The sequence below is a fragment of the Giraffa tippelskirchi genome, chromosome 11 (genome assembly GCF_054371585.1).
Source record: "Giraffa tippelskirchi isolate mGirTip1 chromosome 11, T2T-mGirTip1v1.2.pri, whole genome shotgun sequence".
In the NCBI taxonomy this organism is placed as follows: domain Eukaryota; kingdom Metazoa; phylum Chordata; class Mammalia; order Artiodactyla; family Giraffidae; genus Giraffa; species Giraffa tippelskirchi.
Window position 1 is genome coordinate 23,789,260 of NC_137285.1, and position 115,023 is coordinate 23,904,282.

Consider the following 115,023-nt stretch of genomic DNA (forward strand, 5'->3'; position numbering starts at 1 on the left):
TGCTGATTTCTAAAATGTCGATGTTCACTCCAGAAGGCATTGATTAAATGAATTACAGTGCGTACATACTCTGCAATATTATGTAGTTATTCACATGATACTATAGAAGTTGGTTCTAAGTATTGCTGATATGTTTTTGTATTACTTTCCTGTGACTGAAAGTCGCTCAGTCGTGTCCGAATTCTCCAGGGCAGAATATTGGAGTGGGTAGCCTTTCCCTTCTCCAGGGGATCTTCACAACCCAGGGATCAAACTCAGGTCTTCAGCATTGCAGGTGGCTTCTTTACCAGCTGAACCACAAAGGAAGCTGCATAACAAATGACCACAACCTTAGCTGCTCAAACAACACTGACCTATTATCTGGAGGCTTTGTAATTCAAGAGACTGGGTGGGGCTGACTGGGTTCTCAGCCCAAGGTCTCACACAGCTGACATTAAGGTGTGGGACAGGGCTGAGCAGTCGCCTAGAGCTCCTGTACTAGTGGTTGATTCTAGTTGTTTGAGGTGGTGGTGGGAGGCGGGGAGTAGGGGTATCCATTTCCTGCTGACTGGCATCGGGGGGTTGCTCTCAGCCTCTACTACCTTCTGGTACTCCTTGTCACGGGACTTCGTTTATTCCCAAAGCCATCATTAAAGAATCTCCCTGACATCAAATCCTCTCTCCTACTTTGCATCTTTCCAACATCAGGAAATGCCCAGTCTCTTTAAAGAGACAGTTACTGGGTTTGACTTAGCTTGCATAATCTCCCTATGGAGGGCAACTGATTTTTTTGTTTGTTTGTTTTGTGGACCGTAAGTCTTTATTAAATTTGTTACAATATTGCTTCTGTTTTGTGTTTTGGTTTTTTGGTTGCAAGGCAAATGGGATAGCTCCCCGACCATAGGTCAAACCCACACCCCCTGCATCGGAAGGCGAAGTTTTAACCACTGGACCGCCAGGGAAGTCCTATGGGCGACTGCTTTGGGGATTTAATCACTTTTGCAAATTCTCTTCATAGCATCACCTAGATAAATGTTTAAATTGGGAGAATGTAAAACAGGAGGTGGGAAATCTTGGGGGCTGAGGTAGAATGTTGCCTATCATAATTGTCAAAAGAGAAGTTACCCACCCCCCCAAAAATGTGTACTACATTTTGTAACAGTCACAAACACAAAACAATAAAAATCAGCCACAATAGAATAGTGAGTCCAAAGCAGAGCTAAAAAAAATCACAGTAAAAAATCCACACTCCCTGTGTTACTTTGGGAAGTTTCTATGCCTATTTCCTCATCTGGAAAGTGGTGAGAACCATAGTACCTACCATCTAGGACTGGGGGAAGGTCCTGGAGTATGCTGAGTGCATAGAATGTTGCCAAGTTCAGGGTCCACAACCACAGCTAGGATGATTATATTTACCTGTTAAGTCTGGAAAAATCTGAAAAAGTATTAATAGCGCGGCTCTCAGATAGTGGGATGCTTGAAAGAATAACTATGGGCCTCTGCAAGCTACAGGCTGTTACTGGAAGCAGTTGGAATATCTTCCCTTTAGTAAAGCTCCAGTGTGCCCAGAATTGGACCTGTGTCTCTTGCATAATTAGAAATAGGAAGCCGTATAGCTGTCAGACTCACTGTCACCTTCAGCACTGATGAGGATCTTTATTAGGGTGAGCATCCTCCTGCTGAAAAGTTATGAAAAGAGTCTGCTCAGCCATCAGAACAGAGTGGGAATCAAAGGCCTGCTTTCTTGCCCAAAGCCAAAAGGGAAAAGCGCTTAGTCCTGGTTGACTTCCTTCTGTTCATTAAATAACACTAGAAGGAACTGGTTACTTTCAGACTAACAGCTTTTTTTTTTTTTTTTTGGTCACTTTCAAGTGCTGTCAGTGAAAGCCAGGAAAAGGAAACATAATCAACACACTTAAACCACAGTTCTACATGTATCCTTTTTTTTTTTTAATGAGGATTTCTCACTTTCCTTCCCTCTCCATCTCTCTCTCTCTCTCTCTCTCTCTCTCTCTCTCTCTCTCTCACACACACACACACACACACACACCCACACACCCACACACACACACCCCCATTTGTAGTTCTCAGTACTAAGGAGAGGAATGAAGATACAAAGATGGAAAACTCTGGGGACTTCCCTGGCCATCCAGTGGTTAAGACTCCACTCCTCCACTGCAGGGGGTGTGGGTTTGATTCCTGGCTGGGGAACTAAGATCCCACATGTCAGAGTGCAGCCAAGGGAGGGGGAAAAAAGAAAATAAAAAAAGATGGAAAACTGATGGAAACAAAGAAGCAGAATACCCCATTTATTAATTTCAAGAAGGGCGGGGTGAGGGAGGGTGGGGGGGACAGGGGCAATGTAAACATTGCCTTCTTTTCTTTTTTTAAGTCACAGAGCCATTTTTAAAGCCAGTATGCCCACAGTGCCCTCAGTTGAAAATGCTATCACTTTTATGCAGGGTAGATAATAAAGTTGTATTTTCCCCCGCCCAGAGCTAGGAACTAGAGAAATAGTCTGAACAAACACTATGATCAAAAAAAAAACAACAACAACACACACACATATTTTTCATTATGTATATTTTAAGACCCTTATGTTAGAAGCATCTGGAGAAAACTCCTACGAGACGCCAAGTTCTACCTCCTCTCCCCCTCATAATTATTTCTACATTATTCAATAATAACACAGTGGTCTTCGTACCCTTTTATATTACCTACCTGGGAAAATCATAAAAGACTTCATCAAAATGCACTAATTAGCTATGATACTGTTTATAGCTTTTCTCATTTTACAAATGGGTAAACGGAAGCCGTGAAAGGATAAAGTAATGGTCCCCCAAAGATATGTCAGAATATCTTACTTCATGGAACAGGTGTATTCCAAGAAAACTGAATAAAAGTGAGTTTCAGCCTAGCAAAGCCTACCATGGCAGCACTGACTTTCACTAAAAAAATCAGAAATGCATTCTCAAGGGAATAAAATCTCACAACAGAGCAAATTCAGTGATTTTATTTAGTTCAACAAACATCTATTGATATCTATTGTCTGGTGCCAGACAACGGAAGGTGAGAGCATTGAATGAGCTCGGGACCCAGGTGATGGGTGGGGCTGACCACTCCCTGATCACAAAACATAATGAGGTCAGTAGAGAAGAGACAGAGAGCGTTAGGGGTGGGGAGGTAGAGAACAATCCCAGATGAGTCACTGGGGACCTTCATACATGCAGCCGTCTGCGAAAAGGAGCCTGTGAGATGGATAAGTGGTGGCCCTGAGAAAGAATATCCACACCCGAGGTCACCATTTTATTGAGTGTGGCAATATACTCAGCTAACAAACTGCATTTCCTAGCTGTCTGGGATGGACAATGTGGTCATGCACACAGTAAGATAAAGTCATAAAGGCTGTATGAACTTCCAGGAGGAGCCCTTAAAATGAAATGCAGCATTATATCCTTCCTTTCTGCTGACCTGGAATGTGAATGTGATGGCTGGAGCTCCAGCAATTATATTACACCTAGAGACTATCTTAAGAATAAAGGCCAAACACTATGATGCTGGAGTAGAAAGATAGAAGTCTATGTCCTTGGTGACTATGGAGCCAAGATATAAACTTCAACTTCTTCTAACAACAGGAATACAGATTGAGCTCACAAAGAAATTGAAATGCACCTACAACCACTGTGGTAAACTGGGGAGCTCAGGTCCCATGTATTAAACAAGGAGGCCACTTGACTGAGGGCTTAAATGCCCTGGTGCTTCCTTAATCACACCAAAAGAGAAAAAGTGAAAGTGTTAGTGGCTTAGTTGTGCCCCATTCTTTGCAACTCCATGCCTGTAGCCCACCAGGTTCTTCTGTCCATGGAATTCTCCAGGTAAGAATACTGGAGTGGGTAGCCAGCCATTCCCTTCTCCAGGAGATCTTCCTCACCCAGGGATGGAAGCTGGGTATCCTGCACTGCAGGCAGATTCTTTCCATCTGAGCCAATCAAACCAAAACCTAAGCTGTAAATGCCTCAAGGTTACAGAACTGAAACCTAAGGATAATCAATCACAGAGAGCCAACTAAGCTTTCAGCAACAAAAAAAGACTCTACACAAGGACATCACCAGATGGTCAATACCAAAATCAGATTGATTATATTCTTTGCAGCCAAAGATGGAGAGGCTCTATACAGTCAGCAAAAACAAGACTGGGAGACTTAAATTGAAGAAAGTAGGGAAAACAACTAGACCATTCAGGTATGACCTAAATCAAATCCCTTACGATTATACAGTGGAAGTGGCAAATAGACTCAAGGGATTAGATCTGATAGAAGAACTACGGACAGAGGTTTGTGACATTGTACAGGAGGCAATGATCAAGACCATCTCCAAGAAAAAGAAATGCAAATAGGCAAAATGGTTGTCTGAGGAGCTCTTACAAATAGCTGAGAAAAGAAAAGACACAAAAGGCAAAGAGGAAAAGGAAAGATATACCCATTTGATTGCAGAGTTCCAAAGAACAACAAAGGGAGATAAGAAAGGCTACTTCAGTGATCAATGCAAATAGAGGAAAACAATAGAATGGGAAAGACTAGAGATCTCTTCAAGAAAATTAGAGATAGCAAGGGCACTTTTCATGCAAAGATGGGCACAATAAAGGGCAGAAATGGTATGGACCTAACAGAAGCAGCTGTATTAAGAAGAGGTGACAAGAATACACAGAACTATACTAAAAAGATCTTCATGACTCAGATAACCACGATGGTGTGATCACCCATCTAGAGCCAGACATCTGGGAATGTAAAGTCAACTGGGCCTTAGGAAGCATCACCATGAACAAAGCTAGGGGAGGTGATGGAAATCCAGTTGAGTTATTTCAAATCCTAATAGATGATGCTGTGAAAGTGCTGTACTCAATATGCCAGCAAATTTGGAAAAGTCAGCAGTGGCCACAGGACTGGAAAAGCTCAGTTTTCATTCCAATCAGAAAAAAAGGCAATGCCAAAGAATGCTCAAACTACCGCACAGTTGCACTCATCTCACATGCTAGCAAAGTGATGCTCAAAATTCTCCAAGCCAGGCTTCAACAGTATGTGAACCGTGAACTTCTAGATTTTTCAAGCTGGTTTTAGAAAAGGCAGAGGAATCAGAGATCAAATTGCCAACATCTGCTGGATCATCCAAAAAAGCAAGAGAGTTCCAGAAAAACATCTACTTCTGCTTTATTGACTATGCCAAAGTTTTTACTGTGTGGATCACAACAAACTGTGGAAAATTCTTTAAGAGATGGGAATACCAGACCACCCAACCTGCCTCCTGAGAAATCTGTATGCAGGTCAAGAAGCAACAGTCAGAACTGGACATAGAACAACAGACTGGTTCCAAATTGGGAAAGGAGTATGTCAAGGCTGTATACCGTCACCCTGCTTATTTAACTTATATGCAGAGTACATCATGAGAAACACTGGGCAGGATGAAGCACAAGCTGGAATCAAGATTGCCAGGAGAAATATCAATAACCTCGGATATGCAGATGACACCACCCTTATGGCAGAAAGCAAAGAAGAACTAAAGAGTTTCTTGATGAAAGTGAAAGAGGAGAGTGAAAAAGTTGACTTAAAACTCAACATTCAGAAAACTAAGGTCATGGCATCTGGTCCTATCACTTCATAGCAAATAGATGGGGAAACAGTGGAAACAGTGAGAGACTTTATTGTGGGGGCTCCAAAATCACTGCAGTTGGTGACTGCAGCCATGAAATTAAAAGACACTTGCTCCTTGGGAAAAAAGTTATGACCAACCTAGACAGCAGAGACATTACTTTGCCAACAAAGGTCCATCTAGTCAAAGCTGTGGTTTTTCCAGTAGTCATGTATGGATGTGAGAGCTGGACTATAAAGAAAGCTGAGCACCAAAGAATTGATGCTTTTGAACTGTGGTGTTGGAGAAGACTCTAGCGAATCCCTTGGACTGCAAGGAGATCCAACCAATCCATCCTAAAGGAAATCAGTCCTAAATATTCATTGGAAGGACTGATGTTGAAGCTGAAACTCCAGTACTTTGGTCACCTGATGTGAAGAACTGACTCATTGGAAAAGACCCTGCTGCTGGGAAAGATTGAAGGCAAGAGGAGAAGGGGATGACAGAGGATGAGATGATTGGATGGCATTACTGACTTAATGGACATGAGTTTGAGTAAACTCCAGGAGTTGGTGATGGACAGGGAGGCCTGGCGTCCTGCAGTCTGTGGGGTCGCAAAGAGCTGGACATGACTGAGCGACTGAACTGAACTGAATTTCCTTACTTTGCTTCTTCCTTTTATGTGTAATAGCCTCTCCCCTGCTCCTGTCTGTGGAGTGCTCCTGACCACTTCTGGTTCAGTACTGCCCACTTGGAATAAATTTTTGCTTAAACTTAAAATTATGTCTCAGTTTATCTCAACACCTCCAAAGAGGGCAATGGCTTCTTACCTGAGGCAACTGCGGGAATGATGGCTTAATATTGCAAGATCTCTCATTTTCAAAAGATGTCAGAAATCCCTGGTGGTGGTACCCATGGGCGTGGACATCAGGTCAACCTGATACCCTTGGGAGTCCACTTATGGCCTCCTCTGGTTCCTGTGGGAGGGACTTGGTCATCATCCCTTGTGCCAGCCGCCATGGAAAGGGACTCGCCACCCTTGGTCCCCAGGGGAGCAATGGGCAGCCACCCTGGTTGAGAGAGAGAGAGAGAGAGTATGTGTGTGTGTGTGTGTGTGTGTGTGGTGGGGAACCTGTGGCTAACCCTGGTCCCTGTGGGAGGGGATTGTGGCCACCCACCCCTCCTCGGCTCGGTGGGAAGGGACCTGTTATCATCTCAGGTTACAGTCCACAGGGAAGCAGACCTATGGTCATTCTGGGACCGCCAGAGTAGCCTCTTTTGGTTCCCATGGAGGGCACCCGCGGGTGCCCCGGTGCTGGTCCCATGGGAGGGACCTCACGGACCCCCTACCCCCACCTTCCGGGGCACGCGCCCCGCTCACCGCCCCGCGCGCCCCAGAACCCCGGCGGCGGAACCGGCGAGCGCGGGCACTGCCTGGGGAGCGGCGGGCGGACTGACAGAGCCCGGCCGCCCGCCGCCACGGTCCGCGTCCCCGCCCCCGCCCCGGGCCGGGCCTCGGCGGGCGGTGGATGGCCGGGCGGCGGCGGCGGCGGCGGCGGCGGCATGCGGATCCTATTCCTGGCGGTGCTCCGGCGGCACACGGGCAACGCAGTCACGGCCCAGCGCGTCCGGTAGGTGCGGCGGTGCCCGGGACCTCGGCGATGGCACCGGGAGGGGACGCGGAGAGGATCGGCCTGGCTTCCCCGAACCGCGCGCCCAAACGGACCCGCCGCCGAGCGCGGGGCCCGGGGAGCGCGGGGCTGCGAGGGGCGCGCGGGCCCGTCTCCGGCGCGGGGGCCCAGGCCGCCGCCTGGGGCTCCGATTCTAATGCGCCCCCCGGGGCAGCTCGGCGGGTGATCCCAGTGATGCCCCGCGCCGGGGCGACCCCGCGAGGCAGCGCGGCAGAGGCTGCTCAGCGCTTCCGCGGTCATCTTGGCAGGGGCCGCCTTCAGGGATGCCCCCTATTGATTTTGAGTGCCTTAGGGTTGGGGAGACAGCAACGAAATCCCAAGTCGGGGCTTCCGTACGCCACATTTTAGTGGGGAAGCTAGAGAAAGAATAAAAGCGCTAGAGAAAGAATAAAAGAATAAAATTCCCCATGTATACAATGATACCCGTAGACCCGTATAGACACACAGGCCAGGGGCCGCGTGTGCGCGTGTGCTGTTTCAGTCAGGATGCTCAGGGAGGCCTCCCTGTTAGAGTGACATCTGCGCAGAATCCTGGGTGCCAGGAGCGTCCCCTGAAGCTGGGGCAGCCTGGCGGAGTGAGGGGGTGGGGGAGCGGAGGGCAGACCAGGATTTCCATGCAGAAGGCGCAGCAAAATTACAAACCAGTATTCCTGCATCCTGCCATCCTAAGTACCTTCCCTTGGACGTCCCTGGTGGTCCAGTGGTTAAGAATCCACCCTGCAGTGATGAGGATGGAGGTTCGATCCCTGGCGGGGGAACTAAGAGCCCAGAAGCGTTGTCACGTGGCCAACATACCCGCCTCAGCCACCCACACACTAAGAAATGAACTAGCCTTCTCTCTTCCTTACCTACCCCTCTCCCTGCCTGGTTATCTTCTTAACATTTATCTTTTAATGCAGTTGCAGTTATCTTGTTTTCTTTTTTTTTTTTTTTTGTTCATAAATAAGAGAAATTTATTTCCTACAGTGGTGGGGGCAGGAAGTTCAAAATCAAAGTACCAGCAGATTTGGTGTCTGATGAGAGCCTGCTTCCTGGAGTTATCTTGTTTTCTAGATTTACCCCTCTACTTTTCTCTTCTCCCCACTGAAAGGTAGAAGTCCTCAGGGCAAGGAGGGAACTGATTAGTGCTTGAAGTTTAGTTTAGTTCAGTTCAGTTGCTCAGTCATGTCTGACTCTTCGTCACCTAATGGACTGCAGCATGCCAGGCCTCCCTGTCCATCACCAACTCCCAGAGCTTGCTCAGACTCATGTCCATTGAGTCCGTGATGCCATCCAACCGTCTCATCCTCTGTCGTCCCCTTCTCCACCCTCCTTCAGTCTTTCCCAGCATCAGGGTCTTTTCCAACAAGTCAGCTCTTCACATCAGGTGGCCAAAGTACTGGAGTTTCAGCTTCATCATCAGTCCCTCCAATGAATATTCAGGACTGATTTCCTTTAGAATTAACTGGTTTGATCCCCTTGCTGAAGTTTCATATCACCCACCCCCCCTTTTTTTTAAGCAGAATGACTTGCTTCATGAAATTTCTCTATTGACTCCCCTCTGTGAACCTGCTTCCTCATCATGGGAATGAGTGATGGGGCCACGCCTATCCCTTCCTGTCCCCCCTTTCTCCTTCGAATATGTTAGTTCTCCTGAAGTGCATCAGTGAGAATGGCCCACCCGATACATCAGTGTTCTGAAGTTTATGGTTTTTCCTATGAGAATTTTCACTGTACAGGTTTAAGATAGTGATACTGCCATCACTCATTTGGAAGGCAGCTAGGCTCACCACTATTTTTTTTTTCCCCATGCTGTGCCACTTGTGGGATCTTACTTCCCAGACTAAGGATCGAACCTGTGCCCCCTGCAGTGGGAGTGTGGAGTCTTAACCCCTGGACCACCGCGGAAATCCCAGCCATCACTCATTTGGACACAAGTAGTCAGGGGGCACACAGTGGTCTTCACCCTCATGGAGCACGTTTCATGAGGGAAAGTGAGATTTGGGAATGTTAAGCAGAAATAAAGGAGGTGATTGAGGCTGTGGGTTCAGAGGAGGGCTCTCTCAGGAGGTACATTCAAGCAAAGACCTCAGTGACACAAGGGGGCAGTCACTCGGGTATCTGGAAGGGTGGATGGTCCCACGATGAGGTAATAGCTCAACACAGGTCCTGGGACCAGAACAAGCTCTTGAGAAACAGAAAGAAAGCTGTGCTCCCTGTACTGTGGTGAGGAAAGGAGGTCAGAGAGAGTGGCCAGCCCAGCAGAGCCTGCACCCATAGTTTATGCTTTGGAAACTAGAGAGAGCTTCCATTATTTAACATTCTACTCCTTAACACTAGCCGCACGTGTGTGCAGGCTAAGTCGCTTCAGTTATGACCAACTCTTTGCAGCCCCATGGACTGTAGCCCGCCAGGCTCCTCTGTCCATGGGATTCTCCAGGCAAGCATACTGAAATGGATAGCCATGCCCTCCTCCAGGGGATCTTCCCGACCCAGGGATCAACCCATGTCTCTTATGTATCCTGCATTGGCAGGAGGATTCTTTACCACTAGCAGCACCTGGGAAGCCCCTCAAGCTGCACGCATCAAGCCAAATCTCCCAAAGGCCCTCACCCACCAAAGGACTTCCAGGGGCACCAGACAGGCACTGCCATAGACATTTAGCAAGGGCGCAGGGCCTTTTAGTTACTGTGTTCTTTTTTTTCCTGGTTGTACTACACAAAATTTTGTTCTCTGCTTTTGTCTCTCTCATCAGAGCCAGGCTTTGGTCTCCCCTTCACTCACTCAGGAAGATTGCTGGGGATGGGAGTATAAAAAGGGAAAAGCAGATGTTGCTGGAAGATATTTTTTGTCTTGTGAAAGCCTGGGTTCCTTGAGGAATTGGTGCTGGGTGTCCTGAAGGGGAGGGGAAGGAGGTCTTCATGGCGACAGACTTCCCTGAGAGCCAATTACCAGAAAGCAGTGAGAGCCAGAGGTTCAGACTTTCTCTGAGGGAGACTCCTGTGATCCTTCAGTGACCCTGGGCTATGGGGGAGGGAACCCCCCCCAAATGAATAAGATTGACGTTCTGAACCATCAGTCTACCTGGGCAGGCCAAGCTAGATAAGACTGGGCTTACAAAAAGGAGAAATGGGTCCATTCTTGCACAATCAAGCTTGTAGTTGTGAATGAACACCCGATATATAAATAGCGATGCTGACTTGTGATGGGCATATCCACACGGGACAGGACAACATATAGGGCGCTCTGGAAAACTATCCTGGGCTAGACTTAGGCTGGTTCAGGTCTCCTGCCTTCACTTGCCAGCTTCCCTGCTTAAGATCTGTAAGATCTAGGCCAGGTTACATAATCACAGCTCAAACCTGCCGCATAGCCTTGTTATTGGGATCAAAGGTAAGTTAATACATTTTCAGTGTTTTGAAACAGGGCTTGGCACTTAGTACACACTCAGTAAACATGGGCTAGTCATGAGAATATGTATCTTAGTTGGAAAAACAGGGAAGGGTCAGTGTGAAGGGGGTGGTGTCTTGGGTTGAGGGGCAAGCAGGTGGGATGTTGGTAAAAGTGAATGAATCCCTTCTGAACCAAATTGTGCAAACAAAGCAGTATAGACTATTCTAGGTCAGTGATTTTTTTTTTTTTTTTTTTTTTTGGCTGCATCTGGAATGTTGCAGGATCTTAGTTCCCGGACCAGGGATTGAACTGGTGACCCCTGTAGTGGTTAAGCTCCGAGTCTTAACCACTGGACTGCCAGGGAAGTCCCATAGGTCAGTGCTTCTTGATGGGAGCAGAGGCCAAGAAAATGTGTGAAGGAGGAGGGAGTGATCTTGCCCCCAGGGAACACGGAGCAATACCTAGAGGCATCTTTGGTTGTCAGAGCTCCTGGCATCCTGTGGGTAGAGGCCAGGGATGCAGCTAAACACCCTCCTATGTACAGGACAGCCTGTGACAAAGACTGAATGAGCTCAAAATGTCAGTGGTGCTGAGGCTGACAAACCCTGCTCTCGGTTGAGTCAGCAGATGTGGCTGGAGGGGTAGACCCAAGTCATGAAAGACCTTCAGTTATTCAGTTATTTTTGGCTGTGCTGGGTCTTCATTCCTTCGAGGGCTTCTATTCTTTGGTTACAGTGTACCGGCTTCTCGTTACCGAGTTTTCTGATGTTGTGGAGCAGGGGCTCTAGGGCATGTCGGCTTCAGTAGTTGCAGCTCACGGGCTCTAGAGCATAGGCTAGTAGTTGTTCAAGGGTTAGTTACCCCACGGCATGTGGAATCTTCCCAGACCGGGGATCTAACCGTGTTCCCTGCATTGGCAGGCGGATTCTTATATACTGGACCACCAGGGAAGTCCTGTTTGCAGAATTTTAAATATGCTAATCAAGGCCTACTCTCTGGGATTGTCTCCTAAACCCTATGAATGTTAGAAACCTGCATCAGAGGTTTGCTCACCAGCATGCAGCATGTCATAAAGAAGAAGTGTTTAGGGTATGTGGTTTGCTGCCCGGTTATGGGGGCCTTTGTGTGGAGGAGAATCAGGGAGCCCTGCCCACCCAGCAGCCTTGCTGTCTGCATCTCCCTTTGGTTCGTGTCCCCACTGTGTCACCAGGCTCAGCTAGAAGCCAGGTCCATCGAGGGGATCCATGGTTCCCTCCTCTCACTTCTAATGCCCTGAGGCTCTCAACAATTTCCAGAAGACCCCAGAAATCCTGAGGATCCTCTGAACCAGGCGAATGGGTTCAGGTCAGTTCCTCCCAGTAAAGGTGGAAATTTAAATTGCACAAGTTAAAAAAAAAATCATACCATTCCCTTCATGACAAAGTAAAGTAACAGGAGATCGGAGTTTCAAAGGACACCTCCTGTTAGGCTACAACCAATAGCAAGGCTGAGTAGTAGGTCAGAGATCCTCTGCCTCTAAACCCAAAGGTATTTACTCTCTGGCCATTTCCAGGGAAGGTTTGCTGACCCCTGCTCTAAATCAGACCATCAGAGACTTGATAGATTACTACATCCCATAACTAGAGTTTTATCTGCAGTGTGGCTAAAGGTTTAAGGATGTCAACTACAAATTGGCACTTGCCAAGAGCATTGCCAGCAACTGAACAAGGGCATTTGCCATCTGCCTCTGCGGAGGTTGAACCCTCTGCTGCTGCAGCTGTTGACCTTCAACACCCTCTGAGGGAGTTCAGGGTGGAGTGAGGCACTGTGCTCCAGGGAATCTGATAGGACAGGTCTTTAGATAGTTGAATATTTTCGGGAACAGATTTTATAATCCCAATCCTTTTTGTTTGTTTTTAGTTGCCCAGTCGTGTCCGACTCTTTGCAGCCCCACAGAGTGCAGCACGCCAGGCCTCTCTGTCCCTCACCATCTCCCTAAGTTTGCCCAAGTTCATGTCCACTGCATTGGTAATACCAGCCAGCCATCTCATTCCCTGATGCCCTCTTCTCCTTCTGTCCTCAATCTTTCCCAGCGTCAGGGACTTATAATGAGTCAGCTGTTCCCATCAGATGACCAAAATACTGGAGTTTCAGCTTCAGCATCAGTCCCTCTGATGAGTATTCGGGGTTGATTTCCTTTAGGATTGACTAGTTTGATCTCCTTGCTGTCCCAGGGACTCTCAGGAATCTTCTCTAGCACCACAGTTTGAAGGCATCAGTTCTTCAGCACTCTGCCTTTATTATGGTCCATATCTCACAATTGTAAGTGACCACTGGGAAGAGCATTGCCTTGACTATATGGATGTTTGTCGACAGAGTATTGTCTCTGCTTTTCAACACACTGTCCAGGTTTGTCGTAGCTTTCCTGCCAGGAAGTGAACGTCTTCTGATTTCATGGCTTCCGTCACCATCTGCAGTGATTTTAGAGCCCAGGAAGAGGAAATCTGTCACTACTTCCACCTTTTCCCCTTCTATTTGCCATGAAGTAATGGGGCCAGATGCCATGATCTTAGTTTTTTTAATATTTAGTTTTAAGCTGGCACTTTACTCTCGTCCTTCACCCTCATTAAGAGGCTCTTTAGTTCCTCTTCTCTTTCTGCCGTTAGAGTGGTATCATCTGCATATCTGAGGTTATTGATGTTTCTCCCACTTATCTTGATTTCAGCTTGTAACTCATCCAGCCCGGCATTTCTCATGATGTACTCAACATATAGGTTAAACAAACAGGGTGACAGCAGACAGCCCTATCATACTCCTTTCTCAACCTTGCACCAATCGGTAGTTCCATACTGAGTTCTAACTGTTGCTTCTTGACCTGCATATAGGTTTCTCAGGAGACAGGTAAGATAGTTTGGTATTCCCATCTCTTTAAGGGCTTTCCACAGTTTATTATGATTCACACAGTCAAAGGCTTTGGCGTATTCAATGAAACAGAGGTAGATGTTTTTCTGGAATTCCTTTGCTTTCTCTATGATCCAGCAAATGTTGGCAATTTGATCTCTGGTTCCTTTTCCTTTTCTAAACCCAGCTTGATCCTTGCATCTCCTCATATCTAGAAAAGCACTAAATCCCTTTATGGTGACATCAGAGCCTCACAACTAGCAGAAAATCTTTTGTAAAATAAATGCTTAATGGTATTGAACTCCACCTTCACCAAAACCTTATATATTAATCTTTCCCCACTGCCTCTTTGGAGCAGTCTCTTAGAGCTATCTGAGTTGCTGCCTCCCGGGCTGTAGTCCTCATTTTGCCCCAAATAAAACTTAACTCACAACTCTCAAGCTGTGCATCTTTTTTAGTCAAAAAGAAAACGCAAGAAAAGAGATGGAAAATAAGGAACATCCCTAGTGGTCCAGTGGTCAGGGCTCAGCACTTTCACTGCGAGGGCCCGGGTTCAATTCCTGGTCGGGGAATTAAGATCCCACAAGCTACCTATTTCGGCCAAAAAAAGAAAAGAAGAAGAAGAGATGCAAAACGAGAAAAAGTGGTGAAGGATTGAGGCTTCCTAGGTCCACAGTTCTGGGACTTCCCTGGGGGTTCAGTGGTTTAGACTCTACACTTCTAATGCAGAGGGCATAGGTTCAATTTAATTTTTAATTTTTTGATGGGGCCAAAAAATTAAAAACAAAAAACCAGAATCACACTGCAGACTAGGGAGTTCTACAAGCTAGTGCTTGGACCAGGGCTCTGACACTGGAGTGAATGCAGCGTCCCTTCACTGAGAGAGCCAGACTTTGTACAGGGGGGTGTGGTTGTGTGTTTTCTTTTTCCTCCATGTGAAACACAGGGTGAAGTGATTTTATTTGATAGGAAGTAGTTTAGATAACAGAAGCAAACAGAAGACTTTGTGGAAATGCACTGCAGGGAGAAAAAAAAAAGGAGGAAAGCAAATATCATCACATCTAGTATAGCCCTGACCCTACTGCCCAGGGGACCCTCTGCTGGTACAGGTCTGAATTCTGCTGTAACCACCAAGCATTGGTGGGGGGTTGGCTCTGCAGAAGAGCTCAAAGATACTGTTCTGTGTACCCCTTGACATGGAACCAGGACTGTGCCCCAAGGCTGCAGTATTGTTTCTTGACTGCTCTTCCCTTATCTATGCAACCCCTCCCTTTCCTGATGAGCAACTGTTTGAACTGGCTCTTTGAAACTCAGGGAAGGTCACCGAGGTTGTATGAAGCCTATTTCTTGTAAAGGCTTCCATACCCAGAAGCCCCACAGGGTCCTTCTTAGTTTCAAAAACTGCAGGTGTACATTAAGTCAGTGGGAAGAGGCTCTTTCATCTTTCCCCCGGATAAAACCATTGTTGCTTATTGTTTTCATTCAGCAAAGATTTATTATTGAGCATCTCCAGGGGCACAGTGCTGGGAAGGCTCTGGAACCAGAGGAGGACAGGTGAGCCCTGCAGAAGCCAGCAGCTGCTCAGCCAGGGAATTTTGAGCACGTCAGCTCAGTGCTATGCCCTGGCATTTGAAAGAAGGTTTCAGCATTCTAGCACGAACATACAATCACACAGATTCTTTAATTACAATATGATCAATGCTGGGAAGAAATGCCAGGTAGTAAGAGTGCGTTCCACCTGCCAATGCAGGAGACGCAAGAGACGTGGGTTTGATCCCTGTGTCGGAAAGATCCCCTGGAGTAGGAAATGGCAACCTGCTCCATTATTCTTGTCTGGAAAATTCCAAGGACAGAGGAGCCTGGCAGGCTACAGTCCATGGGGTTACAAAGAGTTGGACGTGATTGAGTGCTTGCACATACACACACAGACACATACACATACACAGACACACAGATACACACTCACACGAGTGTGTTCAAAGGACAGACCTATTTCTAGAGGGTCTGGGAGGGTCCCCAGAGAAATGGCTTTTCCTTTCTCATGCAGTTTTTTTTATTGAGATATAATTCACATACCATAAAATTCACCCTTTTAAACTGTCCAATTCAGTGGTTTTTAGTATATTCGTAAAGTCACACAGCCATCACCACTATCTCATTTCAGAACATTTTTAGCCATCTCAAAAGGCACCCCAGACACATTAGCTGTTATCCTCCCCCCGCCGCCCCGCAGTGCTCCTCCCCAAGCTCCAGGCAGCTGATAGTCTTTCTGTCCCCATGGATTTGCCTATTCTGGACATCTCATATAAATGAAATCATATGATCCTTTCTGAAGACTCTGCAGAATGCATCAGTACTTAATTCTTTTATAGCTGAATAATATATTCCATTTATGCACATAACACATTTTGCTTGTCCATCCATCAGCTGAAGGACATTTGAGTTGTTTGCACTTACTGGCTACTGTGAATAGGGCTGCTGTGAATGTTTGCATATCAGAAATAACTTTTTATTTATTTATTTTTATCATTTATGTACTTTGGCCACACTGCGCAGCACGTGGAATCTTAGTTCCCAAATCAGGGCTGGAACCCACGCCCCATGCATTGGAAGCATGGAACCTTAACCACTGGGTCACCAGAAAAATCCCAAGAGAAATAACTCTTTAAGCTGGAGTTTAAAACCTGTGGGTTAGCTGGGTGAAGAGGGAGAAAGGTGGGGAACAGCATTTCTGGCCAAGAGACCCGCCTGTGGGGATGCCCTGAGACAACAAGCAGCTTGTGGAGTTGAGAAATGGAGGCATCTGATGAGTCAGCAAGGGATAGCGGCTAGCTTAGCAGTCACTGCCGGGCAAAGGTTCTGGACTGAATGCTAGCAGGAGTTCAGAGTGAGGGACTGAGGTAGCTGACATGGGAACAAAGGGAGAGTATAGGCTGGAAAATGATTTGGAAGGACCTGGGATGATGCAGCAGAGAGAGATGATGTAAGAGATGTGAAAAATTGAATATTTCCTGCCATACCAGTAAACAAGGACGTCACAGTCATTGGTCATTGTAGCCACCACTGATGGTGAGCTGGTGAGCCCTGAGGAAACTCGGGAATGAAAGAATACCTGCCATCTATTAATAGCAGACATCAGACTGCAGCCTGAGGAATCTCAGGATGTGAAAACCCAGAATACTGGCCCCAGAGAGCTGAGGTGCATACCAAAGGAATGATTTCAGCAAGCCCAGACTCTTACATCTTCCCAATACATAGAAAAGTCCTCAATTCCTTAACTTGAGATATCTGGTTTTCTTTTTGTTGTTGTTGCTGTAATTCTCCTTTTTTAAAACTTTTTATTTTGTATTGGGGTATAGCTGATTAACAAGCAATGTTGTGATCAATTCAGTTCAGTTCAGTCGCTCAGTGGTGTCTGACTCTTTGTGAGCCTATGGGCTGCAGCATGCCAGGCCTCCCTGTCCATCACCAACTCTCGGAGTTTACCCAAACTTATGTCCATTGAGTCAGTGATGCCATCCAACCATCTCATCCTCTGTCTTCCCCTTCTCCTCCCACCTTCAATCTTTCCCAGCATCAGGGTCTTTTCAAATGAGTCAGTTCTTCGCAACAGGTGGCCAAAGTATTGGAGTTTCAGTTTCAACATCAGTCCTTCCAATGAACACTCAGGACTGATCACCTCTAGGATGGACTGATTGTATCTCATTACATTCCAGGGGACTCTCAAGAGTTTTCTCCAACACCACAGTTCAAAATCATCAATTCTTCGGTGTTCGGCTTTCTTTATAGTCCAACTCTCACATCCATACATGACTACTGGAAAAACCATAGCCTTGACTGGATGGAAGTTTGTTGGCAAAGTAATGTCTCTGCTTTTTAATATGCTGTCTAGGTTGGTCATAACTTTCCTTCCAAGGAGTAAGCGTCTTTTAATTTCATGGCTGCAGTCACCATCTTCAGTGATTTTGGAGCCCAAAAAAATAAAGTCTGACACTGTTTCCACTGTTTCCCCATCTATTTGCCATGAAGTGATGGGACCGGATGCCATGATCTTTGTTTTCTGAATGTTGAGCTTTAAGCCAACTTTTTCACTCTCTTCTTTCACTTTCATCAAGAGGCTCTTTAGTTCTTCTTCACTTTCTGCCATAAGGGTGGTGTCATCTGCATATCTGAGTTTATTGATATTTCTCCTGGCAATGTTGATTCCAGCTTGTGCTTCATCCAGCCCAGTGTTTCTCATGATGTACTCTGCATAGAAGTTAAATAAGTAGGGTGACAATATACAGCCTTGACTACTCTTTTTCCTATTTGGAATGTTGTGATAGTTTCAGGTGAATAGTGAAGGAACTCAGCCATACATATCCATGTATCCATTCTCCCCTAAACTCCCTGCTCATTCAGGCTGCTGTATAACATTGAGCAGGTTCCCTGTGCAATACAATAGGTCCTTATTGACTATTCATTTAAAATATAACAGTGTATATAAGTCAATCTCAAACTTTGGAACTATCCTTTCCCTTCATCCATCCCCTTGTCAACCTATAAGTTTGTTCTCTATGTCTGTGAGCAGGACTCTTGCTTTATCACTAAATTGTTCTTTCTTATTTTATTTTATTTTTCTATTTTGGGGAGTTTATTTTTCTTTTTAAAATTTTTATTTATTACTTTTTTGTTTTATTTTGAGTAATTGATGGTTGCTTCTACTCTGTTTCTATGTTCCCTCCCCTCCCTAATTAGTAACCGCTTGAGTCTGCTCTTTGGAACTCAGGGAGAGCCTAGGAAACTAAAGCCTTTTTCTGCAAACAAGAAATGGGGGACAGGGAGGGGCTTTGTGACCCTCTGAGGTCAGAGTACTGTTGCTGTGGAAGGGATGAAGGGCCTTGGGGAAAGATCACCTCTGTGATTAGAGACCCTGATGGTTTATGAGAAGCTAGACAGGATTTTAGATCAAGAACAAGAAAGGCTCTAATCCGATGGTTTATAATAGTAGCAGAGATTTTCAGCCTCATGTCACTGAACCCTAATCGGCCTGGACAAGGAAGGGGATTTAGCTGCTTATCCTATAAAAAGTCTGGAGGTAGGGCAGGCTTCAGGCATGATATTACTGTTAAGATGGTATGGGTGGGAGTCAGTTGCTCTCTCTGTCTTGGATCCACTTCCCATTCTTGTCAGGTTTTCTTTGCTGGCATCTCCCAACTCTATATATCTATTCAGTTCAAGCCCAGCAAGAAACATAAGTCTGAGTGCCTGAAGGTGCAGTCCCAAGTCCCAAAGTGCCTGCCCCCGGCTGGTTGTATGCATAGGTGGCATGCTCTGATTGGATCCTGGAGTTAAGTGCTTCACACTGAAATGAGTGATGGGGATGTTCAAAGCTGCAGGAAGAGGGGAAGTGGAAATGGACGTTATCGAGGTGTTGACGAAAAAGATGTGCAACGTGAGAGTTGTGAGTTAAGTTTTATTTAGGGTAAAATGAGGGCTGCAGCCTGGGAGACAGCACCTCAGATAGCTCTGAGAGACTGCTGCAAAGAGGCAGTGGGAAGAAGGAAGGTCAATAGGGGAGTTCAGTGCAATTGAGCGCTTACTTTACACAAGGTTTTCTGCTAGTCATGAGGAGCTGATGTCACCATGAAGGTATTTAGTGCTTTCCTAAATATGAAGAGATACAAAGTTTGGGATCATGAAATCAGTTCCTGGAAATATCTAACTATCTAAAGACCTGTCTCACCAGATTCCCTGGAGCACAGAGATCTCAATCCACCCTGGATTCCCTCAGAGGGTATTGAAGATCAACAGCTTCAGCAGCCCAGTGTTCAGTCTCCACAGAAGCAGATGGCAAATGCTCTTGGCAAGTGCCAATTTGTAGTTGACAGAGGTGACACATTTCAGAGTGAAAGCTTTACTCAGTAAAGGAAAGAGGACAAGCAGACCCCTGAACTTTTGAAGTTTTGGTTCAGTTCAGTTGAGTCACTCAGTTGTGTCTGACTCTTTGCATCCCCATGGACTGCAGCAAGCTAGGCTTCTCTGTCCATCACCACCCCCCGGAGCTTTCTCAAACTCATGTCCATCGAGTCAGTGATGCCATCCAACCAGCTCATCCTCTGCCATCCCCTTCTCTTCCTGCCTTCAATATTTCCCAGCATCAGGGTCTTTTCCAATGAGTCAGTTCTTCACATAAGGTAGCCAAAGTATTAGAGCTTCAGCTTCCAATGAATATTCAGGACTGATTCCCTTTAGGATTGACTGGTTTGATCTCCTTGTAGTTCAAGAGACTCTCAAGAGTCTTCTCCAACACCACAGTTCAAAAGCATCAATTTTTGAAGGTTTAAGGGAAAAACAAATATTGTCGGTAATAGAGGAGCAAGAAATAACTTGGAGGGGGTGGTTACAATTGGGCACTTTCCCCAGAGAAATTCAAGTACCTGGCTTCTCTTGGTGAATTTGCAGAACTGACTATCGTGAGAACCATGTCTGCATGCTACCCACTGTCTAGAGCTGTTGTTATTGATTTCAATATTGACCATCTGGTGATGTCCATGTGTAGAGTTGTCTCTTGTGTTATTGGAAAAGGATGTTTGCTATGACCAGTATATTCTCTGGACAAAACCCTTTTTAAAACCAGTATATTCTCTGGACAAAGCCTTTTCCCTGCTTCATTTTGTACTCCAAGGCCAAACTTGCCTGATACTGCAGGTATCTCTTGACTTCCTGCTTTTGCACTCTAATCCCCTATGATGCAAAGGACATCTCTTTTTGGTGTTAGTTCTAGAAGGTCTTATAGGTCTTCATAGAATCAATCAACTTCAGCTTTTTCAGCATTCATGATTGGGGCATTGACTTGGATTACTGTGTTGTTGAATGGTTTGCCTTAGAAATGAACGGAGATCATTCTGTCATTTTTGAGATTGCACCCAAGTCCTGTATTTTGGACTCTTTTGTTGACTGAGGGCTACTCCATTTCTTCTAAGGGATTCTTGCCCACAAGAGCAGATATAATGATCATCTGAATTAAATTTGCCCATTCCCATCCATTTTAGTTCACTGATCCTTAAAATGTCGATGTTCATTCTTGCCATCTCCTGCTTGATCATGTCTAATTTACCTTGATTCATGGACCTAACATTCCGGGTTCCTATGCAGTATTGCTCTTTGTAGCATCAGACTTTACTTTCATCACCAGATGCATCCACAACTGAGTGTTGTTTCCACTTTGGCCCAACCACTTCAATCTTTTTGGAGCTATTCATGACTGCCCTCCGCTCTCCCCTAGTAGCATATTGGACACACTTCCAAACTCATCTTTTGGTGTCATATCTTTTCGCCTTTTCATACTGTCCATGGGGTTTGCTCAGTAAGAATGCTGGAGTGATTTGCCATTCCCTCATCCAGTGGACCACGTTTTGTCAGAACTCTTCACTGTGACCCGTCCACCTTGGGTGGCCCTGCATGGCATGGCTCATAGCTTCATTAAGTTATGCAATCCCCTTCTCCACAACAAGGCAGTGATCCATGAAGGGGTCTAGAGCTGAAGAGTATGTAATCCCATGTGTTTAGACATAAAGGGAGCCATGTGTGTCATTTATAACATTCTAGTAGTCACTTTAAACAAAGCAGAAAGAAACAGATCAAATTAATTTTAATAATATGGTCTTATGAACTCAGTATATCCAAATATCATTTCAATGCAAAAATTGCAATTGAGCTGTATTTATTTATTTGGTTGCACCAGGTCTTAGTTGCGGCATGCAAGATCTTTAGTTGTGGCATGTGAACCCTCAGTTATAGCATGTGGGATCTAGTTCCCTGACCCAGGATTGAACCCAGGCCCCCTGCATTGGGAGTGCAGAGTCTTAGCCACTGGACCACCAGGGAAGTCCCTGTATGTATATTTTACACTCAGCACATCTTTGTTCGACTTGCCACATTTCCAGTGCTCACTTGGCTTTATTATTAGACATTGTACAACTCACCCTGCAGATGGGACCTGTCTCTTCCATTTGGTGTAGGACCCCTCATGTCTTGTCTCCCCTTCCCCGCCAAATTCATTTACTTCATCAGTCTGAGCTCAGCAGTCTCTGGGGTTCAGGAGACCTGATCTAGATGCTTTACCTGTTTTGTGACTGTATGTTTGCATTCTTTTAAAAAGAGTGACTTCCTAACAGTAATCTCTCGAGTACAAGAATCTGCTAGAATCACATTAAAAAGTAGATTCACTTTACAATTTGCAGAACTCACCAAAGGAAATAATATGCAAGGTAACACCATGTCCCGCAAATGTGCTGTTATTATCTCACTGCATTTATGGAGAGGCAAGTGGGGCGGTGTTCTCTCCAGTTTACTTTCCTGAGCTAGGGCTCACGGGTTCATGTGGGCATTGCCTTGACAGGTCTTCATCTTGCTGAGCATCATCATGGTTTCAAGACCAGCACGGTTTCTTTTAACTTATCAGAGCTTCCTTTCTTAAAAAAGTTTTTATTTACTTAATTATTTTTGGCTGCTCTGGGTCTTTGTTGCGGCACATGGGCTTTCTCTAGTTTCAGTGAGCAGGGGCTATTCTTCATGGTGGTGCACGGGCTTCTCCTTGTGGTGGCTTCTCTTGTTGCAGAGCTAGGGGTCTAGAGAGCAGGCTCAGTAGTCATGGTTTGTGGGCTCAGTGGTTGTGGCACACAGGCTTAGTTGCCCCGAGGCATGTAGGATCTTCCCGGACCAGGGATTGAACCCATGTCCCCTGCATTGGCAGGTAGACTGTCAACCACTGGACCACCTGGGAAGTCCCATGTCTCAGAACTTCTTGAAATATTATCAGAGTGTGACATCTTACACTTCAACACAGGTGACTTCACCCCACCAGTGACACTTCACTCTTTCCCCCCAGGTGAGCCATAGTTGAGCCAGGTTGACATCACGGGACATTAATGTCAACACCAGGTTGACATTAGGTGCAATGTCTTATGAGAATCAGTGGGCCCAGCCAGCTGCTCACACTTAGAGGCCCGCAAGGTGAGATGGCCTTAAGGAATATTAGATTCCTGTTTCCTATCTCAGGATCATGCAGGGGCTCATGGCTATGGAATAGAATGCAGTTCGTGTTGCCTGCCCTGTATCAGTTTTTCTTGCTATTTTTTTTAATGGAGGCATTGTAGTTTATCAAAATCCACATAGGTTAAACACACAAATGATTAAGTTCTGTTTGTGCACTCAGTTGAATAGGATGGCTTTCAGCCAGGTGGAAGCAGGTAGAGTCCTACCGAATCTTTGAATCCTGAGTCAGGGATGTGCAAGGAGGTTCAGTCAATTTCTAGAACATGCTCAAAGTCTCTTAATTTATTGGAGATGCTTTTGTTCTCAAAAAAAGCCTTCATTAAGCCAAATAAGCCAGAGTTCCTGAGACATAACAGGTGCTCGGGAATTTATTAGTTGAATCAAGTTATCACTCATGGAAAGTGAAAAGTGAAAGTCGCTCAGTCGTGTCCGACTCTCTGCGACCCCATGGACTATACAGTCCATGGAATTCTCCAGGCCAGAATACTGGAGTGGGTAGCTGTTTCCTTCTCCAGTGGATCTTCCCGATGCAGGAATTGAACCGGGGTCTCCTGCATTGCAGATTCTTTACCTGCTGGGCTACTGGGGAAGCCCAGGGATGCTGAAAGGTCTGCCTCTGTGCACTGGTGCCAAATCTGTTGCAGGAAGGGGGACCCCTTCCAGGGCCTGAGAGTGGGCTCTTGTCTAACACCCGGCAATGGATTGTTGGAGGAGACACACGTGCTGACAAAGCAAGAGCCTTTTTTGGGAAGGGGGCCTGGATGGAGAGCAGCAGGGTAGGAGAACCCAGGAGAACTGCTCGGCCACATGATTCGCAGTCTCAGGTTTTATGGTAATAAGGTTAGTTTCCAGGTTGTCTCTGCCCGATAATTCTGACTCAGAGTCCTACTTGGTGGCAGTTGCATGGCTCAGCCAAGATAGATTCCAGTGAGAAGGATTCTGGGAGGTTGGTAGGACCTATATACTGGTGTCTCCTCTTTCCTTTTGACCTTTCCTGAATTCTTCTGGTTGATGCTAACTTGTTAGTTCTACATTCCTTTCAAGGACCTCCTGTTTAACACAACTCATGCAAGTGGTTACTCTGGTGCCTGGCCAGGGCAGGTGGTTTCAGTCAGTGGTTCCCCTAACAAATCAAATCTCAGAGACAGAGTTTTGGGTGAAGTAGTAAAGAATAGCTTTATTGCTTTCCCAGGCAAAGGAGAGCCCTTGAAACTGTGTGTTCCAGCCCTGAAGAATTTGGTGAGGATTTTTATAGCAATGGTCCAAGGGTAGTGTTGCTGATAGGATTGGTGTGTGTGCATGGCCTGCACTCCGGTGATCTTAAACCAGGACCCTGCCCCAAGGCTGCACTATTGCTTTTTGGCTGTTCCTCTCTTGTCTCTGTATCCCCTTCCTTCTCTGATTAGTAACTGTTTGAACCTGCCTTTTGGAATTCAGTGGAGGTCATGGAGGCTGAACAGAAAGGCTCCTGTGCCCCGGAGCCCCACAGGGTCCTGCTTGGTTTCAGAAAGAACAGGGACAAAGCAATTTAAAGGTGTTATTTCCCTAAGATCTTATGGAAAAACCAGAAAGAACTTTTTGGCCAACCTGATACAAATCAGCAGGAAATAAGGCTCGAGTCTTGGTCCATAGAGAATTAAGATTAAAAAAAAAAAAAAGACTACTTTGAAATATTTATGACATCATAAAGCTAGTGTTGAAATGCCATTTGAAAATATGTTTAATAGACGAAGAACAAGGCATTGTATGTACCCAGTCACCCAATCCAATGTGCCTTGCCCTATAGATTCTGCATCGGCCAGAAATCTCTCAGGTATAAATTTCCTAAGTAGAACTCAAACTGTTTCCTTTCCATTTCCCAGCACCTTTGTTTATGGCTTCTTATTAAAGAATTTTAAAGATGGAATTACAGTCATTTCACAATTATGCTCTGAAGTTCATTGTGTCCTTATTTTTGCATGATGTGTATTTTTAGGCTGAAGTGAGCAGATAACTAGACAGCCTGCAGGCTTCTTTCCTGGTTCTGCTTAACAGTTGCCATCAGCATTTCCAAAGGAGTTGGGGGGAGGGTGGGGTTAGGTGGAAGGGGGGCCAGTGACAGTGGTCAATCAGCATTAACATTGGAAATGATAAGATAAAGATACTCGATATGTTGTAAGAGCAGAACTCAAGTCTCCAGACCTTAGTTTTTCTTTCTTGGCAAGGTGATAGCTGCAGCCTTGTGCATTTAATTTACAGCACAAAAGAGAAAACAAAGAGAGAGAGAAAAAATTTATCATTCATGTAGTAGTGTCAGTGATGATTCTCACCATATTTCCCAGAGTAGAGGTGATGATTCTCACCATATTTCCCAGAGTGGATGCAGGCTTGAAGATTTGAATCTAATGTATCTTCTGAAGACATGAGTTCCCCTGAGGCTCCCACTGTGTAAGGAAGTTGGTCATTTTATGATCATTTGGATTGAATGTTCTAGACCCTTGTTCTTCTATGTTTACTCTTATTATTTGATACAATATTGCCCGTAAGTACCACCCAGCTAACTCCTCTGATGTTCAGCTGAAGAATTACCATCTTTATTATCACTGAAATTAGGGGGGAAATGGCTGTGTTGGGTTTGAACTTTGTACTCCAGTACCTTCTGGATGATTTAAGAATTTTCAAGAGTAATTTTAAGTGTCCTTGATTGCCACCAACGTGCTGATTTTGTGTTTTTCTGTTTGTTGTTTTCCCATTTTGTTTTTGGAGTATAGTTGGTTTACAGTGTTGTGCCCATTTCAGGTGTACAGCAAAGTGATTCAGTCATAGCTGTCTATTCTTTTTTCAGATTCTTTTCCCATATAGATTATTACAAGATATTGAGTATAGAGTCCCCTGTGCTACAGTAGGTCCTTGTTGGTTTTCAGTTCTGCAATAGGAGCTCTAAGTATGATGTGACTGCCTTGCTCATATGACTGCAGCCCAGAGGGATGGTGATAGCCATAGGCTTGGAATACAATGGAAATAGTGAGGGGACTGCTGCATTAGGAGCAGAGGCTGTCAAATTTCACTGAAGGGAGCTGGTGTTGGGGAATGTTGGGGCCATGTCAGGGGCTCAGAAGGCATGATGCATTGGACATCCTCCAGATGGAAGGGCAGGACTGGAGCTAAGGGTGGCAAGAGTGGGATGCACTTGGCTTTGCAGGGGAAGTGGGATATGAAGGGCACTGTGTGGTAGGCTAGGGCGCTTGGACTTGATCCCAGAGACACATCCTGCCATCACTGCTTGCTTTATTCAGTAAGCAAGACAGATCCATGCCCCATTCTCACAGAGTTGACAACTGGGCTGGCTACTTTTAGCCATTTAAGGATTTTAATCAAGGGAGGGGCCAAGTTGGATTGGCTGTACATTCACAGGCTCACACACATACACCTCAAGCAATTACAGTAAGTTCCACTTGTGACTATTGCAGATTTTAAAAAATGCAGAATGTACATTCACATGTCTAACCATATAAGTTAGTCCTGTGTCTGGCATACATTGTCACATGTGTGCGTTGTGTACAAGTTGGTTATGCTTTTGTGAACTTTACTGTGCAGTATAGAGGACAGTGGTGCAGTATCTTTATTTCAAGCCCAGGATGTCAGAATGGAACTCATATGTGTGTTAGGAACTTACTATATTAAAAATAATATATGCACCTGGTCAAAGTATCTAGCCATACAAAAGGGTGTGTGATGAGAAGATCGTCTCTCCCCAGCTCTGGTCCCTGGTTCCCTTTAGACAGAATCATTGTTATCTATTTCTTCTATATCTTTCTACAGATATTTTGTGCACACCTGCTATATATACATAGGATTCTTCACTTTGCTCTCTTTTCATTAACAGTGTGTATTGAGTTCATTCTTAATAACTTCACAGTGATCTGCATTTTTTTCACAGCATCAGGGCTTGATTGCCTCATATGCACTGTAATAGAACTGGTCCCCTCCTGTTGCACACTGAGGACGCCTTTAAGTTTTTTTTGCTACCTCAGTGCTTACTCTTGGGTGCATGTTTTGCACTCATACCCTAGTGTGCTTTTTGAATCAATTCTGAGAAGAGAAGTTATTTGATCACAGAGTTCGTGCATTTTAAATCTGCTAGTGGTTGAGTACTCTTGCCTGGAAAATCCCATGGATGGAGGAGCCTGGTAGGCTGCAGTCCATGGGGTCGCTACGAGTCGGACACGACTGAGCGACTTCACTTTCACTTTTCACTTTCATGCATTGGAGAAGGAAATGGCAACCCACTCCAGATTCTTGCCTGGAGAATCCCAGGGACGGGGGAGCCTGGTGGGCTGCCGTCTCTGGGGTTGCACAGAGTCGGACACGACTGAAGTGACTTAGCAGCAGCAGCAGCAGTGGTTGCTTCTTTGCCAACAGAAGAGCTTGTGCCTGTGGCCCCAGTATAGTAGTGTTTATTTCTTGAAGCCTCTGGCAGACTTTCCAAATAGTCTACATTGAAAAGATGATCACATTAAAAAGTTGATCACCATTTTATGTATTTAAAAGCCCAATTGTATATTCAGGGGTATGGACTGTAATTTTATACTGATCTCTATTTGGGTTGATGGAACTTCCCTGGTGGCGCAGATGATAAAGAATCCATCTGCAATGCAGGAGACCTGGGTTTGATCCCTGGGTCGGGAAGATCCCCTGAAGAATGGAATGGCAACACACTCGAGTATTCTTGCCTGGAGAATCCATAGACAGAGGAGCCTGGTGGGCTACAGTCCATGGGGTCACAAAGAGTCAGACACAACTGAAGCGACTAACATTTACTCTTTCTTTCCTGCTACCCTTGGTCCCAGCCCTGGTCCCAGTCCCAGTTCTGGTATTTGAGGCTGATGGATGAATGTATTTTAGGTGGATTGCTTCTAGAGGACAATTCAGAAGATATGTATTATTAACTTTTGATTTAATGAATCTTTTGATTGATTTAAAGTTTTGACCACAGCAGCAACCTGTTCCATTTTAAGTTTTTGTTTTCCTGTCTTTTTTCTCTTTATTTTTTGATAAAGGGACCATCTAGAAGCTGCAGGTCATGTGTGTATTCTGAAAGATGCCTTTGACTTTGAAAGTCCATCTGAAATCTCAAACTTCATCAAGGCAGAGAACTTGGAGGCAGCTGTGGCTCTGCATCTGTATAGAGGAGGCAGACTTTTGCAAGGTAACCCCCTCTCTTCAGAGGTGAAACGCTAGCAGTCATGAAAACCAGGAGTGCCTATAATTTTAAGTTGAAACATAGATGAAACAGTTTATCCCATTTATCCAGCTCCAAAATGGAAGGAACACAATCATCTTTTCGGGTTGTTCTTAACAGAGTGATTTTCTAAAATGATGTAACTACGCCAGTTGAGATTGGATGTATATCAAAGCTGTTTTTACTACATTAAGAGTCTTATTGTGAATGTTTTTGATGTGTTTTTCTTCACTCAAAATCTAATGTTCAAAAGTTAAAAATGGGACTATTTTACAAAATGTAGAGGTGAGCACATCGGAGAGAGTTTATTCAATTGATTTATTAATGAGGCAACTACTAAGATGCTAAAGCCAGTTTAAAGAGCATTTGGGGAACTGAGACTTGAGTGGGCAATTTAGTAAAGAATATTAGGATGAGGACTTCCCTGGTGGTCCAGTCGTTAAGAATCTGCTTGTCCATGCAGGGGACACAGGTTCAGTCCCTGGTCCAGGAAGATTCCACACGCCTTGGGGCAACTAAGCCTGTGTCCCTCAACTCCTGTGCTCGTGTGCTACAATGACTGAAGCCCTTGCACCCTGGAGCCCATGCCCCACAGCAAGAGAAGCCACTGCTGTGAGAAGCCCGTGCACCCCTACTCTTTGAGTAGGCCCCCGCTCGTGGCAGCTAGAGAAAGCCCGCACTCGGCAACGGAGACGCAGTGCAGCCCAAAATAAATAAATAGTAAAATTAAAAAAAAAGGATATTAGGATGGGGTTGACTATAGAACTGGTTAATGTCTAGCAAGGCAATCAACTGCAAGCTTTGGGGATGAGCTCCCTGTCTATACAGCAGCTTCCCACTAGCTATCTGTTTTACACATGGTAGTGTATGTACGTCATTGCTACTCTCCCCATTAGTCCCACGGCACCCCCCCCCCCCCCGTTACTCCACCCCAGTCCACCTGTCTGTTCTGTATGTCTGCATCTCTATTCCTGCCCTGGAAATAGGTTCATCTGTACCATTTTTCTAGATTCCACATATGTAAATTGATACAGTCACTGTGGAGAATAGTACGAAGGCTCCTAAAAAAACTAAACATAGAGCTATTATATGACCCAGAAATCCCATTATTGGGCATATACTCTGAGAAAACCATAATTCAAAATGCCATGTACCCCAGTGTTCATGGCAGCTCTATTTACAATAGCCACGACAAGGAAACAACCTAATGTCCAACGACAGATGAAGGCTAAAGTTGTGGTACATATATACAACGGAATGTTAGTCATAAAAAGGAATGAAATTGAGTTATTTGTAGTGATGTGGAAGGACCTAGAGTCTGTCATACAAAGTGAAGTAAGTCAGAAAGAGAAAAACAAATATTGCGTATTAACGCATATATGTGGAATCTAGGAAAATAATTCTGATATCTTTCTTGAGTGCTTATTAACTTACAGTGGTCTCCCAAAGTTCCCTAGGTTTCCCTCTCTGTCTGTAATTCCCTACTGGGAACTCTACAACTACCTATGTAACTTTCTTAGTCTATTCCTAAATTACAACTTCACAGAGGAAGAACTTTTAATTAGTAGTAAATACTGAAGTCACACAACAGTCTTAGAAAAATAATCCACAGGGAACCTTTAAACACTGGTTTCTTGGACCTTGAAAGGATGTGCATGCAATCATTCTCTTGGCTTTATCTACAATTTTTGGATATTTCTTCTTTTCCCTTCCAAGGTTGGCTTGACTTCACCGACCAAATCAGTTCTTATGCTGACGACTTGTCACTCCCAATGGTCTGCTGCGAAAAAAAATCTCATGGTTTCCTGAATTTGGCTTCTTAAAGCCACCTGATGTCTGTTCCTTGCTAGATTCAAGCCTAAAGACTATTCTCAACAAGAAACAAAGGGAAAGATTTGTCAAAACCTTGATTTCTCCTTCCTGTGTAACATATTCACAGATTCCAGGAATTATGGATGGACATTTTTCGGGACCATTATTTTAACTGCCACAGACCTTTCTCTGGTCCCCAAAGGTTCATGTCCATCCTATGTGCTAAAATCTGAACTTACCCCGAAGTCGAAGCCCCTGGCAGAAGGTAAATCATCTCTGCATCGTGTGCTTTTCCATGTCTGGCTGTATGTATTTTTGGAAAAGGTCACACCTGTCAATAGTAAGAAAGGCAAGCAATATAAAATGTTATAGAGAGAAAAAGTAAGTTTCTTTACCATCCTAGATCTGTGATCTTCTGGGTTCCTTTTTTTTTCTGCCACACTGAGCAGGTTGTGGGATATTAGTTCCCTGACTAGGGGTCAAACCCCTGCCCCTGGCAGTGAAAGCATGAGTCCTAATCACTGGACCACCAGGGAAGTACCCGGGTTCTTTCCAAAGGGGCAATGGCAGCTAGGTTTTTCTGTTTATCTTTTCATAAATATTCTTTGTACAGAGAAATGTATGTTGATCATTTTACTACACACATTGTGTTCATCAAAATGCGCTTGATTTTTTTTTTTTTACTTAAATTCCTTTTTAAAGTTTTCATTTGATTTTTTTACTTACCACCTTTCTGTACCTCCTGTGTGTTGTCAGAGTGCTTAGTATCTAAAGGCTGTGAAGTGAGAGGCACTTCACCAGAAAGAAAAAAGATAAAATCTGCTCCTTTTTCATGACAAAAGACTTCTAAGGTAAATACAAGGAAAGATCACTACCTTTTCACTGCAGTGTTGAATCTCTGTAGCAATGGTTTGTTTGGGAAACCCCAGTATGAACTCAAATTAGATCTGGTCTGTTTAGTGGTTTGCTTTTGCTCTTTTGAAATTTTTATTGACCTTTGGAAGTCCTTCTGGGAAGCCCTATTTGATGAGCATGTTGTTTAACTTGATCTGTGCATGCTCCATGCTTTTTGAGATTACCAAAGCAGGAAATGTGCCTTCCATCAGCTTAGGGCTCATCATTCAGAATAAATATGCTCCCGGAGGGGAGGCGGGTGGAATCTTTTTGCACTTGACATTCACAGCATCTCAGATATTTTTGGCTCCCATGCATTTGTGCCCTCCGTGATTTATCATACCGCATGTTCCTGGAAGATACAGTCTATGTCTCTTTCCTTTCCCCCCTGGTTCCTCGCCATCATGGTGACTGAAATCATGAACAGCAGGTCTACATTTGAAGCTTTCTTTTTCCGTCATAAACACCAGCAGTTCCAGATTAACCCATTTCCCAGGGACGATACGCTTGGCTTTATTTATTTGTTTATTTTTATTTTAATTTTTAATTGGAGGATAATTAGTTTACAATGTTGTGTTAGTTTCTGCTGTACAACAATGTGAACTCGCTGTGTAATATATATACACATATATCCTCTCCCTGTTGAGCCTCACTCCCACCTCCCCTATCCCACCCCTCTAGGTCATCACAGAGCACCAAGCTGAGCTCCCTATGCTGTACAGCAGCTTCCCACTAGCTCTCTGTTTTACCCCTGGCAGTGTACGTGTACGTCAAAGCTACTCTCTCAATTCCTCCCACCCTCCCCTTCCTGGCTATGTCCACGTGTTCATTCTCTATGCCTGTGTCTCTGTTCTTGCCTTGCAAATAGATTCATCAGTACCATTTTTCTAGCTTCCAAACATTTGAGTTAATATTGCTGTTGATTAGTCACTAAGTCATGTCTGACTCTTTTGTGACCCCATGGATTATAGCCCATCAAACTCCTCTGTCCATGAGATTTCCCAAGCAATAATACTGGAATGGATTTCCATTTCCTTCTCCAGGGGTTCTTCCCAATCCAAGGATCAAACCTGCATCTCCTGCATTAGCAGGCAGATTGTTTACTACTGAGCCACCAGGGAAGCCCCATGCATTAACGGACAATATTTGTTTTTCTTTTTATGACTGACTTCACTCTGTATGACAGACTCGGAGTTCATCCATATCACTACAATTGACTCAATTTCATTACTTTTTGTGGCTGAGTAATATTCCATTATTATATATATATATATACACATATATATATATATATATATATATATATATATATATATATACCTCACAACTTCTTTTTTAAAAAATTAATTTATTTTAATTGGAGGCTAATTACCTTACAATATTGTGGTGGTTTTTGCCATTCACTGACATGAATCAGCCACGGGTATACATGTGTCTCCCCATCCCAAACCCCCCTCCCACCTCCCTCCCCATCCCATCCCTCTGGGTTGTCCCAGTGCACCAGCTTCGAGTGCCCTGTTTCGTACATTGAACTTGGACTGGTCATCTGTTTCACATATGATAATATACATGTTTCAATACTATTCTCTCAAATCATCCCACCCTCACCTTCTCCCACAGAGTCCAAAAGTCTGTTCTTTATATCTGTGTCTCTTTTGTTGTCTTGCACATAGGGTCATCATTACCATCTTTCTAAATTCCACATGTATGTGTTAATATACTGTATTGGTGTTTTTCTTTCTGACTTACTTCACTCTGTATAATAGGCTCCAGTTTCATCCACCTCATTAGAACTGACTCAAATGCGATTCCATTGTGTATATGTACCACAACTTTCTTATCCATTCATCTGCCGATGGACATCTAGGTTGCTTCCATGTCCTAGCTATTGTAAACAATGCTGTGATGAACATTGGGGTACATGTGTCTCTTTCGATTCTGTTTTCCTTGGTGATATCACAACTTCCTTATCAATTCATCTATCAGTGGATATGTAGGTTGCTTTCATGTTCTAAGTATTGTAAATAGTGCCACAATGAACACTGGGGTACACGTGTCTTTTTGAATTATGATTATACTTGTCTTTGATAGATGGAGGCTAACAACATTTTTCATATGTTAAAATTTAAAGCATGTTGATTTAAAATGGCCTTGTCTCACGTGATTAACCCCATGTCCTGTTCACAATGGTGATACCTATTTTATTTAGGAGAGTTTTAGGTGTAATTGAAAAACAACATGACATAGTCCACATGTTTGGGGAACTCTGTTTTTTTATATCAATGCTTGGGGATAATTAGTGAGAGGGTGTTTTAAAGGTAAAACTGTGCTTTGTTAAGTATCCTAATTTTGCAGGTAATGGAATTCCTTTTGGAATCATCTTTGGTGGAACTGATTTAAATGAAGATGTTAACCAGGGAGATAAAAACAAAGTGATGGGAAAAGTCCTTGAAGAAGCCAGGTAATACTTAAGAGAATTTCGCAGGAGTTAAGCATTTAACCCTTTTGGATAAAATTCATTAACACAAAATGATGGAGTAAACCAGTAGTTTTGGAGGTTTATATCTTACCCTAAAAAAACAATTTCTTTCTTTCTTTCGTTTTTTCATTCAGTCAGCACGTTTATTTTACCAGGAATAGTCATTGTAAACAAGTTACTGGTCTTGAACAATTCTTTGACTTCAGTTAATATTGGATGAATGTTCTTAGAATGTTTGTTGCGGTGGAAGAGATAGAATTATTGCTAAGAGTGAATAAGGGTAAACTCAAGCTTTATTAGCACACAATTTAGGGTCAACTTTGCATCAGGTTTGCCCAAGTAGAGTGTTTTCATTTTTCCAGTTTTACTGAGATATAATTGACATGCAGAACTGTATCAGTTTAAAGTGAACAGCTTGGTGGTGGTGGTGGTATCTTGCTAAGTCCTGTCTAACTCTTGCGACCCCATGGACCTTAGCCTGCTAGGCTCTTCTGTCCATGGGATTTCCCAGGCAAGAATACTAGAGTGTGTTGTCATTTTCTTCTCCCAAGGATCTTCCCAACCCAGGGACTGAACTCAGCTTTCCTGCTTTGTAGGCAGCTTCTTTACTGACTGAGCCATCAGGGGTGAATGGCATAATGACTTGATTTGAAATGATTATCACAGCAAATTTAGTGAATATCCATCATCTCATATACCTACAGATTTAAATAAACAGAAAAGAGATTTCTTTTTCCTTGAGTGAGAATGCTTAAGATTTACTTTCTTAGTTCCCCAACCAGGGATAGAACCAGTGCCCCTTGCAGTGGGGAGCTTGGAGTCTTAACCACTGGACCACCAGGGAAATTCCTGAAACTTTGTGCCCTTTGACTAATACCTCCCTGTTCCTCCCTCCCCCACCGTCTTTCATTTTACTCATGCTTCCATGAGTTTGCCTATTTTAGATTCCACATATTGGTGTAATCACCCTGTATTTGTCCTTCAACGTCTGGCTTGTTTCTCTGAGCATAGTGTGCCCCAGGTTCATCCATGTTGCTGCAGACGGCCAGATGTCCTCTTTTTAAGAGGCTGAATAGTATTCTAGTGTATGTGCACGCCACATTTTCTTTTCTTTTTTTAAAAATTTATTTATTTATTTTTGGCTGCTCTGGGTCTTCGTTGCTGCACACAGGCTTTCTCTAGTTGGGGTGAGCGGAAGCTACTTTCCATTGCAGTGTGTGGACTCAGTGGTTGGAGCGCAGGGGCTTCGTTGCTCTGTGGCATGTGGGATCTTGCCCCACCAAGGATCCAATCCCTGTCCGCTGCACTGGCAGGTGGATTCTTAACCACTGGACCACCAGGGAATTCCCATGCCATATTTTATGTATCCATTTGTCTGTTGATGTGTATTTAGGTTGTTTCCATGTCCCCAGTATGTGGCCAGCCTTGGATTTTTTGTGGCTCATCTGTAACCCTTCTGTGGCAGAGGAGCTGTGGTTAGGGAATCCTGGCCCCTTCAAGTCTGTATAACTGTCCCATTTCTGATCCATACCAAGGACAGAACTCCAGGTTCTATTGTATAGCCTAGTTCAGTTCAGTTCAGTTCATTTGCTCAGTCGTTTCCGACTCTTTGCGACCCCGTGGACTGCAGCACACCAGGCTTCCCTGTCCATCACCAACTCCTGCAGTCTACTCAAACTCATGTTCATTGAGTCGGTGATGCCATCCAACCATCTCATCCTCTGTCGTCTCCTTCTCCTCCCACCTTCAATCTTTCCCAGCATCAGTGTCTTTTCCAATGAGTCAGTTCTTCGCATCAGGTGGCCAAAGTATTGGAGTTTCAGCTTTAGCATCAGTCCTTCCAATAAATATTCAGGACTGATTTCCTTTAAGATGGATTGGTTGGATCTCCATGCTGTCCAAGGGACTCTCAAGGGTCTTCTCCAACACCACAGTTCAAAAGCATTAGTACTTCGGCACTCAGCTTTCTTTATAGTCCAACTCTCATATCCATCCATGACTACTGGAAAAACCACAGCTTTGACTAGATGGACCTTTGTTGGCAAAGTAATGTCTCTGCTTTTTAATATACTGTCTAGGTTGGTCATAACTTTTCTTCCAAGGAGTGAGCGTCTTTTAATTTCAGGGCTGCACTCACCATCTGCAGTGATTTTGGAGCTCCCCAAAATAAAGTCTGTCACTGTTTCCATTGTTTCCCCATCTATTTGGCATGAAGTGATAGGACCAGACGCCATGATCTTAGTTTTCTGAATGTTGAGTTTTAAGCCAACTTTTTCACTCTCCTCTTTCACTTTCATCAAGAGGCTCTTTAGTTCTTCTTTGCTTTCTGCCATAAGGGTGGTGTCATCTGCATATCTAAGGTTATTGATATTTCCCTCAGCAATCTTGATTCCAACTTGTGCTTCATTCAGCCCAGCATTTCTCTTGATGTACTTTGCATAGAAGTTAAATAAGCAGGGTGACAATATACAGCCTTGACGTATTTCTTTTCCTATTTAGAACCAGTCTGTTGTTCCATGTCCAGTTCTGACTGTTGCTTCTTGACCTGCATACAGATTTCTCAGGAGGCAGGTCAGGTTGTCTGGTATTCCCATCTCTTTAAGAGTTTTCCACAGTTTGTTGTGATCCACACAGTCAAAGGCTTTGGCTTAGTCAATAAAGCAGAAATAGATGTTTTTTTGGAACTCTCTTGCTTTTTTGATGATCCAACAGGTGTTGGCAATTTGATTTCTGGTTCCTCTGCCTTTTCTAAACTGAGCTTGAACATCTGGAAGTTCATGGTTCATGTACTGTTGAAACCTGGCACCCTCAATGTCTTTTGGTTAAGATAGGTGTCAGTCTTGCTCCTTAAAACTAGGGTCACAGTTGGATGTAGTTGCATTGCAGGACCCTACTTCTTCCTGAAGACTTCCTGGAAACAAATGTGGCAATACAACCTTTTTAACATAAGGAGTACCTTCTGTGTATGTGTGTGTGTTTTACAATAAATAAAGGCATGAAAACAGTGTCAGCTCACCTTGAAAGGTGATGTATCATTGTAGGTTTTCTTCTTCTTGTTCTTACACCCTAAAAATTTAATGTCTTAAGATTCCTTCAGTCTGTGATGCATTGTCTTTTAGAAGGAAAATCATTCTTCTTGGGAGAAACAGTATGGAATGAATCATCTTATGATATTATCGTTAGCATTTTTCATTGTGTTATTATTAAAATGCACATTGATTTTTATTTGGGGGCTATTGATTGAAGTTCGTGGGCAGGGAAGTTGCATGAATCATAGATTTTTTTGTCTGACACGATACAGCACAGTTTTCTATAGAACAAAATATTGAACTTGTCTAGCTTTATGACAAGTGTTTCATTTGAATACTTATATTTTTCCTATAAGGTATACTTTTCAACTTTTAAATTTTATTTATTGATTGGCTTTGCCATGCAACAAGCAAGATCTTAATTGCTAGACCAGGGATCAAACCTGTACCCTCTGCAGTGGAAGCTCGGCATCCTAACCACTGAACCACCAGGAAATTCCCTCAACATTTTTAGTATTTAAAACTTTTTTTCCTGTATGGTATAGTATGCGAACTTATTTTAGCACCCACTTTTTTGGCTTCTGAACACTGTAATAAGTATTTGGTAGTTATTAATACCAAAATTAAATAAGGAGCGTTTGAAATTTGTAAAAATTGCTTAGTGAAGGCTCATCCAGGTGCCTATTAGAAAAACTTAACCTTGCCAAGCAAATGACCAGTAGTTTGTATGGAATGAATTGCCTCATAAATACTTCCACAATTATGAAATCTATAGCATATTAGTAGGTTAAACCACATGAAATTACTGTTTTGTAGGTTAAAAATGGTTGAATGTCAGTAATTTCAAATGGCTTTTGAGCTACTTTGTGTTACTAAGGATGTTTTTGACAAACAGAATTCTTTGTCAATGTAAATATGGTTTGAAATGGCAGTATTCAAGCAAAAGTGCAAAAGTGGTAGTTTTTCTATTTTTCCTAAGATATGTGTTTCTGTTTATGGTTACCTCAAATAGTATTTCTTTTATTTTTTACTCAAGTATAGTTGATTTCCTATATTGTGTTAATTTCTGCTGTAAAGCAAAGTGACTCAGTTATACACATATATATTCTTTTTCAATATTCTTTTCTGTTATAGATTATCACAGGATACTGAAGGTCCCTGTGCCATACACTAGGACCTTGTTGTTTATCCATTTTATATATGATAGTTTGTATCTGCTAACCCCAACCTCCCAATCCATCCCTCCCCCTTGGCAACCACAAGTCTGTTCCCTATGTCCCTGGGTCTGCTTCTGTTTCATAGGTAAGTTCATTTCTGTCAAATTTTAGATTCCATATAAAAGTGATATTACATATTTGTCTTTCTCTGTCTGACTTGCTTCACTTAGTGTGATAATCTCCAGGACTATCCATGTTGTTGTAAATGACATTATTTCATTCTTTTTTATGACCAAGTAATATTCCATTGTATATATATGTACCACATTTTCATTATCCATTCATCTGTTGATGGACATTTAGGTTGTTTCTATGTCTTGGCTATTGTAAATAGTCAAAATGAGGAAATGGCAACCCATTCCAGTATTCTTGCCTGGAGAATTCTATGGCTAGGGGAGCCTCGCAGGCTACAGTCCATAGAGTTGCACAGAATCAAACATGACTGAAGTGACTTAGCACATGTTATTTTAAATGTCTTTATCTTCTGAGGATCTTTGGGCTAGGAACTCTTTTAAAAGGTCATTTGTTAGGTGAGTGTAAAGCCAGGGCTACTGTTTCTATATAAGGGGCCACAATAAAGACTGTGTTATCTGCAGCTCTGAAATAAATGACACGTCTGACAAGTTAATTCCAGTTCACCCTCCTGACTCCTGGAACATTTTCCCATGCACCTTTGATGAAACCCCTCCCAAGAATCTCATCCTTCCCTGTTGTCTTAAATATGCTGTAGCTCCTACTGATGCCTCATCCTGGGTGTTGAATGAGCAGGATGTGATGGTGGGGACCATTACGTAGGTAGGAGCAGTTACCGTCAGCCTCCAGGCTATGAAGCACACACAGTCCGTTCTGCACACCTGGGACATTTTTTCATTTCTTTTCTCCCTCTCTCCATTCTTTCTTCACCCTTACCTGTTTCCTATTGGAATTTAGGGCAAAACTGTTCCTTCTCTTGCTTATTCATTCATTCAGCCGGCAGGTATTCTTGCCTCCTGGGTGCCAGACGCTCCAAGGGGCTGGGGCGGTGGATGTGAGCAGAGCAGTGTTCCAGCACACGTGTAGCTGACATTCTCACAGGAAGGGAGAGCGCCAGGCTTGCCAAATGAGTGGATTTCCCTCTCCACAAAAGCCTGAGGACTGCACTTGTGCATTTATTTATCAACGCTGTTATGGGGTACAACGCACAGTCTTAGTGTCACTGATCTCGTTCTCTGTTCAATGGCTCTTCTTGGTTCTTAGGATCTTTTCTTTTTTGACAGTGTGAGGCTGTCACTGGCCACGTGGGGTGCCCTAATGTCTTGCAGATGTTCTGGTAGTTGTGTGAGTACTAGTGGAAAATAACAATAGCAGAAGTGAAATGAACTAGGGACCCGGAACTGTGGCAGGCAATTTACAGGCAAGATGTTCTTTGTTTGATTCTTAAGTTTCTCATGTTTGCAGTTTTCCACCAACGAAGGTTTCTACACTCCTTGTTACTGCTGTTTGGCTGCTTGTCTCTCCTTTTTATCCTCATCTTTTGGAAAAAAGTTGATGGCCTTAGAATACAGTGATTTTATCTTTTCACCAATGTTTGGGGGGGCACAGAGAGCATCTCACTGGATTCTCCAATCCCTACTGGACTCAGATGCAAGGTTTAGTGTGGTCTGGTCCTTGTTGCTTATGTTTAACATACACAAAGGGAAGGATTCCATATTTCTCCCTTAAGTAAGGGACATACAATTGGTTGTGTCTAGGATTGGTTGCTGGTTATAAAAGTGGGAGGGGAGAAGGGAAGGCTTGGAGAAGACACAGACAAGGGAATACCAGCTCCCCTTTCTGGGAGCTTTTTTTGTTGACTTTTCTGACTTTTTTTGTTGACTATGATGCGTGTGCAGCTTGCAGGACTTTAGTTTTCTAACCAGGGATTGTATCCGGGTCCTGACCACGGAAGCACCAAGTCCTAACCACTCAACTGCCAGGGAATTCCCTATTAATGGTTCCTTGCTGCAACATTTTTTACTGCGCTGTTTGTATAATGATGATTTTCTATTTCTACCACTCCTACATTGGTTAATTGAAATTCTACTACAAGGAAGAGTTGTCTGTTTGACCCTAGTTACTTGTTCAGTTATTTATATAGTTACATCAACATGGACACAGGGCTATCTATTTTATTTTATTGGGTTGGCCAAAAAGATTGTTTGGGTTTTTTCATGCCATCTTACAGAATGAATTTTTGGCCAACTCAATATTTGACTCTGTAGCTCCTATTACTTTTTTTGGTGCCCAGATCACCCCAGCCATGGCCATCGGAAATATTTTGAGTTGAGTTCTGCATCCTTTCAACAAGCCCTTTCTGTATTTTTAACTCTCTTACTTTCTGGCTCCATACCTGATTCATTCCGTGGGTATCCAGTCCTGCTTCTGGAAACACTCAATTCTCAATGAGTGGGGACATTCACATTCTTTGTCCACAAACATTCAATAAATCTTGAGCACTTCAACCTAGTCTTCCTTTAGTGAAGCCAGTGAACCACATATCCTGCCCCTGAATATTAAGAAGTCCCTTGCTTCTCTCATGCATCTTGCTTTCTGTCGTTATCTCTGCTTCTCTCTCCCTCCATAAAGGAACAAGAAAAATAGGAAGCGCTGAGCTTCATTTGTTTATTTCCTGCCTACACAACTTCTTTTTTTGGATGTGAGTGGAGATGAGACTTAATAGCCAACGACCACAACTAATAAAGATTGATCACGCTGTAAATTCCGCTTCTCACCTGTCTCTCACCATTTGTTCCGGAGCGCTGTTTCTCAGTTCTGTTAATTAGATTCTGCCCTAATTGTTATCATTCTTTTTGTTCGCTTTCCTAGATTTGCTGTCGCTTTCACGGAGTCGATGAAGGAAACGGCACAAAGACAGTGGGTAGGTGTTCCTTTCGTGTTTTAATTTGGGCTGTGCTGGCGAAGTTGCAGGATTGGAGAACAGGAAGGCAGTTTTGTTAAAGAGCTGACAAACTTCCTATCGGCGCTGCCCGTGGTGGCCGTCATGGTGTATTATATTTCTCATATATTGACTTTTTGTTTTTAGTTTGTATAAGTACTCTTAAACCTTCACTGATTTTTTTTCTGACATTCTTCTTGAAGAGCAAAAATAGCCCAATACCCAGACCTTTTCATGCTTTGTCAGTTCTCCTTTTGTGTGCTCAGATGGGATGGTCTACAAATCACACTGTAAATGTTGCAGCATCCTCGTACACACTGAGAATATCTGATTGCACAAGCAGTCCCTTAGGTGGCACCTGGAGTGTCCTAGGCTGGACTCTTATTTGAAGAGCATTAACAAGCAGAGGGGTTTGTCACTCTGCCAGTTAATGCCCTTATTGACTTGGAAATGATTATTCTTAGATGGGATTAACTTTTAGATGATGATGAGAAAATGGTGTTAAACGCATAGTTCAATTTCATTTGGGGCCGACTTTGCAGTCCTGGTGATAATAGCTAGCAGTGTCCTAAATGAAGAGTCATCTCTTTTTTTTTTTTTTGGGCTGGGCCGAGGGGCTTGCTGGATCTTAGTTCCCGGACCACCGCAGTGAGCCCTGAGCCACCGCAGTGCAATGAGAGCACAGAGTCCTAACCACTGGACCACCAGGGAATTCCTGGAAGGATCATCTTCCATTTCAAGATTAAGTTGGCCATTTGCCTGTCACCCAGGAGGTCAGTCACACTCTAATCCTGGGTTAGCAGTCTTTGTTTTCAGAGAGATACTTTCCCGAATATAATAACAAGGCATTTGAAGAAAAATGGGAGAAGTCAGCTAAGCTTGTTTGGTTTTGGATGATGATATCAGAGGCAGTATCATAAAAGCTCATAGCAGAAAGGATGAATTTATTTTTATAGTTTAAAGTGGTGGGGTTAGTTATTAAATTAGAATGTGAGCCTGTTTTTTTTTTTAAAATACAGCTTTTTGGAATTTTTTTTTTTGGTGGATGATTTTTCAATAAAGTTCAGCTCAATATCTTTATTTGATTAGTTTTTAAAAATAAAAACTATATAGAGATAATATAAAGGTTCACTGTTCAGCCATATCTTTGGAATTCTTTGAGATGGATTTTTGTGGAAAGACTGTTTATAGTTATATGTTCTGAACAGTGATGCAGTTTTGTAATAATTAAGGTTTGTTCTTCATTATTGAACTGCCAGCTTTTGTTTTTAATTCTTTCTTCTTTATTTTGGTGAGCAGGCTTGGCTCAGGTATAAATATAGTTAATCCTTTCTCATTATTATCAGACCAGAATCAAGTTCCAATAATCCCAGATTAGAAAGATTTACAGCCTTTGCTGCTTACTGCTTTTGTGATTTCATTCGAGTCTGTGTAGATAAATACAGTGTTGAGCATAAAAGCTGGCCTAAAACTTATATTTTCTCAAGCTTCATTTGTATAAAAACACATGCATGCTCTTAAAAAATTTTAATGTTATTACAAAATTATCTAATTTTATTAAAAACATTTTTTTGCCTCTGCCATGTAGCATGTGGGATCTTAGTTCCCAGGAATTGAACTTGTGCCCCCTGCATTGGAAGTGTCCCCACACCACTTAACCACTGCATCACCAGGGAAGTCCCCATAGGCACTCTCTTGATACCAGTACTATACTAGAAGTCCAATGCAACCTACAAAGGTGAGCCATACTATACTAGAAGTCCAATGCAACCTACAAAGGTGAGCCATACTATACTAGAAGTCCAATGCCACCTACAAAGGTGAGCCATACTATGCTAGAAGTCCAATGCAACCTACAAAGGTGAGCCATGGATCTCATTTAAAATTTTCTGGTAGCCACATTTTAAAAAGTAAGTGGAAACATGGAAAATCAGTTTTAATGATCTGTGTTTACTTAATCCACCTCGTGGAGTTAGCCAACCTGTGAAAGATAAGCCAACCTGCAAAGACTGTGCTCACTTTTGACGCCAACTGCAAGTTCAGGGGGTCCCCAGAACCAGCCTCTAGTTTGAGAATTTCCTTGCAAGATTCAGAACACACTGAGTGTTATTATACTCACAGTTATGGTTTATTGCTGGGAAAGGATACAGACTAGAATCAGCCAAAGGTAGAGACACAGGGGCTGATCCTCCATGGCCTTCTCCCTGGTGGAGCCAAGACCCTGTGCCCTCTGGTTACCCACCTGTGGTCATTTTAAAGCAATTTTTATTGGTGTATAGTCGCTTTACGATTTTGTGTCAGTTTCTGCTGTACAGCAAAGTGAGTCAGCTGTATATATACATATATCCTCCTTTTTTTTGGATTTTCTTCCCATTTAGCTCGCCATAGAGGACAGAGTAGAGCTCCCTGAACTATACAGTAGGTTCTCATTAGTTACCTATTTGATACATAGGAGTATATATATACCAGTCCCAATCTTCCAATTCGTCCCACCCTCCTTCCCCCTCTTGGTGTCCATACATTTATTCTCTACTTCTGTGTCTCTATTTTTGCTTTGCAAGTGGGTTCATCTGTACCATCTTTCTAGATTCCACATATATGCATTAACATACAATATTTCTCTTTCTGACTTCACTCTGTATGACAGACTAAAAATAAAACTACCATATGAGCCAGCAATCCCACTTGCGGGCACATACCTGGAGAAAACCGTAATTCCAAAAGATACACGCACCCCAATGCTTATTGCAGCACTATTTGCAATAGCCAAGACATGGAAGCAACCCAAATATCCATAAACAGAGGAATGGGTAAAGAAGGTGTGACACATATATACCATGGAATATTACTCAGCCATGAGATAAAGAAATAGTGCCATTTGCAGAGACATGAATTAACCTCCAGTTATTGATCTGAGACAGTGTACACAGAGTTTTGCCAGCCCAGGAAGCTCACTTGAGTTTGGTGTCCAAAGTTTACACTGGGGCTCATTACAAAGACTTGATTGATTGACTACATGGTTGAATCCAGTATCCCAAGTGGATTGATACCACTCGACCCAAAGTTCCCACCTTCTATCACGTGGTCTTCCTGGCATGCCAGTCCCCACCTAAGACTGATAGCTGTGGCTAGCCCCACCCGAAGCAATACATGCCCCTTAGGAATCACATAGATTATTTCCTAGAAGCCTAGGGCATGAGCAGGACCTGTCTAATTTTTTTTTTAATTTGGTTGCATCAGATCTTAGTTGTGGCACACAGGCTTAGTTGCCCTGTGGCATGTGGGATTTTTAGTTCCCCGACCAGGGATCAACCAGTGTTCCCTGCATTGGGAGGCAGATTCTTTACCACTGGACCACCTGGGAAGTCCCCAAGGCCACTTTCTTAACTGCATGCCTACTATATCCAAAATATTATTTCAACACCTGAGCAATATAAAAATGACCAATGAGACATTTCACATTTTAGGGGGGATACTAAGTATTTGAAATTGAGTGTGCATTTAACACTTGAGGGGCACATTTTCATCCAGACCAGCTCTACTTCAAGGACCCAGTGGACTCATGTGCCCAGAGCTGCAGTTTTGGACAGTGCAACATACCACAGACATGCATGTGCTGAGCATCTTGTTCAAGATTTCTAAAACATATGCTTCTATGGTATTTGGTAGTGGAAGAAATAATAATAGAAATGAGCAAAGAGAGAGTTTATTTTGCAAACCAGCTAATTTCAGCCCTCTGAGAAAGCTAGGATGTTCCTTTGGAAATGTTATTTTGGGATGTACAGTATAACACAGGGAACTATCTCAATATTTTGTAGTAACCTAAAAGGGAAAAGAATCTGAAAAAAAAAAAATATATATGTATGTATAACTGAATCACTTTGCAGTATACTTGAAATGAATACAATGCTGCTAATCAGCTATACTTCAATTAAAAAAAAAAGGCAATGAGAAAAAAAAGAAACATGATTTTGGACGCTGTGTTTATGATCATCTATCCGCCTCTCTCTGACTCTGCACAAATTAGTTGATTGGATTTCGATAAAGAAAGTTTTATCTCTTTTAATTGGAATGCCTTGTTTGGGCTGGTCATTATTTTTTTAACGTTACTTATGTCAGCCTTAATGTGACGTCCCGCCTACTTTGTAAGGGAGCACTGTCCCAGGGGGCTTTTTACTAGGTCTGCCTGCTATGTCATTAGTATTTATCACTCAAGTTCAATATTGGTTATGTTTTGGGATAGTACTACTCTGTTGTTTTGTGATATTTTACCTTTGATTTGGTGTGTTTAAGAATTTGATTCACCATACATGTCTAACTGTGATCTAGGCATTGTACAAATTTAAAACTAGTCTAAAAAGAACTTTGATTTCTTGCCACAGTAACAGACCTTCAGAATGCACATTTGGGCACTTGTAATTCTAGTCCATGTTCAGAATGCTTTCTCTAAACTCACCAAACTTTTACCAGAAATTGTAACTATTTCACCAGAATAATTAAAAACAAATTCGGTATAGATATAATCTTAACTGAAGCCTTTTCTCTCTGCAGAAGCAATGAGTGTGGTTTAATTTGTCTCCATTGGGTTCAAAACCCCACAGGCCTGTGTAAAGTTTAACTGCACTGTTCATCTGCCTTTTTTCTAAGTATTCAGCTAAGAGGACTTTTTCTAAATTCAAATATTTATTTGTTAACTGTTTTTGCAAAATCGTGAGCTTGAGTCAGTATTGCTTGATGCAATTATCAGATTCAAAACAACCAACATGTCACATGGGTACTCTTTGCTGAGTTTAGTGCTGAGCTTCCTGGCATTGTTACTTTTTAGTGGTTTTTTTTTTTTTTAATTTGGAAATTGAGTCATTGTCTCCAGATCCCTCCTGTATCTACCCTGCCTTGGCACTCCTTAAAGAAAAATAACTTGCTGGAAGCAGTTAGGTGATACTTAAAGAGTAATTTTCCTTTCATTGTGTACCTATACTCATCACAGTTCTTTTGGAAGTTGAAATACAGAAAGCCAGACAGATCTCATTGGCTGTCATATGGCCAGTTCATGGCACAGGTGAGCTCAAAAGGCCAATGTCCATGTTAGTTCTGTTCTAATCTGAACAGGCTGCCTCTTGCCTAATGGTTGAAGTTTTTTGTCCTGAGAATTGCTTATTACTTCTTCCTGCATGGCCCACTGCTTTATATCTGATCATCTTTGAAAAATCACATTGACAGAAGCTACACAGACCACATCTTTTATTAGAGCTTCTACTACAGTGGAAACTTAGGAAACATTAGCTTCCTTTGTTTCAACTTTGGAAACCCTAGTTTGTAATGCTGGCCTTCCCTGCAAATAGGCTGCAAAGGAAGCTCCAGGGACTGGTCATATCCTAGGGAGCTAATCATTTCTAATAACTTCTATTAAGATTCGCTTCCCTCAGAGATTTCTTGATAGAACTGCAAGTGTTCTTTGCATCCCCGCACCCCATGTGAGATCCCTGGGAATTGAAAAGTTTTAAAGTTTTTCCAAAGGATGGAAAAACTCATCAATTTCAGAGTATAGATTCTGAGTTATCCTTTCGCATGACCTGGGGCACAAACTTTTGGAATGATCCGAAGCATTGCTTCTAATTCAAAAGATTGCTAAGGCACAGAAGGTAGGGGAAGCTCCTGAATAAAATCATCTATGCATACATGCTAAGTCGCTTCAGTCGTGTCCAACTCTTTGCGACCCGGTGGACTGTAACCCACCAGGCTCCTCTGTCCATGAGATTCTCCAGGCAAGAATACTGGAGTGGGTTGCTATACCCTCCTCCAGGGGATCTTCCCAACGCAGGGATGGAACCCCACGTCTCTACTGTCTCCTGCATTGGCAGGCAGATTCTTTACCACTAGCGCCACATGGGAAGCCCCAGATCACCAATGATTCCACGTTATTTACTCCATAGATTTAACTGTATTTTTTTTTTTTTAATCTTCCTGGGGATTTTCCTGTTGACATTCCTATTTCTTGAGTCGCTAGACTATATTACCTATTACACATTCATGCCTTGATTTTGCCCAGGGTTATTTTAGTTTCATTTTTATTGCCTGTTCCAGATTGGATCCCCTGAAATTGGACCCCAATTTAGTTCTCAGATTTCCACCCCCATCTCATTCGTGGATTTTTTCCCTTTTCTTGAAAAGTCTTGGCTTAGTTCAGTTGTAGGAATTCCATGAAAAGGTTGTGCCCCTTCCTTTTTAACTTTTTTATTTTTTAGCCTTGCTTCTCAGCTTACAGGATCTTAGTTCCACAACCAGGGATTGAACCCAGGGCTCTGTCAGTGAAAGAGCTGAATCCTAACCACTGGACCATCAAGGAATTCCCTGGACATTATTTTCTTTCCTTGCTTAAAAACAATTTCTAGGGGGAAAAAGAAAAAGGAGAAGAGACCTATGTCACCTGAAAAGTGCCCAATTTCTGTGTTTTGTGATATATTTCGAGAGTTTTACACTTATGAGTCATGATTTCTTTGAACTCATTTATAACTACTTTAAGAGGACTTTTAACAAATCCATCATCAGAAGTTGTATTGAAATTAAAAATAAAAAATTAATGTTTTTGCCACCTGTAGATGATGAAACTGTGCACAGATTTTTAAAAATAATATTTATCGTGCTTTCCACTTGGCATAAAGTTTAATTTCAGGTCATATTAATCAAAAAGTGGGAAATCTTTTTGTTGTTACCATCTCTCTGGTATTCCATTATAAAAAGGCATACATGAGTATTTAAGTTTGTTACAAAGTCCCATATACTTATAAGCATTTATCCAAAAGGGCCTTGGCTTTTTATATCTAGTAGTGGGTCATATTAAGTAATGGTTTCTCATAGACATTAAAAATGGAGGAAAAAAATGGAGAATCTTCCTTCTCCACCCTTCCTACACACACACACACAGATACACAGTTTTCTTTTTCATTTTATGCACCAGTGAGCTCATCTTGCAAAGGAAATAATATATATGTAAGGACTTCAACTCATGTTATTTCAAGGCAAATGAAACAACAATAAATATTGAGCAGAGAATGCTGATTTGTATTTAGAACATTTTAGTACAGAGAATGATTTTCAAAATCAATATAAGCCAATTGGCTTTTGCCAGATCGCTTTTTAGTGATTGAAAATAACTCAGATGCAGATTTCTTTTATACTGTGCCTCTATTTTCTTGATTGGCCTGGGTAAAATCTTCAGATATCATTTATGACATGTTTTAAAAGCCTATGTCAGACTTGAGGGGGTTCAGTAGATTCTGGGGAAATAATCCTCATAGACATAGGTAAAGATTAGCAGATAGACCCAGATGTTTCTACATAGAGTCAACTTATTCTATTTATTGAGTTGAAATAGTCATTTAATTAACTAATCTTTGTTTGTGCCCAAAAGAGCTTTCTTGAGAGGAGCATTTGGGGTTTATTTATTTTTAAAAATCCTGCATATCTTTTTAAAAATAAATACTTATTTATTTATTTGGCTGTGTTGGGTCTTACCTGTGGTGTGCAGGCTTAGTTGCCCCGCGGCATGTGGGATCTTAGTTCCCTGATCCCTCAGCAGGAATCGAACCCATGTCCCCTCCATAGGAAGGTGGACTCTAATCACTGGAACATCAAAGAAGTCCCCAAAGGGGTTTTATGTATTTCTAATTGCACTGCTCAGTTCTAACGAAAATCGTAGCAAGGCTATAAACTCCATGTTGCCTGACTTTCATGAATTGAGTTTATATAGAATTATATTGAATCTGTTTTTGTCAAACATATTGTATTACCTTTAAAGTTAAAATGCCATCTGGGTGTATTTTTGACCATGCTTCAATATTCTTCTTATAGACATTTTCTAAGCCAATGTTGTAGCCTTTAGGGCTGGTTAAACAAGAGATGCTCTTAAGCCTGTACTGCATTTCAATACAATTTTCTTCAGTTTTATAATGAAATTATAATTAAGCAAAAAGGAATGTTTTAGGGCTCTGAGCTAAATTCTGACAGCAAATGGTTACTATTATCCTTTTTTTTTTTCCATTTAAGTTAACATCTGTTTTAACCAGTAAAGGTTTTTGAAACTTTTTTTTTTTTTTTTTGGTTTTTTGGAGGCTTGCTATTTTAAGGGTTTTTTTGTTTTAAAGGATGCCTCTCTGCTTTATGGTGAATTGAGGAGGATACGCAAGACTTTTAGAGGTCTCAGATGCCTCTGATGGTTAAATGTAACATGTCATGCTAAGGTGAAAAGCAAAACGAGACTGGTCTCCCTGTACCAACTTCTGATCAGCCGTCATCCTAGGATGGCTGGAAGGTACCTCTCCCAGAAATTTCCCATCTAGCAGGGAGAGGGTAGGGTAACTTCCACTTCTCCTCATCAATTGTCTCTCCCTTCTTGGGACTGCCTCGCCTTGAATTTGTTTCCTAAAACATAAAACTGATTTGAAGATGAAGGTCGAAGTGGACCAGCAGGTCACATGCAGTACACGGGCTCCAGGTTACCTTAGGGACCACTCGGAGCCCCCTTCTCCACCGCCCCCACACATTCAGTTAGAGCTCAGGGTGGGGGACGACTTCTGGGACGGCCACTCTTTACCTAGTTTAGTCATTTCATGCATGCAGCTGATATTTAGGCCTCCTAGCCAAAAAGTACACCTTTTAAGATTTTTTCACCCAGGTGACCATATCTTTGGCCACTTAGGAGAAACAGCCATTTGGAACCTACTTGACCCTGCCACCCTTTACAAGCAGATTTCTCACTCGGCTCCTGCGACTTCCATCTTGGGGGTCTAACCCTGATTTTAAAAATATTTATGTCACTGTTTCAATATGAGCTCAAGAAATGGATTCTTTTTCTCTCTAGCAGTTTTGTGAAGTTCCACCAGAAAACATCACCAGGAGTAGTGAGTTTATCTCTGGGGACCCATATCTAGGTTATCATGCAAGTATCACCTTGTCCCTTGATGTCAAAGAGGCTTTTGGGGAGGTGCTTACAGGGTCTTTGAGACCAGTCCACTCACCTCCTGGAAGAATCTGCCCCCTTTCCTCCTGTTTCTCAACATATTTGGTACCCTTCCTCCATCTCTTCCTCCATCTCCATCTTCTCCTCCATCTTTGTCTTCATCTCCTTCTCACTTCCGCCTCTTCCTTCTCCTCTGCCCCTTCCTCCTTTCTTTTCCAGAGGTGGGGAATGTACTCTCTCTTATTCAAGGACTTGTATCCTCAAACCACATTTCTCAAAACTTTGATCTTCAGCCTCAGCGCCTGATGTGCACTTGATGGGCTTTGTCCCTGGCATGTTTTCTGTCTGAGCTTCATAACTTTTCAACTAACATAGCAATTATATTACAGGATTTGTAATATTGCATAATGCTTGATTTAAGGGACATCTGTGTGCTTCTTATCTTAGAAATGCTGCATTTTTAATGGGCTAACTCCCATTAAAAACAGAGGTAACTCTTTGCTCTTATAAAGTAACTAGTCTATGAGCAGCTGTGTAGTTAACTCTTTTCAATGTTTTCCAAGAGGATATTTTTATGACCTTCATTTTATTTCTAAGAAACAATGGGAATGGATTATCAAATTTACTTTTTTTCCCCCTTCCTCCCCTTTTCAAAAGCCACATGCTAAGGATAAGATCTATGTCCAGAGTCAAGGTAAGAAATTTAAAATATATATATTTGGGTAAAAAAAAGTCTTTTATCTTTTAGAGACATGTACTGAAATGGAATAATATGATGTCTGGGATTTGCTTGAAAATAGTAAAATAGGTACATTTTTATTATTTTTATCATTAAGATAAAAAAAGGAGAACCTTATAAAAGAATAATTTAAAATGCAGATCGCAGATCACTTAACAGAGTACAAATACTCTATCAGTGATATGTTTACAAAAGGAAAAGGATGAGCTTCTCCATTTAACTTGAGTTGAGATGGGGGCCTAAGAACCCTCTGCCTCCACTCCAACTCTTCCTGCCCTCCCCAGGGTCCTGCCCTGGTTGTGATTTCTGACATCCTTTCCTGAGACCCTCAGGATCTCCTAAACACACCTAGTAAAACACTAACCCACACAACAGAAATCAGGGAATCAATAGTTCCAGGAAGAACACAGCTTAGTCCAAGCTGAGATTAGAACCAATGCTGAGCTCAGGGTCACAATTCCACAATATACACATCACATTGTTGTTATTGTTGTTGTCGTTCATTGTTGTTATTGTTGTTGTCGTTCATTCGCTAAGTCTTGGCTGACCTTTTGTGACCCTGTGGACTGCAGCATGCCAGGCTTCCCTGTCCTTCATCATCTTCCAGAGTTACACATCTTATCGTCACGGTATAAATGCAGTAGTGGTGTCAGGGAGAATTTCAGTAGCAGAATCACTCACCAAATACACTTTGTCTTGGAGCCCCCATTTAGAAATGATGCACTGACTCAGTGTGTATAAAAGGAGTGTGTCAATGTCAGGGCAGACCTGGGGTTGAACCTCCTGTTGCTCCTCCATAGCCCCTGGTTTATAGCCACAGAAGACAGTGGTGCAGCAGGAAACACATGGGCTTTGATGTACCATGTGGGTTTGGACACAACCTCTAACACCTACATACTGAGTCATTTTGGATCTGATTAACCTCAGTGAACCTTGGTTTCCAGCCAGATAAACTGGAGGAATCAACCTGCTTAACAGGGCTTAAGGGTTTTCATACTCACCCAGATTCTGTGCCAGGGCCAGCATGGGGTAGGTACCCCTTAACTAGCTACTGTTTGTTTAGTCCGTGTGAATGGCCAACTTAGAGGTGTCTTGGAGAGGTGGTTCAACGATGTAATTTATACTCCATAAATTTTTAAATCTTTTCTACTCTCAAGATAAATTGTTAAATGTTGCCTCTGGATTTTCAAACATTTTAGTGTTCATTTTTTCAGAACATTTTAAACGAAAATCTGTCTGAAGAAGTGATACAGCTAGCAGGCAGTCATGTATGATTTAGAGGGATGAGATGAGGAATTTTAAATACAGATATAATTTCTGTGTAATTTTTTAAAATATAATTTTATTTATTTATTTTTGGCTGTGCTGGGTGTTCTTTGCTGCAAGGTCTTTTCTCTAGTTGTGGCAAGTGGGGGCTACTCTCTAGCTGCATTGCACGGGGTTCCCATTGTGGTGGCTTCTCTTGTTAGGGAGCACAGGCTCTAGGGCGAGAGGGCTTCAGTAGTTGCAGCTCCCGAGCTCTAGAGCACAGGCTCAACAGTTGTGGCACACGGGCTTAGTTGCTCCATGGTGTGTGGGATCTTCCTGGACCAGGGATTGAACCCATGTCTCCTGCATTGGCAGATGGCTTCTTCACCACTGAGCCACCAGGGAAGCCCTGATAATTTCTTTTAGAGTTTAGCTGGTAGTGGTTTGAATACTTGTTACCTAAGTGAATTTTTTTAGGAACTCAAGCTTTCTGTGATCTAGAGACAGTTTGACCCAGGAATGGATAGTGGGGTTGAAAGCGATGTATCTTTTCTCCTTGGGAGCTGTGGGCTCATTTTATTTTATTTTTAATTTAATTTATTTTTTTTTTTTGCCACACTACACGGCATGCAGGATCTTAGTTCCCCTACCAGGGATCAAACCTGTGCCCCCTGCAGTGGAAGCATGGAGTCCTAGCCACTGGAGCACCAGGGAAGTCCCTCATGGGCTCATTTTAAACCTCAGGGGCTTGGAGAGATTAGTGGGAATTCAGTGAAGCCCTAGGAACTTTAATTCTGTATGAGAGCTGAGTGTGACAGTTTTTAAAATGTCAACACAAAATAACCGGCTATGTTTCAACCACGTGAACTTTCTTCTGTCCTCTTTCCTTTGACCCAGGAATTGCAACAGTGCCGAACGCCACTTTTAACTGGGATGCTTTTCTTCAGCGTTCAGGTAAGAGATGAGATCCTCCAGTAGGACTCTGACACGTGCATCTTGTCAATGCGTCAGTTTCTTGCTAGGTTCATGTGGTTTCGAAGAAGGAGCTGTCAGAGTCAAAGAAACTGGGTGAAACAGTGGGAAGGGGCAAGGCACAATTAGAACAAGCTTTGTTTCTCCCCATCAGTGGTCTCATCCGCATGAACTTGGGGATGCAGACGGAATGCGAGAGGAAGAGTAACAGCAGCCTTTCTGATGCTGCTCTTGGGACAACCCCTCAGATGTTTAGTATCATGTGACAGCTGTTCTTATTAAGGATGCTGACCTCCTGTGTTCATTTGATGTATCTTTATTATCTGCACACATAGGAAGTCACCACGATAAAACATTTTTGAAAAGGATAGCAGATTGAGAAACAAAATTTTAAGCCACTTGAAATCTCAGCACCCAAGAGGAACTGCTATTAGTGTTTTGATTTATCTTTTTTAAAAATTTATTTATTTTTCAATTGAAGGATAATTGTTTTACAGAATTTTGTTATTTTCTGCCAAATATTGATATATCTTTCTCAATAGTTTTATATATATACTTTTATATATATAGTTATATATATATAACTATATATATATAAGTATATTAATGCTTTTCATAAATTTATGTACAATACCAATATTGTGCTCTGTGTACTAAGTTGCTTCAGTCATGTCTGTCTCTTTGCAACCCCATGAACTGTAGCCCTCCAGGCTCCTTAATCCATGGAATTCACCAGGCAAGAATACTGGAGTGGGTTGCCATGCCCTCCTCAATATCATCAGTGTTATAACTGTATTCATGTATTGTATATTTTAATACATTAATATATATTAGTGTATTAGTATCATCATATACATTATGATGATATTAATATATATATATATTAAAATTATATTGTCATATATTAAATATATAAATATGTGATATATATTATACATACATAATTATGTGTGATACCTATATTATTTATATTATATCGATAATATGTGAATTATATACAATGTAGATATGGTTTTATATTTTAATGTTTAAATAATACATGTGTACAAATAACCCTATGTATAATGATTTTTAAAGACAAAAGTGCAGTCAAGCTATATTTACTGCTCTAACATGCTGTATTCATTATGTTAATAACAATATGTTCGAACTTACTCTTTTTTTAAATTTCTATACTAAAGTAATATTTACATGGAATGAGATATAGACTTCTCATGTAGAATTAGATGATTTCTGACAAATGTATACATACCCTAATCCAGACAGATCACCATTCCATGACTCAAGAAAGTTTCCTCTTGTGCTTTTCCATATTTAGTTCCTATCCTTCTGTAAGGGACTCTATTCCAGTTTCTATCATTCTCAGTTAGTTTTACCTAGTCTTAAACTTCATCTCAGTGGAATCATACAGTAAATACTGTTCATGTCTGGCATCTTTTTTGCTCAACACAATGTTTTTGAGATTCATCCATCTTGTAGGATGATGTATCTGTAGTTCTTCCTTTTTTATTGTTGCATCGTATTCCACTGTCCATTGTATGGATGTGTCATAATTTGTTTCTCCTTTCTCCTATTGATAGACTTTTGGGCAGTCTTCCCTGATAGCTCAGTTGGTAAAGAATCTACCTGCAATGCAGGGCACCTCAGTTTGATTCCTGGGTCAGGAAGATCCCCTGGAGAAGGGATAGGCTACCCACTCCAGTATTCTTGGGCTTCCCTTGTGGCTCAGCTGGTAAAGGATCCACCTGCAATGCAGGAGACCTGGGTTTGATCCCTGGGTTGGGAAGATCCCTTGGAGAAGGGAAAGTCTACCCACTCCAGTATTCTGGCCTGGAGAATTAAATTAAATTAAATACTAAATTAAATTCTAGTCCATGAGGTCACTAAGAGTCGGACATGACTGAGTGACTTTCACTTTCTTTCACTTTGGGTTGTTTTCCCATTTTTAGCTGTTATAAATAAAAACACTCTCCACATGTTTGTTCAAGAAATCTGGTGACCTTTGTTGGAATTTCTCTTGGATAAAGCCTGTAAGTTCAACAGCTTGAGTTTAGGGTGGATACATGCTTAACTTTATAAAAGAACAGTCAAACACTTTTTGAAAGTGTTTTATACTTTACACTTTCAAAATTATTTTACACTTCCACAGACACTGGTGAGAGATCTAGTTATGGCACATGGCACATCCTTGCCAACGACTGATGTTTTCAGACTATTCAGTTATAGTTATCCTAGGGGATAACGAATTGGTATCTGACTATGGTGTTGGCCATTCATGTGTCTTCTTTGGTGAGATGTCTAGCCAAGACTTTTGCCCAAATTTTTTAGCATGTTGTCTTTTAATTCTCGATCTGCAGAGAGTTTTTTAATTTATTTGTTGTTCTTCTGGGTAAAAGCTCGATCTCCTCTCTTTTTTTTTTAATGTTGACAGATTTGTCTTTCTTTCTTTTTGGTTGTGCTGTGTCTTGGTTGCTGTAAGGGGGCTTTCTCTAGTTGCAGCGAGTGGGGGCCATTCTAGTTGCAGTGAGCAGGCTTCTCATTGTGGTGGCTTCTCTTGTTGTGGAGCCCAGGTTCTAGGTGTGCAGGCTCAGTAGTTGTGGCACACGGGCTTAGTTGCTCTGCAGCTAGTAGAATCTTCCTGGACTAGGGGTTGAACCCACATCCCCTGCACTGATAGGTGATTTCTTAACAACCATTGGACCACAAGGGAAGCACATGGGTACAAGCTTTCTATCAGATACATAGATTGTGAATGTTTTCTTTCATTCTCTGGTTTACCTTTTTGTGTTTTTAACCATGTCTTTCGAAGAGCAGAGGTTTTAAATTCTGTTGAAGTCTAGCTTATCAATTTTTTCTTTAATGGTTAGTCTTTTGGAGTCCTATCTAAGAAATCTGCTTACCCTAAGGTCAAAAAAATATTTTCCTTATTTTCTTCTCCAGAAGTCTTAGCTTTTCCATTAGGATTGTAATCCTTCTGAAATTAATTTTTGTGTTGTGGTAGGAGACAGGGATGGAAATTCATCTTTTTTCTATGAATTCCAATATCACTGAAAATGCTTTTCAACGAATTGCTCTAGTCCCTCTGCTGAGAATCCATTTACTATATGTGCTCCTTTTATGTACCTGTATGTTGTTAGTCGCTCAGTTGTATCTGACTCTTTGCGACCCCATGGACTGTAGCCCACCAGACTCTTCTGTCATTGGAATTCTCCAGGCAAAATACTGGAGTGGGTTGCCATTCTCTTCTCCAGTGTATCTGTATATACCCACTCTTACGTCAGTATCATGCTGTCTTGTTGGTGTAGATTTATGGTACGTCTAGAAATCAGGTAGTGTTAGGCTATGACTTGGTTTCAGAATTGTTTTAGTTCTTCTAGGTTTTTTGCATACCCATATAAAAATTTTAGAATCATCCTGTCAGTTTCTATAAAATCTTGTTGCACTGAATCTATAGATCATTTTAGAGAGATTTGATATCTTAACAATAATTTATCTTAAAATCTCTGAACATGATGTATCTTTCCATTTGCTTGGGTCTTATTTATCTTCATATTGGTTTGTACAGGTCTTTCATGTCTTTTAAAAATGTTTGTAAGGATTTTGTTATTTTTGATGTATTATGAAGATTTTTTTTTGATTTCAGTTTTGAATTTTAGTTGTTGCTAGTATATAGAGGTACATTTGGTTTTTGTACATTGGCATTATATCTTGAAATCTTATTATTTCTTGATTATAATTACATCATGCTCTTAATTCCTTTATTGTATTTAAAATACTATAAATGTATCCAAACAATCCTTTTTGTTGGACATTTAGATTTTTATTATTTATTAAATAATTTTATTTAATATTTTTATTTTTGGTTGCCCTGGGTCTTTGTTGCTGCGCAAGGGCTTTCTCTAGTTGCAATGAACGGGGGCTACTCTTCACTGTGGTGCATTGCGGTGGTTTCTCTTGTTGTGGAGCACAGTCTCTAGGCACACGGGCTTCAGTAGTTTCAGCACTTAGGCTCTAGAGTGTGGGCTCAACAGTTGTGGTGCACGGGCTTTAGCTGTTCCATAGCATGTGGAATCTTCTCAGACCAGAGATAGAACCCATGTCCCCTGCATTGGCAGGCAGATTCTTAACTACTGTACCACCAGGGAAGTCCAGGGCATTCAGATTTTTTAAAACCTTTTTGATATGCAGTGGTGAAAGTGCTAGGATTTTAATCTTCATATGTCTGCCCAAATGTTTTCTTAGGAGCAATTCCTAGAGAAAGAATTGCTGGATTAGATTATGCATTTAACCAGAGCTTTCATACATTTTGTGTGATGGTCCCTTGGAGAATTGACATCAGGGTGTGTGTCCATCAGTGAAGCTCTCAGGGTTCCATCTTCCCTATGTGTGGTGCCATTGTGTTTTCTGTGCATGGTATGATCCAAGCATAATCATGGTGTTTAAGCAAAATTTTATTCTACAGTATCTTTAAGTGTAGAAAGTTGTCCACAGATGAAGCCCAAAGTATAAGCTGCTTGGGATTATAACTGCCTTACAGGCTGATCAGCCCAGTAATTCTGGTGAAGGTGCTAGAATAGCTACAATAATCTCAGCAAGGACTTCCCTGGTGGTCTAATGGTGAAGAATCCACCTTCCAATGCAGGGGACATGGGTTCAATTCCTGGTCAGGGAACTAAGATCCCACATGGCACAGGGCAACTAAGCCCACTAAGCCGTGTGCCACAACTAGAGAAGCTGGTGCGTTGCAACCAAGACCGGAGGCAGCCACAAAATTAAAAAAGACAAAATAGAATTATCTCAGGAAATGCAATTTGAAGCCTAAGGATTCATCTCTTTTAACCTGGAATGCTTCTCCTTAAAGACAACAATGCAAGGGTATCTTTAGAGGGAGCTGAAGTTGCGGGTCCTCCTGTAAATGTCAGAGAAGAGCGTGAAAATGCAAAATCAGTGCCCTACCTGCAGCAAACAGGAAGACACCCCGAGCTTGTTTTTGCTCCAAAAACTTCAAACAGAACCTCCACCACATACTCCATTCCAGTCCCTTGAATTCCATTCCCTTGAAAAGAGGAAATTTTCAAGCATTTGATGAGAAATAATTTTCCAAGTGTTTTACATCAATCTCGGTTACAATGACAGAGCTGTTGTCAGCATTACAAATGAACCCATGTGGTCCGATTGCTTTATCATGTCAGGAAGTGTAAGCCGTTATTCAGAACCTGGGGGCTTGTTTTAAATCGCCTGCTGTAAGGTTATTCCATCATCTGTATATCACAGGTCACCGTTGCGGGGTAACCAAGATTCATACTTTCCAAAAAGAGGGTGATTTGTCATCCAGTTTTGTAGCCTGATGTTTGCTTGTTTCATCAGTCTTACTGTTGAGTGATTAACGAAAGAGCCAGGAGATTTTAAATACTCCTTAGACAACATTCCCTCTGGAGACCTGCTTGGCTGCAGTCCATTCTTAATGTGTGCAATTAGAAGCTGTAAATGTATTCAGAATAGATGGGCTTAGGGGAGCTGCGGCTGTGGCTGCAGGAGCTGACTGCTGGATAATGGCTTAAGGATAAGATGGAGAATTCAGCAGCGACTCTGGGCTTTATGATCAGGTGTCTGTTCTCATTTGTATGGTCATTCATCTTTGTCAGTTCTGGAGTTCAGACTCCAGAGATGGACCGTCTTTCTCACCCATCTGCTGTCTTAACGCTGTCCTCCGGAGAATTCGAAATCTGTGATTGCGTTTTGTCACTTCCATCCTGAGACAGTGAAAACAGAAGTTACAGTGAGGGACTTCTCTGGTGGCCCAATGATTAGGGTGCTACACTTCTACTGCAGGGGGCAGGGATTCCTGGTCGGGGAGCTAAGATCCCATATGGGGTGCAGTGCCGCCATTAAAAAAAGGTTGTAATGCATTTGATGAAGACTGTTGGTGATCAGATACTCGTCTTCTGGATTCCTATGAATTATTAACCTTGAAATCAAGTTGTTTTGTTTTTAACTCTTTATACTATATGGGAATGTAGCCGATTAACAATGTTGTGATAGTTTCAGGTGGACTCAGCTGTACATATACATGTATCCATTCTCCCCCAAACTCCCCTCTCATCCAGGCTGACATATAACATTGAGCAGAGTTTCCTATGCTGTACAGTAGGTCCTTGTTGCTTATCCGTTTTAAATATAGCAGTGTATATACATCCATCCCAAACTCTCGATCTCTTCCTCCCATTCTTCCCTGCTGGCAACCACAAGTTTCTTCAAGAAGTCCGTGAGTCTGTTTCTGTTTTGTAAATGAGTTCATTTGTTCCATTTCTTTTCAGATTCCTCACATACAGGGTATCGTATTTCTCCTTCTCTGACTTACTTCACTCAGTATGGGTGGGTTGGGAAGGGTCTCAATGAATACTTGGTATAAACAGGCAGATAGCTGATTAATCCCCAGGGTTTATAGTCACCTTCTTGAACATCTGATGTCAATTTCAGGATGCATTCTCCTTTAAGGTACACCTTAGGTTTGCTGAGAATATTCAGTTATATTTCTAAATCTCCTTAGTTTAAAACATTAAATCAGTTTTATGCCAACCAGATTCCATGTTCAAACAGGTCAACTAGGAACAAATAGAGAATAAAATAGATTAAAGGCACTGAAGAAAGTGAAATGTTAGTTGCCTAGTTCTGTCCAACTCTGCTACCCCCATGGACTGTAGCCCACCAGGCTCCTCTGTCCATGGGATTCTCCAGGCAAGAATACTGGTGTGGGTTGCCATTCCCTTCTCCAGTGATCTTCCCAACCCAGGGATCGAAACCAGGTCTCCTGAATCACAGTCGGATTCTTTACTGTCTGAGCCACCAGGAAAGCCCCAAAAGGCACTGAGTGGCATTGTTATAATTTTTCACGTGATAGTCACAATAGCACTTCTGATCCAGAGGTATGTGTTTAGACATCAAGTTAGTTACCTGGTCTTTGAGTTTTCCGATACGTCTTAAATGTTGTTATGGTTCCATCATCCATGATTTTTGCTTTTATTTTTATTTGTTTGGCTGCACCGGGTCTTCGATGTGGCATGTGGGATCTTCGATCTAGGTTGCACCAGGCGGCTTAGTTGCAGCATGTGGGATCTAGTTCTTTGACTAAGGATCAAACCCAGGCCCCTCTGCATTGGGTGTGCAGTCTTAACCACTGGACCACCGGGGAAGTTCTAATTTTTGTTTTCAAATACCAGTAACTAATGCATGTAGAGTAATGGTGCCTCGAAGGCCGTCAATCCTGAAACTGTAAAAACTTAAACTTGACCTGGCCACACCTTCTTGGGTTTTAGTCTCACTTTATTTCTATTTTCATTGTTTATTTGATTTTCTCTCTCCTTTAAAACTCAGTATTCCTATATGGATACTCTAATATCCCAGCTCAGATGGTCATATTTTCCTTCCTCAGGCTGTTCTGAGGAAAACTCACATGTTTTTCAGATGGAAAATTCCTGTCATTAGATCTCTTTCTGCATTCACAGCCCCCCAAAACAGATTTTTCAGCTAACATTCACTAAGTCTGATCACTCAGCAGAAGTTCTTAAATTCTTTTCTCCTTATAATAACACATGAAAAAAACAACAAAACAAGAGCTGCTGGAATAGAAAGCAGCAAAGAAAGTGACTTCAGGGAGGACTGGGTTTCTATTCTAGAACAAGCTTAGAGGACTTGGAGTGTGGTGCTTTGTCTGTCGCGACCGATGTGGTGTCAGACCATGAAAATGACACATTTTGTTTAGAAGATAAAAATACCATTCTCCAGGAAATGGTAATATCGGAAAGACACATAAATGGGTGTTTAAAGGATGAGTTCAAACCTTGGTTCATGTGAATCCTGGATCTTAGAGGAAGAGTCAAGAGAAGAAAAATAAATTTCGGGTTAAAATGAGGAGACGAAATCCACTAAAAAAGTTTAGGTGGGTCTGTGCCTGACCTCCAAGCCTCTACAGGCCAGTCTGTTTTGTTCATTTTTAAAGTATGAGCATGAAGATAGTACATTTCCCCAGGAGAAGCTGAAATGGAATTACTCCAGATTGATGCGTTCCCAAGGTAGGCCTGAGACCTTGGTTGTTTGATCAGGATTTTTGAACTTCATTTCCTGAAAATGATATTGACGTATCTGAAAAATGCACATAAGCTCTCAAACTCAGGTGCTGTCTCTGCATTTAATTTAAAATTTGTTTTTAAAAATTTCCTAAAATAAGACAAAGCATTTGGTTCTTTGTTTGATCCTATTCTAATGTCCTTTTCTAAATTCCAGTGACATTTAATCTCCAGCCCAGGAAGAAGTGGGGGAAGAGAGGCAAGGGGATATGGGATTAACTCTTTCTCCTTCTAGAGTCTAGTAGGTCAGGGAGGAGAAGGGCAAGGAGGATCTCAAACTCAGTTTAGTGAGTTGGGCACCAGCACTTCTATAAAATGAAGTGAAATGGAATAGAAAATATCAGAGTGCCTGGTATGTATTCTTTGAGGCTGTACTGTGTATGTGTGTATCTGTGTGTCTATGTGTATAGTTATATCTCATGTGTGCAGGGTGGCAATATAAGTCACAAAATGTTCTAAAGGTCAATGTTATCGATTATGGATTATTTTCTTACAAAGTTGGCTTTCCTAGGGACCCTGGGGTACAGATACGTCAAAGATCACTTTTCTCCAAGGGTTTTCCGAACCTGCTTTTCTTAGGAGGTTTAAGGGTTTTCTAAGAGGACATCTGAATGGTAACATTTCGGTAAAGATTTTCTCCAGAGCTAGTTATGCATTATTATTATTATTAGCTTTTGTGATTGTGTCAGAGTGCTCTCAATGTATCGTATTACATTTATTCTGATTATGTCACTAAAAAAGCACAGAGGAGGGATTTCCCTGGCAGTCCAGTGGTTAAGACTCTATACTTCCAATGCAGGGAAAGCGAGTTCAATCCCTAGTTGGCTAACTAAGATCTCACATGCTTTGAGGCGTGACCAAAAGATTTAAAAAATAAGAAAAAAGTCACAGAGGAAATGAACTTGTTTCCACTGAGAATTCAATGCATGAGGGGACTTCCCTGGCAGTCTAGTGATTAGGACTCGGTGCTTCCACTGCAGGGGGCACAAGTTTAGTCCCTGGTTGGGGAGACCCCAGCCATACCCACATACTCATACCATACCAAACCATACCCACATACCCACATACCGTGCAGTGTGGTCAACTAAAAAAAACCAGAAGAATACAACAAAAAAAGAACTGGATGAATGAAATGAAATGTATGAATGAACACCTTCTCCTTGCATGGTTTTATGTCCAGTTATATGCATTTGCAAATGATGAAATTTTGGGTTCACTTGGGTTAATGATATTAATACTGTCTATTGACCCCGTGATATGGCTGTATAACAAACCACCTCAGCATATGGTGACTTAAAACAACCACAATGTATTTTCTCATAATTTTGTGTGTTGGTGGTTTAGACTTGGGGTTTCCCTGGTGGCTCAGACGGTAAAGAATCTGCCCGCAATGCAAGAGACCTGGGTTTGATCCCTGGGTTGGGAAGATCTCCTGGAGAAGGGAATAACAACCCACTCCAGTATTCTTGCCTGGAGAATTCCATGGAGAGAGGAACCTGGCAGGCTACAGTCTGTAGGGTCACAAAAGGTCAGACATGACTGAAGTGACTTAGCACACAGGCACCGTTTGGACTTGGCTCATCTCTGCTTCCTCTGTGTGTATTGGGCTCACTTGTAAGTTAGGCTGAGGCCTGACAGGTCCTGCATGAGAGGCTGAGCCTCTCTCCATCAAGTATACTCTTAAGGAGGCAGCCCAGCCTGACTATGAGGCAGCAGTGTCCCAATGGGTGGGGGCTTCCCAGGTGGCTCAGGGGGTAAAACATCTGCCTGCAACACAGGAGATGTAGGTTCAATTCTTGGGTCGGGAAGATCCCCTGGAGGAGGGCATGGCAACCCACTCCAGGATTCTTGCCTGGAGAATACCATGGACAAGAGGAGCCTAGCGGGCTATAGTCTCTAGGGTCACATATTTGACACAACTGAAGCAACTTAACATGCATGTGCACATGTCCCAATGGGTGAGGGCACTGGACACCAGCCTTCGAGACCAAGACTTGGGAATCACTTTCACTTGCTCTGTTATTTTTTTTTTTAATATTATTTCTTTATTTGGCTGCATTGAGTCTTAGTTGCAACATGTGGGATCTAGTTCCCTGACCAGGATCAAACCCTGGCCCCCTGTACTGGGAGCTCAGAGTCTTAGCCACTGGGCCACTAGGGAAGTCCCCCCTTGCTGTGTAATTAATGCAAGTCACCGGTGAGCCCAGCATCTAGGGGTGGGGAAATGGGTTCCACCTTTTGTTGAAGGGACCACAAAGAATGTTTGTGTTTTACTTGTGTGTGTGTGTGTGTGTGTGTGTGCACGCGTGCGCTCAGTTGTGTTCGACTCTTTGTGGCCCCATGGACTGTAGCCCTAGGAGCCTGGCGGGCTACAGTCCATGGCATTTTCCAGGCAAGAATACTGGAGTAGGTAGCTATTCCCTTCTCCAGGGGATCTTCCTGACCCAGGGATCGAACCCAAGTCTCTTAAGTCTTCTGCATTGGCAGGCCGGGTCTTTATCACTAGCACCACCTGGGAATCCCCGGTCTTACACGACAGCTTTCAAAGGGCAAACCAAAACTTTTCTCTATCTATGGGTGTGTATATGTACTCATATATGAACTTAAGAGGACATTCCTATATAAACCATCTTTCTGGTTTCATAAAGAAGACATTCTTCTTAACTGGAATTTCACTGAAATATTTTCTATGACCGATGGCTGACATTTCAGTAATAACTGAGTCAGTTCTCTGTCGCCCCCTCCCCCTGCATTGCAGTGGGAAGTACATTTATGTTTATTAGGCCAGGCTCAGCTTAGGTTGAGCCATCAGAAGAACTGTTAGTTCATTCAGTGAAATGAAAATAAAGGTTTGGTATGGGCACAGCTGGCTGAAAGGTCAGAGCTGAGTAGCCTCTGAGCTCTGCGGGGCCATTGTCATCAGGTCGTGGAGCCGTGTCCTCTCCTTTGAATATACCCTGAACTCTTCTGTTGCAGAGATTAACCAAAGTGCTGACAATCTACACGTGTTTCTCCTGATCTGTGGACTCAGACAAGTGAAAGACCCTCTCTATTTGGTGGATGCATTCTCCGGTATGTGTTCTCGGGTGACCCTTCGCCTGTGGGATTCCACTGGGGTTCCCATCTTTGAAGGTCTCTCCTTAGGACTTTGAAATTTCTCATCTATTTTGCCCACCAGCAGAACTGTTTCTAAATTGTTGCTTTGGAAACAACCAGAAAAATAATCGTACTGTGTAGTCATTTCAGTTGTTTCCTACTTTCCTGTGCCCTCAGCATCTGTTTTGCTGTTGTTGTTTAGTCGCCCAGTCATGTCTGATTCTTTTGCAATCCCATGGGTTCCTATAGCCCACCAGGCTCCTCTGTCCATGGGATTTCCCAGTCAAGAATATTGGAGTGGGTTGCCATTTCTTTTCTCCAGGTCGTAAAAAATAGCCAATAATGATAAGGCTAAAATAATTTTACCTGGAAATAATTTACACATGCCAATTTGTATGATACATTTGGAATTTTGTTGCACTGCTTAAGTTAGTCTATAGACTCCAGTGTATACTAAAGTCCATATTGAGTTACGATGGCATATGCATCCTAACTACCTAATAAATTAGATATCTGAATAATGTGCAATGGTCTAGAAAAAAAATTTTCCTTAAAACCATAAAATGTCCAATACTTACATTTAAAATACATTTAAAATAATTATAAGTTGACTAATATGAAAGCAAAATGATATGAAAGAATTTACATTGTAGCACAATTAATACTGAACTGACTTATGTTTTCATCTGTGACTTAAAACCATTTTAAAAGTCTTTTTTTTCTTTTTTCTCCCCAAGAATGGCATCAAGAAGAGCCCAACGTTTACATGGTTATTGTTGGTCCTGAAGTAAGTTGATTTGCGGTGAGCCTTGATCTCATCTCTATTTTCCTCCATTCTTTTTAGACATTTTGTAAAATTAGTTACTTTTCTCATCCATATTTTATTTCTTTCATAAGCAAATAGAGCCTGTTTGCCTTTTAAAAAATGAACACCAGACCAAGGTTAGAGATGATGCTTTATAAGTCTTTACAATTAATTTAATGCTACAAAGGGTACGTAATGGGTTCTCTCGGGACTAGAGGCATATAAAGAAAGTTTGTCTAAGTTGATGTATAAGATAGATGTTACATGTGGTCCAGATCATCTTTGAAACTCATTGGAAGTGCTCAACAGATATGGAGCTGTTCACCCAAGCAATGGATTAGGTAATCGACATGCAGTTAGAAGCCAAGTGGGGTGGAGAATAAGAATCTATAAGCACGAGAAATAAAGTCTTCACTGGGGGAAGTCCTTGGTTGACCGTGGCCATTGTCCGGGGAACAGAGGTCAGCGGAAGGGCTTGGAGGTGCTGTCTGTCATCTCCTTGGGACTCCGGACACCCCTGCTCACCCTCGGCAGATCTGGAGCAAGCAGGTGATCTGTTCTAGAGTCAATTCTTTTTTTTTTTTTTTCAATTGTTACCAAGGCTGTGTTTTTGCTTTTTGTTGTTGTTTTATTTTATTTTTGGCTATGCTGGGTCTTTGTTGATCTCTTCTTTTCTGCATGAACTTTCTCTAGTTACTGTGAACAGGGGCTACTCTCTAGTTGCGGTTCGAGGGCTTCTCACTGCAGTGGCTTCCTTTGTTGCAGAGCATGGGCTTAGTTGCCTCGTGGCATGTGGGATCTTAATCTCAGACCAGGGATTGAACTCACGTCCCCTGCGTTGGCAGGTGCCCTCCCAACCACTGGACCACCAGAGAAGCGCCCCCTCCTCCCCCAAAGAGTCAATTCTAAGCACTCAGGACTCAGAGAATCCGGGTGGCAACACTGGTCATCTCATGAAAGCAAACGCTGATTGGCACTGTTCAAGCAGTTTAGAAAACAGAACCCTCATCCCGCCAGTTGGGATGTAACCATGCAGTAAGAATGTCTTGTCTTCTCCTCATGGGGTGTCTGTATCAGGGCTGCGTCTTCTGTTCCCATGAACAACATCTCCCACTGCCTTTCCCTTCTGCCCAGCAGGGATGGCTGAGTCTGGGCATGTTAAATGCCTTCGTGACATCCTTGTTCTATTTGTCATTTCTCATCTTGTCAGTTTCCTAGTTCCCTAGGGACCCATGAGGTATGCAGTAGAAGTGGCAAGCTTTTCTCAGTATTCTAAAGACCTCTGGAAATACTACATTACTTGGAGAAGGGGCCCCTAGCCTAAAAAATATACCAAGAGCTAGAATTTGTGGGGCCACATTGGTTGTCACATGGAAGATGAATCACTCCACCATCCATGTTGTTTGTTGGTGTAACAGGCACTCACATATACACACCTGCACTCACATACACACATCACACACAGGCTCAGGGCCAGCCTTTTGATGGTTAGCAAGATAATTCCCAGTGCACTAATGAATGTTAAGTCACATAGTGGCAAAGCTATTACTATTATTAGTGTTTTAATTCTCTTTCTATCCTTCTGTTGAGCAGCATGATTGAAAAAATTTTAATTTGATACTGAGACTCTTGCTAATCAAGAGAGAAGGCTGCAAGCTTAGAGCCATGGCAGCAGCAGTTATCTTGAAAGAATTTAGTAATGTGGCTTTCCTTTTCATTGCTTTTGTTTTTATGGTTTGGTTCCATTTATGATGCATGATACTGGTTTTCCAACTCTGAAAATTTCCTTTAAAAACCAGTTGATTAAAAAAATGAATTTATTTCACAAAAGTATTAAATAAACAATAGTAGGGACAGGGCGCAGATGTGATGAATTGCGAAAGTACGCAAATAGCCAGTTTGGGAAACAGTTTTTATGACTCAGTGTGCCTGGGAGATGCAGGTTCGAACCCTGGGGTCAGGAAGATCCCCTGAAGGAGGAAACAGCAACCCTCTCTGGTATTCTTGCCTGAAAAAAATCCCATGGACAGAGGAGCCTGGTGGGCTACAGTCTTTGGGGTTGCAAAGAGTTGGACACGACTGAGTGTGCATGCATACACACACACACACACACACACACACACACACACACAGTGTATCTGGAGGCAGAAATAACAAAAGAACAATGCTTGGTGGAGAAAAATGTTCACAAACAACTCTGGCCTAATGATGACCTGATTTCTCTGTTTGACTTTTTCTGTCACGCTTCCTTTTAAGGAAACCTGGAGAGAGGTGGCAAACTTCAAAGTATAGCACTAAACATGTGCCAGAAACACTTTTCAAGAAATATAAAGACTGAGGCAGCGTTTAGCTGGTACTGGAGTCAGAAAAGAGGGAGCGACTAAGGCACATATTGTTTTCCCGCATCTATTAGCACCTTCCTGTTTAACTCACTTGCCTACAAGTGAGGAACGTCATTTGTTTCATAAAGACTTCCTAAGTCATGGTCTCTTAGAAGAGACAGTTCTTTTGTTTTTGCTTTCTTTTGGCTGTGTCAGATCTTAGCTGTCGGGTCTTTGTTATGGTGCTTGGACTCTCAAGTTGTAGTGCAGGGCTCAGTAGTTGTAGCGAGAGGGCTTAGTTGCTCCGAGGCATGTGGGATCTTAGATCCCCGACCCAGTATCAAACCTACGTGCTCTGCATTGGAAGGCCGACTCCTAACCACTGGACTACCAGGGAAGGCCCAGTTGTTTTGTTTTCTACATAACAATTAGGAAGGCTTTTCCGTCCCCAGGGGAAAGAAACATATTTTCCCATTTGTTTTTGAAACATACAAGCTTCCCTCTAATTTTAGTTTGCCTACTTTTGAAAGAACAATGATTGTAAAAAATGTGTTTCCTTCCTGCTAATTTCACTGCAAAGAAATTAGACCCTCGGGCTCTGGGCTGGGAGGCAGTAGGGGAGGGTGGAGACTGTGGCAAACTGTGGCATGACTGCCAGGGAGCATTATTCAGCCCCAGCAAGATTTGCATCCCGAGATGCAGGCTCTCTTGTCAACCTTCCAAGAGAAGCCACAGTCCAGAGGCCTTTTTTCTCTTTTGAAAAAAAATGTGTGTGTGTGTGTGTGTGTGTGTGTGTGTGTGTGTGTGTGTGAAATTTTTAAGTGCTGGCAACTAGCTAGACAAACATTCATGTGTGTCCATGCTCTGTCCCTCTCTCTTTCTCTCTTTGTTTGCCTTGTCGGTCCTGCAAAATGAATCTCTGTAGTTTCTTTCTTTTTTTTTAAAGTTGTGTTTATTTATTTATTTTGATCACACGAGTCTTCGTTGCTTCACACGGGCTTTCTCTAGTTGGAGCAAGCAGAGGCTACTCTCTTGTTGCGGAGCGTGGGCCCTAGGCCTGAGTGCTCAGTAGTTGCAGCTTGAGGGCTCAGTAGTTGTGGCCTGGGGGCTCAGTTGCCTTACGGCACATGGAATCCTTCTGAACCAGGGATGGAGCCCATGTCCCCTGCATTGGCCGGTGGATGCTTAACCACTGGACCACCAGGGAAGTCCCTGTATTTCCTTTTTTGTAACTTCCAGAGTGAGGCAGTGAATTTGACTCATGACTTTGCCTGATGAGAATCAGGAAACAGATGGCGACTTGAGTTGGCTGAGACAAAGCAGGTTTACAGGGACCCTGGGAAAGTCGTGTCTTGGGAAGCTTTAGTGCTTCTGCAATTTCTAGTGAAATTTCTCCTTTTCCCTTTTCTCCTCCCCTTTTCCAAGCTAGTCTAATACATCTCTGACATAACTGAGGACATATTCCTTCCTGGGCCAATGCAGGTCCAGAACAAGTCTCATAGAATGCCCCACCCCTGAGGCCCCTGGAGGTCCCTTTTGAAGCTGCATCTTCAGCCATTGACTTAGTTTGTGTGGGTGGAGCCAGGAAAGCAAAGCAGCAAGGGAATGAAAGAGAAAGAGGAGTCTGGAAAGGGAGCTCTAGAGTGAAGGGCCGTGAAGGGTTATGATCTGAGAGTTACTGGTCCTTAAGTTCATTGCCATGAATTAGTAATAATTCTCAAGCACTTCTTCCACAAAGTGCTCCACTATCTGTAACTAAAAACCCTCTAGGAAACAGAGAAAGGCATCTTGGGTTGCAAATTTACCACTTGGAAAAACCAGTTGTAAGCACCTGGCACTGTGCCAGGGGCACACCCAGTCTGGAGATTTCCTGGAATCTGCTCACTTTACCTCCACGGACCAGAGAGACTGGATCTTCCCGATCTAACTCGCCTGCAGGGGTGTGGCTGCCTTCTCAGGCTTGCACAGACCTGAATGCAGAAGCGAGTGCTTGGGATCTGACTCCTGTTTATTTGTCTTGGTCCATCTGGGCAGCTATAACCACGTACCGCAGACGAGGTGGCTAAGAAACAACAGAAATTTATTTCTGACCTTCTGGGGGCTTCGAGTCCAAGGTGAAAGTGCCGGCTGGGTCATTTTCTTCTGAGGATACTCTTCCTTTATCTTTTTTTTTCTTCAGTTTTTGGCTATGCTGGATCTTCATTGTTGCATACGGACTTTCTCTAGTTTCAGCGGGCAGAGGCTACTCTCTAGTTGTGATGCCCAGGCTTCTCACTGCAGTGGCTTTGCTTGTTGCAGAGCACGGGTTCTCAAGCGAGGGCTCAGTAGTTGTGGTGCACAGGCTTAGCCGTCGAGGCATGTGGAATCTTCCTGGACCAGGGATCGAACCCATGTCCCTTGCATTGGCGTGCGGATTCTGTATCACTGGACCACCCAGGAAGTCCAGAATGCTCTTCCTTGCTTGCTGAGTCCTCGGAGCTCTCTGGGATCTTTTATTAGAACACCAATCCCATTCATGAGGGTTCCTGCATCACTTCCCAAAGACCTACGCTTCCAAATATCATCACCTTGGGGATTAAGATTTCAATGTGTGAATTTTAAGGGAGACACAAACATTCAGCCCCTAGCAATATCCCTGCTTCTAACAGGTCTTTATCAAATCTAAAGAGAATCAGTAGCCACCATCACAAACACCTTAGTGTTGTCTTAGTAGACAGAATAATTTGAGTTTCTGAAATACTAAGGCAGCACTGAATATGATTAGTCACAAATTCAAACCACTTGTTTCCTTCTTGGCTCCCTCTTCCCTATAAAAGTTTTTTTTTTTTTTTTTGGTTACACTGCCCTATTTGTGGGATCTTAGTTCCTCAACCAGGGATTGAACTGAATGCCTGGCAATGAAAATGCAGACCACCAATGAGTTCCTCAGAAGATTTAAAACCAATATATTGATATGTAGACACACATTTCATATCCTCCAATAATTCAGATAAACCAGTGTCTCTTATTGGAGAAGGAAATGGCAGCCCACTCCAGTATTCTTGCCTGGAGAATCCCAGGGACGGAGGAGCCTGGTGGGCTGCCGTCTATGGGGTTGCGCAGAGTTGGACACGACTGAAGCGACTTAGCAGCAGCAGCAGTGTCTCTTAAGTGTTTTATGTTTTTTGCTCTTTCTCCGTAACCAGTGGTACGCTGGTCAGTGTTGAACGACTGGTGCTGTTGGGATGCACAAGGTGGTAAACCCAATTTTTTTTTTTTAATCTTTTTGATGTGGACCATTTTTAAAGTCTTTATTAAATCTGTTACAGTATTACTTCTGTTTTATGTTTGTTTGTTTTTTTTAAGCTCCCTAACCAGAACTGAACCTGCACCCTTCTTGGAAGGCAAAGTCTTAACCATTGGACCAACAGGGAAATCCCAAGCCCTATTTTCTAAAAGCCCTATATGCCTATTTCTGTAAAAAAGTTTTCCCATGGCCAGTTTCACATTACCAGACAGCAAGTAAAGCCAACTTCAGCACATTTTATGTGATGACCCAACACACACAGACACACACACACACACACCGGAAACAAGCTTAATTAAACAATCCTCTTGCTTCATGTATTTCACACACTGATATTTTTTTAAAAACTTGTTCCATGCCTCTGCTTTGATATTTCATGTCATTAACAGTGCCTATTTTTATTCCAAGATTGATTTCATGACATGCTCCGTGATTCGAAGTTTGGAAAACACTGACTTGGGCCACACTGGATGGTTGTGTGTATGTGTGTGTGTGTGTGTGGCCCCTAAACATACTCCCTCTTGAAAGCCAGTGTGTTGGCTGCTTCCTTAATGAGATTCCCTCCCCAGATCTTGGCCTGGCTTCGATGTGCTTCTCTTGACCACTCAACTTAAACAAGCTCTTCCTCATTATCCTTACAAGATTTCTAGGCATCTATCAGTTTTCAGTGTCAAGAATTCAATTTAACACTACTTTTGAATACAGAAGTAGGAGGAGACTAAAAGGATTTTACACTTGACATTGAATCTTTGCTACAATGTTATGGGTTAATACGCTGATCTTTTGGAAATGGATTTGAGAAGTGGGTCAGAGGTCAAATCTTGGGACACATTACAATTCATCTTTTAACCATTATCTCTTAGAGCGGATTAAACACCCCAAGTACTATAATTATTTTTGACATCTGATGTGAATACACTCTTCTTCCATTCATTTTTTTTTCTTTGTTAACTGCTAAGCTCAATTACTGAATAAACGCTGTATGTCTAAATTGCACCGTTTTGGAGGACTGTAGCCTTTCCCGGTCATGTGCAGGGCCTCTTAAAACAAAATTGCATTGACTCAGTTAGTGAATATGTCTTGAGAAAGAGCTCAGTCTGTTTTTAGGGTGTGCTCACAGTGCGTACAGCAGTGATTCCTGCTCTCTTTGTCCGTGTCTCTGCATGGAGCCTGGTCAGATGGGAGACCCCAGTGAAGAAGCTACACAGCTCAGCCAGTGCCCGTGGGCTGCAGCCTAAGACCAACTTCAGCACAAGGACATGTATTAGGAGATGATAAGAGCTTCTAAAAGAATTGTTGGGGAGGCTGAAGACCAGATTTGACTGCATCCATTTCTTAGTCTCTGGGTCATTCCCTTCAAGGTCCATAGTCTGCCTTGGATTCCCTCTGCCATTTTGTAAGGAGAGGACCAGGCACCCAATTCCACTTCCACCAGACCACACCCAGTGGGTGGAGGTGAGAAGATACACAGGGGAAGCAGAAGAGGTGAAATGGATGCCAAATATTCAAAGCAGAAAATCGATGATCACAGCGATTTGTTTGTATGAACGATCAGACAAGAACCGAGAATACTTTTGTAGGTCACTAACTGGATATCAATGTGGCCATTATGTTTAGTCCCAGAGAATAGAATAGACTTGGCCCTTGCCTGAGTGGATATGAGGTTTGGTTAGGAAGAGAGATGAGGACAGGTAACTCCAGGCTGGAGGTGTGTCTGCCAGGACAGGGAGCCCAGGGGCTGGGCTCCATACAGCGTTCTTGTTTGTTCCTACCATGTTCCATGGTCCAGCTCAGAAGGCAGTTACCACCCTCCTCTTTGGAATATTATTGCTCTCATTTTTAATCAACACTCGTCTCTCTACCAACCATTTTTAAAATAGTAAAGAGAATGTTGGGCTTCCCAGGTGGCACTAGTGGTAAAGAACCCACCTGCCAGTGTAGAAGATGTAAGAGACGCAGTTTTGATCCCTGGGTTGGGAAGATCCCCTGGAGGAGGGCATGGCAACCCACTCCAGTATTCTTGCCTGGAGAATCCCATGAACAGAGAAGCCTGGCAGGCTACAGCCCACAGGGTCGCAAAGAGTTGGACACGACTGAAGCGATTTAGCATGCACGCAGAGAGAGTGTTCTTAGATTGCTTTTTAAAAAAAGGTGATGCTGTGTATGTTACACAGCTAAAAAAATAAAGTGATTATTCTTAGCAAGAACATTTCAAAAAGCGAGATCCCAGTCCCCTGTGAAATCTACTTAATCCTTCATTACTGCTTCCTGCTGGCAAGTTCGTTAACATCTTTAGAACAAGATCGAATCATCCCTGTCAGGCAAAGGGTAGTCCTCCATGGCTGTGTAATAGAGTGATTGCATGCTATCTGGGTATGCTTCACCGCTCTGGGCCTCAGTTTCTCCATCTGTAAAGTGGCATGACTCAGAAAATGCTACATGCCTCATAGTTTCCTATGAGGCCAAAATTAGCGAATACTTGGCCTAGCACCTGGTTCATAGGCAGCATCATATGGGCGTTTAATTAAAGAACGAAAGAAATTTCTGTGCTGATGTTTCCTTTCTGTGTTGACAGGCTAAGATTCTGTTTTAGCTGCAGGATGGTTTGAGTTAGGCGGTGGTTTTCTATTAAAGCTTCTTTGATCTCTCGATCCAACCATCTCGGCAAAGCATGCGGTTTCTGCTTGCAGGGGCGTATGGAGTGAGTGCATTTTATGGTTCTCTTTGATAAGCAATGTGGTAGGAACATTCGGCTCGTGCATGACAGCTTAATGACTTTCCACGATAATTTCTTATATCTAAGATGATTTCCTTCAGCCTGGGAGTTGAGACAATGTATTTTGCTAGAAAGTAAATAAGCTTAGAAGGAGGAAATGAGAATTTTCTTTGCTGCTTGCCATGCTCTCGCTTTTTAAAATTTCATAACATGTGCTTTCATTAAATAAAAATATCTACTCTTCTTTTTTTTTTTTCTTTATCTTGTGTTTTGTTCCCCTTGGCTTCACTAAGAGATTTGACAATGAACTGATGTGGAAGGCAAGCCCAGAAAAGTTTAATGCAGTTTGTACTTTCAACTTGAAAGTTGCTGTTATACCTTCAGCTAAATTTTAAAGGGTTACGTTAGCTGCTCAGTCAAGTCCAGCTCTTTGTGACCCCACGGACCGTAGTCTGCCAGGCTCCTCTGTCCATGGAATTCTCTAGGCAAGAATACTGGAATGGGTAGCCATTCTTTTCTCCAGTTAAGTATTTCAGCTGTCTTATAAAAATTTTTTTTGTTGATGAAATCTTTCCCCCTAATCATGAGAGAAGAAACATGTTTAAAAATTAAAAGCAAAAGGAATTTCTGTTTTTTTCTAATAAGGAAAAAACCTTTTGGCCACACCATGGAGCATGTGGGATCTTGGATTGAACTGTCTCCCCTCATGGTGGTAGTTGTTTAGTTGCTAAGTCATGTCTGACTCTTATGACCCCATGGACTGGATAGCCTGCCAGGCTCCTCTGTCATGAGATTCCTCAGGCAAGAATACTGAAGTGGGTTGCCATTTCCTCCTCCAAGGAACTGAACCTGGGTCTCCTGCATTGCAGTGGGATTCTTTCTGCTGAGCCACCAGGGAAGCCTCGTCAAAATTTATAAATGTTAGTCGCTCAGTCGTCCCCGACTCTTTGCGACCCCACGGACTGCAGCCCACCAGGCTCCTCTGTCAATGAGATTTTCCAGGCAAGGATACTGGGGTGGGTTGCCATTTCCTGCTCCAGGGGATCTTCCCAACCCAAGGATCGAACCTGGGTCTCCTGCACTGCAGGCAGATTCTTTACTGACTGAGCTAGTCAAAATTCATATGTAATGCCAAAAGAAGGCTTTCATTAAATTGTTTACCTTTTCATGATGAGATATTAGGGTTATAATGTAATCGAATGGCTTAAGCTAATTCAAGTGAAAAGAATCAAAAGTGAGAAACAGAAGGGTAGAACCAGTTGGAAATCATTCATTTAGCAAATATTATCTAGCACAGAACTAGCATGACCTTGGGAGGAGAATAAAGATGTATAAGGAGAAGAGTTGGACAAATACCCAACAAGTACCAAAAAAAGTAGGTCTATGTTTTGTAGGAGGTGGTAGAAAAGTTTGGGAGGAGACTTTACTGCTTGTTTGGATGATCAGACAAAGTTTCTCAGAGAGGGAACATTTGCCTGTGCAGTGAGGGATGAATGGATTTTAGGGATTAAGGTTGGCCTTCCTGGTGGAGAAAAAGACATGTAATTAGGAGAGAGGTGAGAAGTGGAGAGTAAATGTTACTGAGTCAGAGTTCATACTGCCTGCTGCACGATAGGCCAATAAATCAAGAAACGAGTTGTTGGGGCAAGAAATAGCAACTTTATTTTGGAAGGCCAGCAGACTGAAAAGATGGTGGACTAGTGTCCCAAAGACCCATCTTCCATATGGATTTGCACCTACAGAGCGCAGCTCTCCATGCTTGGCAAGAGACAAGTGAGGCATCTGGTTGTCTTTTTAGAAGACACCAGTCTGTGGGCGATTCATGCCAAATGTGTCACAGTTATGCCAAAGGACATTCAGCCAGTATGTTGCTTATACCAAGAATATCCCTAAGACCCTACTAGGACAGAAAACATTTCACTCTTTAAAAAAAAAAAAAATCTTCTTGTTTGATAGTTCTAAATGTTAGATTTTTTCCCCCATGGGGTCAAAAGCTACCTGTGTAATTTTGGGTGGAAAAATAGGGGGCAGAAATCAAGGGTTAACAATTTTTCCATTTCCATTTGCTTGAGAATAGTATTAAAAGCAGAGACATTAACACAGGTCAGAATGTTTCAGCAAAAAAGTTTCAGAAGTTGAATTTTATAACAATAAACCTGTTAAAATATTGCCAGCATTTGGATTTTCTTAAAACAAATGTCTTTTTTAAAAATTTTTATTGATATGGGTGAACCTATGGCTGATTCTTGCTGATGTATGACAGAAGGCCACAAAATTCTGTAAAGCAATTATCCTTCAATTAAAAAAATAAAGTGACAAAAAAATTTATTGAAATATAGTTTAATTACAAAGTTGTATCCACACCTTTCCCCTTTGGTAGCCATAAGTTTGTTTTTTATCAGTGAGTCTATTTCTGTTTTGTGAATAATTTCATTTACATCATTTTAAAAATTCCAGATATAAACAGTATCATATGATATTTAAAACAAGTACATTTCTTGTTGATGGCAACTAAATGGTCTTTGCAGTATTTTAATCATATGGTAGGTTCCATCTGTTCAGTACAATTTTGAGTTGCTTTACATACATGTGTATAGTGGTGTGTATTTTCTGTACTGTTCCTGCAAGTTTGCTATTAACGTATATTAAGCTTTTAAAAAATCTGCTATGCATCCATTTTGTTATGCACCCAGATTTGCTGTGTCCACCATCAAAGTGATGTCATGGCCTCGGGGAAATGAGTGAGCTTTGCATTACTGGTTCTTTGGGATACATCTTAGGCATATGAATCTTTTAAAGGATCTGGGCTCCACCACACACACACACACACACACACACGCGCAGCATTTCCTTGCCAGAGGAAACCAAAATGAAGTTTTTGGAAAACACAAAATTATTTCAGTATGACAAACTCTAGGGATATCATCATTTTCATTAAGTCGACTTGGTTTGTAATTCCTGATATCTACTGGTGAGGTGTGAATGAGAATAGAAATTGAATCTGCCTTCACTTCTAAACTCATCAGCAGTAACAGGAAGAGCTGGCAGACACTGTATTTGTAAAATGTGCTTACACCCTCATCTACCTCTATCTTTGAAGGCACGTTTAGAATTTTGTCTTACACTCGCCTAAGTTTAAGAATATTTTCTCAGTTATTTTAAAATTGTATTCGTTGTTAATAAAACCTGGGGAGGGATGCAGGGTAAAACCTGTCTACTGATTGTTTCGTTTAATAGTTTGCAGTTGGATGAAACAGATGTGATAAACATACACTGCAGCTTCATCCTAATAGGCTTGTAGGGACCCTGTGACAGGTGGAAAGTTATCCCTAAAGATCCTCTTGGTACTTCAGGAAGTAAATCTACCTGAGAAGAGGTCGTTGTGCATAAAGAGTACATTAGTTTGGCTTCTGATGGTCAGGAATAAGGTGTGTTTTCTGGATTCTGTGATGACCTTCAGGTGTGCAGATGTCTTGCTGAGAAGTATGGCAGTGTCTCTATAGTTACTGTGTTTCAGAAAAAGTTGTAAACACTGGACGTGTTTTAACTATTTGATCCTCCCAACAATCCCACGGTGCTGTTATCATTCTCTTCTTACGGATGAGGAGCTTGAGGCCCAGAGAGATCCATTAATGTGCACATGGCCATGTGGCTAGAGGTTGGTTTGGGAAGGCTTTGACCCAGGTGGTCTGTCTCCAGAGCCCCACTCAATCTGGACATCTACATAAGAGTTTTCTTAAAAATATGTGGAGTCAAAAATGTTGGTATAAGAGACCAGTTTAAGAAACATTGCTATTAATGTTTGCACTAATTCAGCAAACATACTGACTACCAGGGACACAATGGGACAAAACAGGGTACCTGGGAGCTCCCCTAGTAGTCCAGTGTTTAAGAATCTGACTTGCAATGCAGGAGACACTGGTTCGATCCCTGGTCTGGGCATCCCACATGTCACAGAGCATCTAAGCCTGTGAGCCACAGCTACTGAAGCTTGTTTGCCTGGAGTCTGTGCTTCTCAACAAGAGAAGCTGCCTCAATGAGAAGCCTATGCACCACAACTAGAGAGTAGCCCCCAATTTCCACAACTAGAGAAAGCCCACATACAGCAAAGGAGACCCACACAGCCAATAAATAAATCTCAAAAAAAACAAAAACAACCTGGCACCTGTCTCATGGGACATATTTCCTCTAGATGTGAAATAGGAGTGAAGTGCAGACTTAAGAATATCACATTGTAACTAATAAAAAAGTTGGACTTGGCTCTTTAAAAATGGAAATATAATTTGTATGGCATACAATGCACCATTTTCAAGTATTTAATACAAAGTTTTGCAGTCATCACCCCTATCTAGTTTTGGGGCATTTTCATCATCTCCCCAAAATCCCATACCTATTAGCAGTCACTCCCATTCTCCCCACTTCCCGGTGCCTAGCAACTGATTAGCAACTAATCTACTCTTTCTTTATAGATTTGTCTGTTCTGGACATTTCATATAAAAAGAGTTACAATTTAGGGCCTTTTGTGTCTGACTTCTTTCATTTAGCATAATGTTTTCAAGGTTCCTCCACACTGTAGCATAAATCAGTACTCCATTCCTTTTTGTTGGCTGAATAATATTTCATTGTATGGACAAGACCCCAGTTGTTTTCCCATGTATCAGCCCATAGACATGCCTTTGCTTTAAAACTGTGTGTCTGGAAAAGCTCCCTGTTGAAAATAAAATTTTAATTCAGTCAGATCTTTTATTTAAGATCTATCAAGGATTCCAACTCCTTCTGCCTCAAAGGTTTTATGACAAAACCCACCACTGTAATCAACCCGGCAAAACTTTCACTGAAATATTATGTTTTTGTCAGACTTTCCCTTGACTGGAAATGACTTATGTTTTAGGACCTTGAGTTGGGTGGATAACTCTTGGCCTCCCGTACCTGGAGCTTCACCAGGCTTTTATCTTATAGACCAAACAGGAAACAGGAATGCAGTTGGCCCTGTGTATCATCAGGTTCTATATTATCAGAGTCAACCAACCATGGACTGAAAATATTCAGGAAAAGAGATTCCAGAAAGTTCCAAAAAGCAAAACTTCAGTTTGCTGTGCATTGGCACCTATTTACATTGCATTTATATTATATTAGTACTGTAAGTAATCCAGAAATGATTTAAAGTATACAGGAGGATGTGTTTAAGTTAGATGTAAATACTATGCCATTTTATATAAAGGACTTGAGCATCCACAGACTGATATCTGAGGGGGTCCTGGAATGGTGGATACTGAAGGACGACTGATGTGTTTGTGTCTTTAAATTTTCTCTCACGTCGTTCTTTTCCTTATTACTTTGCAGTAGCTGGACTCAGGGGTATTCTTTTGTATTTCATTTACTTTTTCCCTTTCTGAGTTGTTACGTCTGGCTCTGTTGCCATGATCTGCAACTCTCTTGAGACTTAGATTCATTTCTGGCTTTTCCTAAAATTCATCTTTGTCAATTTTCAGGTTGATCCAGTCTTCACAAGGGAAGTAAAAGCCAAAGTAAAGAGGTAAGTACGGGACTTCCCTGGCGGTCTGGTGGTTAAAACTCCAAGCTTCCAATGCAGAGGATTCGGGCTTGATCACTGGTCAGGGAATGGTAAAGAACCTCCTTGCCAATGCATGTTCGATCCCTGGGCCAGGAAGATCCCCTGGAGAAGGGCATGGCAACCCATTCCAGTATCCTTGCCTGGAGAATCACATAGACAGAGGAACCTGGTGGGCTACAGTCCATGCGGTCACAAAGAGTCGGACACGACTGAAGCAACAGGGAACTGAGGTCCCATATGCTGAGTGACATGATGAAATACATTAAAAAAAAAAGAGAGAGAGAGATAAGTGTAGGGAGTGAACAGGTGTTTTGCAGGAGCGGAAGCCTAGTGACTGGTAAATAATCCCAGTTCCCAGCAGTCACCGTGTCCTAGGCTCTGTTCCCAGCACCTCATTAATAATTACTCCTTTAATCTCCTGATGATCCTGTGAGAATCTGGGTGCTATTCCTTTCCCCATTGACAAGCCAGGAAGCTGACCTGCTGGGAACATCAGCAGTTCCCTAGGGAGCAGTCGCGTGGATGCATGTGTGAAGATATACAACCTCGCTAGGTCAGGAAATGCCCAAGAAACCCACTTTGAGGTTATAATTGTCCCTGACCTCATGGGTCAAAACCGAATAAAAACTAAAAAATCTGCTGGTGAGGGTGAAAATTGCAGCCATTCCTCTGGAAAGCAATTTGCCAGGATCTTTGCTATCAATTGCATTTGTCTGCCAGTAACAGAGACCAGGGCTTCCCTGGTGGCTCAGTGGTAAAGAATCCTCCTGCCAGCGCAGGAGATGCAGTTTCTATTCCTGGCCCAGGAAGATCCCTTGGAGAAGGAAATGGCAACCCACTCCAGCATTCTTGTCTGGAAAATCCCATGGACAAAGGAGCCTGGTGGGCTACAGTCCACGAGGTCACCGAACTGTTGGACATGACTTAATGACTAAACAACAACAGCAGAGACCCGACAATGCTGTCTTACACACCCAGGGGCGTTAACTGCTCACATCAAGAAATCTGAGGTCATTGGTCTAGGACCGAGTAAAACTTCAGAGACATTGTCTCCAATATCTCTGTCCTGTGCTCCCTACCTGTGACTTCCATTTCTAAGATGACTGTAGCTGTAGAACTCACACATTACTTTCCATATTCTAAGTGGGGAGATGGGGAAGGACAAGAGCCAGAAGCATCCTCTCCCTTGCGGGTCATCCCTCTTTTAGGTGTATTTCCTCACCCTCCCAGGATCCCAGCTCCTCCTACTGGCCATCCCACCACCCCAGGGTACTGAGAAACACTGATGTCACCCCCATATGTAATCAGGTGCCTTTATATTGCTCATAGATACAGAAAGCATGTATGTAAAAGTATAAGCAGTTATGTGAAAGGATAACCTCAAAACCATGAGACTGGAGAGAGTTGGGGGAATGGGGAAGAATGTCTGTACTGTCAGGTGAGAAAAATAAAACAAGGCAAAACCTCTGTGACAAAGTGTTGGGCACAAGGGTATTGGTTGTGTTACAATTGGTTTTACAATTTCTATTTCTCTCTGTTTATGATACATCTATGATTATCGCTTTGAGTATCTTTTCTCATATTTATCTTTATTTATTTATTTGACTGAACTTAGTTGTGGCGTGTGAGATCTAGTTCCCTGACCAGGGATTGAACCCAGGCCCCCTGCATTGGGAGCACGGAATCCTAGCCGCTGGACCACCAGGGATACTCACCCTCTCTGAGTATCTTTTAAAAAGCATTGGGGAAAAGGCTGCATTATTAGGAAAGGTCTGCTTTCTAAATCATCCAGAGAAAAATGGCAAGAGCCACATCTCTGATGTCCAGTATCTGAGAATCTCGTGTCTCCTTGGTCAGAAGGATTCAGGATGGAAGTAGGTGTGTTCACAGGCTTTCTCCCTCCCTTATCAGGGATGGAAATAGGATTGATTCTCACTCCAGTATGATTTTCTGTACTGAACCCTTTATCAATCATGCTTCCCTGGTGATCTAAGGTATTTCTCTAAAATTGTCGTCTCTCCTCCCAGCCTCTCCCTGTAAGATTCTCGGCCATAGATGCTCTCTACTCCCCGTTGTTTCAGGACCCCTGGGGTACGACTGATCAGGGAAATGGCTCAGGAAGACCTCCATGCGGTCATGAAGAATTGCTTCGCGGTGGTGAATAGCTCTGTCTCTGAAGGCATGTCAGCCGCAATTCTGGAGGTAATGATCTAATGAGTCCTGAAAGTGGAAATATGAAATTGTCGATCACCCCTTGTCTTAGTTATGGAGGTGATGCATTTGTCAATAAAGCTGTGTGTTTCTTAAAGCTAACAAGCACAGAGGCGTCTCTTCGGGAGTTGTAAAGTAGTTTTGAAGTTCTAGCTGGGATTTAAAAATACTGTTTTCTTTCTCCTTGCCATTTTTCCTTGCCAGTGACAAAATGAAATAAAACTAGGATAGTGTCACCTCTCTGACTCACCAAGTAGCTTCAGTGGGAAGGTGACAGAGACTATGAAGGGCTTGGACAGGATGTGGATAAAGGTGTGTTTTGTAGGAAGCCTTCTTTTGTCTTGATTTCTTCTCCCTCTTTTCAGTGTGTGCAATGATCCCAGAATTTAGGGGATAAGAAAGGGACGGGCTTGTGCACAAGACAGGGGGTGGGTGTGGTAACACAGAGAGGAGTGATTACAGATGCACAGGAGGGTGGGAATGAGGGTGGACCGAATCTCTCTATCTAGTGCTCAGCTCTGAAAAATCACTTCCTGGACTTTTCTGGTTGTCCAGTGGTTAAGACTCCACCTTCCACTGCAGGGGGTGAGGGTTCAACCCCTGGTTGGGGAACTAAGATCGCACATGCTGTGCTGCACAGCCAAAAAGAAAAGAGAAGAAAAATTGCGTACTCTACTTGGGCTAAATATGCACATCCCAGCACAACCTTGCAGTCCATTGCTCGAGTTTTCTGCACTGAAATAAAAAGCCCCTGCTCTTGAAATCCTGGCAGGCTCTAGTTTGACTGTATCAACTCTTGGGTAGAGGACTTAATTCAACCTTGAAGCCCTTTGCAATCTCTTCTTACTGAGCGTTTTCCATAATTGGGTGTTTACCCATGATATATTTATTTTTTTTATTTTTGGTATCTTTAAAAAATTTTTTTTGGCTGTGCAGCATGGCATGTGGGATCTTAGTTCTCTGACCACCTGCATTGATAAAATGGAGTCTTAACCACTGGACTGGCAGGGAAGTCCCAACCTGGATATCTTTTAAAACTTTTTTTTTTGGCCGTGTCCTAGAACTTCAAGGATCTTAGTTCCCTGACCAGGGATTAAACCCCAGGCGCACAGTAGTAAAAGTGTGGAGTCCCAACCGCTGGACCATCAGGGAATTCCCTTACCTGGATATCTTAACGGCTTTGTGCTAGTGACTTGAGGTTATCACCAGTGTACACTTAATTCAGAAGGGTTTTTCCTTTCTCTTATTTTGCTGTTGGTTCATGGCATGCTGGGTTCCTTTAAGAGTGATATTAGTAAAGAGGAGATGCCATCCATCCTGTCATAACCAGCTTTCAGTGCTGAGTTGTCTTCATATCCCTAAATCACAAGCCATCAAACGTATGGAATTTCCTATAGTTCTCTACACATGCCTTGCAGACAATGGATGCTGCAGACGTCCTACAAATTAGCACTTGATAAAACCCCCTGTTCAGTTCAGTTGAGTTCAGTCGCTCAGTCGTGTCCAACTCTTTGCAACTCCATGGACTGCAGCATGCCAGGCCTCCCTGTCCATCATGGACTCCCGGAGTTTACTCAAACTCACGTGCATTGAGTCAGTGATGCCATCCAACCATCTCATCCTCTGTTGTCCCCTTCTCCTCCCACCTTCAATCATTCTCAGCATCAGGGTCTTTTCAAATGAGTCAGTTCTTCACATCAGGTGGCCAAAGTATTGGAGCTTCAGCTTCAGCATCAGTCCTTCCAATGAACACCCAGGACTGATCTCCTTTAGGATGGACTGATGGGATCTCCTTGCTGTCCAAGGGACTCTCAAGAGTATTCTCCAGTACCACAGTTCAAAAGCATCAATTCTTTAGTACTCAGCTTTCTTTATAGTCTAACTCTCACATCCATACATGGCTACTGGAAAAACCATAGCTTTGAGAAGATGAACCTTTGTTGGCAAAGCAATGTCTCTGCTTTTTAATATGCTGCTAGGTTGGTCATAGCTTTTCTTCCAAGGAGCAAGTGTCTTTTAATTTCAGGGCTGCAGTCACCATCTGCAGTGATTTTGGAGCCCCCAAAATAAAGTCTGTCACTGTTTCCATTGTTTCCCCATCTGTTTGCCATGAAGTGATGGGACCAGATGCCATGATCTAGTTTTCTGAATGTTTAGTTTTAAGCCAACTTTTCACTCTCTTCTTTCACTTTCATCAAGAGGCTCTTTAGTTCTTCTTCGCTTTCTGCCATAAGGGTGGTGTCATCTGAATATCTGAGGTTATTGATATTTCTCCCGGCAATCTTGATTCCAGCTTGTTCTTCATCCAGTCCAGCATTTTGCATGATGTACTCTGCATGTAAGTTAAATAAGCTGAGTGATAATATATAGCCTTGATGTACTCCTTTCCCAATTTGGAACTAGTCTGTTGTTCCATGTCCAGTTCTAAGTGTTGCTTCTTGACCTGCATACAGATTTCTCAAGAGGCAGGTCAGGTGGTCTGGTATTGCCATCTCTTTCAGAATTTTCCACAGTTTATTGTGATCCACACAGTCAAAGGCTTTGGCGTAATCAATAAAGCAGAAGTAGATGTTTTTCTGGAACTCTCTCGCTTTTTCGGATGATCCAACGGATGTTAGCAATTTGATCTCTGGTTCCTCTGCCTTTTCTAAATCCAGCTTGAACATCTAGAAGTTCATGGTTCACGTACTGTTGAAGCCTGGCCTGGAGAATTTTGACCATTACTTTGCTAGTGTGTGAGATGAGTGCAATTGTGCGGTAGTTTGAGCATTCTTTGGCATTGCTTTTCTCTGGGATTGGAATGAAAACTGACCTTTACCAGTCCTGTGGCCACTGCTGAGTTTTCCAAATTTGCTGACATATTGAGTGAAGCACTTTCACAGCATCATCTTTTAGGATTTGAAATAACTCAACTGGAATTCCATCACCTCCACTAGCTTTGTTTGTAGTGATGCTTCCTAAGGCACACTTGACTTCGAATTCCAGGATGTCTGGCTCTAGGTGAGTGATCACACCATCGTGATTATGTGAGTCAAGAAGATCCTTTTTGTATAGTTCTTTGGTGTATTCTTGCCACCTCTTCTTAATATCTTCTGCTTCTGTTAGGTCCATACCATTTCTGTCCTTTATTGTGCCCATCTTTGCATGAAATGTTCCCTTGGTATCTCTAATTTTCTTGAAGAGATCTCTAGTCTCTCCCATTCTGTTGTTTTCCTGTACTTCTTTGCACTGATTATGGAGGAAAGCTTTCTTATCTCTCCTTGCTATTCTTTGGAACTCTGCATTCAAATGAGTATATCTTTCCTTTTCTCCTTTGCCTTTTGCTTCTCTTCTTTTCACAGCTATTTGTAATCCCTCAAACAACCATTTGGCCTTTTTGCATTTCTTTTTCTTGGGGATGGTCTTGATCACTGCCTCCTGTACAATGTCACGAACCTCCGTCCATAGTTCTTCAGGCACTCTGTCTGTCAGATCTAATCCCTTAAATCTATTCCCTTTGCATCTAATCCCTTGAATCTGTTTTTACCCCCTGCAAAAAAGGAAATGTTTGGCCATTGGTCCTCCGAGTCTTTGAATCACGTTTTACATCCCCGTTCTCATAACCCTAGTTTTTTACTTCAGGGTCTACTTACTTAGAGCGATGCTATTATTGTATCATAAGTATTTGTAACATCCATTTATTCCTTTGGACACTAGTTGAATTTATTGGCCAAAGGTACAATTTGTGAATTTTGATGTTTCAGAGGTCATGGTAAATAATTAAAGCAGGAAAAAAAAATCATGCTGCATAAACTTAAGAAATGACTGATGTTGTATACCTAATATTTTCTTCAAATGTGGCATCATTTAAAAAAGCAAACAAAGAAAACCAAAAATAAAATACCATGGGCTGGGGTAGAAGCTATATACCGATGCCTGTAATTCTCGTGTTGGGAAGCTTTTAGAGCACAGAGCCTGGATTTGTGACATGTTCTTCTTCAGCCAGATGTTGAATGCCTCAATATCTCAATCTGAGCTTAATGATTAGCATTAATCTCCATTGTGGTTTAAAATCAGCTTTCAACTAGAGTCACTGGAGCAGTACATTGTACTCTTCATATTAGCTTTAAAAATGTACATTTTTAGAGTACCAGTCCTCAAGCCTTGCTGAATCGCGCCTTTGTATGTAAATACACATTTCCTCTCCCCCACCTTGTTAAGAAAAGGTAAAGTAGGTTTCGGGAATGATTTTGTAGCTAGCACATACAGCATTTCATTGCAGATGAATTGCTGTCAGATCTCATTTACTTCAAAGGAAAGGCAGCTCTGAGTAATTCCGTCTGCTTTCAGATGCCGACACTGTGTTCCTTTTGAAAACTCCAAAATAACCTTTGGGATGAGGGTTTTGAATGAAACTGATTTTGGAGGAGTGGTGGAGGGTGGATTTCATTAGAATCAATTCAAAGACCCAAAGTGGTTAATCACAGAATAAGTGCGTCTCACTTTGGCAGGAGGGGATCTTTTGACCTTTCAGAATTAGCATTGTTTTGTCATGCACGGGTGCATGGTGCATGCTCAGTCGCCTCAGTTGTGTCCCACTGTTTTCGACCTTGTGGACTGTAGGCCGCCAGTGGGCCTGTAAGCCTGTCAGTGGGCTTCTTCAGGCAAGAATTCTGGAGTGGGTTGCCGTAACCTCCTCCAGCGATTCTTCCCAATATGAGGATCAAGCCCAGTTCTCTCACATATTCTCCATTAGCTGGTGGGTTCTTTACCGCTAGTGCCACCTGGGAAGCCCTCGTTTGGTCTCAGAGGCATGTAAAAATCCCATTTGATGAGACACATTTCTTTTAAACGTGAACTGTCATCCACCAGACTCTTCAGTCCATGGGATTTCCCAGGCAAGAATACTGGTGAGGGTTGCGTTTCCTCCTCCAGAGGATCTTCCCCACCCAGGAATAGAACCCATGTCTCCTGCCTTGGCAGGCTGATGCTTTACCACTGAGCTACCTGGGAAGCCCAATATAGACACTTACATAAGGCACCCTTCAACAGCTTACTTACTGTGTTGATACAGAGCCCTGGCAGCTGTGTTTCCAAAGACTGTTCAGCAGTGTAGACTGGGGGATCATGTCTCTGAAAACCCTTATCAGCCCTGCTGAGGATGGTGCACCAGAGACAAGGCTTTTAAATTTATTTTTATTTATTCATTTTGTGGTCACAACGCCCAGCATGTAGAATCTTAGTTCCCCAACTGGGGATCAAACCCACACCCCCTGCAGTGGAAGGTGGAGTCTTAACCACTGGACCACCAGGAGAAGCCCCAACAAAGCTTTTTTAAAAGTTCATATGTGAAGCTTCCACCCACTTCCTGGATGCTTGAAGAGATTATGGTGGGCAAGAGTAATCCAGTGACTGCAAACTTGACTAAGTGTTTGGTACCTCTTGAGCTCTGATGTTTCCTGTTCTTAGTCCCCAAATGGGGCCCCAGATACCAGATTTGAGCTGATTTCTGCTCCAAGTGCCCCTCCCCAACACTGCCCCCTTCCCGGATCATGACCTGAAGGGGTTCAGAGGGTAAGCTCGCTCATCTCCAAACACCATCTCCCTAAGACATTCCCAGGCACTGTGCTCATCAGGACCAGCGTCACAGCACAGTCGTATTCTGAGACTTTGCCTTTTTGAAGAAGTAACTTTACACCTAAAGAAAGTGACTTGAGAATCAACCAACCTTAATGTCACATCTTGGCTGAATGAAAATAGCATTTCCATGTGCTTTTTAAACGACATTTTTTTTTCTTTCTCTTTTATTGAAGTATAGTTGATTTACAATATAATATTAGTTTTGGGTGTACAACAAAGTGATCCTGTTATGTGTATGCATCTATATTCTTTTTTTTCAATTCTTTTCTATTATAGGTTATTATAAGATATTGAATATACAGCTGCTCGTGCTATACAGTAAATCCTTGCTGTTTAAGATGAACTTTGTCTCCCCAAAATGATGATGATGAGCAATGGATTTGAGACCCCCTGTGTCAGTCAAGAGCAAAGCTTCCACCAGGGCAAGACCACAGTTTTGTGATTCCTGGCCTGTGATCTTTTCCAAAATGCCAGATCATGCTCACTGGAGGTCAGAACCCAAGGCCCAAACAGTGGGCTCATAAGGTGGCTGTGACCCTAATGTTGAGATGCAGAGTTACTTTCTGCCTGCGCTGCTGAGTTTTCTTGTTCCCAAATGTAATGACAGTTGTTGTTGTTCAGTCACTAAGTCATGTCCAACTCTTTGTGACCCCATGTACTGCAGCATGCCAGGTTTCCCTGTCCTTCACTATCTCCTGGAGTTTGCTCAAACTCATGTCTTGAGTCAGTGATGCCATCCAACCATCTCATCCTCTGCTGCCCTCTTTTCCTTCTGCCCTCAATCTTTCCCAGCATCAGGATCTTTTCCAATGAGTTGGCTCTTTGCATCAGGTAGCCAGAGTATTGGAGCTTCAGCATCAGTCCTTCCAAGGAATATTCTGGGTTGATTTCCTTTAGGATTGACTGGTTTTATCCCCTTGCAGTCCAAGGGACTTTGAAAAGTCTTCTCCAATACCACAGGTTCAAAAGCATCAATTCTTCAGTGCTCAGCCTTCTTTATGGTAACTCTCACATCCATACATGACTACTGGAAAAACCATAGCTTTGACTCTAATGACAGTGGAGGGTCCCAATCTTTACCCTACAAGATGAGACTGGAAATCCATGACTTGGAGACTTCTTTCATCACGAGGAGCCCCATGCTGACTGATCCCAGCCCTTTGGAACTGGAAAGGTTGTTTAGTGGGTAATCAGGTGATAAATCTTGTTCCTCTTTACCTCTGTGTCCATGCCAAAGGGATGTGTACGGACCTGGTGGCATTTGTATGGCTGGTGCTGAAAGAAAATTACCCATCAGGGAAAATGAGAATGATGGTAATTAAAAAATGTATACTCCAGGAACTTCCCTGCTGGTCCAGTGGCAAAGTCCCAAAACAGGGGGCTGAGGTTCGATCTGTGATCAGGGAACTAGATTCCACATGCCACAGCTAAGAGTTCACATGCCACACGGAGATCGTGTGTGCAGCAACTAAAACCCAGTGCAGCCAAATAAATAGGTAAATATTTTCAAAAAGTGTACTCCAGGCTGCCACTGAAGAAGTGTGAACTGAACATTGGAGAGAGAGAAGGTTTCTTTGTGACGTTGCATTAAGACAGGCCATTACAGTATATAGTTTCCCAACACTTGCAAATACAGTCAGTCATTAAGATTCAGTGTGTAGTTGGAACATCTGGGGTTTGTGGTTGGGAAACCACTTTGGGCAAAGTTTTGGGGTGATTTTTGTTGATGCCAGAGCTCCAGTGAAACTAAGGAGTCATTCTGTCACAAATTGGCTCATCTCACCACACACACTCTGACAGTGATCGCCCACCTGTCTCCTTTGCTCTTTGCATCCTTTCAGGCAATGGATTTGGAAGTCCCAGTGTTGGCGAGGAACATCCCTGGAAACGCTGCTGTGGTGAAGCATGAAGTTACAGGATTGCTGTTCTCAGACCCTCAGGTAAAGGAGAGCGATTTCCCTGTGTTCACCTGGTCTGAGTGGTTTTCATCCACCTGTGGTTCAGAGAGTCTATAATTTGCATCTTTGTGATTAGCTGTCAGTGTTCCCTTTATACAGTAAGTCCCCTACATACCAACAAGCCCCGTTCCGAGACTGCATTGTTTGTAAGTGCAACAAAATTAGCTTAGGTACCCAACTAACACTATTGGCTGTATAGTACTGTACTGCGATAGGGGTTATAATACTTTTCATACAAATACTACATAAAAACCAAACAATTAAGAAAACATTTTTAACCTTACAGTACAGGACCTTGAAAAATACAGTACAACAACTGGCATACAGGGGCTGGCATTGCATGAACAGGCGAGAAGAGTCACTGGAGGAGGGAGAGGAGGTGGAGAGGGTAGAGCTGAAGGATCGTCAGCAACAGGAGACGGAGGGCAAGCTGCAACTTCGCTCAAGCCTGACGTTGATGGCTCAGGTTCCAGTTCCTTGCTGGATTTAATTCTATCAACCCTCGTGAAAAAACAATGCAGTGATGTCTGGGTAGTAGCTCTTTTTTTCTCATCATAGATGACACAGTAGCACTGGATTGCTTTCTGAACGGCTGCTGCAACCTTCATGTACCAGTCTACACTAGGGTCCTATGCTTCAAAACCTACCAGTGCTTCAAGTAAAGAAAATCCCCGGGCCATTTCCTGCATCATGAATCTCTTCAGTTCTTCAGTTACTGCTTCTTCCTCTTGTCTCTCTTCAGCCTTTCTCTGCCACTGCTTTCAGGCTTGTTTCTGGGCATCCTGGACTTGAAATAAAGATGCTGTACTCCTGTACTCTATACAGGGCTGTGCAGTGAAGTACACAAAAGCACAGCCACTTGTAGAGGATGCACGCACATGGCAATGTGCGCCAGTGGTGGTGGTTTAGTCGCAAAGTCCTGTCTCGCTCTTATGACCCCAGGGACTGTAGCCCACCAGGCTCCTCTGTCCTTGTGGTTTTCCAGGCAAGAATACTGGAATGGGTTGCCACTTCGTACATGATTGGACTTGCGAATGCGAATTAGCATCTTTGAAAGCTATCAACTTGAAGGTTTACATGTAGGGGACTTACTGTAATCAGTAGAAGAATATTTGGAACACAGGGTCACTTTGTCACCTGGGCAGCCTCCTGGACATGTGACTAAAAGAAACCTAGGGACTTTCCAGAAACATGAGACCTGGGTTCTATTTCTGATGCTGCTGATGTTGATTACCGTGATCTTGAGCAAGTCACTTCCCCTCTTAGATGCTTGACTTTCTGGTTTCTTTTTTTTGAAGTTTATTTTATTGAAGCATAGTTGATTTACAATGTGTTAGTTTCTGCTGTATAGCACGATGATTCAGTGATATATGTATATACATGTATGCATTCTATTTCATATTCTTTTCCATCATGGTTTATCACAGGATATCTAATATAGTTCCTTGTTTTCTACAGTAGGATCTTGTTGTTTATCCATGCTATATATAGTAGTTTGCATCTACTAACCCCAAACTCCCAAATAGATTTCTGGTTTCTGAAGCAGGTACTTACTCTTCAGGTATAATCCTATGCTTCTGGAATATCCCCTGGTGTTCAGAAGATTGCCATATATCTGATCCCTTGCAGTTCCTCAAAACAATGTACAGAAGAGGCAGCATAGTTGTGTTCATACATGTATGTGTCTGTTACACGTGTGCATCTGAAATTAAAGGCCAATGTAGCTGACAGTGGGGACAGATGATGGGCAGTGTCATCCGGGGCACACGTGTGTGCCAAGACCTTCCTGGACATGCGTGAGGGGGTCCCAGTCCCAAGGTCTGAAGTTCCAAGAATGTGCTTGCCTTTAAACCTCCAGGACCCTGTGCTGGGCGTGTAGCCTTGACCTGAGTCTCCAAGCTCCGTCTTCTCCTCCATACAAGTGGAACTAATTATAACAGCAGAAAGAGGTGTGTGGTGGGCTAAAGGGGCTGATATACAGGGCTGAGCTGTGGGTACAGCACGCCGCCCAGGGCTCTGGTTATGGTTGTCAACAAGAGAAGAGCCCTTGATGCCCTACAGCTTGTGTTGTTGTTGTTTAGTCAGTAAGTTGTGTCTGACTCTTTGTGACCCCTTTGATGGTAGTCTGCCAGGCTCCTCTGTCTATGGGATTCTCCAGGGAAGAATACTGGAGTGGGTTGCCATTGCCTTCTCCATTGGCTCGTTAGGTGGCATTTAAAAAAAACAAAACAAAAAAACCTCAAGTCTTCAGATTTAAGAATTAGGTTCTACCTAATATCATCTTTATGAAAGCATATGTTATATGCAGAAATAAAGGCAGAAATAAAGGGATTTATACTTAAAAGTATGGGTCAACTCCAATATTTGAAAATTCAGTCTTTCAACTTTCATACAGCAGGTGTTTAATCTGAGATTGCTTTTCCTTTCCCTTAGAAGAATTACAGGTGACCTGGTTTCACTGCCCACTGACACAGAGTCACACAAACAAGATGGGACCAGCTTCCCTGGGGGAGTGGCAGGGTTGCAGGTAGTCTGGCATCACCAGGTACCATGTGGCTGCAGCTGCTCACCTGGGAAATCACCTGAAAAAGCAACGATCGGGTCCAGGCCTTATCTGTTACTGTCCAACAAAAGGCACGTCTCAACTATTGCCTTTCCTTTGAATGTTGTTGTTGTGTAGTTGCTCAGTCGTGTCTGATTCTTTGTGACCCCGTAGACTGTAGCCCTCTAGAATCTTCTGTCCATGGGATTCTCCAGGCCACAATACTAGAGTGGATTGCCATTTCCTCCTGCAGCAGACTTCCAGATCCAGGGATCAAACCCACATCTCCTGCGTTGCAGGCGGGTTCTTCATCACTGAGCCACCAGGGAAGCCCTTTCCTTTGAATGTTGTTGTTTGAGAAGGGCATGGCAACCCACTGCAGTATTCTTGCCTGGAAAAATCCCATGGACAGAGGAGCCTTGGTGGGCTACAGTCCATGGGGTCGAAAAGAGTTAGACATGACTGAAGTGACTTAGCATGCACGCAGTGCACATGTTATTTTTTAGTTGCTAAGTCGTGTCTGACTCTTTTATGACCCCATGGACTATAGCCTGCCAGGCTCCTCTGTCCATGGGGTTCTCTGGGCAAGACTACTGGTGAGAGTTTCCATTTCCTTCTCCAGCAGATCTTCCCGACCCAGGGATCGAACCTGAGTCTCCTGCCTTGCAGGCAGATTCTTTACCGCTGAACCACTGGGGAAGCTGAGCCATCGGGGAAGCCCTTTCCTTTGAATAGTAACCCCTAAAAGCCAAAACAATACCAGGAAATGAAGAGTGTGTAGTGGTTCCCTGCTGATTCTCTAGACAAAAGTGTATTGCTTTTTACCACATTCTGCATCTCTCCGCATCAGCACCAGCCATGCCGGAGGTCATAGGATATTGTCTCCCCATGGGCAAAGAGATTTTATTTTCATCTTCCCAAACACACTGTCTATTTATTTTATAGCTCAATTTCAAATCACTGCAGTTTTATCAGCAAGTGTCTGAATAGCCATCACTTATAAATGGGTGTATCAAGTCCAATGTTAGAACAAGAACAGTTTGGCTCTCCTGACTTCATGTTCCTTGTAAGACATTCCTTTTAATATTTGCAAATAACGATCCTGACGCTGACATAGCCAAGTTATTTCTGCTGGTTACCGGCTTCCTGTGAGTTATCAGACACAGCCCCAAAGCACTGACAAAGTTAAGGCTTGGGCTTATTTTGATTCCAACCTTTTAATGTTACTTTTATGCAGGATGTTAAAAAAAAAAAAATAGAACTGCTCTATGTTCCATACAGGGGGAAGCTGTGTGTGTTTTTTTTCTTTTTAATATCACATTTTGAAACATGTGCTAGACATGGTATCACACATGGCTTTGTTTCATAGTTGTGATCAGACTCGACCTAGCACAGAGTGGGAGCTGTTGCTTTAAAAACAAATGTGCATTTTCCACAAGTCAGTGGCTGTGGTTGCTGTCATCTCGGTTCAGGAGCTCAGATGAAATTAACCACTGATTGGTTGTCAGTGTTTGTGAGATTTATTTCGAATGTGTATTCAAATATGTCCTCAAAGCTCCATCTCACTTATTAAGAAGGGACTTTCATGCAAGTGTGTCAGCCTCATAAAGTTAATATAGATAGATACATACATAAAAACATAGATAGATACACAGTTACATAGATACATACATACATACACACATGTGCATTTGCTCTGTCCTGTCCAACTCTTTGCAACCCCATGAACTGTAGCCTGCCAGGCTCCTCTGTCCATGGGATTTTCCAGGCAAAAATACTGAAGTGGGCTGCTATTTCCTACTCTAGGGGATCTTCCCAACCCAGGGATCAAACCTGCATCTCTTGTGTCTCCTGCACTGGCAGGCGAGTGGATTCTTTACCACTGAGCCACCTGGGAAGCCCACATACATACATATAAAATGCAAAAAGTCATATTTTGGATGTTCAACAAAATGATGATTAAAAATATTCAGCTGTGGTAGGAACAAAATAACCTCTGTTGTTATACACCTCAGCCACGGAAAACCTTAATTTACGTGAAGCTTTCCAAACCTACTAAACATTGATTTTTTTGTTGTTGTTGTTACGACAATCTCATTCTTTTTCTTTTTAGGAAGAAAAGAGCTGAGCTATTTTATGGCACCATTTTATACCTTCAGAATTAAAATCCATTTGACATTTAGTAGAAACTGTGAATCCATATTCTTTCTCAACGACAGACTTTTGAAGTGTGGTCCAAACTAATTTTGCTGGGAGGTTCTGTTTGTTTTTTAGGCAACTGTAAAGAAAATCATAACTTTTGGAATAATGATGATGACAGCTAACATTTATCGTGTGTGTATTTTGTTCCAGCCTCTCTTCTTTGTGTTCACCATACACTTTTACTAAGACTGTTTGATTTTAAAACTTTGATAGTCAATCAAAAGTATCAGGTTTGGAAGAAGTGAGGCATGTCAGAGACATAGCAGCCTCCTTCAGGATGAGTTTGGAACTTGAGTTTTCCGCTTGGAATATGAGTGATCCTGGACACATTTCTTCTTCCTGGGCTCATTCCTTGATCCGTAAGATGGAGATAATGATGCTGGTCTTTGGGGAACAGCAGAAAGCACGTGGGGTTGGGTTCTGTCCTTGGTCTCAGAGGAAAGCCGTGTGGATACAGAGTTAATCATATTCACGGTGCTGACCGCTGGGTGACGTCGTTGGCTGCCCCTGGGAGCTATATAGTCTGCAGAGCTCTTAGACTTAAGCACTGGAATTAGGCTCAATACAGCGAGACATTCTCCTTGTGAGATCTGGCCAGCGTCATGCAAAATATCATTTCTCTTTTTATCCAAAACAAGTTTTTAACTTTTTAATTCTATTTATCTATTTTTGATTGATGATTGCGTTACAATATTGGTTTGATATCTGTCATACATCAGCATGAATAAGCCATAGGTGTACATATGTCCCCTCCCTGTTGAACCTCCCTCCCACCTTCCACTATTTCCCACCCCTCCAGGTTGTTACAGAGCCCCGGTTTGAGTTCCCTGAGTCATACAGCAAATTTCCATTGGCTAGCTATTTTTCATATGTTCGTGTATATGCTTCTGTGCTATTCTCTCCATTCATCTCACCCTCTTCTTCCTCTCCCCCACCCTTGGAACCAGTCTTCTCCAGTACCACAGTTCAAAAGCATCAGTTCTTCGGTGCTCAGCTTTCTTTATAATCCAACTCTCACATCCATACATGACTACTGGGAAAACCATAGCTTTGACAAGATGAACCTTTGTTGGCAAAGTAATGTCTCTGCTTTTTAATATGCTGCTAGGTTGGTCATAGCTTTTCTTCCAAGGAGCAAGTGTCTTTTAATTTCATGGCTGCAATCACCATCTGCAGTGATTTTGGAGCCCCCCAAAAATAAAGTCTATCACTGTTTCCCCATCTATTTGCCATGAAGTGATGGGACCAGATGCCATGATCTTAGTTTTCTTAATGTTGAGTTTTAAACCAACTTTTTCGCTTTCCTCTTTCACTTTCATCAAGAGGCTCTTTAGTTCTTCCTTGCTTTCTGCCATAAGGGTGGAGTCATCTGCATATCTGAGGTTATTGATATTTCTCCCGGCACTCTTGATTCCAGCTTGTGCTTCATCCAGCCCAGAGTTTCTCATGATGTACTCTGCATATAAGCTAAATAAACAGGGTGACAATATACAGCCTTGATGTACTCCTTTCCCTGTTTGGAACCAGTCTGTCCCATGTCCAGTTCTAACTGTGGCTTCCTGACCTGTATACAGATTTCTCAAGAGGCAGGTCAGGTGGTCTGGTATTCCCATCTCTTTAAAAATTTTCCAGAGTTTGTTGTGGTCCATACAGTCAAAGGCCAGGGCAAACTATGGGCGAAATCGCAAGTCAATATAACATTTATTTACATGGACATATTGTTCATTGTGCAAAACCAGGATACCTTTGAGAGTGAAAGTGGGGTTATTATTATTGTGTTTAATTTTTTGGCCACACTTTGCGGCATGTGGGATCTTATTTCCCTGACCAGGGATTAAACCCATGTCCCCTGCATTGGAAGTGCAGAGGCTTAATCACTGGACTGCCAGTGAAGTCTCAAAGGGGATGCTATTGATAATTATGCTGAGATGACAGCTTTGAACCTGAACCAAATGATGCAGGTAAGGACTGTCTGCTTGAAAATCTGGGATCAGGTGCATGGCTGATATTTGTCCTGGGACCAGGATGAGTCCAACCACGTGTGGGAGTTACAGTTTTCTAATAGGCACGTTCAAAGAAAATAAAAAGAAACAGACGAAATTCATATCAATAATACAATGTGTTTTATTTAGCTCCATCTAACCAAACTTGCATCCTCTCAACATGTAATTGATATAAATTTTTTTTAAAGATTTATTTATGGTCGCTCTGGTTCTTCGCTGTTGCATCCGGACTTTCTCTAGTTTCAGTGAATAGGGGCTTCTCCTTGTTGCAGTGAGCAGGCTTCCCATTGCAGTGGCTTCTCTTGTTGCAGAGCACTGGCTCTAGGCATGTGGGCTTCACTAGTTGTGGCGCACTGGCTTAGTTGCTCTGCACCATGTGAGATCTTCCTGGACCAGGGATCAAACCCATGTCCCTACATTGACCAGTGGACTCCCAACCACTCGACCACTAGGGAAGACCAGTATGAATAATGTTTAATGAGATCTTTACATTCTTTTTTTTTTTTTTAAGTCACTGAAATCTTGCGTGTATTTTATACAAGAGCTCATCTCCATCTGGAGATTAAATTTGTATTGAACTATTGGTTTGCATTGAGACTCTATACCATTTGCAATTGGGAAAGTAGATTCATGTATGCAGGCTGTTCCAAATATACTTGAAAAGCTTTGCAATACCTGACTCGAGCACCAGTTTTAAAATTTAAATTTAAGTCCACTCAAGTGAATAATTAAAAATGCAGCTCCTCAGCTGCACTGGCCACACTTCCAGAGCACAGAGCGGGTGGTGGGGCTGCGTGCCTGGTGGGACTGTTCTCAGGAGAGGGAGTGAGTGATGGGGCAGGTGGTCCCCGCCTGACCTCCTCTGTGTGCTGGGTGCCCTTGGAGGGACTTTGCCCATTTCTCTTATTATTTCTCACGAGAACCCCACAGAGGCGTTACCATGATGCACCCAGAGAGGGTAAGTTGTTTGCCTTAGAAGTTCAGCTGGAGGTGGTGGGGCGGGGACTCGAACCCGCAGCCTGATGGCAGAGTCTGCTCAGCCGTTCCTGAGAGCCTTTGCACGGGATTCCTCCTGTGGCCAACTCTCCCTCTGTCTCTGTCTCTCCTTCTCTTTTCCATGTCTCTCTTTGTCTTTGACTCCCTCTGTCTCTCCTTTCTCTGTCTCTGTTTCTCCTTCTATCTCTGGATGTCCTTGTCTCTACCTTTGTCTCTGACTCTCCCTCTTCTGTCTGTGTGTGTCTCTCCCTCTTTCTCTGTCTCTGAGTCTGTGTCCCGGAGCCCCTCCTACTCTGTGACTGTGTGGGTCTCTCCTCCTCTCTGTGTCTCTCTGCCTCTCCTTTATCGCTGTCTGTTTTTGACTTTGCCCCTATTTTTCTCTCCCTCTATCTGTATCTTAGTCTCCCTGCCACATGTCTGTGTCTCTCTTTCAGTCTCTGTCTCCCTCTCCATCTCTCTCTCTCCCTCCCTCCCTCCCCTTCTCTCATTTGGGGAAAGAAGGAACACTTTTCCACAGGACCATCCTCTAAAAGGATTCTGCTCACGATTTTGTCCAAGTCCCTGGGGAGAGCGGACGTCTTTCTAAGTCCCGGTCCTCCTTGGCTTCTCCGCCTGTGGCGGGTCTGTGGGATCAGAAAAACAAAGATGGCAAGGGATGCCCCGGGTGGCCACAGCTCTGAGCGATGCTGCTCCGAGCCAGACTCGGCCAGGTGAAGACGAGCGCAAAGCCACCAGGTGGGGCTCAATGCCCAGGAAAGGCCAGGCCAGGCCAGGCAGCGGATCAGGGATGGAGCGCAGGGCCCTTCCTGGCTCTGGTCCAGGGTCTTGCAACTTCAGGCCAACAGGCAAAGTCTGACATTCCACTAAAATAGGAGGAAGACAGGACAGTTTTTTTTTTTCCAACTGTTGAATCTTCACTCACCTTTCCAGGGCAGGAGAAAGCATCTTGGACTTGACCTCTCGGCCTGACCTTTGCAGGTGGCCTGCTTCTCACAGGCTACATGTGGGCTTCTGGGACCTGCCCGCTCTTCAGGTCCACTCTGCTTGTAAACAAGCACATTATAGTTTGGGGGCTATTCTTTTTTTTTTTGAAAGTGAGAGTTTTTAGTAACTTCATTAAATATTAATATATTCAATTTCAAGGCTTTGACCATCCTTAATCACCATGATGCAGAATATGGGTCCATGTGTAAAAAATACCCATTCAACATGCTTTAAGAGGAATAACTGTTTTGCAATCTATGCAACATGCAATAAAATTTGATTTTTTTTAAAAAAAACAAGTAACTGGGGACTTCTCTGGTGGTTCAGTGGCTAAGACTCCATGCTCCCAATGTAGGGGTTCAATCCCTGGTCAGGGAACTAGACCGCACATGCTGCACCTAAGAGTTTGCATGTCAGAACTAAAGATCCAGTGTGCTGCAACCAAGACCTAGCACAGCCAAGTGAATAAATATTTTTTTAAAAAGTCATTGTAATTAGGGGGCTTGCAATTAGGAGAGTGGCCGTTGTGACCTGGCCTGACCACACTGAAGGGACCCTCTGTCCCCAGTGAGTTAAGTGAAAGTCGCTCAGTCATATCCAACTCTTTGTGACCCCATGGACTATACAGACCATGGAATTCTCCAGGCCAGAATCCTGGAGTGGGTAGCCTTTCCCTTCTCCAGGTGATCTTACCAACTCAGAGATTGAACTCAAGTTTTCCACATTGCAGGCGGATTCTTTACCAGCTGAGCCACAAGGGAAGCCCAAGAATACTGGAGTGGGTAGCCTATCTCTTCTCCAGTGGATCTTCCCCACCGAGGAATCAAATCGGGGTCTCCTGCATTGCAGGCGGATTCTTTACCAACTGACCTATCAGGGAAGCCCATCTGTCCCCAGAGCTGCCAGCCAATTCCCTGCCCATCACTCTGTGAGTTCCTCTTATCAGGGGCCTGGTGGACTCTTCTAGAGACTAGATGTCAGGACAGCAAATGCGGTGCACAGCTTGCTCTAGCAATCAGCCCTGTAGGTGCTTTTGAAGTTGATCCTGGAGTTCAGAGCAAAGAGATGCTGGTGACTTCTTAACACTTGCAGAATTCAGGCAGGTGGCCTGTTTAGGATCTTTGAGGACTGCAGCCACGAGGGGTGATGCTATAGGAGAAGGAAGAGGGACCCTGGCAGCCGACTCAAGCCCCTTTCCCAGGGGCTTCCGCCTTTGTCTGTGGAAAGCGAGGCAGTGATTGCACACCAGGAGCCCCGCACCTCTGTTCTGGGCTCTGTATCTGTGCTGCTTCTGTCTGTCTCTCAGGGACTCTGTCCCCAGAATACTGCTCAACCGGGACTCTTCAGAGGCATGACTGGGTCTAGTCTGGATGGTTATAACAGCCTCCACCATTCCACCCATGCACTCTCCTCCTGGGCGCCAAAGGGACCTTTATACAATGCAGATCTTGGTACTTCCCAGGTGGTCCAGTGGTTAAGAATCTGCCTTCCAGTGCAGGGGACACAGGTTCCATCCCTGGTCTAGGAATATCCTACATGCCGCAAAGCAGCTAAACCTGTGGGCCCCGACTACTGAAGCCAGCACACCTAGAGTCTGTGCTCCACAACAAGAGAAACCACCGCAATGAGAAGCCTGTGTACCACAACTAAAGAGTAGCCCCTGCTCGCTGCAACTAGAGAAAGCCAGTGTGCAGCAGCAAAGACCCACCACAGCCAAAACATACAAATAAATCTTTAAAAAAAGAAATTTTTAAGAAACGCAGATCCTGTCCATCCATTCCAATAGAAAAGCCCTAGGTGACTTCCCGTGGTTGCAGAGAAAATGTAGCTCCCATCTCTGTTCCCAGGGCCCCCATCAGCCCCCTCGCTGCCCTGCTCTGCTCTGATCTCCCTGCCCCCTCCTCCCGCCCGGTTCCACCCACGTCCAGGCCCCCGGGAGCATCCTTCCCTCTCAACTTCACTGTCTCTTTCTCGAGAGGCTTTTGGTGGCCCCTGATCTATCACCCCATTCCCCACCCCATATTCTCTATCCCCCACCCTGTGTTTTTCCTCCGTAACACTCTGCACAGTTCAGACATGCGCACTTGCTTTTATTGTCCACAGCCTCACTACCCCCCCACCCCAAACTGGGTGCCCCCCAGAGTGGCAGTCATGCTGGTTTATTCATGCAGCCCCCTTGTGGAGGTCCTGGCACAGATGGGTGCTCAGTAACTAATGGGAGATGTACTTAGACCAGGACATTAAAGGGATCATCTTTCTGGTAAACACCTTTGGTTATTTAAGTATGATGTGACTCTACGCCATGTGCTGTTGAGGTGTGATTGAACTGCTGTCTTTCCCTGTTTTCTTTGCAAAGTAGCCAATGACAGCCTTGGCCCCTGAGCTCTGCCTGGACTTCGAGGTGTCCCTCCTTAGATGGTTCTTTCCACGTCCTCGCTGAAGTCAGCGATCCTTGCGTGACACTGTCAATGTCATGCTCATGGCATCTCCCCAAAGCATGACCAGGATGACTTAATTGCAGATTAACTTGCACATTTCTTCTGGGTTTTGCTCTTTCCCTCTGACATTTGACTGCTGGTAATGTGTCCACCAGAACCATCTCCCAAGTCCACCTCTTCTCTCCAAAGCCGTTCCTCATTTTCTTCCCTTTCCATCCTGCCATCCTCCTCTTCTCTGCCTCCGGCGCTGCCAGCATAGCAAGGGCAATGTTCTACCAGCTCGTATATTTGAACTGATGTTCTGAGAGGAATCTGGGAAGCAAGAGAGAGAGAGAATGTCTATCATCCTTGCTTTAACTTCATCAGTAGGTCCCAAGTCCCGTGGATCCGTGTGACAGCTTTGTGGACTTACTCCATCCTGCTGTGAAGCAGCCTTGGCTCTGGGGCTGCACAGTCTGAGTTTAATTCCCGTTTCTGATACTTCCCGCTGTGTCACCTCGGGCAGGTTCCTGGACCTCCCTGTGCCCCCATGGTTCTGTGAAAGGAGTCGGAGTCATAGCACAGAGTTCGCGCCCTTTTCCTGCAATTCCAAAATCCCCAAAACACTTGAAAAAACAATTTTACTTTTAGTAAATTGGGTGCCAAAACTTCCTTGGCAGCAAACTCGTATCTGAGCTGATGTGAAGTTATTCGTGGCTTTGTTTGTCCTGCTGACTGGGACTATTCATAGTTTGAGTTGGAAGTTTCAACATGTTGTTTACGGGGCTCTGTCTTAGACCTGCTGGAGGGTAAATGTTAATAAAAGGGTACTTAAGCATCTTATTGGGCTTCACGGATGGCTCAGTAGGTAAAGAAATTGCTTTCAATGCATTAGGCTCAGGAGAGGAGGGTTCAATCCCTGGGCTAGGAAGATCCCCTGGAGGAGGGCACGGCAGCCCACTCCAGTACTCTTGCCTGGAGAATCCCCATGGACAGAGGAGCCTGACAGGCTACAGTCCATGGGATCGCAAAGAGTTGGATATGACTAAAGCAACTGGGCACACACGCATGTAACCCAAAATCCTGAACGCTGAAACATGATCAATGTCAGCTGTTGTCATTGTCAAATTCTGCCTGATTCTGGCCCCCATGGAAGGCTTTTGGCCACAGACATCAGGCGTCATCGTTGAGAAGTTGGAGAACAGGCTGGCACCTCACTGAGGTTTTCTGCCTGACTCAACCAGGCATAGAAGAGAATTGAAAGGCAGTTCACTTTCTCACCAAGTGGTCCATGGCACTCATATATTTGAAAAGATAAATGCACCTCAACGTTCATAGCAGCACTATTCACAATAGCCAGGACATAAAAGAAACACGTGTCCATCAACAGAAGTGGCATTTAGCTAGAGCTTAACACTAGACCAATGGATGAATGGATGAAGAAGATGTGGGTATGTATATACAATGGAATACTACTCAGCCATAAAAAAAGAATGAAACAAGGCCATTTGCAGCAACATGGATGGACCTAGAGATCGTCATAATAAGTGAAAGGTAAGTCAGACAAAGATAAAAACCATGTGATATTGCTTATATATGGAATCTAAAATATGGCACAAATGAACTTATTTATGAAACAGAAATAGACTCACAGATATAGGAAACAAATTTATGATTACCAAAGGGGAAAGGGGTGGGGTAAATTAGGAGTTTGGGATTAAGAGATCCACAGGACTATATATAAAATAAATAAACAATAAGGTCTTGCGGTATGACACAGGGAACTAGATTCCATATCTTGTAATAAAGCCATAATGGAAAAGTATATAAAAAAGAATATGTGTATATATGTATAACTGAATCACTTTACTGTACACCAGAAACTAATACAAGATTTGTAAACTAACTACACTTCAATTAAAAAATGATAAGCTGGAGGTTTGGGCTTCCCAGGTGGCACTAGTGGTAAAGAACCTGCCTGCCAATGCAGGAGAAATAAGAGATGCGAGTTTGATTCCTGGGTCAGGAAGATCCTCTGGAGGAGGGCATGGCAACCCACTCCACTATTCTTGCCTGGAGAATCCCATGGACAGAGGAGCCTGGCAGGCTACAGTCCATGGAGTCGAAAAGAGTTGGACACAACTGAAGCTACTTAGCACGCACGCAGGCTGCAGGTTTATGCTGAGTAATTCCAATACTATTTGTACATTCTTATGAGTGGCCCCCATTTTACTTAATGGCAGGAGTCAAGAGAATAGCTAATATACAGACAGTTGGGAGTATTATGTGGCCATGTTTACATACCCATCGGTGCGAAATGTGGCATTTAGCTAGAGCTTAACTCGAGACCAATGAATGGTGTTGCACATAAGAAAAATAGACTTTTCTTGATGAATCTTGAAGTGGGATTCTCACTACTGGCAGTTTCCAATAAGATCAATCTATTCTGTGGCCTAATAACTTGTATAAAATAAGGTAGTCACAGTGGTCCATCTTAGGCCACAATCACCTGGCAGGGGGAGAACTATTAGAAAATACACATGTATTATGGACCAAATGTTTGTGCCTCCACACACTCACCCCCAAATCCACATGTTGAAATTCTAACCTCTCCTGTGATGGTGTTAAGAGGTGGGGCCTCCAGTAGTCCATTAGGACATGAAGGTGGGGTCCTCATGAATGGAGTTAGAGCCCTAATAAAAAGGACCGTACATGGACTTCCCTGGTGGTCCAGTGGTTAAGAATCTGCCTGTCAATGCAGGGGACACAGGTTCAGTCCCTGCTCTGGAAAGATTCCACATTCCGAGGGGCAGCTGAGCCCATGTGCTGCAACCACTGAGCCCTTGCTCACTAGAGCCCACAGGCTGCAACTACTGAAGCTCTTGTGCCTAGAGCCTTGGTGACAAGAGAAGCCACCACAAGGAGAAGCTCTCACACTGCAGCAAAGAATAGCCCTGCTCGATGCAGCTAGAGAAAGCCTGCATGCAGCAATGAAGACCCATCGCAGCCAAAACTTAACCAATTTTTTAAAAAGAACCCCACAAAGATCTCTGATTCCTTCCGCCACATGAGATTATAATGAGAAAACGAATATCTATGAATCAAGAAGCAGATCCTTTCAGCCTCCAGAACTGAGCGAAGTAAATGTTTGCTGTTTATGAGCTGCGCCCCCCCAGCCTCTGGTATTCTGTTGTTGTTGTTCAGTCATGTCCCACTCTTTGCGACCCCATGGACTGCAGCATGCCAGGCTTCCCTGTCCTTCACTGTCTCCCAGAGTTTGCTCAAACTCATGTTCACTGAGTCAATGATGCCATCCAATCATCTCATCCTCTGTTGTCCCCTTCCCCTGCCCCCAGTCTTTCCCAGCATCAGGTTCTCTGCCAGTGAGTCAACTCTTTGCATCAGGTGGCCAAAGTATTGGAGCTTCAACTTCAGCATCAGTCCTTTCAACGAATATTCAATGTTCATTTCCTCTAGTTTGATCTCTTTGCTGTCCAAGGGACTCTCAAGAGTCTTCTTGAGCACCACAGCTCAAAAGCATCAATTCTTTGGTGCTCAGCCTTCTTTATGGTCCAACTCTCATATCCATACATGAGTACCAGAAAAACTATAGCTTTGACTAGATGGACCTTTGTCGGCAAAGTGATGTCTCTGCTCAAACAGACTAAGACAACACTCCTGGACCCCAACCCCAGCCTATCCAATCAGAATCTTATGGCAAAGTTGAGAACCAGAGGTACAGACAAAACCTTAATTAACCACAGGATTCCATGCAAGAAAGCCCCGGGGAAAACCACAATCTTAATGACAGCACATCTGTCAGTCTTCAGAAAGCTCCTTGTCAATTTCTCCCATCAGTGAGTTGTTGTATTCAAAGCATCTGCAGAAGCAGCTTTGGGGCTGTTTAATTGAACATACACCCAGAACCTGAAATGCAGAGTTTTTATGTGGTTGACTTTTGCTCTTCCAGTAAGAATAAGTATGTATCACTCACAGAAGGTTGCCGGAATGCAGTGTTCTTTAAAACCATCCCATGTTCAGTCTGCCAGCTCTTGTGTTCTCTCCACGTGGGTCATTTGTTTCCTGTTGAGGGGTTTCTCTCTGCCCTGTGGCTTTCTGCTGACATAGTTACGTGAAGGCTCCCAGCAGAGGTCTAACTACCCGTCCTGTGAAATGGGCAGCTTCTCATGCCCTGGATCTGGTTGTTGCCTCAGGGCAACAAGGCAGGTCGAAAGGATTCAGTGAGAAAAAAAAAAATTTAATTGAAATACAGTTGGCTTACAATATTACATTAGTCTCAAGTGTACAATGTAGTGATTCATTATTTTTACACATTATATTCTGTTTAAAATTACTATAAAATATTGGCTGTATTTCCCGTGCTGTACAATATATCCTTGTAGCTTGTTTATTTTGTAACAGCTTGTTCCTGTTAATCTCATACCCCTATCTCACCTCTCCCCACTTACCTCTCCCCTCTGGTAACCACTGGTTTGGTCTCTGTATTTGTGTCTGTTTTGTTATATTCATTCCTTCATTTTATTTTTTTAGATTCCACTTGTAACTTTTAACATTCAGTATTTATTGTCCTCTCTCTGACTTATTTCTCAGTGAGAAGTTTTTCCACGAGTTTTTCCACCACTCAGAAAGGAAGAAAACTCTGAAAATGGTCAACACCTAATTGAGTAATTACAAAAGCAAAACTCTACTCATTTGCATGATTTTTTTAAAAAACTTTTGAAACCTATAACCTATGCCAGCATTTGCACACCGCTGGTCCTGGGGTGGATCTAGTGTGCAAACATGTTTTGTTTAGTTTTACTGTATACTTAAGATTTTGAATTAGCTGTTGATATTTAACATGGAGTGCTTTTACATAAATATTCAGAATTTCGACTTCTCTTGAAGATCGTAGGCAATGTGGAAACAAGCAGAGGCCTCTATTCACCAAGGCAGCTCGGGTTTGACTTCCCTGCCAGAGCCTAGGAGGCAGGCACCTGAGTTTCCAACTCTGATTTAAAGATGTGGGATCCTAATACTTGGTTTCTATTTTCTTTTACTTGTTTTAGTGTTACAGTTATAGTTCAGTTGCTCAGTTGTGTCCGACTCTTTGTGACCCCAAGGACTGCATCACACCAGGCTTCCCTGTCCATCACCAACTCCTGAAGCTTTCCCAAACTCATGTCCATCGAGTCAGTGATGCCATCCAACAATTTCGTCCTCTGTCATCCCCTTCTCCTCCTGCCTCAGTCCTTCCCAGCATCAGGGTCTTTTCCAATGAGTCAGTTCTTTGAATCAGGTGGCCAAAGTATTGGAGTTTCAGCTTCAGCATCAGTCCTTCCAACAAACACCCAGGACTGATCTCCTTTAGGATGGACTGGTTTGGTCTCCTTGCAGTCCAAGGGACTCTCAAGAGTCTTCTCCAACACCACAGTTCAAAAGCATCAGTTCTTCGGTGCTCAGCTTTCTTTACAGTTCAACTCTCACATCCATCCATGGCTACTGGAAAAGCCATAGCTTTGACAAGATGAACCCTTGTTGGCAAAGTAATGTCTCTGCTTTTTAATATGCTGTCTAGGTTGGTCATAGCTTTTCTTCCAAGGAGTAAGCGTCTTTTAATTTCATGGCTGCAATCACCATCTGCAGTGATTTTGGAGCCCCCAAAATAAAGTCTGTTACTATTTCCATTGTTTCCCCATCTATTTGCCATGAAGTGATGGGACCAGATGCCATGATCTTAGTTTTTTGAATGTTGAGTTTTAAGCCAACGTTTTCACTCTACTCTTTCACTTTCGTCAAGAGGCTCTTTAGTTCTTCTTCGCTATGCATCTTTTAATGCCTCATAACTTATTATCATGAATAATTTTCAAGAATAGATCATTACATGAGTGATGAACACTCCCCTTCCTAACCAGGATTTGGGAGTCAGATGGTGAGTGTTCTGGCGAGTTCTGCAGGTGACAGGTATATAGAAGCTGTGGGGCTTTGGTTGGGATGATGATAAGTTGGCATTTATACTTGTTTCCTGGAATTTTTTGAAAAATTTTTATTTATTTATTTTTGGCTGCACTAAGTCTTTCCCTAGTTGTGGCCAACAAGGTCTACTGTCTAGTTATGGTGCACAGGCTTCTCATTCGTGATGGCTTCTCTTGTTGCGAAGCACAGGCTCTAGCCATGAGGGCTTAGTAGTTGTGGCGCACGGGCTTAGTTCCTCCACTGCACGTGGGATCCTCACGCACCAGGGATCGAACCTGTGTCCCCTGCATTGTCAGGCAGACTCCTAACCCCTGGACCACCAGGGAAGACCCTGGAAGTTTTGCCTCAGCTCTTATAGCATGGTTCTTTGGTCCACTGGATGAGTGCCTGGTTGTGATGCAGGTGGTAGCCAGGCATCTCTGTTCAAATGGTCTTTCGTCTTCAGGAGGCTATCTCAGGCTTCTTTGTGGGGTGACCTCGGGGCCCCATGATGGCAAAGATGGGAGCTGTAAGGCCTTTTGAAGCTTTGCTTGGAAGTCAGACAACATTACTTCTGACCTAGTCTGTTAGTCAAAGCAAATTACAGGACCAGCCTAGATTCAGGAGATGGAGAAATAGACCTCCTCCCCACTTTATGGGAGGAGCGGGCAGGTCCTATTGCAAAGAAACTGGAAGCGCTGCAGCCACCATCTTGCACAGAGTGAATGACAGAGTGTGTCAACATACTTTTCTCATTGTCCGCATGAGTGTGTTCAGAATATTGCCTTAGTTGTCATGGGGGAGCTGTTTCAGCCCAGAAGAAAATAATTTCAGGGCCTCAGAGAGTGACTCTCAACATTCCAGAGTGTGATTTTCTTCTTTCTTTTCTTTCAGCCAGCGTCCTAGGTTCTATGCCAGCGGCAAGGACGTTTCTCACTCCTCACCCGACTCTCTCTTGCTTTATTTCCATCTGTGTTTTTTTTTGTTCAGTCTCAAATGCAGAGAGAATAAACAGTGTGCTTTATCACATCCTATTCCTAGAAACTCTATCATTCGGGACTCTGTTGTAAAATGGTCATAGATTCTATAGAAATCATAAGCAGGGTGGTTGAGTTTTAGCCAAAGTCTCTGTATCAGGTAAATCAAAGATATGACCAGCATCTTAAAATAATGTACCAAAGCTATAAGCCTCTAGAATAACTTTAATAAGGATGTTGTTATCCTATGAGATGAGAATAAATATGTTATATTTTTATTATAAAAAGAACACCAATTTACCATAAAGTGTATGCATACTGCTTAAAAATATAATTCTACTCTATTGTAAATATTGCTATTTATATTGCTAGCTATAAAAATCATCCAACATTTAATTAACAGTAATTTTGAGAGTATGTGGATGTTCCTTGCAAACAGCAAAGCATTGTGTATTAATCTCTGTTGTTTTATTGGAATTTACACAAGTTGGTGAATCATAATAATAATGATAGCTAAGTCTGGGCTAGGCTCTGCCCTGAATTCTTTGTATTAACTCATTAAATCCTCTCAACACACTACAAAGCAGGTACTGTTTGTTTTAGTTGTTTAGTTGCTAAGTCGTTTCCAACTTGTTACCATCCCATGGATTGTAGCTCCGCCAGCCTCCTCTGTCCATGGGATTCTCCAGGCAAGAATACTGGAGTCATTCCATTCTCCAGGGGATCTTCCAGACCCAAGGATCGAACCCACATCTCCTACATTGGCAGGCAGATTCTTTACCACTGAACCCCCTGGGAAGCCCTAGGTACTGTTATTATTCCTATTTTAAAGATGAAGGAACTGAGGCTCAGGTTACAAAATGCATCCAGCATCACTTCTGTGATTTTTTTTCATTAATTTTTATTGGAGTACAGTTGCTTTGCAATGTTGTGTTAGTTTCTACTCTACAGCAAAGGGAATCAGCTATAGGTATACATATATCCCCTCTTTTTTTGGATTTCCTTCCCATTTAGGTCACCACAGAGTACTAAGCAGAGTTCCCTATGCTATACAGTAGGCTCTCATTAGTTACCTATTTTAACCACATATGGTATATATGTCAATCCCAATCTTCTAATTCATCCTACCCCTCTTCCCCCACTTAGTATCCATACATTTGTCCTGAACATCTGTGACTCTATTCCTGCTTTGCAGATAAGTTCATCTGTATAATTTTTCTAGATTCCACATAAACATTATATTATATGATATTTGTTTTTCTCTTTCTGACTTACTTCAGTCTGTATGATAGCCTCTGGGTCCATGCACATCTCTGCAATGGCACAATTTTGTTCCTTTTTAGGGCTGAGTAATATTCCATTATATATATGTACCACATCTTCTTTATCCATCTCCTCTTGGACATAAATCACAGCAAGATCTTTTTTTGACCCACCTCCTGGAGTAACGAAAATTAAAAAAAAAAAAGAGAGAGACGAAATTAAACTTAAAGACTTTTGCACAGCAAAGGAAACCATAAGATGAAAAGACAACTCTCTGAATGGGAGAAAATATTTGCAAACAAGTTAACTGATGCCTCAGACAGTAAAGTGTCTGCCTACAATGAGGGAGACTCAGGTTCAATCCCTGGGTCAGGAAGATCTCCTGGAGAAGGAAATGGCAACCCACTCCAGTATTCTTGCCTGGAAAATCCCATGGATGGAGGAACCTGGTAGGTTACAGTCCATGGGGTTGCAAAGAGTCGGTTTCACTTTCACTTTCTTTAACTGACAAGGGATTATTCTCTAAAATATACAAATAGCTCATGCATCTCAGTATCGAAAAAACAACCAACCCAACCAGAAAATGGTAGGGTGTGAATTTAAATGCAGGCCTCCTGGCTTATGAGCACTGTTTTGACTTATGTGCAAGCATAATAAACAATGCATGTTCCCTTTCTCTCTCTGAATACTCTTTATCAATCAAAACAATTCTAATTCTTTCCAATTATGAAGGGTTTTAATTAAATTCTTAACCCTTAAACCCTTTAAACCCTTATTAAAAAGTGGCCACTTTGGAATTTCTCTGGCAGTCTTACTTTAGTTTGGGCTTCCTTGGTCACTTAGGTAGTAAAGAATCTGCCTGCAAGACAGAAGACCTGGGTTCAATCTCTGGGTTGGGAAGATCCCCTGGAGAAGGGAATGGCAACCCACTTCAGTATTCTTGCCTGGACATGGACAGAGGAGCCTGGTGGGCCACAGTCCATGGGGTTGCAAAGAGTCTCACACAACTGAGCGACTAAGCGTGCACTTGGGGACTTCTCTGGCAGTCCGCTGGTGAAGACTCTGCACTTCAAATCCAGGGAGTGCAGGCTTGATCCCTGGTCAGGGAACTGAGATCCCACCTGCTCACAGTGAACTCCAAGCAAAAAATTATTTTTAATTATTAAAAGAGGTGGCCACTTTTTCATTGCATCAGTGTCTACAAAAAGTATGGATAAACACAGAGCAATGTAGACTTCCTCGCTCTGAAGCCGAGCACCAGAAGCAAAGTCTAGGAAGTTGAGGCTGGTTAAATCCCTCTCCCCTATGGAGTCAGGGGCAGGGCAGGGCTTATCTGTCAAGTGCCCAGTGCCCCTTGGGAGATGATCAGTGTGGGGCTCAGAGAGGTTAACCAGTTTGCCCAAAGCTGCACAGCTAAGTTACATATTTCAAAGAGGATTTGCACCCAGATCTGGGCCAGTAGAAGCCTGACCTTTTCCACTCCGTCAGATGATGTCCATGATTTGAAGACATGCTCTGTGCACAGGAAAGATAAAGGAATATAATGAAAAAAAAAAAAAAAAACTGTGCAGAGGTACTACTGTCTACAATATAGGAGCTCAGATCCTGGAGTAAGACCTGACTGACTTCATCTCCCAGCTGAGTACAAAGGAGGGAAGAAATTGTGGATCTAAGAGTCACTGTTAGGATTCAGTTACTGTAAGAAACAGCAGGTTTGGGCAATCTAGGGAAGAAAGATGGAGGAAGCATAATTGATGGCTCCAGTATTTTTCCACGATGTTCACCCTAGCATGTGTGTGTGTGTGGTTTGTGTGTGTAATTTCTTACTCAGTCTCAATGTTTGCACTAACTTGCATCCCTCTGAAAGGCTATTTTTTTTTTTTCCAGAATAAGGGAGGTGGGCAAAAGAGGGACCAGGAGCAAAGGCTGACCTGAGCTTTCAGATGTGTTTGCATCCCCCATTTCACCAACTATTTACCTCTCTTTCTCCTCCACCTCCTTCTTTGCAGGAGTTTGTTCAGCTGGCAAAGAGACTGGTGAGCGATCCGGCATTAGAAAAAAAAATCGTGGCCAACGGAAGGGAGTATGTGAGAAAGTATCATTCATGGCAGGAGGAAAGAAAGACCTACGGGCATCTGGTCAGGACGCTGGAGAGAAGCACTGAGGACTAAGAGGGCCTGCCTGGTGCTGTGAGATGCTCAGCCATGGGCAGATACCCTTGGACAGAGTTCTGGGCAGGGGGCCCGGCCAGTGCAAACCAAGCCTAGTTCACTGGAACCGTAGACCTATCAATCATCAGACGATTCATCCAAAACCTCTCTATGCTTCCAAGTAACATCCCAGATGTGCTTCCAGATCATACCTCATGGAGATGCAGTCCTCACTGGGGTGGGGGCGGGGTCACTGGTTTTAAGGGAAGTCAGGGAGAGAGTTGGATTAGCTGCTTTAGGACGTTCCTAGGGACAACAAGGACTTATTTTGTAAGCCCTCACAGGGTAGACACCACTCTCCTGTCTTCTGATGACCTGTAGCCCATCACTGCCTGCTTAAGGAGCAAAAGCAAATATCAGACACGTCGGCTGAGAGGGATCCTGGCAGCGATTTTTGACATGGTACAGACCCTGAAGCAAATCTGGGGCTGACAGATGTCTGGCTGTGCCCCCGGGCTCTGCAGGTTTGCTTCTCTGAACACTGGAAGCAGGGCTATGTGTAATCAGTCATGTAACTGTAAGATAGCCCGGGCCTCTTTAGATAAGCAGGCAGCACCACCCCCACCCCCCCACCCTGTAGGCTCCACCTACCTCCCGTCAAACTGGGGTTGAAAATCAGTTGGCACTAAGGCTGCATCACCCATGGCCTGGAAGACACTGAAACTCTTTGGGTTCAGCATCAGGGACTCAGCCTCAGAGACCCAGCAATGAGTGGAGATCAGGTCACCACTCATTGGGCCTTCAGCCCATCTCAGGACCACCACGTGGGTCCCTGTGACCTTATCCAGCACTGGGCGAGTTTAACCAAGTGTCACCATCACTGTAAGGACAGCCTGACCACACCAGTGGGGCACCCCCCAAACTCTGGTCTTGTTTTCTTTGGTGGCGGCGTTTGCCTCTGTTGGATCCTGAAACCCCCACTTTCCAGTGGACATTCCATGATGACTGGGGGTGACATGCTCCATTTCTTGTGTAAAGTTGGAAACCACAGGATCCAAAGGAGAAGATGAAGCCAGCTCTGAGTCCATCTGAGGAAGTGTTTCCTTAGGGTTTGTTCTGATGCCCACAGACCCTGGAGGGGGCAGGAAGACCCATGCTGTCTTTGCTTCAAACTTCACAACATCTTGGGGTTTTTTTCTTTCCAACCACCCTGTTTTTATAAACAGCCAAACCTAAAAGAGGAAGCCTCTGACTGAACACCTTAAACTCTGGTGCTGATGACGTGGAGATGAGAACAGAGTATTTATAGATTCTGTCCCGTGTCATTTCCAGTTTAATTCTACACCTCAATCTCACAACAGAGTACCTTCCCAAAGGCAATTATCTGGTAAACCTGCTCCTCATGCCCAGGATTCTCTAACAATACCCATCACCATCCTCCTCCTTTTTTTTTTTTTTTGGTGGCATCTGAGGGTCGCGAGAGTTGGGGCTCCCCTATGGCCATAGAGAAAGAGAGGAAGGGAGAAACAGAGTCCAAACCCCTAGTGGACAGATCCATCTGAGTCTGGAATCAGTGATGCCAACCTAAGAAAAAGCCAGATGTTGTCCTGGGTACTGACCAGTGATGCTGCTGTTGATAAAATACTGGTCTGGGAGTCTCTACTCTCATCATGGTTGAATGATATTGTATGTGCTTGGCTCCACTGAACCTCAGCGTTGTTCATCCATATCTTTATAGAAACATACACACATGCCTCATGCCCTTTGGGGAAGGGCATGTTTTTAAATGAATAAAGTGTCACCGTCCGCTGTACAGCAAGAGTCCCTGTGTGTTCCTTTTGTGAGCCTGGTTCAGCAAGAACCAGACCCACTCCACCCTCCAGTTCCTGCACTTTAAAAGCAGATATTAGTACACTGACGCATCTCATTAAGAGGGGTTTAAAATGCAATTGCTGTTTTAATACCAAAGTATAGACGTAAAAAGAATGCTTTTCTGTAAATGTTCTTGATGCTCTCAGTTTCATACTCCGTTAACTTTATGTTTAAACATTTTGTGTATAGTTTCCAATTTGCTGATGTACAGGTTTGGATGACTCAACGAGTCAATTTCCAGATAGAACTAAGATACTATAACCTTCACATGAGGAGGCAAATTGCATTTAACGCAGCACGGTGTTCTCTAGCAAAGAGGTACTGCTCGTACCTGACTTGCAATTAGTGTGATGGGCTGGCTGGTGCTCACCGCTTCTGCCAGAAGAGCCCTCCGCACCCCTTCCCCACACTTTTGCAATGAAGTTAAATAGGATAGCTGTGTTTTGATCTGAAAGGTTCATCAGGTACCTTCAGGTTTCCAAAAGCAGACTGTGCAGGCTCTCCATGCAGATGGGAATGAGTGGTCCACACGGTGCCTTGAGCACCCCGCAGACTGGAATGTGCCCCTAGCTGGTCTCCGTTCTGATGGCTTCCCTCACTGTGGCTCAGATGCTAAAGAGACCGCCTGCAATGCAGGAGACCCGGGTTCAATCCCTGGGCCGGGAAGATCTCCTGAGAGGGCAATGGCCACTAACTCCAGTATTCTTGCCTGGAGAATGCCGTGGACAGAGGAGCACGACAGAGTGACTAACACACTCACACACACTATCAGTTAGGGACGGGATTTGGAAATCCTTTGTACTCTCAGCCGGCAGGTGGCTTCAAGTGTTCGTTACATTTCTGTGTCATCTTCAGTAACAATACTTGGCACAGCTGCATGAACTCCTCCCTAGAAGCTTCCTGGTGCTTGACCTTGCAGTTTGTTAATTGCATCCCCTTAGGAGATGGGGAGAGCCAGCTCTTGTCTTCTTCCTCCTCCCACCTCTCTCTCCTCCCCCTTTCATATGCATTTCCCAACACCCCACCCTCCCATCTCGCTTCCCCTTTCTGACCCAGTCTCCTGTTGGAGTCAGGAGTCGGATGTGGGAATGACACACAGGAAGTCCTCCCCAGCCAAAGCCAGCCCTCACCAGGGAGGCCAGGTAGTAAAAGCAGCAGTTCCCCAGCCTCAGCTTTTATTTTTAATTTTATTTGATTTTTTAAAATAATTTCATGTATTTATTCATTTTTGGCTGTTGCTGCATGGGCTTTTCTCTTGTTGCAGAGCATGGGCTACTCTAATTGCTGTGTGTGGACTTCTCATTGTGCTGGCTTCTCTCATCACAGAGCACAGGCTCTAGGCCGTGCGGACTTCAGTAGCTGTGGCTCCCAGGCTCTAGAGCACAGACTCAATAGTTGCAGTGCACGGGCTTAGTTTCCCCAAAGCATGTGGAATCTTTCTGGGGCAGGGATCGAACCTGTGTCTCCTGCATTGGCAGGCAAACTCTTAACCACTGGACCACCAGAGAAGTCCCCCCCTCTCACTTTTAAAACTTCTGATGCTTGGGCTGCATCTCAGACCAATTACATCAGAGTCTTGGAGGCGGAGGCACCCAGCCCCAGAGTTTCCCTGATCCAATGTGCAGCCACGAGGGACAAGGACTGACTGAAAAACACGCACTTGAATATGGACCAGAATTTCAGGGAAAACAAGGACCATCAAAGTAAAGATTGGTTGTGACTTTGTATTCAAAACTGAATCCCAACATTAAGAACATATGAGTACATTTGTCTAATGTTTACTAAGATTTATTTCTGCAGATAGAATTGAAATTCTCAGCACAGTGCCAAGAAATATTTCATATAAACAAATAAACAAAGCCCATCCACTGAGACTTCATCAATATTCCTCGGAGCTGCTTTTCTTCCTTTGATATTGTGGTTTTCTTTTGCAGTGTCTGCCCTGTCATCATCCTTAAGTCACTCATTACCTGGTTCCATCCTGCCAGAGCCTCCTTTGCCTGGGTTTTAGGTAATTTTCCAGCATCTGTTTCATCCATTTCAGGAAAATCCTGCATCTTCTGCAAGGTTTGTTATTTCACTTTTTAGCTGACTTACATTATGTGGACATTTAAACATGCTGAACGTGGAACCATCATTAAGAGGGGCCAACTCTACCCTGGGTATGGGGAGTGGAAAGGTATTATTTAGAATTAACATTTGGGTATGACTGACAGAAAATCCAAAATAATAGTGGCTTAAGCAGAAGAGAAATATATTTTTATCTATCAAGTAAAGAGAGTAATTCAGCTCAGATTGTGCTTCCCAGGGTCAGAGACTCAGATCCCTCCATCCTCAGTAGGTGTTCATCTCTACCCCCATGGTGTAAAGTGGTTGCCCAAGCACTACCATCATGCCTGAATTCCAGGCTGCAGGAAGATGCAAAGTGGGAGCAAAGATTTCTCTCTTCCCTTTCAGGAAAATTCCTGTTTCTAGTTACATACTGTGCTCACATCCCATTGTAAGGGAAGCTTAGGATTGCAGGCTTTTCTCCCAGCAGCCATGTGCCCAGTTAAAAACCACGGGTCTATTATTGAGACTTCCCTGGTGGTCCAATGACTAAGACTCTGTGCTCCCAATGTAGGGGGTTCAGGTTCGATCCCTGGTTTGGGAACTAGATCCCACATGCCGCAACTAAGAGTTCACATGCTGCAACTAAGACCCAGGGCAGCCAAATAAATAAAGTTTAAAAAAACAAAACAAAACAATGATCTACAATCGAAAGAGAACGGGATAAACAACCAGAGTAGACTATCCTAGAGCTATGGGACAGTTTCAAAGAGTATAACATGCATAATGAGACTGCCAGAAGGAAAAGAAAGGGAGAAAGAAACAGAAGAAATACTTGAAACAATAACTCGGATAGTTCTCCAAGATCAAGGTCAGACACCAAACCACAGATTCAGTAAACTCAGAAATCATCAAGAAAGGTAAATGCCAGAAAAATATACATGTAAGCTTAACACATTCGAACTACAGAAGGTCAAAAATAAGGAAAAAAAAATACCTTGAAAGAAGTCAAAAGGGGAAAAAAACCCCACTTACGTAAAGAGGAAAAAATTTATAAGAATTATATCTGACTCCTATGGAACCGTGCAAACAAGATGAGAGTGGAGTGAAATATTTAAAGTATTTTTAAAAAGAGAGAGGGACTTCTCTGGTGGTTCAGTGGTTAAGAATCCTCCTTCTATGTAGAAGGACGGTACTGATTAACTTATTTCAAGGGCAGCAAACAGGTGTCCCAAGTGACGCAAGTGGTAAAGAACCCAACTGCCAGTGCAGGACACATAAGAGACACAGCTTTGATCCCTGGCTCTGGAAGATTCCCCTGGAGGAGGGCATGGCAACCCACCACAGTATTCTTGCCTAGAGAATCCCATGGACAGAGGAGCCTGGCAGGCTGCAGTCCATGGGGTCACACAGAGTCGGACACGACTGAATCAACTTAGCACAACGGAGATGCAGACAGAGAACAGACCTGTGGACGGGAGTTTGGGGGAGGAAGGAGAGGGTGGGACGAAAGGAGACTAACATGGACACATATACACTACCATATTTAAAATAGATAGCCAATGGGAATTTGCTGTACGACTCAGGGAGCTCAAACCAGTGCTCTGTGACAACTTAGAGGGGTGGGGTGGGGTGGGAAGAGAGAGGGAAGTTTACGAGTGAGGGGTCATATGAATCAGTATGGCTGATTCATACTGATGTATGGCAGAAACCAACACAATATTGTAAAGCAGTTATCCTTCAATTAAAAATAAATAATTAAAAAAAAATCCATCTTCCAATGCAGGGGCACAAGTTCGATCCCTGGTGGAGGAACAAAGATCCCACATGC

The 115,023-nt window shown here is 43.1% G+C and overlaps 1 protein-coding gene across 2 annotated transcripts; it reads left to right on the plus strand.

Annotated features, from left to right (window-relative positions):
• The first annotated feature begins 7,007 nt into the window (after positions 1-7,007).
• Positions 7,008-111,084, plus strand: GLT1D1 (glycosyltransferase 1 domain containing 1). Of its 2 annotated transcripts, XM_081544709.1 has the most exons (12): positions 7,008-7,234; positions 27,625-27,773; positions 32,868-32,973; positions 40,082-40,133; positions 49,768-49,804; positions 51,995-52,051; positions 63,172-63,267; positions 64,029-64,078; positions 77,912-77,955; positions 80,076-80,196; positions 87,666-87,764; positions 109,131-111,084. In XM_081544709.1, exons 1-12 carry the CDS (start codon positions 7,167-7,169, stop codon positions 109,290-109,292), a joined length of 1,041 nt encoding a protein of 346 aa, XP_081400835.1. In that variant the 5' UTR covers positions 7,008-7,166; the 3' UTR covers positions 109,293-111,084. The 2 variants fall into 2 exon arrangements, with proteins under 2 accessions (XP_081400835.1, XP_081400836.1); XM_081544710.1 differs by lacking the exons at positions 49,768-49,804; positions 51,995-52,051; positions 63,172-63,267; positions 64,029-64,078.
• Positions 111,085-115,023: the final 3,939 nt, after the last annotated feature.

Excerpts from the sequence above, each read along its gene's own strand:
- GLT1D1 (XM_081544709.1), top strand. The coding sequence starts at position 7,167 with ATGCGGATCCTATTCCTGGCGGTGCTCCGGCGGCACACGGGCAACGCA. Across the intron at positions 32,974-40,081 it reads AAAGTCCTTGAAGAAGCCAG|ATTTGCTGTCGCTTTCACGG; the intron begins GTAATACTTAAG and ends TCGCTTTCCTAG. Across the intron at positions 63,268-64,028 it reads TTTGGTGGATGCATTCTCCG|AATGGCATCAAGAAGAGCCC; the intron begins GTATGTGTTCTC and ends TTTCTCCCCAAG.